The sequence below is a fragment of the Camelus dromedarius genome, chromosome 16 (genome assembly GCF_036321535.1).
Source record: "Camelus dromedarius isolate mCamDro1 chromosome 16, mCamDro1.pat, whole genome shotgun sequence".
Taxonomy (NCBI): domain Eukaryota; kingdom Metazoa; phylum Chordata; class Mammalia; order Artiodactyla; family Camelidae; genus Camelus; species Camelus dromedarius.
The window spans coordinates 16,250,104-16,366,999 of NC_087451.1; the positions used below are offsets into that span (position 1 = coordinate 16,250,104).

At 54.4% G+C, this 116,896-nt stretch overlaps 4 protein-coding genes across 7 annotated transcripts; 2 read left to right on the forward strand and 2 right to left on the reverse strand.

Annotated features, from left to right (window-relative positions):
• The first annotated feature begins 11,162 nt into the window (after positions 1-11,162).
• Positions 11,163-54,506, forward strand: SPNS3 (SPNS lysolipid transporter 3, sphingosine-1-phosphate (putative)). Of its 2 annotated transcripts, XM_031469502.2 has the most exons (12): positions 11,163-11,630; positions 14,795-14,860; positions 19,616-19,752; positions 20,225-20,376; positions 21,095-21,161; positions 21,912-22,060; positions 22,872-23,024; positions 27,594-27,783; positions 46,556-46,621; positions 52,358-52,456; positions 52,588-52,759; positions 53,709-54,506. In XM_031469502.2, exons 1-12 carry the CDS (start codon positions 11,441-11,443, stop codon positions 53,795-53,797), a joined length of 1,530 nt encoding a protein of 509 aa, XP_031325362.2. In that variant the 5' UTR covers positions 11,163-11,440; the 3' UTR covers positions 53,798-54,506. The 2 variants fall into 2 exon arrangements, with proteins under 2 accessions (XP_031325362.2, XP_031325363.2); XM_031469503.2 differs by lacking the exon at positions 46,556-46,621.
• Positions 54,507-62,404: 7,898 nt separating this feature from the next.
• SPNS2 (SPNS lysolipid transporter 2, sphingosine-1-phosphate) lies at positions 62,405-97,031 on the forward strand. 3 transcript variants are annotated; one of them, XM_064495052.1, is made up of 14 exons: positions 62,453-62,925; positions 75,483-75,548; positions 76,381-76,491; positions 84,828-84,964; positions 89,060-89,211; positions 89,414-89,480; positions 90,752-90,894; positions 91,239-91,391; positions 91,515-91,704; positions 92,046-92,111; positions 94,015-94,113; positions 94,195-94,358; positions 94,804-94,850; positions 95,421-97,031. In XM_064495052.1, the coding sequence occupies exons 1-13, from the start codon at positions 62,556-62,558 to the stop codon at positions 94,844-94,846; spliced, it is 1,761 nt and encodes a 586-aa protein (XP_064351122.1). In that variant the 5' UTR covers positions 62,453-62,555; the 3' UTR covers positions 94,847-94,850; positions 95,421-97,031. The 3 variants fall into 3 exon arrangements, with proteins under 3 accessions (XP_010986221.3, XP_064351122.1, XP_064351123.1); XM_010987919.3 differs by lacking the exon at positions 76,381-76,491 and having other exon boundaries at positions 62,405-62,925; XM_064495053.1 differs by lacking the exons at positions 76,381-76,491; positions 94,804-94,850; positions 95,421-97,031 and adding an exon at positions 94,690-94,797.
• MYBBP1A (MYB binding protein 1a) lies at positions 96,898-111,015 on the reverse strand. The gene is made up of 26 exons (XM_010987918.3): positions 110,778-111,015; positions 110,499-110,597; positions 109,795-109,878; positions 109,632-109,706; positions 109,422-109,529; positions 108,306-108,481; positions 108,014-108,181; positions 107,785-107,902; positions 106,422-106,717; positions 106,038-106,148; positions 105,506-105,631; positions 105,145-105,312; positions 104,946-105,051; positions 103,344-103,440; positions 103,086-103,237; positions 102,660-102,746; positions 102,419-102,577; positions 102,167-102,340; positions 101,906-102,063; positions 100,490-100,739; positions 100,137-100,262; positions 99,980-100,048; positions 99,313-99,426; positions 99,000-99,101; positions 97,976-98,112; positions 96,898-97,804 (listed from the first exon to the last, which is right to left on the reverse strand). Exons 1-26 carry the CDS (start codon positions 110,982-110,984, stop codon positions 97,219-97,221), a joined length of 4,053 nt encoding a protein of 1,350 aa, XP_010986220.3. The 5' UTR covers positions 110,985-111,015; the 3' UTR covers positions 96,898-97,218.
• A 1,059-nt stretch (positions 111,016-112,074) lies between these two features.
• Positions 112,075-114,793, reverse strand: GGT6 (gamma-glutamyltransferase 6). Its single transcript, XM_010987915.3, has 4 exons — positions 114,637-114,793; positions 113,882-114,084; positions 113,679-113,792; positions 112,075-113,357 (listed from the first exon to the last, which is right to left on the reverse strand). Exons 1-4 carry the CDS (start codon positions 114,768-114,770, stop codon positions 112,342-112,344), a joined length of 1,467 nt encoding a protein of 488 aa, XP_010986217.1. The 5' UTR covers positions 114,771-114,793; the 3' UTR covers positions 112,075-112,341.
• Positions 114,794-116,896: the final 2,103 nt, after the last annotated feature.

Consider the following 116,896-nt stretch of genomic DNA (forward strand, 5'->3'; position numbering starts at 1 on the left):
AGAGGCATAACCCCCCTCGCTTTAACCTTTTTGACCACTTGGATGTGTGTAGGAAAATTCATTCTTCCTGCAGACTTGGGGTCTTAGGAAGAGTCACCCCGAAGCCCCTTGTCTCTGGCTCCGTCTCCCCTTCCTCTCCCAGAGCCCAAACTGATCTTTCTCTGGACTCATGCATAGTTGCGTCTGTTCTCTGTTATGTGTTTTATCTGAAGGAATTGAAGACCTTGCACAAGTCAGTGTGTCTCCCCAAGGCTCTTCTGTTTCAGGGACGCCTGGGACCCCAAATGCTTCATCTTGGGGTTTCGTCTAAAGCAGGGGTCTGCAGACTCTGGTCTGTTAGCGAGTCTGGCTGGTAGCCTGTTTTTGCTGAACCCAGAGCTACTAATGGTTTTAACATTTGTTTGTTTAGAAAACTACATTTTCCCTCCTCCTCCAGGGACACCCCAACTCCCACAAAAGGAATTCTGCGGAGTATGATTACTTCTGCCTCACCACAGGCATTGTGATAATGAAGTCACCCTGTTAGAGGTGGCTTCTCATTGAGTGTGTGGGCACCCGGAGCACACCCAGGGAAAGACATGTCCCTGCCCCAAGGGAAGGGCCCCTGAGAGCAGAAGAGGGAGGGAAAGGGGACCCTCTTCTCCTTTTCCATCCTCCTTCCTCCCACCCTGATTCTGCCACAGAAAAATGGTCTGACCTAGAACCTGGACAATGAGTCTACAGCCAATGGACAGATGGGAAGACTGAGGCCCCAGCCCCAGGAGCTTTGCCTGGCTGGCTGAATCACTGGAGACCCCCACTGCAGGGTTGCCCCTAGTAGACCTGTGCTGACTTCAAGTGTTCTTAGAGACCCTTTTAGTCCACCCATCCCGCCTCTTAGAGAAGAAGCTGTCTTTAGCGACACCTGGTGGTCACTGACCATCATAACTCTGATTTGCCTTAAAGGCTGATCCATCCTCAGAAACAAAGTTTATTCAGTCACATAACTTCATTTCCCAGAGAAAGTTCAAAGAATAGCACTGACCTGCCAGAAAACACACAACAATTCATTCCTTTATTAAAATGTGAATGATCATGGCCTGAGTGCCAGGCACTGGTGATGACAGCAGCTGTTAAAACTGGGGAGAAGGAAAAGAAATAAATCAGGAAATGATCAGATATTAATAGGAAATATGAAGAGCATTAAACTGTGGAGCAAGGACAGAGTGACTGTGTGACTTCTTTAAATTGAGTGGTCATGGAGGGCTTCTTGGAAGAGGTTACATTTAAGCTAATATTTGAATAAGAATAAACTGGTTGTGCAAAGATCTCAAGGAGCAGCATTTCAGGCAGAGGGGATTGTTTAAGTCCCTGAAATGGGGATGAGCTTTTGTATTTGAGGGACAGAAACTGTGACTGTATCAGAGTGAGCAAGGCGGAGGCTGATAAGAAATGTGTGGTCAAGACAACAAGGTCAGATCACTGGGAACTGAATGCAAGAAAAGTGACTTGATTTTACTCCACTTGTGGTAGAAAGCATTTGGGAAGTGTTCCTCCACTCCACTCTGCCCCTGGAGTGTTTTCAGCAGGGGAGTGACTTTACTTGATTTCAATGTTACAAAGATCATTTAGTTGCTATGTAGCTCATGGACTGATGGTGGTGGGAACAGAGGGGACAGTTAACATCCCATTGCAGTGGTCCAGGTGAGGGATGATGGTGGCTTGGATTTGGCCAGAAGTGCTGGAGGTGGGGAGAAAAGAATGGATTCAAAATGTATTTTAAGAGGGGATGGGTACAGCTCAAGTGGTACACACATGCTTAGCATGCAGGAGGTCCTGGGTTTAATCTCCAGTACTTCCTCTAAAAATAAATAAATCAGTAAACCTAATTACCTTCCTCTCCCCCTCAAAAAATGTATTTTAGAGGCAGAGTCAGCAGGATTTGCTGAAGGAAGGAAAAGACTAATTTGGGTTTATTTATTTATTTTAAAGTACGACATTTTGAAATTTGCTATCTGCAAATAACAAAAAAAAAAAAAAAAAAGGAGAAAAAGAGAAGAAAAAGACTGGGAAATACTGTCACAGGTCAAGGAGAAACAAGTGATTAATTGTTGCCTTCAATCAGGTCGCCTGGCAACAGACCCAGATGAAGCTTTGTTATTCAAGATGTTATTATTATTGGCTCTCTGCATTTGTTGAGGGATGAACAGATCAAGGAAACGTGATAGATGTCATTTGTGACCACATGGATGGACTCTGAGGGCATCATGTGAAGTGAAACAAGTCAGACAGAGAAAGACAAATACTGCATGATCTCATGTGGGTGGAATCCAAAGAGAGGTCTAGCCTTTGCCCTTGGCTACTGGGAGGTGGTCTCCTGGCTCTGGAATGTCCTGCCTGATGGGAGTGTCTTTGTTTTCCTGGGAGCATTGACAGCTAGACAGTCTTGCGATGTGATTTATGATGGGGACTTTGGGCTTCATGGTATCATTCTGCCTCTGGAAGGGGCTGGAGACAGCAGGTATCAGCCCAGCCTCCAGGAGGGGCTAGAGACTGAAGGCTGGCCACGAGGGCAGCGCATGGTAACAACAGTGATGCTAAAGGCCCTGGCCAGCTTCCCTGGTTGGCAGTGACGTCACATTGTGACTGGGACACGGATGACCAGACCTAGGCTCTTGTTTGGATGCTCCTGGGCTCTGCCCCAGAGGTCTCTGCCCTTGGCTGATTTTCACCTATTTCTTTTCTCTGCATACCGGGAATCTTCAGCACTTCAACGGTCATGGGTTCCTTTTCTTTTCTGTGCTGAGAACAGCTCCACTCACTCACAGAACTCCACGTCCAGAGGCCACACACTTGGCTCTTCAGACCAGAGCTCCTGGTGCGGGATGTCCGTGCACGCGCACACCTCACCTGGGCCGTGTGCAAAAGCTCATCCAGTTTTTCACTTGAGTGTCTGGGTGGATGATGGTGACTTCGTGGTGTGAAAAGACTGAGGGAGGAGGAATTTGGGAGAAGGAACCAAGAATTCTGTTTTGTGGTGAGTTTGCGATGCTTGTTGGGTGTCCAGGTGCCCCAGGACATCCAGACAGCAGAGGATGGAATTCAGCTACAGAAATAGCAGAGACCCCGAGGCAGGAGGAAAACCAGAAGAGCACGTGGGTCACAGAGGCTGGAAGAAGAAGGTATTTAAAGAGGGTGAGGTCCGCTGGGTCCTCTGCTGCTGAGAAGCCAGGAGCAATAAGATCATTTGGCCTGACTATCAGGAGGCCATGTGGTGACCTCGATCTGCTGAGACCCTGAGCAGTCTTGGCTGAGAGGTGAGGACAAAGCCAAGGACAGAGGAGCAAGAGTACAAGACAAGGAAACGGAGGCCTGAGGACGGACAGTGATTTTGCAGGGCTGAGTCTGACGCTGTGAGCATCACAGGAGCTGGGGTTTTGAAAGACAAGGAAGGAAGATGGTGTGGAAGTGGCGTGTGGAGCAGGAGGGACATCCACCAGGCTCCAAGGTTCTGTGAAATGAGGAGGAGGAGGGGATAAAAGCAAGCACCTTCCTCCTGAGAGTTCGCAGGGAAAGCCATGTCATCAAGTGATGATTATGTTCATTTGGGGCTAAACGGTGTCAAGGGATTGTAAATAGAAGTGAAGAGCGGAGGGGAATTTGGTGCTGGTGGACCACGGGTCTCAGAGGGATGAAAGACAGGAAATTGGATCAAAATAGAGGAGAGAGAGAATAGGAGAAGCGGCTGAAGGGCTCAGGGGGTGATGGTAACTGGTCCGGGATGAGGGGTGTGACGAAGGTGGGGAGGGGCTCAGTGGCCTGCAGAAAAGTGGGAAATTAGTCACAATAGCCAGGCTCCAGGGTGGCCGCCCAGGAGCTGTGCCTCCTCGTATTCATGACTTTGTGGAGTCCCCTCCCCCAGTGAATCGGGGCTGGTCTATGGGACCAGTGGAATATGGTGAAGGTGATGGAGGGTGATTTACAAGGCAAGGTCATAAAAGGCATTGCGGATTTCGTCTTGGTCTCTTGGGTTGCTCATTCTAGGGGGAGCTAGTTGCTATGCCATGAGGACCCTCAATCAGCCCGGTAGAAGGGGCTGCCTGGAGGGGAACTGAGGCCTCCCATCAGACAGCCAGAGCTATCTTGCCAGCTGTGTGAGTGAGACATCTCCAGCCTCAGCCAAACCTTCAGACTCTGAGCCAGAGCTGCTTAGCCAAGCTGCTTCTGAATTCCTGGCTCCTAGAAACCGTGAGATAATAAATTACTAATATTTTAACAACCTTATTGAGATATAATTCATACACCATGCAATTCATCCAATTGAAGCATAAACTGCAAAGTTTTTTTGTTTTTTTAGTCTATTCAGACATGTGCAACCATCACCATAGTCAATTTTATTATTATTATTATTTTAATAGTAATTTCAATTTTGAGGGGAGGGAGGCGATTAAGTTTATTTATGTATGTATTTATTTATTTAAATGGAGGTGCTGGGGATTGAACCCAGGACCTCATGCATGCTAAACATGTGCTCTACCACTGAGCTATACCCTCCCTAACCATAGTCAATTTTAGAACATTTTCATCACCTCAGAAAGAAGCCCTGTGCCCTTTAGCTATACTCCCTATCTCCCCATCCCCCTAACCCCCCACCAGCCCTAAGCAGTCACTAACTTACTTTCTGTCTATAGATTTCTCTATTCTGGACATTTCATCTAAATGGAATCATATGATATTTTGTCTTTCACTGGCTTCTGTCACTTAATAATATTTTCAGGATTCATCCCCATTTGTAGCATGTATCAAGAATTCATTTCTTTTTTATTGCTGAATAATACTCCATGGCATGCATATACCACATTTCATTTATCCATTTGTCTGTCGATGGACATTTGGGTTGTTTCCACCTTTTGGCTATTACAAAAAAACGCTGCTATGAACAATTCACGTACAAGTTTTTGTGTAGATATATGTTTTCAATTTCCTTGGATATCTACCCAGGAGTGAAATTGCTGGGTCTTTTGGTAACTCTGTGTTTAATTGTTCGAGGAACTGCCAGACTGTTTTCTTAAACAGTTGCATCATTTCATATTCCCACCAGTGGTGCCCAAGGGTTCCAGTTCCTCCACATCCTCACCAGTGCCTATTACTATCTACTCCATCTGGGGTATGAAGTGGTATCTCATTGTGGTTTCACTTGGCATTTCCCTGACAAATGATGATGTCATCTCTTCCTGTGTTTATTTGCCATTTGCATATCTTTTCTGAAAAACTGTCTATTCAGATTCTTTGCCCATTTTTAAATTGGATTGTCTTTTTATTATTAAATTGCAAGAGTTTTTTTATAGATTCTAGAGACAAGTCCTTTATCAGATATATGACTTGCACATATTTTCTTTTTTTTTTCCTAATTTTTTTTTGTGTGTGAAGGGAGGTAATTAGGGTTTTATTTATTTATTTATTTTTATGGAAGTTCTGGGGATTGAACCCAGGACCCTGTGCATGCATGCTAAGTGCACACTCTACCACTGAGCTGTACCCTCCCCTCATATAATTCTTATAATGAAAAATATTATTATTGTTTTAAGCCATTAAATTTAGGGGCAATTTGCTAAGCAGCAATAGCCAATTAGTTCAGGCTGCCTGGTATGGGGCCATGGGCTCCTCTTTGCCACTTTAACTCCTAGGAGACAGTGGCCAAGAGTAGGGCAGTTACCGTCTCCAGTGTCTGCTCTCTTGGAGAGCTGTGAGGACCTCTTCTCTCCAGTGGCTTGGTGGTGGGATGATCTCACAGGAGCCAGGAGCTGGAAACTCCCTCTTCTTACAGCTGACATGAGTCACCTGGACACAGAGCTGGAACTGGAACCTGAGCCCCAAGTCCTGGGGTCTCCAAATTCTTTCACTGGGAGTGATGACTCAGGTTGAGTTTCAACTATGTCCTCCTGAAGCTTTCAGTGTTTCCCGTGTACATGAGGAAGACAGGTGTTGTCTATTTGCATGAGGGTCTAGGTTGTCCCCTGGAAAACAGTTCACCCTACATACGTAACGAGAGAGTCGGGGTTCTGCTTGGTGGGAGCAGACCTCCAGTGCTGGAGGGCAGAGTGATGCTGTGAACAGCTCCAGCCCACCACTTAGGCTGTGCCTGGCTCCTCAGACCCCAGGCCATACCAAAGAGGGTGGGACCTGTAAACACCACTACAGGAGTGGCTCCCCTAGGTCCCTGAGAAGCCCATTTCATTCATCCATTCAGAACACCCTTTCTGTCTACCTGCTCTGGTCAAGGCCTGAGCCAGACTCTGCAGGAGGCAGAAAGGGTGCCTTTCCTTTTAGGGGCTCGCTGACCCATGGGGAAGACAGAAAATCCCAATAAAGAAGATAAGCACTCAGTCAAGCCTGCTGACTTCCCAGAGGAGGTGACTTCTGAGTAGGGGTTTGGAAACACCAGTAGGAGAAGGCATCATGAAGCCAATGAATGGATATCAAAACCTCAGGGAACAGTGAGAGCAAGGGAAGGGAGGAGTTTAGAAAATTCTCTTCCTCATTTTCATCAGACTCTGCCCACTTCCTCTTTCCCTCTTTCTTCCTTTCCTTCTCTTTTCCCGTCTTCCCTTTTTTATTTTATTTTTTATTGAAGTATAGTTGATTTACAATGTTATGTTAGTTTCTGGTGTACAGCAAAGTGATTCAGTTATACATATATATATTCTTTTTCATATTATTTTCCATTATGGTTTATTCTAGGATATTGAATATAGTTCCCTGTGCTATACGCTAGGTCCTTGTTGTTTATCTACTTTACATATGGTAGCATATATCTGCTAATCCCAAACTCCTAATTTATCCCTCCCCCACTCCATTCCCCTTTGGTGACTATAAGTTTGTTTTCTATGTCTGTGAGTCTGTTCTGATTCATTAATACGTTCATTTGTGTCATATTTTAGATTTCACATATAAGTGATATCATATAGTATTTGTCTTTCCCTGTCTGATTTACTTCACATAGTATGATAATCTCTAGGTCCATCCACGTTGCTGTAAATGGCATTATTTCATTCTTTTTTATAGCTTAATAGTATTCTATTTTATGTATATATACCACATCTTCTTTTCTTCTTTATCCATTCATCTGTCGATGGACATTTAGGTTGCTTCCATGTCTTTGCTATTGTAAATAGTACTGCTATGAACATTGGGCACATGTTTCTTTTCAAAGAGAGTTTTCTCTGGATACATGCCCAGGAGTGGGATTGCTGGACATATGGTAACTCTATTTTTAGTTTTTTAGGAACCTCCATACTGTTTTCCATAATGGCTGCACCAATTTACATTCCCACCATCAGTACAGGAGGATTCCCTTTTCTCCACACCCTTTCCAGCATTTGTTACTTGTAGACTTTTTAATGATAGCCATTCTGACCTGTGTGAGTTGGTGCCTCATTGCAGTTTTGATTTGCATTTCTCTAATAATTAGCAACACTGAGCATCTTTTCATGATGCACATGTCTTATTAGCAAGAAATCCAGGATCTTGAGACCACTCTGAATTATCTGTGAACTTCGGGAACTTAATTTAACACTGTGCCTGGAATAGTTCATGGCTGCTGTTGCTCCTTATGGCCACATGGTGCCGCTATTGGAGCCTGGTCCCAACCTATCTGCAGGACTTGGTGAATGATGCTGGTGCGTCTCTGAGAATGTGGGCTAAAGTCAGCTGGAGGCTCCCAGGCTTGAGATTCCAAGCTTGTGGCTCTCAATTTCATGAGCTCTCTTTCCTGTATACTTCCCACCGGCTAGGGTGACTGCTAGTTTCAGGAGCCCTGGGTTTGGACAGTTTTTGGCATCTGCTGCTGTCTAGATCCAGAATTTGTTTTCCTTTTCTCCTTGGGAACACACACCAAGGACTTGTTTAAACTCTCCAAACATAAGGGGTCACATGACACCCCTTTTCCTGGGAGTGCGGTTGCTCCCTTCCTCTTGTGCGGCAGGCGACCCTCTCAGGCACCGAGGTGGTTAGCTATCTGTGAAAGGCTTTATTTGCTCACCCAACGGCTACTTTCCTTCCTCTTCTTCACTGACAGAGGCAGCCTCCCATGGTGACCTCCTCCCCAGCTTCTTTTGCACCGGGGGCATGGACATGTGGCTGAAACCTGGTTGGAGGGTCCTGAAGGAATGCCAGCTGGGGGATTTCTGGGAAAGGTTTTCCTCCCAGATAAATATACATGAACATATTTCAGGAGAAATCTCCTTCCTTCTTTTTTTTTAAATTGAAGTGTAGTTGGTTTGCTTGTTGTGTTAGTTTCAGGTGTATAGCAAAATGCTTCAGTTATATATGTGTATATGTGTGTGTGTGTGTGTATATAAAATAAAAGAATATATATCTATTTTTTCAGATTCTTTTCTATTATAGGTTATTACAAGATGTTGAATATAGTTCCCTGGGCTATACAGTAGGACTTTGTTGTTTATTTTATATATAGTAATGTGTATCTGCTAATCCCAAACTCCTAATTTATCCCTCCCTCCCCTTTGGTAACTATGTTTGTTTTCTGTGTGACTCTACTTCTGTTTTGTAAATAAGTTCATTTCTGTCATTTTTAAGATTCCACATATAAGTGATGTCATATGAGATTTATCTGTGTCTGACTTACTTCACTTGGAAAGATGATCTCTAGGTCCATCCATGTTGCTGCACATTCTTTCCTTCTTGTATGTGAGATGACAAGTGGGTGAAGGCTGTGGTCGCAAGCCTCCAAGAGGCTCTCCAGTGAGCTGTGCCTCCTGGTGTTCATGCCTTCGTGTGGTCCTCTCCCACAGTGAATCAGGGCTGGCCTGTGTGACCGACTAGAACACAGCAGAATACAGACCTAGAAGTCTAGGTTGTGAAAGGTATTGGCGTCTCTGCCTTGGCCCCTATTGGATTGCTCCGTCTGGCGGACCCAGCCACCACACTGTAAGGACACTCAAGGACACCTGCCCTATGGTGAGGACACTCAGGCAGTCCTGTGGCGAGGACCAAACAGCCAGCACCAGTGTGCCAGCCACGTGGGTGAGCCACCTAGGAAAGGGGCCCTCCAGCCCCAGTCAAGCCTTCGGATGAGTGTTGTCTCGGACATCTCGCTGCACCCACCTGAGGGACCGAGCCAGAATGGCCAATAGGCTGCTTCCAAATTGCTGACCCACCGGAGCCATGAGGGATAATAAAAAACTCTTGTTGCTTAAAGCCATATGTTTTGGGGGGAGTTTGTTATGCAGCAATGGATATGTACTCAAAGGTGAACTCTATAAAGATTTCAGGGAGGAAAAATGGAAAACACTGGTATCTTTTTTTTTTTTTTTTTTTGAGGAGGAAGGTAGTTAGGTTTATTCATTTATTTATTTTTAGAGGAGGTACTGGACCTTGTGCATGCTGAGCATGCGCTCTGCCACTTGGGCTATACCTTCCCCTCGAACACTGATGTCTTTGATGACATCATGGTGCTACTGAGTTAACCAAGCCTGAAACCTTCTACTTCCTGACCCTTCAAGTGAGAGACATACACACCAACTGTGAAGCTGAGGGCCATCCAGTCCCTCTGCCACCATGACCACCAACGACCAAATAGGGAAGCTGAGACTAAGCATGGGAAGGCATCCTGTTTGCGCCTCGTGGTGTGGGAACCCAGGATTCTTTCTTGGTCATCTAGGACACTGTGTTGCCTCCCGCTGGCCTCCTGCTCCTGGGACATGATGTTCTTCCAATTTGTTCCTAAAATGCCTCTGGGACAAAGTCTCTTCTTCCAGAACCCTTTTGGGGGTCAAATCCTGGGTCCCTGGAGGGATCCCAACTTTGGAAGCCCAGGAGTCCAGGGCAGTTGATCGTATTCCGATGCTGTGCTCCTGGCCGACACCCAGCCTCCTGGATTTGACTAATGCTGGGGATTCTGACTCCTTCAGCTGCTCCTTTGCTCTGAAAGCCAAGACAGGGTGGCCTTCTGGGCTGGCACAGTGAGGGCTGGACTCTAGACAGGGATGACTGTGACCAGCCTTGCCTGGGGCAGTAGCGTCCAGATGGTGGCAGGTCTGTCCTGGTGTTGACTAGTTGCAATGCACCCTCTTGTGTGGTTTGCATGAGTGTGTGTGTGTGTGTGCGTGCGCACGCACGCAGGTGCCCACTTGTGTGCTTGGGTTCTCACTCATACTTGAGGACATAGCTCTGCTCGTCACTCCTCAGCCCTGAGGGCAGGGCTGAGACCAAAGCCTCATCTACGTGTGCCGGGGAAAACCCTATTTTATTTAACAAACAGTGACATAGCGCTTCTTCCTTACCAGCTGAAGGTCTAGGTACTTCTTTTCAAACTCATTTAAACCACAGCAATGCTGTGAGTTACGTACTATTATCACCCCCATTTTATAGATGAGGAAATGGAGGCACAGAGAGGTTGATTTGCCTAAGATCAGAGGGTCAGTGAGTGGTGAGTCCAGCTCTGGGGTAGGGTCTTGGCCGTGATGCCAGACTGTGAGGACACTCAGGCGGTCCTGCGGAGAGGACCCAAAGCCAGCACCGGCGTGCCAGCCATGTGCTCGTGCTGGAGGCCCTGATTTTGAACTTCCCTGGGTTTCCCCAAGACCATCCATGCAGTTAGTGAGCCTGTGGATGTGCGCAGTGGCCGTTTCAGGAATGGACAAATACATGGCCGTGACGGTGAACCAGAGGAGAATTCTCGAACCACATCGAGACGGAGTTACCAAGCCAAACACTTCCTTCCCCAACCCTTAAAGATCTGGTAATGCTATTTTAGTCCTTCCCTCAAAATGTTGCCTGATTCATCTCCTGCATTGTTACCCTCCTCCCACCTGCTACTAAGAAACAATCCATAAGGAGACACTTGAAGACCATGCCAATATCATGCCCCTCATCAAAAATCTCCCTCCAGATTTTGCATCCATGAATGAGTTTTGCCCACAGGCTGCCTTCCCATTCGGCAGCCACTCGCCGTCTTTGTTTCTCTAGGTGGGATGTTAGGAGCAGGTGTTGGCCTCCTCTGACGGTCCAGCTCAGTGCACTCTCCTGGCCCACACCCAGCCTTCCTGATATGACCCGGCTTCGAGTCCCTCCTTCACAGACCCTCTCACAGTGCACAGGACTCTGGGAGACTCATCTCACTTCCTGTCCTGCAAAGCTTCTCTTCCTCACTGCGGCCATGGCAGCTGCAGCCTAGGTCAAAAGGGCCATCTACTCTGGGTGGCGGGGCCAGGAGCTCTCCTCCCCCCAGCAGGCCTCAGAGGCTGGAGATGGTGAAATCTCACCGGCGAGGCTGCAGTGGGCTCAACAGGGACCTGCGATAAGATACTCAGTGGTTAGGGAAGCTGCTTTGAGGTTGGGAGGCTGGGAGCCCACAGGAAGTGACTCGGTGCAGAGCTGATGTGTCTTTGCCTCGGCACCGATCCTGGGTGGGGAGCTGCAGGCTGGGGAGGCTGGGGGCATGTCCATGAAGTGCGGGGAGCCTGGGCTGGAGGGACCTCAGGGCCAGTCCCCAGAGCTGGGCTCAGGTCAGTGTCCCTCTCCGACCACTCTCGCCCCCTGGAGCCTGTCCCGCTGGAGAGCTTACCTGGCTGCCGCGGTGCTCTGCTACATCAACCTCCTGAACTACATGAACTGGTTCATCATCGCAGGTGAGGAAGGGGACGGGCATCCTGGGTGGTACCTGCCCATCTACCTGCTGGCTGTCCTGTATCCACAGTGGCCTTCTGTCCAACAAACTTTCTTCTTGGGGAGCACATCCATGCTGTTCTCACCCCAAGGGGTGGTTTAAGCTCTGCCTGAATGGGGGGAGGGCCAACTGAGTTCCCAATCCAGCCCCAAATTAAGAGCATGCACACAGGCATGGTTGCATGACAGAGGATGGGTGCGTGAGGACAGAAGGGAGGACTGGGCCTCGGGCAAAGTTCTGGTGGTTCTGGGTGCAACATCGGGGTGAGCTCATGGTGGACAGGGGAGCCTGACCCTACTACCAAGCAAGAACTAGGTGGCTGGGTGTTCCTGGGGCAGCAGGTTGCGTGCAAACCTTATACACTCCGCCTTCCTTTAGGCCCCAGGGCTCAGCTTGCACTGTCTTCATGTCACTCACTGATTGACTGACTCATTCACTCATTCATTCATTCATTCAAGATTCAACCTCTTCTCTCTTGATCACGGATTCACTCAAGATGGACTGAGCACTGTGGGAGGGACCCTCTGGTAGGCCTTGGGGATCCAGGGGAGGGTAAGTCAGCCTTGTAGCTCCTGAACTCAGGAATGACCATCTCAAGGGGCAGAGGGAGGAACGCGTTAACAAGACTCCCATAAGGCAGAGAGATGCGGGATGATGGAAGCACAGACCTGCCGTGGAGCTCAGAGGGGGCTCCTGCGGCAGCTGGGCATCCCTGAGGCCAGAATATTGATTCATCAGTTAGCAGCTCACAGATATGGATTGACTGGGACTCAGGGGTTGCAGACAGACAGCACCAGACCCGGTGGGTGTCTGTCTTGGACGAGCTCAGGGCAACACAGAACGCATGCATGAGTAACTCTAATCCAGGACAGCCGGGAGGGCATCAGCTGGGCAGCCCCAGGATGAAAAACTGAGGCTTCCGGCAGAATTCACAGAGGAGGGGCATATGGTTTGGGTCTTGAAGGCTGAGAAAACCAGTAAGGCAGGGAAGGAATGGGGTGAGGCCAGGGCATTCAGAGAGAGGGGTCAGCCTGAGCCAAGGCACATGGGGCGAAAGTGCACCTCTGATCTGGGCTGGAGGGAGGGGGAGAAAGCAGGAAATTATTCTAAAAGGGGTTTTGGGGCCTGATCATAGTCTTCTTGGGTGCCAGGCTGGGAGCTTGCTGTTTCTCCTGAGGAAATGGGGAGCCGTGGAACATTTTTCAAGTGGGGAGATTGGAGGCTAAAGGAGACAGGGAGGTGTTTCAGAGGCTACTGCGGTGGATCAGGCTGAAGCTGAGGGTCCTGGACTCGGGGGAGGCAGGGGTTGTGAAGAGAAGGGGAGAGGGCAGGAGTGGGGCAACCAGGGGTGTGGTGCTCTCACAGCTGCGCAGGCTGGGGGCCCTGCTCTTGCTGTCACTCGCCTTGAGAGGCCCTGGCTGGACTCGCGGCCCCTGAGTCCTGCCAGCCTGAGGCCCTTCCTCTGGCTGTGTGAGAAGCGGCCCAGGTTATTGGGTTGAGGGAGGCCCTGGGAAATGACACCCCGCCCAGTGCCTGGGGACTGCTGGGGGCAGGTGATTCTCATGCAAGGAGAATTCTCTTGTGGGAAGCAGGTCTTTGGGAGGCCAGACCCACACTTGGCCCCAGGCTGCCCACAGAGCAGCACCGGGCTGGGAGGAGCCAAAATGAGGGGCAGAGTCCCGTTCCCCAATGTGAGTGCAATTAGAGAGCATTTTTACTTAGCCACTTAACTTGCTTATCTGTGTTTCTGTTTCTTTCCAATGACTATGTCTCATTTGTGTAATGAAAAATACTGAAAGGGAAGACGTACAAGTGGGTATTTGGGTGCTGTGGCAATTGGGTCCAAAGTGAATGTCAGAACAAAAATCTTTTACTTTGATTCGCTGATTCTTTGGTTTTTCTTCACTGACTGGCAGGTCTCTGGGGTGTGGATTGTAGGCCTTTATTCCTGCTGTGGGGTGTTTCTGCAGGGCCCCACTTGTGACGCTGGGTGGAGGGCGGGCTACCTCTGCCTAGGATGCTAGTCCTGGCTCCCCCAGTTCCAGCTGCACCACCGTGGGTGGCCAGACCTTTGTTTCTTCATCTGTATAATGGGGACAGTGATAGTTTCGTCTTAGGGAAACAACTCTGTGTCCAGCTCAGGACCTGGCCCTCAGCCATCCTATAACTCAATCAGAGTAATGACAGGGACAGAGCCTCACAGCTCAGAGAAGCAGGTGCCTCGCACCCTGACTAACTTTGAAATACCACCAAGGGGCTGAGGGGATTTCAGGCAATAGAGCCTGGTGCCCAGTGGCCCGCTTCCTCTCTCTGCATTAGGCTGAGCGCCCCCCACTGCAGCACCCCATGGCCTAGCTTCAGAGACTCCTAGCGCAGAGCCAGAGCCTGCCACCCTCAGGGAGATGGGGCTAAGATGGGACCTAAGTGGGACCTGTCTCTGAGGCATTCATGGGCACTCTCATGTCTGGGTGCTCATGCCTCTGGAAAAGCATGCTTGTGTGTGTACACATGCAGGCCAGAGCACGTATGACTATGTGTACACGCTCATGTGTGTATACGTATGTCTGTGGATGTCTGGAGTTTGGACACCAGCAGGGCCGCTGTGTTGCACGATCCCAGGGACTTCTGTTTACCGTGTAATCTAAGTGAATGGTTGCCAGTCGCTCTGATGTGGGGCGTCTTTATGTGTACGTCTAGCTGTATGTGTGTCTGGGTGTCTGGGTGTCCGAGACTGGGCTTATATGTCGGTGCGTGCAGGCTCCCGTGTGTATATCTGTATCTCTGCCTCTGTGAGTGTATGGTTCTGGGCATGCCTGTTTGTATGTACCTATGTGGATCCGCATGACTGTGTGTCTGTGTCTGGGCATGCATGCTTGTGCATGGATGTGTGTTTCCAGGGATGTTTGATGTCCGCACGTCTCTGCGTGCCGGCTCCTGAAGCTGTGTCTGCGCATGTGTGGTTGTGCGCATGCGCGTGGGGGGCGGGGATGGGGAGAACGGGTGGGCCCAGGGGTCACACCTGTGCTGTGCTGGTCAGCTGTGGGCCTGTTCCAAACGCGGGGGCAGCTGCTGTTAGAGGCCTGGCAGGCTATTCCCACTTCCCGAGCACTGTCTATCTGTCCACAGGAGTGCTGCTGGACGTACAGAAGTTTTTCCGGATCAGTGACAGCAATGCTGGTTTGCTTCAGACGGGTAAGGAGGGAGGCCCCTGCCCTGGAGCTGGGGCCCTGGGCTTGGGCTGGATGGGGTTTTTCTGCAGTGTCTAGCTCCAGCTGCTGGAAACGGGGGCCAGGCTGAGCCTCACTGAGTCCCCCAGCACAGAGGAGGGGGCACTGAGGATGCATGGTGTCTGGGTGGGAGGGACAGTCTGGGTCGGAGAAGGAGGTAGTACACATTGAGATCTGGTGCCTGAACAGCCTCTCAGTGTTTGAGGGTAGGTGCTGCGGCAAGGGGAGACGCAGAGAGGCCGGAGAAGTCTCTGGAGCTTCAGATCCTGACTGTGGACTTGTCACTCATTCTTCATGTTTGTTTGGGCTTTGTCCCGGAGACTAGCTGGGGGTTGACAAATCCTCATGTGTGCTTTCTTCTCACGGACCTGAAAAACCTGATGACCAGGAGACGGACAGAGACACGTGCATTCTGCACGGGCTCAGATGAGGTCTGGGCCCACTGGGGCCTACTGTCCAGCAGTGGGGAGCGGCCACACCTCCCCCTTCAGGGTGGGTGGTGGTTGGGGCATGAGGCACTAACCTTTCCCCTGTGGGTGTCTGGATGGGGACACACACACACACATGCATGTGCCCACATGTGTGCACGCACTGTCACAACACAGGATACACGTATGCTCGCTCCAGTTTTGAGAGAATCCGTGTCTAGATCTTCTATTTTCCTAAAATAGATCTGCCAGAGAACAAGCCTCTGGTTCCTCTTTCCTACCTCCCCTTTAATAATCACCTGCCTACTCGGGGAAGGTACAGCTCAAATGGTAGAGAGCATGCTTAGCATGCATGAGGTCCTGGGTTCAATCCCCAGTACCTCCTCTAAAAATAAAGAAATATACCTAATTACCTTCCCCTACCAAAAACAACAACAACAACAAAAAAAACCCAGACAGAAAAATAATAATCCCCTGCCCACCACTTTTGGCAGGAAAAAGTGCCAAACATCTCTCCCCTTTTCTGAGTTTTGTTTGTTTGTTTGGGTGGGGGGGAGGTAACTAGGTTTATTTATTTACTTATTTATTATAGTGGAGGTACTGGAGATTGAACCCAGAACCTCGTGCTTGCTGAGCACGCACTCTGCCACTGAGCTGTACCCTCCCTCCTTTCTGAGTTTTAATATGGTACACTGCCCTGGGATGTAAAAATCTTCCGGGTGCCGGACAGAGGGGCCCGTCGTGGTGGCTAGGCCTCTGCTGACAAGGCCCCAGGAGCAGGACAGAGAGAGCATCGGTAGACACTGACTGGAGATGTTTCCTCCAGGCCACAAACCCAGGATGGCAAGGCGCCAAGCCTTATCTAGCTGTCCCGCTGGCGTGTGACAGTCTACTATTTATCTATGACTGAGAACTCATAAATGAGATGGTTGTCTCAGGGATGGGTGTCAACACATTTATTTCAATAAAAAAAAAAATGGAGCCAACAGTTTAATATCTCTCTTACAGACAACCAGTCTGATTTGTTTGATTGATTTGGCAAATGAGGACTGGCTTTGCCCCTTAGCCTCTAGCATGGACATTTCCCATAAACTGAATGAACTCAATCTGCAGCCCTAAGGATTTGGATGACAATATAGTTAAAAAAAAATACAAGAATGCTAGAAATCACATCCTTTGCCTCTATTTAAACTGACGATAAAAACATTTTAGATGTCAGCCAAAAATGTGTGAAGGGGTACACAGTTCTACAAACTTCTTTAATAGGCACCGAGCAAAAGAGTTAGTAGATCATGATAGATCATGGTTTTTTTCCAATTACTCCTGTCTCCGAGCTGAGGCCGGCAGCTGGTGCTGCTCTCCCAGTCATATTTGTAGCCAAAGAGAGTCTCTCGACTCAATACCCACAACCTTCTAGACTGAACAGATAATGGTAGCTGAGTCAACATTTCCATGCCCTGCTTCTTACCGTGGTGAGCAGGATTACTACTACAAGGCCCCTGATAAGTGAGCTGCAGGGAGGGAGAAGTTTGTGTGTATGAGAGCGAGCGAGCATGTGAATGCAAGGATGTGCTTATGAGTGTGTGGTGGGGAGGTGTGTGTGTGAGTGTGTGTATTTGAGACCGGATGAAGGGAAGGGTCTTCTCCGCAGAGGCAGCCCAAAAAGGCGTTTGGAAAGGGCAGTGGGCTTGGAGGCTGGATGACCAGGCTTGTCCCGGGTGACCTCAGGTCAGTCTTTTCACCTTTCTGGGTCACTGTGCAAAGGCCCTGAGACCCACTCTGCTGTCTGTCCGCAGGGCTGCTGAATGGAGGAAACTGATGACTCAGAGGGCTCATCAAGCTATAAGAGTGGGGTGGAAGGTGGGTGGAAGCAGTGGTCAGACAACCCTCCCCCACCACCACCACGGGACCGATAAGCTACTAGACTCTGTTAATTGATTTACAATATTTAACGAACACTGATGTGACCCTGACCATGTGCCACTATTCTAAGTGCTTTGTAACATTAACTCATTTAATCTTCACAACAAGCCCTCGAGCCAGGGATTATTATTATGCCCATTTTACAGATGATGAACCTGAGGCACAGAGAGGTTGTGGGGCTTGCTGAAGGTCATACAGCTAGTAAGTCGCAGAGTTGGGATTCAAATCCAGGTAGCTGCCTGTAGAGTCCTTCCCTTAGCCCTGTGCTCCTTAATTACTCCCACCTTGTGACAGAAATGATGTGAATCTGGAGATGCTGGGAGTGAAGGGGTGCCTGCCTTCCCCCTGGGTGTAGGCTTCTCCACCCCAGGAGATCTGCAGGTTTAAGGTGTTTACAACCTATAAAGGTTTCTTGCCCCACATCTCATGAAAGCATTAGAAGATTTGGGGAAATACTTTATAATCTTTAGGTAAAGTAGATATGCATTAACAAGACACGAAATAACCCCCCCTGAGGAAGAGTGATAAATTTGACTACCTCAAAGCTAAATTTTTCTGTATGATGGTGATTGAAATTATAAATGCAATTAGCAATAGTAATAGGTAACTTTGTTGAGTATTCACATAAAGCGTATCACTGCCTTTTAGATGCTTCATTTTAGGACTATTAATATCTTATTGTGCAGTTGATTAAAGGGGAACAGGAGAGTTAAGGAATTTGCCCAAGGTCACACAGCTAGGAAGTGGTGGGGTCAGGATGTGAGCCTAAGTATTTAGTCGCAGAATTTGCATTTTATTTTATTTTAAAACTTTTTTTTTGGGGGGGGGAATTAATTTAGTTTATTTATAACATTTTAAAAAAGGAGGTACTGGGGATTGAACCTAGGGTCTTGTGCATGCTAAGCATGCGCTCTACCACTGAGCTATATACCCTCCCACCTCCGAATTTGCATTTTAAATCCTTAAAACAAATATAAAGGACTGGGAGAAATTATTAACAAACAGCCCAATAGAAAACTGGGCAGATGTGAACCCAGGAACTGCAGCTCAGCCTTACTGTGAATACGGACAATGCAGATCAAAACGTCAGCGAGACGCTATTTGTTATTCAACCATTAAATGAACACAAATCGATTGATCCTATCAAATTTCAGCAAGGGTGCTGGCATATATGTACACACTTCTACGCAAGTGTAAATTGATACAGCCTTTTTGGAGGCCTGTTTTGGCAGTAGCTATTAAATTTTTAAATGCCGTTGACACCAAAGACCATTCTCTGTAGAGTATTAGGCCAAGCCATATTAAGTTGTCGTTTTTGTAGGTCAAAACTGGCCTAATTTCCGCAATTGCGCGGGGCTCAACCCAATAACGGAGCGGGTCAGGGCGGAGTGGGATGAGCTGGGACGAGTCTGAACACTCATTGGGCTCAGGAAGTGTCAATCATCAGTGTTCAATGAATGGAGACCCTGGAGCTGGGCGGGGCCTCCACAGCCTGAGGGCCTCGGTTGGTGCGACCGGGTGGAGGAGGGTCAGACTGCCCTCGCCACCTGCCGGCTCTCGGAGGCCAAGGACACACCGAGAAGGGTGGAGGCATTTTTTATTTGAACAGAAGCAGTGAGGGTAACTATCCACGTGGTATAGTCAAGAAAAAACGTGGCAGTTTCTTTGTCTTCGCAGAATAGCAAACGCATTCATTAGTCCGGAGGCCAATTCGTAAGCGTTTACTTAAAAAAAAAAAAAGGTATAAATACAACAGCAGCGTCAGGGGAATATTTTACCAGCTTTAGGAAAACCAACTCTTTTCCAGCCTCCAGGGACCACTGGTTTATAACCACTGCGCTCATTCTAAACTGTACTCGTCTGCTCAAAGGAGGCACCTGCAGCCTCCCCCTCCCTTTGCCTTCCACCCCCCCACCTCCAGCAGAGGCTTGAGAGCAAAATCAGACTAGTCCCAACATCCGGCTCACAGGGGGCTGAAGTTCTCCTAAAGACCCCGCACTAGCAGCTCCATGCCTTGGGGGATGATGTTTAGTGTCACTGTAGTCTCACCTTTGCAGAGCCTCGTAGGGGGATGTTGACTTCTCCAGTGTTGGGCTGATGCTCAGAGAGGTGGAATTAGTAACTCAAGGTTTCACAGTGAGCGAGCAGCCTGGGTTTTGAGCCTGGGCCCAGCCCCTACACTTCCCTCCCAGTCCTCCTGACTGGGCAATGATGGAGATTGGGGATTCACCTTATTTTTCTTCCTTCTGGCCTCCACCCACTGCCAAGCTTAAGTATCTGAGTCAGTTCCCTTCTCTGAGCCTGCTGGGCCCATCTGCTCCCCACCTTTATTGGGGGGCTGCAGGCTGTCCCTTGTATGTCTCCTCCAGTCTTCATCAGCTGCCTGCTGCTGTCTGCACCCGTGTTTGGCTACCTGGGCGACCGGCACAGCCGCAAGGCCACGCTGAGCTTCGGTATTCTGCTCTGGTCAGGAGCAGGCCTCTCCAGTTCCTTCATCTCCCCCCGGGTAGGTGCTCTCACCCCTGCCCAGGCCCCTGGGGGACCCTCCCCAAACTGCTTCCTCCCTGATCCAGCCCCTGCTGAGCCAGGCGGGGCATTCCAGGGCTGAGAGAAGCCCGTTGGACTTTCTTAACAGAGGCCTTCCTCTCTGGCACCGTGGCTTTATTTCCGCCTGGCTGTGCTGGGGCTAGAGGTGAGGGTAATCGCTCCCGTCTGCGGGAAGTGGCCTGGTTAGCAAAGACGTTGCCCAGGAAGAGAGCTCCTTTGGGTGGTGGGGGGCAGGTAGCAGCTGTGGGCACCAGCAGGGGGCACCCGTGTGATTTGGGGAACCTGGACTGGGAGGATGGTGAAGTGTCTGGAGCCCTGGTCCCCTCCTCCTCTCCTGGGGCACGTGCTACCAGATGCCCTCGGTCCCTCTGATAACAATCCTCCTGATGTGATTTCTGGAACTCACTGCGGTCTTGTCCCCATCTGCCCAGTACTCCTGGCTCTTCTTCCTGTCCCGGGGATTGGTGGGCACCGGCACGGCCAGCTACTCCACCATTGCGCCCACCGTCCTGGGTGACCTCTTCGTGAGGGACCAGCGGACCCGAGTGCTGGCCATCTTCTACATCTTTATTCCTGTTGGAAGGTTGGTGTTACTCTGGATACACTTCCCTGGGTGGTACACTGAGGCCCAGAGGAGTCAGAACAGGGGCTGGGCTGGGTGGAGGAGACGTCAGAGCAGGAGGGCTGGGTTTGGAATCTCAACTCTACCCCTTCCTCCCTGTGTCCCTTTAGCTCTCTGAGCCTCAGTTTCCTCATCTGTAAAAATGGTGCCAATAACATCGACCGATGGGCTATGGTGGGAGTTAGAGATACGTAATGAGGATGCTCCCTACCTGCTAGTCCACCTCAGGAAGGGGTGAGATAGTGCAGCCTGGCCGTACGGCCTGCTCAGGGAGGGGCCGGCTCTGGGAGGGGAGACAGGGAAGTGTGTTGGGGTTGGGCCGTGTACCCCACAGTGGGGTGGGGCAGAATGGGATTTGCAGTCAGGACCCTGAGCTCTGACTCAGGTTTCCTGAAATTGCCTCACTGGGGCAGGGCTGAGCCTTGGGGAGGTGCATGGTCCTCATATTGGGAGACAGTGGACAGTGGTGCTGGGGCTGGGCCTGGAGCCAGAGGTCACCAGTGACTTGACCAAGGGCAGTGGCCATCTGGGTCTCACGTGGCTCACTCTTCCCAGTGAAATGGCCATGAGCTGCGGAGAGCTGGCTCCCTAGGGTGGGCGCACCCTCGCTTAGGTTGGTCTTGGGGCCCCGGGCCTGCCTCCTTCCCCTCACTGCTGTTTCCCCGCCCCTCTGCCGCAGTGGTCTGGGTTATGTGCTGGGGTCGGCTGTGACGGAGCTGACCGGGAACTGGCGTTGGGCCCTCCGAGTGAGTCCAGCTTCCTTTTCTTCCCTCTGTTTTCCCACTGGGCCAGCAGGGACTTTCCAGCCTCTAGTGGCCTTAGCCCCTTGGCACAGTACCTGGCGCCGTGGGGGGTGCTCAGATGTCAGCAGCTTCAGACATTGGGGGCCTCGTATGGAACGTGGCCTCTGAAAGTCGTGCCCCTGGGATCAAATCCCAGCTGCTCAGTTGGCTAGCTCTGTGACCTCAGGCTAGTCCCCTCCCTCTTCGGGGCCTCACTTTGCCTATCTGTAGAGTTGGGGGGGAGTAAAGGCTGCCTTATGGAATCTTGAGGATTAGTGAGACAGGGATGGAAGGACACTAGGGCAGGGCTGGCCTGGCAGGTGGAGGCGTGGACTGGGAAAAGGGACAGTTATTGGAGCAGCAAGTCCTCAGCAGTCAGGGCCAGGGTAGTCAGGCCTCTAGCTCTCCACCATGTCAGGCTCACTGCTCCCAATAGTAGTGTCTGTACAGGACAAACGGGTATTAAGTCAAATACCAAGGGCACCCCACTCCCCAGAGAGGCTGTACTCAGAGTGGGGGGTTGGGAGCAGTGGTATGTTAAGCTCTGTGCATAACCAACTCTGGGGAAATGAGTCCCTCTCCCCCCTTGCCCACCCCCCGCCTCCAGGGCACAGAGCATCCCAAGAGCCTGGACCACAGAGTTCAGCCACCCACAGGATCTCCTGGGTTGCAGGAGTGTGTGACCCTGAGCTTCCTGGACCTTCCTATCCCCAGGTCATGCCTTGCCTGGAAGCTGTGGCCTTGATCCTGCTTATCCTGCTGGTTCCAGACCCACCCCGGGGAGCTGCTGAGAAGCAGGGGGTAGTGGCCGTGGGGGGCCCAAAGAGCACCTGGTATGAAGACGTCAGATACCTGGGGAGAAAGTGAGTGTCCCTCTTCTCCCTCATGTCACTGAAAACCCCTATGTCTGCCCTAGCATCACTGACCTCCCTCTGCCTCCAGGGAGCCCTCCCTGACTGTCCCAACATTCACAACCTTCTTCCTCCTCTGAGCTCCCATTCACCAACTGAGATGTCCCTCCCCGACTTGGAGGCCCCCTTCACCTCGCCATGTGACAGAATGCGGGCTGGGAGGAAGGGAGGGAGGAAGGCGGCGTGAGCTCCAGCCTTGGCTCTGCCTCTGCCTTATCCCTGAGTGACCTGAAACTTGGAACCTCACTCCCCTCATTGATTCAATGGACATAATTCTCTAGCCTTGCCAGCTTCTCAGGGTGGCTGGGAAGATGCTGGGGTGAATCACTTACCTCTCCAAGCCTCATGGGAGTGCATCCCTCTCTGTTCTAGGCATGGTTGGGGAGGCAGACAGGAGTCACTGGCATGCCCAGGTCTCATGATTTACCAAAATGTGGGGCATGGAGAGGACCCCCACTCTCTTGGTTACAGAGCCATGAGCCGAGTGGAAGGTACTTAGAGGAAAGTGAGGCAACAGGGACATCTTGCTGGATGGAGAACATGATGTTGGATTTGAGCCTTTCAGGCTGGGGAGAGTTGCTCCTGCAGAGAGGAGGGAGGAAGGCTTCTTAGGGAGTGTCAGGGAGGATGTGGAGCCTGGAGCCACCCGAGTGCCAGGGTGACCAAGTACCCAGGAGAGAGGGGAGAGGAGCGAGCAGAAGCAGACAGGACCCCCCCAGCCCCAGCCCTCTGCCGGCTCCAGCCAGAGCACTTTCTCTTGCAGCTGGAGTTTTGTGTGGTCGACCCTTGGAGTGACAGCCATGGCCTTTGTGACTGGAGCCCTGGGCTTCTGGGCCCCCAAGTTTCTGTTCGAGGCCCGTGTGGTGCACGGGCTGCAGTTTCCCTGCTTTCGGGAGCCGTGCAACAGCCAGGACAGGTGAGGGGCCTCTGGCGCCCAGGCTGGGTGGGGGGCTCTTGGTGGGGAAGTTCTCGGGAGGTTCTGAGCCCCCAGCCTCAGTTTGTGTGGGCTTACAGAGCTCTGTGAAGACACCAGGGCTTGGGGCTCCTCTGGCAGGTGGCTGGCCTGGTTCTAGCTCGGGCTGAGCTGTGCTGCACTGAGTGGCCACAGGCAGCTCCCTTGTCCTCTCTGGGCCCCTGTCCCTGTCTTCCAACTCTTGACCTACTCTGGGGATCCAGAAGGCACTTGGGGTGAGTGAGGCTTCTGTGGGGCTGTGAGAGGTTGGGATTCTTAGGCAACCTTCCTTTGGAGGGACCCGTAGTGTGGGTCATCCCATTTTACAGAGGGCAGACTGAGGCACTGGGATGATTCATCACTTACCTGGTTTAGGGATTTCACACGGGCGTTCGTGTGTTCTCTGCCTCTTTTAAGGCACTGACAGCCCTGGGAAAGCTGCTGGCAGAGTGGGCCAGGGGGAGAGGCAGAAGCCACATGGAGGGCAGGCACTCAGCCCTGGGACTGCCCGCCCGCTCCCCGTCCCCCTCACCCTGCTGTGCTCCTGTTCCACCACCTGACCCCGTTCTCCAGGGCCTCATGACCCCCTGATGGAGAGCGAACATCTCAGTCCTCTTACTTGCTCCCGCCTCCTCTTTAAAGCTCTCTAGCCCAGTTTCCTCCTCCGTCTGATGCGTTTCAGTCTCCTTGCAGACCCCTCCTCCTCCCTGATCCTGCCTCGATGGGCTCCTCCGAGTTCCTCAGCGCTCTGTGTTCTGCCCTGAGGCCTCAGGGACACTACCCCCTCTCCCCAGCCTCTTCTCTTGCCTCTACCTCCCTCTCTAATGCCCAGAGAGAACTTTGCGTAAGTTCCAGAATGTCCTCTGCCCCTTTCCCTTGTCTGCCTTTGCCCAAGCTGGGCCCTCTGCCCATGGCTGCCTTCCCTTTTCTCATTGTTGCTTCTTAAGCTGTAACTTTAGTTTGGTCCCTGAGCTAAGCATCTTACGTGACAAACCGTCTGAGGTTTTATGACAATAAACCCTAGTATTCCTGTCTTTCAAATGAGGAGATGGAAGATCAGAGTGGGTAAATAACTTGTCCAAGGTCACACAGCTAACGAGTAGCAGAGCCAGGATTCAGACTCCAAAGCTGGTGCTCTTCAGCTCTGTTTCCTGTTGCCCCTGGAGACTGCCTGGTACTGTTAATGGACTTGAACATCTCTCCCGCCAGCTGGCACACAGTGGGTGCTCAGGAAGCCTCCAGCGAGTGAATGAATCAATGCATCAAAGGAGACCTATATTTGTCTTGGCTCTACAGTTAGATTCTTATCTCCCTGGAGGCAAAGACTGAGTCCTAGAAGTCCCACAGCAGCTTGAAAAAGTGGAGAAAAAACAGGACTCCATTCCCACTTCAGGCCTTAACTGGCTGTGTGTTCCTGGGCAAGTCACCTCCCCTTTCTCGGCTCACCTTCCTCCTCTAACTCAGCTCCTTCACAGAATCTGGATGAGAAATGGACGTGGCTGTTTGTGTTAGTGTCCTAGGGCTGATGGAACAGATCATACCCTCCCACCACACACACATACACACACACACACTTGGTAGCTTAAAACAGAAATTTTTCTCATAGTTCTGGAGGCCAGAAGTCCAGAATGGTTTTACTGGGCCAAAACCAAGTTCAGCTGCCCACACTCCCTCTGGGGGCTCTCTGGGATTTGCCTCTTCGAGCTTCTGGTGGTGGCTGGCCTTCCTGTGTCACTCCAGGCTCTACATCCGTTGTCACGTTGCCTTCTCCTCTTACGTCTCAAATCTCCCTCCCCTTCCTTCTTATAAGGACACTTGCAAGTGCATTTAGGGTCCACCTAAAAAATGGAGGATAATCTCCCTGTCTCACGATCATTGATGTAATCACGTCTACAAAGTCTATTTTGCCGTACAAGGTACCAGAGATTAGGACATAGATGTCTTGGGGGGGCATTAATCAACCCACTACAGAGTGGTAGGAGGTCCCAGTGCTGGGGTTCTGCACAGACCTCAGCTTTTAATACACTCTCCATGGTTAGGCTAAGCCCCACGGTGAGGGTGGGGCTGGAGCACAAAGCTATAGGACGCAGGATTCTAGCTCTGCCAGAGGGAGAATTTCCAAAACTCGGAGCTGGCCCAGATGGAAGGGGCAGCATGGGGGTAATGAGCTTCCCACCCCTGGGGTCATGTAAGTAGGAGTTGGAGAGCTGCTTGCCAGGGCCATTGTACAGAGGATCAGCATAGAACTTGCAGGCCTTTAAGGACCCTCTTGGCTCTGAGAGTCTGATTCTGGGAAGGCCTTGTCGGAGTCGGGGCACTTCATGGTTAATGTGTCCTCTGGCCACACTTCCTGCTCAGGGGCTGCCCCCACCCCCGCCCCTCCTCGCCTCCTCTACATCGCCTCTCTGAATAATCAATCCTAAGTCTTACAAAGGTCTTAAGAACCTGCCAAGGCCGGCTCACACCAGGACTCAGAGACAGATAGCATTCATCTGGGATTCGGGGTCACTTGACTGGTCTGAGCTGGAGCCTGGTACAGCTTGGAAGGCTGGGAAGGTTTGGTGAGCACCTTTAAGCTGCCTAAGGGCACACATGCTTCATTTGGTAGGCGGAGGGCCAGGAGACCCTGGCGCTGCCAATGAAAGGCTGTGTGATCTCCAGCAGTTTCCTGCCCTCTCTGGGCTTTACATTATCTCCTATAAACCAAGGGGATGGGGCAGGGGAATAAACCCATGAGTCCTCACCTGTGGGATGGACATTTCACAGAAGTTGTTTAGAGGTGAGGTGGATTTTTTGTGACACTCCATTTGTCAGTAACCATAGTCTTGCATCTGTCTGTTCTTACATCTTGGTGGGAGCCATGGAGGTAATAGCAGGCACCTGGCATTTTGGAAATGTTTGGATCAAGGAGGAGATACTGGCCAGGTGGAGAATGATGGTGAGGGTAGCAGTGCTCCAGGCCGAGGGAAGAGTGTGGGCCAAGGCAGGGAAGCTGGAAGGTGTAGGGTAAAGTTTAGAGAATTCCTGGTCATTTGTGCAGAGTGAGGGAGGGAGAAAAGACAGGAGGTTACACAGGTCAGCAGGGGCCAGTCCTGCTGTGCTGGCCGGGAACTTGCCCTGAGGACAACAGGGAGGCTCTGAGGGGCTGGAAAGGTCCTAGTTACATTTGTGTTTTAAAGAGTTCATACTAGTCTCAGCATCCTTTTGAGCTCCTTTAAAAGGAGGCTTCGGAGAGTAGGATGGACCAGGAGGCTGAAGATTTGTGTTGAAATCCTGGCTCTGCAGCTCACTAGCTGGGTAATCTTGGCCTCAACCTTTCTTAGCCTAACCTTCCTCAGCTGTCCACCTGGCAATTCCGGAAAGGATCAGTGAGCTCATTTGCTTAAAAAATATATATGTATCTCTCTTGTGTTCTAGGCGCTATACTCCCAGCCTGAAGTCGAGAAAGTAAACCAAACCTGGTTTCTGTTCTCTAGGAATTCACAGCCTAGTGAATGACCTTGATGATAGAGACACAAAAGGTGCTATGGGAACTGAGAAAAGTGAAGGAATCAACAAAGGGACAGGGGAGGGCATCCCCAAAGAGGGGACATTTGCGATGGGTCTTGAAGAATGAGTAGGAGTTTGGTAGGTGGAAAAATTAGTGAAAGGTGTTTCAGAGGGAGGAATAAAAGTACAAAGTGGGGATAGCAACTAGTCTGGGGGCCAAGGAGGATGGAACTGGGGTTTTGGGTTGAGGCCATACAGGGTCAGATCATGAAGGTCCATGTACACCACAATGAGTTGGAGCCAAATCTGGAAGGTGTTTAAAAGCTGGTGGAGAATTTTAGGCAGGGGCATAGTCAGATCCGTGTTCTAGAAAGCATCCTCTGGGAACCTGTCTGGAGGTTGTCTTGGAGGGGCAGGTGCCCACAGAAGGGAGGTGCAAGAGAGGCCAAGTGGAGTCGAAGTAGGTCCAGGAGTAGGTGGGAAAGTAGGGAAGTTAGGAGGGGGCTACTTGAGAGGTGTTCAAAGATGGAGAGTGGGAGGATGGGCCTCAAGGAGGGAGGGTGTGTACAATGCCCAGATGAGGGCCGGTGCATTACAGGAGCTCAACAAGTAAATGTTCATTTGCTTCCACTCCCATTAGTATTGGAGGCTACAAGGCAAGGAGGTTGGAGCCAGAGTGGGACTGTAGAATTAAGAGTTCTGAGTGGGGCAGTTTCAAGTGGTAGGGCAGTTTCAGGTGGTGAGACAGTGGAGGAGGTCACCGGAGATGAGGCAGGCTGGGAGCTGGGGTACTGGGTGCTGGGAAGATCACCCACGTGGCCAGTGGCATCTGCAGGATGAGGCAGGAAAGGGGATGGGATGAGTAGGGGACTACATGGGTCCCCGAGCCGTGTCCCAAGGAGCCACTAGCATTGCTCAGGAGGGAGGGGAAGGGACCCATAGCCACATCCCTGTGGTACCAGATCATGCACTGGGGGACAGGTGGCTAGACCCCTATCCTAGCCCCACTGGCTGACTAACCCCTCTCTGCTTTTTTTCCATCAGCCTGATTTTTGGGGCACTGACTGTTGTGACTGGCATTATTGGGGTCATCCTGGGAGCAGAGGCTTCAAGGAGATACAAGAAAGTCAACCCGAGGGCTGAGCCCCTCATCTGTGCCTCCAGCTTGCTTGCCGCAGCCCCCTGCCTCTACCTGGCTCTCGTCCTGGCCCCGACCACCCTCCTGGCCTCTTATGTAAGTGAGGGCTCCTTTGGAGGTGGGAGTTGGGTGGGGTGGGTAGGGAAATCGCGTTCCACACAGGCTTATGCTGTGCCGGGTGTTTACATATGTTACGCACATTACAACATTGATCACTCCTTCTGGGTGGAGCTTTGTTATCCCCACTTTACAGATGAGTAAACTGAGGCTTACCTAGAGTTCCACAGTTAGGAAGGCGCAGGACTGGTATTTGAGCCTAAACCTTTCTGACTCTAAAGCGTATCTGAGCTCCTGGTTAATGCTGTGACTAGAGAGAGTACGACCCTTTTATTCCCAGGATGTGAGTCCAAGAAAAACTAGGTTAATTCTCCCCAGGTTACAGATGAGGAAAGTGAGGCCCAGATTGGCCATAGCCAGCCTAGACACTGTTTTAAAGGTGACAATAGTGATGATATCACATCTTCCAGATCCATATCCCATCACATCCCTTCATGCCCCTCACTATCCGGCTGTACTGGTGACAGGTGCTCACACCTCCCTTGCGTGTGTCCATTCCCTCCGCCAGGGGCACCATTCCCCTCTTCTGTGCATCCTGAAATCTTTCTCCTGCTGCAAGATCCAACTCAAAGGCCACCTCCTCCAAAAGCCCTCCGAGACTACTATGCTCACGTCAGAATCTGCTGTTCCCGCTGGGCTCAGTGCATGTTGGTGTCCCATCAGGCACCCTGGTGTATCCAAATGTGTGCAGCAGTGTCCTTGGCTCCCCAAAGCCTTGGTTCTGACTGTCCCACAATGAGAAGGAGTCATTGACTCTGGGAAGCAGGTGCCCACCTAGCCCCAGGCAGACCAGTCAAACTCCCCTCCTTTACCCTCCCACTCCCTGGTCCCAAGGCCCTGGGGACACAGAAGCCTCGGCACATGTGGGCAGGGCTCACTGAGCAGGCTGGACTCTGAGACCAAATCAGTAACAGCTTCATTGTTCTCCTGTCAGTTCGGGTGTGTCTCCTGCCTAGGACCAGACCCCATAGCTTTTCTAGTTACATTCATGAAGTCCCATTTAAATCAAAAGTTTGGTTCTATTTCCAAATAAATATTCTATCCAGGCCCAGAAATTGCACGGGGAAGAGGGAGAGCTCCACTTGATTGGATTCTCTTGTTCCATCTCTGACCCCAGTCGCTGACACCACGCCTCCCCTGAGATCCTGGCCCCTCCAGGGTTGGGCGGGCCAGGAAGGATGACTGGAAACAGGCCACGTGTTATCCGTGTCTGGAGTTGTTTTGCGGCTGATGCCCGGATGCTGGCCGACTTGTCTCTTGGGGGCACTTTTGTGGGTTTTGCGGGTCCCTGGCCTTGATGTAGGTGACATGGTTAACCTGTGTCCTGTCACAGCTTCCCTCTACTCCTCTTTGGGGGTTGCCCTTCCAGCTCTTCCTGCCTGACCCTGTCGCCCCGGGCAGCCACCCTGTGGGGCTCCCCTCTTGTGGCCACCAAGCCTGTCTCCTCTCTGTGGTGCCTGTTTGAACCCCTGGACAAGCTTAGGGTGCAGCAGCCCCCTCCCCGCCCTCATGCACCTTCCTGCTCCCAGGTGACGTGCATTGGGGTGTCCTGAGGATGGACTTTGTGAATGCCCCTCAGGTGGCCCTGGTGCAGGAAGGTTAGCTTTTGTCAGCGTCTGGCCAGGGAGCAAGGCGAGTGTCCTTCCTGATAGGCACTGCCCCTCCATGGGTGGGCCGCCCATAGCCCCTCACTCAGTTTTCTCACTCTTCACATAAGTTCCCCCAGCCTGCGTCTCCAGCCTTCATCTGTACAAGTTGCGGGGCCATATGAGACAGTTCCATTTCTCTCTAGTCCTGAGGGTGTGTCTGACGCCTATTCTAAGGTGTGGGTCCTCAGCCTTGGTTGGGCTTCCGCTGAAATTCCTGGGAAACAGACAAGTCCCCTTAGTGTTCCCTTCCACACGTGCTCTTATTTTATCCTTACGATGCCCTTGTGCCAAAAGGTATTTATCGTTCCCACTCGACAGATAGGAATACTGAGGCCCAGAGACAGCAACATAAAGAGTAGGACAGATGAAACTCAGACTCAGCTCCGCAGACTCCAAAGTCTGTGTCCTTCATGCTGCACTGACCCTTGTCACCCCCGTGGGAGAGAAACAGAGCCTGGCAGACACCAGGCACTAAGTACATGCCTTAGTGCCTAATGGCTGAGGGAGTGTGACTGGGACCATCATCTCCAGCTGGTGGGGGCTGGATGGGCCCAACCTTGCAGGGAGGCTGGGGCCCGGGCAGATGGAGGCCCCATTTAAGGCCTGTCCCCACATTGGCTGGGCCCTCGGACCCCCTGCCAGTTCTGCTTCTGCCACTGTCTTGGTTGGCTCGGGGAAGAGGCTCCTTGGCTGTGTTTCGGGGACACAGCTGTCCCCCGCTCTGCAGCCTGGCGCATCTCCAGAGCTGGATGGCTCATCCAGAAATGACATTGCATCTTGGCTGACAAAGCCAGCTGGAGAATCTCTTCTCCAGGCCTGCCCTGGGCAGTGAGGGGCTGAGGGGCAGGAAGGTGGGCAGGGCCAGGGTGCATCCATCCTCCAGTGCTGGGAGGCTGCCCATCCCTGTGGCTCGAATTTGGGCCTTGCACGATCCCCAGCGGCGCTGAGCCCTGCGGCCAGAACTCCAGCCTTCTAGAAGAGGTGTGATTCCTTCTGAACCCCCTGACCAGATCCCCGCTCCAGCGCTCTGTTGTGCCTCTGAGGTCCTGAGACTCAGGCTTCAGCTCCCCCTGCACTGCCTGACCTTCCCACCCACCCACACCGGTCGTAAAACCCTTTACACCTCCAAAGTACCACTCTTCTGTGGCCCCCTCTGTCCTGTTCTGGCTCACGCCTCGCCGTCTTTCTCCAGGACTGTCCTGGGAGCCACCTTCCGGGTCTCCTTGCCTTCCTGCTCATCCACTACAACCTGTTCTTCCCACACTGCCAGAGTGACACGGCGGAGCTTCCCCATCAAAGGCCTTGGTGCCACTGGAACTAAGCCTGACTCCTCGTCCTGACATTTAAGGCCTCTCATGAACCTCCCTGGCAGCCTTAGTAGCCTCATCCCTCATACAGTACCGCCACGCGGGTCCTGTCCTGATTCCCAGGACATGCCCCATGCTTCCCACATCTGGGCGCTCCCTCTGTTCCCTCTCCTCCCACCCCTTCTCCATATGCTGGGGTCATTCTGTGCCTTCGGGGGCCGGTGAGGGCACCACCTCTCCATGGAGCCTTCCCTGGTTCCCTGATCCTCTCTCCTCATCCTTGCTGCTCCTCAGCACTGTCTTCCTTGGGTCCTGGTTACTTATGTTCTGACCTGTCCCCCAGCTGGACCCAGGTTGGTTCCCATCTTTCTCAGTGCTCCAGCCTGAAGCAGAGTGTCAGGCACTTGGGGTGGGGTAATCACTGCTTGCTGAGTGAGTAGTTAAGTGACCAGCTGTTTTCATTCATTCAACATATATTTATTGAGTAACTGTAAAGCAGCATGCTAGTTTAAATGCTGCAGATTCAGCAATGGGTAAACCAGACTAAGATATCTCTGTCCTTAGAGAGCTTATGTTCTAGTTGAGGGAGACAGACAACAGGCCAAATATATAGGTAAAGTTCACAATATTTCAGATGATAAGAAATGCTTGGGATAAATAGAGTGGGAGGCAGGGAAAGTGTGGGTGTTGGGGGGAGAGGGCTGCAATTTTCCATAATGTGACCAAGGAGGCTCACTGAGAAGATAGTTGTTGAGTAAAGACCTACAGGGGGTGAAGGAGTGAATTCTGTGAATATTTAGGGGAACAGACACTGTAAATGCCCTGAGGTAGGAGTGTATCTGGTGGATTTAGGCAACACCAGGAAGGACACTGTGGTTGGTGTGGAGTGAAGCGAGAAAGGGAGACGAGGACAGAGGTGATGGAGATAAGATTAGGTAGGACCTTGTGGACATTAGATGGAACTGGCTGTTACTAAGAGTGAGACAAGGTTTTGTACTGAGGATTGGGAGATCTGGCTTACGTTTACTGCATCTTTGAGATGATCATGTGGTTTGTCCCTTATTAACATGGTATGTTACATTGATTGATATTTGTATGTTTAACCAACCTTGCATTCCTGGGATAAACCCTCCCTTGGTCACAATGTATAATCTGATTTATGTTTTGCTGAATTCAGCTTGCTAGTGTTTTGTTGAGGATTTTTGCATCTATATTCGTAAGTAATATTGGCCTGTAGTTTTCTTGTGATGTCTTTGGTTTCATAGAGTGAGCTGATAAGTGTTTCTTCCTCTTCTATTTTTTGGAAGAGTTTTTGAAGGATTTGTGTTAATTTGTCTTTAGACATTTGTTGGGATTCATGAGTGAAGCCATCTGGTTCTGGGCTTTTGTTGGTGGGAAGCTTTTTGATTACTGACTCAATATTGTTAATGGTCAACTAAGACTTTTTATTTCTTTTTAAGTCAGTTTCGGTAGTTTGCCTTTTTTAAGGAATTTTATTCATAGTATTCCCTTGTAATCTTTTTAATTTCTGTAAGGTCGGTAGTATTGTTCATTTTTGATTTTAGTAATTTGAGTCTTCTCCCATTTTTCTTGGTCAGCTTAACTAAAGGTTAGTTAATTTGGGTTTTATTGATTTTTCTCTTTTGTTTTCCTATTATCAGCTGATGTTTAATAGAATCACTCTGACTTCTCTGTTGAGAATATTTACTATGAGGGTGGGGAGGGGTGCAAGAGCAGAAGCAATGGAGGTGGTAAGAAGTGGTTGAATTATCGGTGTATTTTGAAGGTAGAGCTATCAGAGTTTCCTGATGGATTCAATGTGGGGTGTGAGAGAAAGTCAAAGGTGAATTCTAGGATATTAGCCTGTGTAGCTGGAAGGAGGGAGAGGCCATTAACTGAGATAGGAAAGTAGACAGGAACAGTGGGATTTGGGGGAAGATGAACACTTGGGTTTGTACATTCTGAGTTTGTGGTGAGAGGCTGACAACCAAGTACAAGTGTTAGTAGAGAGTTAGATACAGGAGTCTGGATTCCATGGGACATGACATCACTCCTAAAACTTCAGTGGGTGGAAACTGGTTGTATTCCACCATGAAGGATAGTCATTAGGTTTGGGGGACCTATGGGGACCAATATCGGAAAGGATGATCAAAGAGGGCTGAGGAATTGGCTTCTGTTCAAAATAGTTTCAAAATAGAGTCATTTGAGTCTCTTCCATCCACCCATCCATTCACCCATCCTTCCTCCATCCATCCACCTATCCATCCATTCATCCATCCATCCATCCATCCACCCATGCACCCATCCACCCATCCTTCCTCTGTCCATCCATCCATCCATCCATCCACCCATCCATCCATCCACCCATCCATCCATCCACCCATGCACCCATCCACCCATCCTTCCTCTGTCCATCCATCTATCCATCCACCCATCCATCCATCCACCCATCTTTCTGTCAGTCCATCCCTCCCTTCACCTTCTCAGATTGCAGGAACCAAAGTTCTTCTCGTACTTTCTCTACAAGTCCTGGGGAGATTGATAGGTTCCAGGGGAAATGTATAGGGCTTCCTGGGAAGGAATGTGTGCTAGTGTGTGCATGTATCTAAGTGTGAGTATATGCAGGCCTGTGAATATGAATGCAGATATGTGTGCTTTTGCATGTATACATCTCTGTACCTGTACAGTCATGCTCTACATATATTGTGTGTACGTTTATATTCATTCTGTATGTGCACATGGCTTATGTGTGCTGTTTTGCATACATGGCTGTGCATGAGTGTGCATATACATGTGTATCAGGGCAAGCAGATTGTGTGGGAAGTGTGTGTACATGTGTGTCTTCAGCTGCATATAGCTTTTCTCCCACTGCTTTTGTGGCTGTCACTGCATTGCATGAGAAGGAAGGGTTTTTGGCAGCATCGTGGGTGTGCCTGTCCCTAAATTTCCTGAAGTGGGGCCAAGTTGTGCTGTATGTTTCATGGCAATGAGGTTTCCTGAGCATATAAAGTCTGATCTGGGGCCTTCCTTCGGGGAGCCTGTGCCCTGGGGCCCACCTGCAGGAGCAGAGGGTTCCGTCTCTTCCCTCCTTCCAGTCCCCTTGGCAGGGGAACTTGACTTCTTGATTGTTAATTGGGATCCAGACACACACAGCAGGTCTTGGCTCATACCCTCTTCCTTGGCCTTTTTCCCAGAGCTGCTGCCCTTCAGAGGAGAAGGGGTTTGTGCTCAGAGGAGGGACTGAGTCCAGGGCAGGCGCTCCATCATTGCTGGCCTGGTAGCTGGAGGATATGGCTGACCATTGGCAGTCCCACCCTGGGTGTGCTTTGGGGTCTGAGGGAGGGGCAGGAGCTGGAAGGGAGGGAGATGGGAGTGAGCATGCATTGAGGTGTCTGAAAGACCTGGACATCATTCCTGTTTCTTCACTTACTAGCTGTGTGAGCTAGGGCAAGGTCTTAATTTTGCTGAGCCTCAGTTTCCTCAGCTATGAAATGGGAGTGCTAGTCCTTTCATCTTGGCTTCATTGAGTTGCTAATTTGGGACCTGTGCTAGTTACTATGGATATGTAATGAAACTTAGTGGTTTAAAACAACAAAAACACATATTTTGCTCAAGAATTTGCAATTTGGGCAAGATTGGAGGGTAGGGATAACGTATCTCTTTTCCATTTAGGGTTAAAGGCAGAATAGGGGTGGGGGTCTGGATCATCAGAGGCTGAGGGCCATCTGATGGTTGATGCTGGCTGTTGGCTGAAACCTTAGCTGGAGCTACTGGCTAGACCAGCTGCGCGTGACTTCCCCATGTGGCCTGGGCTTCCTTACAACGTGGTGGCCAGCTCCCAAGGACTGGAGTCGTGAGAGAGCCAGGTGAAGCTGTGTTGCATTTATGACCTACTTTGAAAGTTACACAGCATCAGTTTCACTGCATCCTGTTCTTGACTTGAGTTACGACTTCTTGCTCAGATCTGAGGGGAGAGAGGATGGATTCAGTCTGTTGGTGGAGACTAGCAGTGATCTGCAAGAGCATGTGGGAATATTGCAGTGGCTGTTTTGGGAAAAGACAGCCTCCGTAGTGCCCTGGGTCCTGCTGATATCCAACATTACAGAGAGGAGTGTCAGGGTAAGCGGCCAGGAAACCCCATCACCACCACCCCGCCCCAACCTGAGGGGTCTCTAATTCCCTGCTGCTCTTTCCGCATTACAGGTGAGAAACCTGAGAGTGGAATCTTCACCCCCAAACCTTGCTTCGCCTCACGGGCTGAGCCGAAGCCCTGGTTAGGTGGCTGTGAGGCGGGTCCCAGCCAGGATGAGCAGAAATGTTTGCTCACTTCTCAAATATTCCCCAGCGCACCTCCGGTGTGCCAGGTGCTGCTCTAGGCTCTGGGGAGGCAGCATTGAACAGAACAGGCAAAATTATATGTGTAATAAAATAAACATCAGATAAATGGTAGGTTAGATGGGGATGAGTTCTGTGGAAAAGAACAGAGCAGGGAAAGTGGACAAGAAGAGGGATTGGGTTGTGCAAGGTGGTCAGGGAGGCCTCACTGAGTCGGTGATCCTTCAGCAGCAACCTGAAGCCAGTGAGAGAAGAAGGCATGTGGGTATGGGGGTGGAGTGGGGGAGAGCCCTCCATGCAGAGGGGATGGCAAGTGCAAAGGCCCTTTTGGGGAAAGCATGGCTGGTGCAGTCAAGGACATGGGTTGGAATGGGGTGAGCCAGGGTTGAGCAGAGTTGATGAGCTCAGACGGAATGGCAGGGTGGTGGGGGCCGTGATGGTGTGGAGCCCTGGACATAGGATGACTTTGGCTTCCAATTTAAGTGAAATGGGAAACCATTAGAGGATTTCTAGCACAGAAGTGAGATGATCTGTGTGAGGCTTTGTATCAGTCATCTTTTGCTGAGTAACAAATCGACTTAAAACTTGGTGCTTAAAACAATGATTTATTATTTCTTTTAATGGAGGTACTGGGGATTGAACCTAGGACCTCACGCGTGCCACGCACATGCCCTACCACTGAGCTATGTACCCCCACCCTATTATTCCTTACGATTCTTTGAGTTGGCTGAATGGCTTCTCAGCTGATTCACCTGTGCTCACTCCTATGGCAGCCTTCCCCTGGAAGACTGGGTGGATTGGAACAGCCAAGCTGGCCTCACTCATGTCTGGCTGTCGGTTCTTCCGTGCTCCTCCATGTGGCTTCTCATCCTCTCCCGGGCTAACCCAGTTACCTATAGGGTGGTCTCAGACCTGCATTCCAAGAAAGCAAAAATGGAAGCTGCCGTGTCTCTTAAGGCGTAGGCCAAGAACAACATAGCGTCACTTCTGCCTTATTTATTGGCTGAAGCCAAGTGCAAAGCCAGCCCAGTCTCACCGGGGAAGGGGACTAGACAAGGGTGTGAATACCAAGAAGCATGATTCCTTGGAGGCTGTTTTGTAACTAACCACCACGTGGTTTACCAAGGTCTCTCCAGCTGCTGTGTTTGTAACAGAGTGAAAAAGGACAAAGACAGAGACAGGGAGGCCCACTAGGAGGTTTTCCAATAATACAGGCAAGAGATGCTTGTGGCTTGACGTGGGCTAGTTCTAGAGGAAGTGTGAAGAAGTGGTCAGATTCGGGGTATGTTTGGAAGTGGCAGCAACAGGATTTCCTGACAGGGTGGGCGTGGAGTGTGAGAGAAAGTGATTCGTCTAGGGTAACTCCAGGGTTTTTGGCCTGAGTGACTAGAAACATGGAGTGGCCATTTACTGAGATGAAGAAGGCTGAGAGGAGTGTGGAGTTGGTTTTTTTTGGAAAGGGTGGGGTTAGAAGTTCAATTTTAGACATGTTAAATTTGAGATGCCTCTGAAGACATTTGACTGCAGATGTTCAGAGGCAGTTGGATATGTATGATTCTGGAGTTTGGGAGAGAGCTCTAGGCTGGTTATTTACAGCCATGAGTCCGAATGAGATCACCGAGGAACTGAGCTTGGATGGAAAAGGGAAAAGGACCAAGGATCATGCTCTGGGGCACTTGACATGTCAGGGATGTGGATGCATCGCGCTACCACTGTGAAAGCAGGCGTTGGGGCCAACGAGTCACTCCACTGCACTCTGTCCAATAACCTTTCTATCTTTATTTGGGGGAAACTGAAAAACAAAAGCAAAACCAGAAAAGCACAAAAGCAAAGACAATAACAATTCCCATTTTTTCCTCCCCCAGAATTAGCTACTCTTAACATCTTGGCCTGTTTACTTCCACTTTTGTTATGGATCATCATTCTGTATGTGTCTTTGTCTTTACACACAGATTTGTGTGTTTTTTTGAAATATTTTTTATTAAGCTGAGGTTCTATGGTAATTTTAAAAACAAATTTATTAAGGTGTAATTCACCCATTTAAAGTGCACAATTTAGTGGGTTTTTAGTATATCCACAGAGTTTTATAATCGTCACCACATCAATTTTAGAACATTTTCATCACCTCAAAAAGAAGCTTCATTTTCATTATCGTCATTCACCATTTTCCCCCAACCTTTCCCTTATCCCAGCTCTAGGTAACTGCTAATCTACTTTCTGTCCTGAACGCTTGCCTAATCTGGATATTTCATATAAATGGACTCATGTAACGTTTAATTCATTTATGTGAATTTACCTGAAGAAATTGAAATGAAATTAGAGGAATTGTTTAACTTGAAATTAATTTTAAAATTTTGGACTTATTGATGAATCCTAACCAGCCTTCTTTTCTTATTTTAAAAAATATATTTAAAAAATTGAAGTATAGTTGATTTATAATGTTGCATTAGTTATTGATGTACAGCAAAGTGATTAGCTAGACATATATATATTCTTTTCCATTATAGTTTATTACAAGATACTGAATATAGTTCCCTATGCTGTACAGTAGGTCCTTGTTGTTTATCTCTTTTATATGTAGTAGTTTGTATCTGCTAATCCCAACTCCTAATTTATCCCTCCCCCTGCTTTCCTATAAAGCATTAGTTTGTTTTCTATGTCTGTGTGTCTGTTTCTGTTTTGTAAATATTTGTATCATTTGTATCATATTTTAGATTCCACATGTAAGTGATATCAATATGATATTTGTCTTTCTCTTTCTGGCTTAACTTCACTTAATATGATAATCTCTAGGTCGATCCATGTTGCTGCAAATGACATTATTTCATTCTTTTTTTATGGCTGAAATATATATATATATATACCACATCTTCTTTATCAATTCATCTGTTGATGGACATTTAGGTTGCTTCCATGTCTTGGCTACTGTAAATAATGCGGCTATGAACACTGAGGTGCGTGTATCTTTTTGAATTAGTTTTTTCTGGATATACGCCCAAGAGTAGGATTGTTAGATCATATGGTAACTCTATTTTTAGTTTTTTAGGGGATCTCTGTACTGTTTTCCATAGTGGCTGCACCAATTTACATTTCCACCCAACAGTGTAGGAAGGTTCCCTTTTCTTCACACCCTCTCCAGCATTTATTATTTGTAGACTTTAATGATGGCCATTCTGACCAGTGTGAGGTGATACTCATTGTAGTTTTGATTTGCATTTCTCTAGTAATTAGCGATGTTGAGCATCTTTTCATGTGCCTATTGGCCATCTGGATGTCTTCTTTGGAGAAATATCTATTTAGGTCTTCTGCCCATTTTTTGATTGGGTTGTTTGGTTTTTTGATATCGAGATATATGAGCTGTTTGCATGTTTTGGAAATTAAGCCCTTGTCTGTCGCAAGGTTTGCAAGTATTTTCTCCAAGTCCCTAGGTTGTCTTTTCATCTTGTTTATAGTTTCCTTTGCTGTCCAAAAGCTTGTAAGTTTGGAGGGGGAGGGTATAGCTCAAGTGGTAGAGTGCATGCTTAGCTTTAGGTCCTGGGTTCAATCCCCAGTACCTCCTCCAAATATAAACATAAATAAACCTAGTTACCTCCCCCTCATGAAACAAAACAAAGGCTTGTAAGTTTGATTAGGTCCCACTTGTTTATTTTTGCTTTAATTTCTTTTGCCATGGGAGACTAATCTAAGAAAACATTGCTATGATTTATGTCAGAGAATGTTTTGCCTATGTTCTCTTCTAGGAATTTTATGGTGTCATGTCTTATATTTAAGTCTTTAAGCCATTTTGAGTTTATTTTTGTGTGTCGTGTGAGCGAGTGTTCTAACTCCATTGATTTACATGCAGCTGTCCAGCTTTCCCAGCCCTACTTGCAGAAAAGACTGTCTTTTCTGCATTGTATATTCTTGCCTCCTTTCTGACCAGCCTTTTTACATCTCCCACCTTCTTCTCTCCCAGTCTCTTGACTTTTGTTAGTTACATTATTTATTTTACTTTTTCTAGATTTATAACATTCACACTCTATTCTGTAAACATTGTCCTAACAGTTGTTTGCTAGTAGTCTCAGATTTAAATAGTTTCAGTACTCATTGTCAGTCTGTTACATAGATTCTCCATTCCTGAGTTCATTAGTATGGTTCAGCTCATAACTGTCTATCCAGTTTTTTGTGGTTAAATAGTTTTTAATCTATTCTGTCCCCATTCTGTGCTCCCTCCTCAAAAAAAAAAAAACCTAGAGAGGTTGTATTCCTTTGATTCATTCATATTTGAGATTGTCTTCTCCTCTTTTCCTCTTTAGCTGAGCAACATCAACTGGGTATGATATTCTTGGCTCCCATTTTCTTTCTCTCATGACTTTGCAGACATTTGTTCCATTGTCTTTTGATATCAAATATTGCCGATAAACTGGGGAATAAAGTTTTAAAAATCTTTCATTTGATTCATTTTTTCCATCTGGATACCTGGAGATTTCATGATTTATTCTTGAAATTCAGTAGCTTAGCTGGTGTATTAGTTATCTCTTGCTGCGTAACAAATCATCCCAAAGTGTAGCTGTTTAAGACAGCACATGTTTATTATCTCCCAGGTATCTGTGGGTCAGGAATCCAGGCATAGTTTCATTAGGTGCTCTGCTTCATGGTCTCTTGCAGGCTGCAGTCAAGGTGTTAGTCCAGGGTCTGTGGTCTCATCTGAATGCTCAACTAGGGAGGGATCCACTGCCAAGCTCACTCAGTGGTTGTTGGCAGCATTTAGACCCTTGTACATTGTTGGATTGGGGGCTCAACTCCTCACTGGCTGTTGGCTGGAGCCTGCCCTCAGTTCCTTTGCTGTGTTGGCCTCTTTCATATGGCAGCTCCCTTCATGAAAGTGTGCAGGCTGAGAAGGCAATAGATGAGTCTATTGAGGGGAGTCACAATCTCTTGTAACCTAATCACAGAAGTGGTATCCCATTACTTTTGCTGTGTTCTGCTCATTAAAAGCACACCCTTAGGTCCAGACCACACAAGGGTGAGAAAAGAAGAGGTGTGGTTTTCTGGAGCCATGTTAGTAGCTGCTCACAACAACTTGGCTATGTTTTGATGCTAACTATTCTACATCACATAAAAATTTCTTCAGAACAGTGTTCTTATCTGCTGAAGCAGTCCTGAGTATCCTCCCTCCCTGTCTCATCTCTTTGAGTATTTCTTCTGTTTGTTTTTGTTGGATGTTTTAGCTGTATTGGATCATTTTCTGGGCTGGGACTAGGATGAGGCCAGCAAGGCATAGAGGTCACACGATTTAAGGAAGCACTCACTCTCAGGGGCTGACTCTGCACTTCCGCAACTCGGAGACTGAGTGCCTCCTTAAGTTTGGTACCTTAGGTGCTTCCCTGCCACACCATAGTCCCAGGCCTGATCCTCTCTGTCTGTCTTCCATATCATTTACTCCTCTCTAAATGTTTTCAAAAATCAATCAGTCTGTGAGATTATCTCAAGTCTTTTCTCTGTATCCATGACTCTACTTCGTTTGATGTCTATTCTGTTTCTAAACATTTTTGTTAGTTCTGTAATAATGTTTGTTCCTCTGTTTATTTCCATAGGCCTGTGATATCTTTTATAGTTCATCCTCTTGGGGGTTCATTTCATCTTTGAGCTCTTTCCTTATTGAATTAATGTTCAATATGGTTTGAAACAATTATAAGGAATTTCTTCCTGTTCCTTCTCTTATTTCTTTTAGGTTGTATTCTTTTTTCTTCCTTCCTTCCTTTCTCTCTTCTTCCTTTTCCACTTTTCCCCCTTTCCTCTTCTCCCATTTCTCTCTCTCTTCCTTCCTTCTTCACTTCCTTTTCCCTCTCACCCTCCCTCCCTCCTTTTCCATCTCTGTCCCTTCCTCTTTCTTTCTTTCTCTTTTCTCTTCTCCTCCAGCCCCATTCCTCCTTCCCTTCCTCTCTCTTTCTTTTCCCTCTTTCTCCTTCCTTCCTTCTTTCTTTTTCCTCCCCCCCCAATCCCTTCCTCCCTCTGTCTTTCTTTTTTCTGTACGTTTGCACAGTTCACATGCTAAGTGCTTTTCCCTTGTCTGGTTTTGGACATCTTTGCTCCGATACCAGATTTGCTTTGATATAGCATGGGGGACTCTTGTTTCTGACTCTCTTCCAGCCTTCTCTGTGACCATTCTCTTCTCCAAAGGGGCTGCAGTTTGAGAGTTGAGTCTTAGGTTTTGTTGCCTGAGGAAATTACAGGGCTCAGGTGAAGCAGGAGGAGCCTTTGTCAGAACACCTGGGCTCTGCTCTCCTTGGATTTAGGTAAATGCTCTACCACAGGGTTCCTTCTACTTAATTACCGGGATTCCCTTCTGAAACGAGGGCCGTTTTCAGGTGGAGTCAGTAACTGGAGTCATTATTCACTTTCTCCAGTTTTACCCATTTCTCCCCAGTAGCTTTTCCCACAGGTTCTTAGTTAAGAGTGGGTATAAAAGACCCCTACTCAGTTTATTTCCCTCCAGATGTGGGGGTTTTGGAGAACAGCTTTGGGGAGTGGGGAGCTGAGAAGGGCTATACTCCAGAATCATATGTTTGTTTGTTTTCTTGGCTGCCAATATTTTATACTTATCTCATTAGGCTTTGTTCTTTTCCTTGGTGAAAAATATTTTCTCCCCTGACTTCCTATTTTTTTTGGGGTGGTGGTGGTAATTATGTTTCTTTGTTTGTTTGTTTTAATGGCGGTACCCGGGCTTGAACGCAGGACCTCATGCGTGCTAAACCCTCCCCCTTGACTTCCTGTTTTTCACTTTGAGGGGGAAGGGAAGTATGCAGTTGCAATTCTCCATCTTTATACAGGAGTTGCCTTACATGATCTTTAAGGCTCCTTCCAGCCCAAGCTAGATCATAACTCTGAGTTCCCTGCTTGCACAAGGAGAGATGTGGCCACCACCACACAGAGCAGAGCCAGCTTGGCTGTCACCAAGGTCTTTACATCTGGGACAGAATGTTACCTTCTTAGCTTGAAGACTCCTGAGCAAGGACCAAAGGTGCAGGCCCTGTGTCTGCCCAGCCTGGTGCCCACAAGGGAGCCTAATGCGGTGGTTGGCGGGGAGCAGCCAGGATGTGTGTCCATCATAGCTGTAGTCAGGGTCAGCTAAGGATTCTAGGGTTGGCTGTAGGATCTGCCCTCACCCCGGGTAGCCCAGACAGCTGGGCTGTGCAGGTGCCCCAGCTCTGGGGATCTCTTCTACCACTTGGCCCTGGGGGGCTTCTTGGATAAGCCCTTTTTCTCTTGCATGTTGGGCTACAGGAAGTGGGCCTTGCCAGGGGCTGCCTCAGCGGGGCTGAGAGAGGCCCCCCTTGTCCTTCCTTGGAGGGCCCCACCTTCCTGCCAGGATCTAACAGGTCTCTTCCTGGATGGGCAGCAGAGCCCTCATGGAGAGCCTGCAGTCTCAACTGAATTCTCCAGGAGGACTGGAGCTCATTCCCCACCCGCCTGCCTACCAGGCTGCTGGGCTGTTGCTGGCCCCCGGGTAGCTGGGCGGTGCCCTTATGCCCTGAAGCCAGGCCTGCAATTACAGGTTGGCAGGCCCAGGGGCAAAGTGTGCCAGCCAGCCCGGCAGCTTGCTGGCAGCCAGTCTGTGCTAGGGGCCTGTGTCCCGTCTGGCTCAAACACACTGAGCGAGGAGGTGACCCGTGCAAGGGGAGGATGGACCTTAGCTGGCCCTTGGGGGATGTTTGCCTTCTCCTTTCCTGGGGGCGCCTAGAATCCATTCTTTGTAGTTCAGAGCTCAGTTACTGCCCAGCTGGAAGACTGAGATGGGCCAAGGTAAAGACATTGTCCTCTCTGCCTGGCAGGGGCTGAGCCTTCTCTGGGGCGGATGCCCCAGCTTCTCTCCTGCTCCTTCCCCATGCCTACCTGTGTGTGCAGGTGTGCATGAGGAGGGGTGTGTGTGTGTGAAGGTATGAGTGTGTTCACATCCGTGTGCATGTACGTGCATGAGTACAAAAGGAGGAGCAAGCTTGTGCACCTGCATACGTGTGTGTGCCCGTGTGACTGTGTGTGGACAACTTGCTGTCCGTGTTATGAGACCACAAGCCTGCAAGCATACACACTAGGCCATTTTCCAGCAAGTTCACCCCAGCAAGCCTGCACCAGTGTTGGCAGCCACCGTCTGGTTGGTTGGTACTCTTGCCACACATGTTTTAATACTTAGAATATCATCCCTTTGCCCTGCATATGCGTGTCCTTGTGGTGCGTGAGTTTTGTGTGTGTCTCCCAGGTTGTGTGTCTAGGTATGAGTGCATGTGTGTTGGAGCTCTTGTGTGTGAGCTTGTGTGTCTATGCACGCTGCTCCGGCCAGGGGTGACTCAGGCCAGAAGTATTCATTGTCGTGGTCCCAGATCGAGGGAAATCCTCTTGAGTCTGAAATGGAAAAGGCCCGGGGCTGAGGGGCTCCACGTTTCTCAGGCTCCAGGCGGCATTCCCAGGCCCTGTCACCCAGGGGGACTGAGCCAGGGTGCAGGGGAGCTTGCACAGGCGCTAAGGGGACAAGGGCAGAGTCAGATTTCCCTTTTGGAAGTCCCCTCCGGGGCTGCTGTCAGGAGCGATGATGGGGCCTGGGAAAGTGGTGGGGAGGAGGGACCCGGGGTGGCCTGGACCAGGCCTCCCACAGTGGATGGGAGGAGGGAGCAGATCTGAGGGACATTCAGGATGCAGAATGGACAGGAATCAGTGACTGGAGGGCAAGCAAGGCATGTGTCCTCCCTCTCTCTGTGTCTGGTCTGAGCGACAGAGGACATCCCTGGGGAAAAGCAATTTGGGCAGCTTGCTGAGGGCCAGTCCATGCCTTGGGCCTGTCTCAGCTGCCTCAACTGCCCTGGGTGAGGACAGTAATGCGGGGTAGGGGGATGGGCGGGGACAGCAGGAGAGAGCTGGTTTGGGGACCTGGACAGTGCAAAGGGCCTGTGGCCATGCAGGAGAGGGTGTCCGGGGTGGGGCTGAGGGGCCTATGCCAGAGGAGCTTTGAACAGCTGGCTTCATTCTTCACCGTGACTTGACCTCAAACCATGGCTCTTCTTGTTTGTTTTGTTTTATGATCACGGAACCCAAGTCTGAAGTGGTCGTGGAAGCCCTCGGACTCTAAGACCCGATTCACACGCAGCCCCGGGGGGAACACAAACTCCCAGCTTTAACAGCGCAGGCAGTTGGCCCTGGAGGCACCTGGTGTGGCATCTGGGCCACCCCATCATTGTAGGGCTGGGGAAACCAAGGCCCAGAGGGGTGGTGACCTCCCAGGGTGGCCCCACGTGGCAGGGTGGGGCCGGGCCGTCCACCCCCAGGAGGGCGCACCTCTCTGATGGAGTGTCCCTCCCTGAGCCCAGGCAGCCGCCTCAAGAGACTCTGTAATTACAGGATTAGGCGGCGGCCTCTCCGCAGCTGGGCCCTTCACCCCTCAAAGCCATCCCGTGGAGACGAGGATTTGGTGGCATGGGGTGGGTTTCCAGGTGTGTCTGAGGAAACCTGGCCTCCTGGGGCGACTTGTTCACCTGAAAGGCCCCATTGTGGCTGCAGCCTCCCTCCTGCTGGCTCTATTTTGGGGTCAGGATCCACCCTACTCCAGCTGGAGGAAGGAAAAGGTGTATTTCAGTATGTCCTGTGGGCATGGGGGAGCGGGGGAGAGATGAGGCGGTGGCCTCAGCTCCAGCAGAGAGCACAGCTTGGAGGGGCTGGTGCCTGGGGCATGGAGGGCGGGATGCCCGCGAGCGGCAGTCGTGAGGAGGGCAGCGGCCTGGCAGCCCCGGTGGAGGTGGGAGTCTGAGGGGAGGATGGGTGTCAGCTGCCAGGGGTTTCATGTGGCTCCAGGAGGCCGGGTTGGCAGACCCTGTCAAGCTGGAATGCGGGTCTGCAGACTGCCTGGGCCCCGCCTAAGACTCGCCCGCCAGCCGCTTCCTGATTCCGACCTCTGTGGGTGCCTGGCCCCGGCCCCAGGCCCAGAGGGAGACCCGCCCTGCCCTCAGGGTTCCCCAGTTTGCGGAGGCCCAAGGGCTGGTGAGACTGGGAGGACACACGGCTACTCCCCCTCCTTGGTGCATCCAGCCCTTTCTCTGCAGCGCTGGGCCACCTTCCTGCCTGCCCAGCCTCCTCACCTCTGCTCATGGGTGTTCTCTGTCTGGCGTGGCTTGGGGGCTCTTCTCAGCCCATCCTGATCCTGCACATCCTTCAGGGCTCTGCTCAGCGCCACCTCCACTGGGAAGCCCTACCCATTCTAGGCTTTCCTCTGACTTCCTTTGTGCCAGCCTTCCCCAGCACTGTGGCTGCTGGGGCCTCTCGGACAGCCTCCTGTCCCCCACCTCGTACAGGGTCAGCCACGGGGGTGAGGGGCTCACCGGAGAGTGGCTTGATGTGTGACCTGGGGCCTGAGTCTTCTCATCTGTGAAATGGGTGCAATGATATGTCTCATGAGGTGGCTGAGCATTAGATGGGTGACAAGGGTGGACGTGCCTGGCAAGTATTCAGTTCCTTTGGTTCCTCTGTCCTGGGTGTTTGCAAGCCTTTGGGTGCTGGAGCCTGGGCTGCCCTGGGCACAGTCCCGTGACTCCAAGAATGACTAATTCCACTCCCGCAATAAGCTCTTAGAAGCTCTGAGAAATGAGCCTTTTTTCCCTCCTTGCTGCTTCATTAAACTCTTCTTGAGTGAGTGGAATGAGGATTGTCCTAATCCTTTGTTAGTAGCTGGGGGGTTCCGGGAGCTGGGAGGGACAGGCCCACAGGGGCCTCCTGTTGCTGGCAGATATCGGGGCAGGGGTCTGGCACACAAGGTTATCCCAGCCCCACCGGTGCACAGGGTGGGGGTGGGTGCTGGATGGGGCCGGAAGCCCCCAGTATTCCAGGCTGGCTTTGCCCTGGGCCAGCTATCGACCTCTGGCAAGCCCCGGCTCTGACCCGGCAGTTTCACTGTGCCAGGCTTGCTTACCTCCCTGCGCCGCTCTAGGGGTCTGGGAGAGGGATGGCCTGGGCGGGGCTGTCGATGGGATGCCTGGGCCAAGTGGTCTGGCTGGCATTCAGTAGGCACCTCCTTGGTGTACACAGGCCTTCAGGGAACAAGGGGAGGGGTGGGCAGCCTGAAGCAGCCCCTGGACCTTTCTCCTCTAAGTCTGTTTCCCCATCTTTAAAAGTGGCCTGGGAGTCCTGGCTGCCTCCTCCTGCAGCCCCTGGGTGACCTCAAGGGCTGGACCCTGGGGGCTATCCATCAGGGGGAGAGCTCGTCCCTGGCACTCCCGTCTGGGTCATGGCTGCCTGTCTGCCCATGAGAATGTCTACCCATCCTGGCGGCTGCTGGAACTGGGAAAATAGTTCCAGACCTCATCCACCCCAGTAAGTCTCAACAGTGCCTTCCTCTGTGCAGCCTGAATCTCCCTTTCCACGGGTAGGAAGAAACAACATGGGGAGGGGTAGGCGCGAGGTCCAGAAAGCCTCACGCTGGCCGCCCTGTGTCCACAGGTGTTCCTGGCCCTTGGGGAGCTGCTTCTATCCTGCAACTGGGCAGTGGTCGCTGACATCCTGCTGGTAGGTGTGGCAGTTGGAGTGGAGGGCTGGTCCTGGGGCCTCTTGAACACTGTGGACTCACCGCTGGACTTCTGCTGTTGAGTGGCCACTGGAGGTTGGGAGAGCTTCAGAGACCATGGGTTAGGGAACCAAGGTCAATGAACAACTGCCTTGGACCAGGGGCCTCCCTGACACTCTCAAACATATATCTCTGACCATCACTTCCATTTTGTAGATGAGCAAATGGAGTCTCAGAGAGGGCAGGTGCCTGGACCAAGCTCACACAGCATGCAAAGGCACTGAGCCAGGACTGGGGCCCAGGCTTTTTGTCTCTAGGGTTCCCTCCCTCCCTCTTTCTTGACCATACTCCTTCTCAGTAAGCAGCCTCCGCTTTCGGTGTGCGGACAGGGATGCCAGACTTCAAGGCCACTGAGCCCAGGTGGGTCCAGGCCACCCCAGCTCCCATATCAGGGGCTGCAAGGCAAGGGGCCGGCTCAGGCTACAGCGAGGCTGGCTGCTGTCCTGATCACACGACTGCTGGGTTCAGAGTCTAGCACCACCCTTCTTGAGCCACATACTCTCTGCCCAGCCTCCCTGCCTCCTTCTAGGAGACATGCAGGGGAAGTTTTTGAACACTGAAGGGCTATGCCCTTGTGGATTACGCAGGGTCCCAGACCGAGGGGGACCCCAAGAGCCCTCCTCCTGCCTCCTGGCAGCCTGGCATGGTCTAATGCTGGGCGTGAGGGAACCAGAGCAGCTTGGCAGTCGGCTGAGAGCTGTCTAGTGAAGGGGCATGAACCTGGATTCAGGAAACAGGCCTGGGTTTCTGCTCTGCTTCTGCCACTTACTGTGTGTGGCCTAGGCGAGTCACTTTGTGTCTCCAAGCCTCAGTTTCTGTGTGTGGAAAATGGAGATGAAAACACCTCATGGATTTTTGTGTGGGTGAAATGAGAAGAACTGTGTGGAGCTTTTGCCTGTTGTCCAGCACCGAGAATGCTGGCTTGGGTTCTGATAGCAGGTCAGAGGTTTCTGCTCTCTCATCGTCCATCTCCCAAAGAAAGCCTGGCATCCTGAAATCTCGGTTTGAAAGGGCTGTGAGGAGGGGTAGTCATTTAACTAGTCAACAAGACCTGCTTGAATACTACTGTGGACCGGAGGCTCACTCTCTGTCTAGATGTTCTTCCCTGTCCCCACGGCCCAGGCTCAGCGAGTGTAGACAGGGCTGCCCTGTCTTTGACTCCTGGATGGGTGTATCAGCTGCAGGGCTGGTGGATCTTCTCTTTTCCTCCCTTCAGATGGGAGACTTGCTGCAGCCCAGACTCAGCCACAGACCTGCTGAATGGCCTTGGGCCTCAGTTTCCTTGCCTATAAAAAGGGGTAATCACAACCGGCCTGGCGGGGTGAGCGAGCTAGCCTGAGGGAAAGCCCTCGGTATATGGGATCGTGCCGGCAGACGTTGTCTTGAGTGGCGTCGCCCACTTGTAGGCACAGGGAGATGAACTACCCCCCCCAGCCTGTGCTCTGAAACCTGCCCCAGCTCCCTCTGCCTGTCCCCCACGCTCCTGCCCCCTGCTCCGCATGACAGCCCCCAGATATGTGAGGACTGCGCCCATGTCCCCCAGTGTCTATGTCTGCAAGAATGATTAACCTGGCAGAGCCAGGCTCTTTGCAGAGCTGTGTCTGGGCTGGGGGCAGGGGTCAGGGGAGAGGAGGGGCTGGGAGCCAGTCAGCCATAGTCTGAACCATCTGATTCTGCTGCGGAGCTGACTGGCGCTGCCCTGGGGGACGGGCTGGACGTGATCCAGCCCACCCGCTGTTCCCCACCCCCCTCCCCAGGCTCAGAGGCCTGCAGCCCCCATAGCTTAGCCAGGACCTGTCATCCCAGGAAAGCTTCTGCTCCCCTTCCCCCACCTGCCCACCTTCCCGAAGGCCCTCAGTGAAGGACGGCCTTGTGACACTTTGGTGGCCAGAGCTGGACCAGTCCCTGCAGTTCCTGGAGCCCAGTCCTCTGGCAGAGAGGGGAAGGCTTGGGGAGGGAGTGGTCTTGGGTCAAATGCTGGTGAGGGGCAGGCTGTGGGGACCCAGGCTGTGCAGTGGAGAGGCAGACAGATGCCAGCTCAGAGCAGGGTGAGGAAAGGTGGGAGGCGAGGAGACCCAGAGTGTAACTCCTGTAAGAAGCTGCACTGAGGAGGATGGCAGCTGGAGCTGGCAGGACATAGGTTCCACATAGGACATAGGTGTTCCTTTTCTAGAGGTGAGGCAGGAGCAGCCTCCAGGGGGCAGGAGGGGAGGTGGGTGGAGAGGGGCCAGCAGGGAGTGGGATGGGGGCTGGGGAGGAAGCAGGCAGGGGCAGGAAGTGTGTAGGGGACACTGGTGTGGCAGGAAGTGCAGGGAGGTCCCATCTGCTCACCTGCCCTTGCTCCTGAGGCACAGAAGGTGAGAGGGCAGCAGAGCCCAAGAACCAGGGTTCTAGAACAGCCCACTTGTTTCCACTCCCAGCTCTGCTGCTCTCTGGGTGGCTAAGTAGCAACCTCTCTGGCCTTGGTTTGCTTACGTGCGCAGTAGGTAGAAAGACAGGACCTACCAGTTACGCCCAGGCTGCCAGGGACCAGTGAGCTAGTGTCTGCGTCACAGGTGTTCCTGAGGGGTCACTGAGGACTCCCCGGGCCCCACGTCAGTCCTGCCTCAAGGACACTCCTCTCATTGCCCCCCTTCTCCACAAGGAGGAGAATCCAGATTCTCTGGGGGATGGGCCTCAGGGGCTCTCTGGTCCAGTGATTCTCAAGCTTCATGGGGCATAAGAACTGGGTTTGGGGGAGCTTGTTACAAGCTCAGCTTCCAGGCCCTCTGTCCTTGGAGTCTAATTCGGTTGGGTCTATGTTGGGTTCCAGGGGTCTGAATTTCTAATGAATGTCCCATGGGATCCTGATGGCGATGTTGCTCAGAAGGCACCTGGAGATCGCTGGTCTAGCATAGCCAGCCGCCCAGCCCGTGAACCCCTTGTAAAATTCTGACTAGCTCAGTCCCTCCCCTTGTTCACACACCCTCCAATGTGGAGCTGACTCCTTGCGCACTGGGAAGACCCTGCCTCCTGTTAGGTCAGTTAATAAAAAGGATCTGGCCCTGTCACAGCCAAGACCCACCTCAGACCACCCCTGGCAACCATCCCCTAGCCCGGGTGGGTGGTCGTCAGTCACTCTCCCGTTCTCTCTCCATCAGTGTCTCCATGCTTTCCCGCACTGCCTCCTGCCCCTAGGTGGCCGTCTGCTCTCTTGTCTGTCTCACCCTCCCAGGGGTGTCTGGGTGTGAGGCTTGAGTCGGGGATGGGAGGCAGGCTGCCAGGGAGTCTGCACCTGGTGGCTGCCACTCAGACTTTGTGCAGACCCTTGATCGGCGCTGGTTATGCCCCAGGCTATAAAGGGAATAGTTCTTCTAAGATGGGTGAGTCAAAAACAGAGGTGTTTTTGTCTCAGAATAGAGTGAGCCTGGCGTTTTGGGAACCCAAAACCTCTGAACTTCTAAAATTACCTGCTGGGCTCTCCAGCTGCTGGTGGGGGGCCCAATTTTGGCCCCTCGGCTGTATGGAGACCTGGGGACCCTGAACTGGCTTGGGGAGACAGGCCTCTCCCACCACCAGCAGCAGGGACTGGTCTGGCTCCAGCAGGTCTGAGTTCCTGGGAAGGGAGGAAGGGATGGCTCTCTGAGGATCCAAGCAGCCCTAGCCCCTGCATGGACTTTTCTGGATGCTTAGGGCCCATCTTCTAGGAGGCCCTGCCCTTCTGCCCAGAACCACCAGTGAGTAATCACATAATTATGGGGTGAGAAGGAAGCACTTGGGGAAGGTGCAAAGCTGTGGTCAGTTCCTTCTCAGGCTTGTTGGCAGGTCCCAGTGATGAGTGGGAGGCCCGGTTTCTCTCATCACCTGGACAGAGTGGCTCAGTGCCAGTGACTCCAGGACCAGCCGGTCACCCTCGGGAGTGCCCTGCCCACCCACAAGGCTCCTCTCTCCAGTCCTGCGGCTCCCAGTCCCTGGGCTCCTGCCTCCACTTTGGCTCACCCTGTCCCCTGCCAGGAGCGCTTTTCCCTCTTCTCGCTACCAATTTCCCACTTGTGAGGCTAGGGGTGAGTTTGTCCTCTTAGTTCCCCTTGCTGTTGTTCAAGCATTCTATAACAAATGCATAAATATTGCTGGAGAGGCTCCTCCTTGCTCCTAATGGCAGAGTAATCAACGGTCAGACCCTGGAGGAGAAGGCCTGGGATCAAATCTCAGCCCTGCTATTTCCTGGCTGGGTGACCCTGGGCCAGTTACTCACCCTTTCTGTGGAGGGTTTCCTTATCTGTAACATGTGGATTGTAATCTTATCTCCCTCATGGGTTGGTTGAGTGGATATAGAAAATATATATAGGAGATATATAAAATGCATACAGGAAGCATTTAATAAATGTCAGTAACTATCATTGTTATTATTCTCTGATGGGCTTGGATTATGGACAGCTAGTCCTTGGGGATAAGACTCTGGGGTGGAAAGCTCCCCTGTGGCTGCCCTTTTGGGACCACATGACCATGTGGCTTCTGCTTGAACCCCTCCTCCCCCCACACCCGTCCCTCGTTGCACCCCTGGGTTCTGGCAGAGTTTCTCCTGGGACCAGTGTCCCAGATGGTTCTACCTGACTTACTTAGTTGGCAGACTCTCAGCGAGTCCCCTCTGTGCCTGGCGCCTTGCTGTACTCCAGGGAGCCTGGGAGAAATTAGACAGGAGCTTTGCTGCCCAGACGCTGTAGGGGTGAGGGGAGGTGGACAAAGATGGAACCCTTCCAGCTGTGTGGAATGTGCATTCAGCTAGGAATGCACACAGGGGCTGTGGGAGCTCAGGGTAGGCACCTGAACTCTGGAAGGCTTCACGGAGGAGGTGAGCCCAAAGTCAGTCCTGAAGGGCAAATAGGGATGCTCCAGCTGGACCAGATAGGGGAAGGCTCGCCAGGCAGAAGGCACAGCATATTCAAATGCCCAGAAGCATTCTGCCTCCTGGACTCATAGGGCATTATTTCTGTCTGATGTCCACCTGAAGCCTCCAGGTACCAGATGGAGAATGATAATAAACAAAATCCTCCATGCAGGTGCTATTAGCCCCGTATGGGGATGAGGAGGCTGAGGCATAGGGAAGTGGAGTGGCTGGCCCAAAGTCACACAGCTAGCGAGTGGGGGACGTGGGATTAGAACCCAGACAACCTGACTCCGGAATTCATATTCTTAACCTTCCACCCCCTACCACGTAGGTCTTTCCAGCAAGGCTGCCTTTAGTCTCTGCCCAGAGGGGCTTGAACTTCCTGAGAGAGAGGCTGAGCCCCCGCACCACCCAACCCAGGTGCCCACACATGCAGACACCTAGCCGTGTACCTGTTTCACCCTACAGCCCACACTACCACCTCCTGGGCCTCTGAGCTGGGACGCCCCAGCCCCATCAGTGTTGTCACAGGCGGGCCTGGTCTCCCTGGTTCCAGGCAAACCCTCAGGAAGGGTGGCCTCCATCAGGGGCCTGGCAGCTCAATCCCAGGAGACTGGGGAACCTTCCTGAACCGAGGAGGGGCCTGATGTCCTGGTGGTGGTGCTTCAGGCATTGAAGTTGCTGACTCCCTTGCCAGCCTGTCATCCTGCCAGGCAGGCCTGTGGCAGGTGGGGAACAGGAGTGGGTGTGAGGGGGCACCTGCTCTCTGCCCTCACTTGCAGAGCTCCCCTGGTTCTCCTGTGTTTTGCAGTCTGTGGTGGTGCCCAGGTGCCGGGGGACAGCAGAGGCGCTTCAGATCACAGTGGGCCACATCCTGGGAGATGCCGGCAGCCCCTACCTCACTGGACTTGTAAGATTGGGTGACTCCAGGCAGGCCTAAATGGGTAGGGAATGGGGAGGGCCTAGAGGAGGAACTGGCCTGGAGGAAGGCCTGGAGGCTGGCCTGGTTGGCCTGGCAGACCCATTTTCTCTTCTCTGCAGATTTCCAGCGCCCTGCGGGCCGGGCGCCCCGATTCCTACCTGCAACGCTTCCTCAGCCTCCAGCAGAGCTTCCTGTGCTGTGCCTTCGTCATCACCCTGGGTGGCGGCTGCTTCCTGCTGACTGCGCTGTACCTGGAGAGAGACCAGGCCCGGGCCCAGCAGCCTGGCCCAGGTACCCCTGCCCCTTGCACCCATACCAGGCTCAGGGCTGACCCCAGAGGAGCAAGGAGCACCAGCCACCCCCTGAGCCCCCGGCGAGTTGATTCATTTGTTCCTTCATTTATTTATTCATTCAAAAATAGTTATCACTCCCCTGCTATGTGCCAGGCAAGGTTGCAGATGCTGGGGAGTGAAGGCCAAGTCTAAGCCCTCATGAAAATGAAATAAACAAGAAACAAACAGAAGAAGCAAAAGATAGAGGATGTTGGAGGTGATATGTGCTATGGAGAGATGTTAAGCAGGAAAGTGGGGAGAGAGGAACAGGTCGGGGCAGGTTTGCAATTTTTGAAAGGGTGGTCAGAGAGGTCCTTGCTGCACAGGTGACCTTAGAGCAAAGATTTGGAGGAGATAAGGGAGTGAGTCATGCAGCTATTTGGGGGCAAGTGCTCCTGGCAGAGGGAACAACCAGTGCAAAGGCCCTGAGGTAGGAATGTACCTGATGTGTTTGAGGGCAAGGAGGCCAGTGTGAATGCAGCAGGAGCAAGGGGCCAGTGGTAACGACGAAGGTGGTAGTAATGGGGCCAGAGCATGGGGAGTTTGGGAGCCTATGTAGGGACTGAGGCCTTACCTCTGAGTGAGATGGGAGCTTCTATGGAGTTTCCAGTGGACAAGCCCCAGGGTGTCTGATTTACATCATAAAAGCACCACTTTGGCTGCTGTGTTGAGAACAGACTGTAGGGGGTCAGGGTTGAAGCAAAGAGGCTATAGGAGGCTGGCAGCCATCAGGGGAGAGCAGCGGGGCTGGGACCATGGTGATGACATTGAAGGCAGAGACAAGGAGTCAGATCTGGAATTTATTTTGAAAATGGAAGCTAGGGTATTTCGTGAAAGTCTGTGCCCAGGCCTGGTCCCAAAACACCTTCTGCCTCCTTTGGGGCTGGCTGAGCTCCTTCCTCCCACAGGGACCCCGGACAATAAGGACATGGATGGCAAGGCCGCGGAGAGCCAACGCCTACTTCCTGGCACGAGTGCCTCCACAAAGGACCACTGAGGCCCCTGCCCTGCAGTGAGGAGGCCCCACCCACCTGGCCTGGATCCCTCCGGGTGGCCTCCACTGCCTCAGTGCCTCTGCCCACCTTTGGCTGTGGTTCTGGGACTCTGGCCGAGCTGCACCTGCCACTTCTTTGCTCCCGGCTAGATAGCTGGCAGCGCCTGCGGCTGGGCTGGGAATTGAGCTGTCACCACCCTCCGTGGGAGGCCCAAGCCTGTGCCTACACCCAGCACGAGGCCGCTCCAGCCTGGGGTCCTCAGCCTGGCTGCCTGTGGGCCCCGATTAAAGTATGGCCAATACAAAGCCCATGGATATAGGCCTGTAGACAGTCCTGTTATTTATAGCCTCAAGGTGCCTCTGCTGGGATTGGAAGCAAGAGAGGCGGAGGTGGGCAGTCTGGGCCAAGGATGCAGGGCTGCTGCTCTGGAAACCAAGGGGGCTCCTCAGCGTGAGTGTCTAGGTGTCCTCACCCTGGACCGCCTGCTCTGACCCAGCTTCCCCACTCTGAGGGGTCAGGAGGGCACAGGACACCGCTCTGTGTGAGTTCACCCTCTGAGCAAAAGATGGGGCTGAATCAGCAGTCTTGAGGGTGGGTTTCTCCTCCGGCTGGTGTGGGGGTGTGGCTGCAAGATGTAGGGAACCGCTCTGAGAAGTGCCCAAGCCTGCACAGACCCCGCTGCCCCAGAGCCACACCAAGGGACTCGCATGGCCGTGTACCTGTGTGCTCTGCACCCTGGCCCCCACCCCAACCCCATGCTCTGATCCCAACCCAGCCCATGGGGAAAGCTGGCTCTGTGGAACTCACATTTGGCCACTGGGTTCAGAGCAGCTGCACACAGTGGACCCTGCAGGAAACCAACAGCTTCCAGGCGGGCAGCAGTGGGGAGGCATGTTCTTTCTGCCATGAGCATGAGTGCCTCTCCCCCTCCCCCGGTGCCCTGCAGGGCAATCACTGCTCGCTCGCTGATCGCCACCTTTGCTGTGCCAGGCTGGGCTTGCCTCCCAGCAGCTGTGGGCAGAGCAGTGATTTAGACTCACGCTCACCTCCTGACCCTTGCTTGCTCCATCCCTGCCCCTTATCATTGGATGGGACAAGCTCCAGGAGCTGGACTCTTGAGCTCAGCCCACACCTCCCCCACAACCCAAGTCTCAGCCCTCCCTCAGGAGCAGCCATCACCGGTCTGACCAGCCCCTCAACCCACGATCTGACACTTGGAGCTCATGAAACAGACTGCCTCTGAAGTTACAAGAAAAAGGATTCCTGGGGGTATTTGGTAAGGGTTCTATAGCCAATTATAATGTGGGCACGGGGTGAGAGGGGGGCGTTCCCTCACCACCAAGCAGTTCTCTGACACCATCTGGGTGTCCTACAGTTCAACTCAATTCTGACACTGTCTACCCAGAGAGAGCATCAGATTCCTCGGGTTAAGGGTTCAGTCCTACAAGACTGCCCCTGCCACCCCCGCCCTATGCTTCAGATGCCAATCACAAGTCCAGGTTGTAACCTCAGAGGTTCCCACGCCCCACTCCTTGGGTTCCATTAATTTGCAAGAGCGGTTCACAGAATTCAGGAAACCCATTTACTCACTAGATGACCGGTTTATTATAAAGGCTGTAACTCAGGAACAGCCAGATGGAAGAGATGCATGGGACAGGGTCTAGGGAAAGGGCGTGGAGCCTTCATGCCCTCTCTGCATGCACCACTCTCCCCAGATGTTCATGTGTTCACCAACCCGGAAGCTCTCCCAACCCAGTCCTTCTGGATTTTATGGAGGCTTCATTACTTAGGCATGGTTGATTAAACCATGGGCCACTGGCGACTGATCTCAACTTCCAGCCCCTCTCCCCTCCCCTAGGTGGTTGGTGGGGGTTTAGTACTGAAAGTTCCAACCCTCTCATCACGTGGCTGGCTCTCTGGCAACCAGCCCCGTCCTTAGGTGAATTCCAAAAGTCACCTCATTAACAAACAAAAGGCACTGTGCAGGCCTCATCACCTAGGAAATTCCAAGGATTTTAGGAGCTCTGTGTCAGAAACAGGACAAAGACCAAATATATATTTCTTATTATAAATCATGGTATTACACTTGGTTTCTCCTAAGAAGGAGGCAGCCAGTCTGTGCAGGAGCCAGGATGTCATGGTCCCCCATGGCATTCACTGGCTGTGTACCTGGGCCACTTCCTGTCCGCTCCTAGCTGTGGACGCCCCAGTTATATTTTTAAGAGGTGTGTTGAATGTGGGTTTTTGAACCTACGCCTCATGTGATTTCTCACAGGCTGGGTCTAGTTCCACAGAAGCTCAGCAATAAGGTCTGAATCTTCCTCCGTACAGTCCTGGGGAGGACCTCTGTGAAGCTTACCCCCCAGGAAATAGGCAAGGGCTTCTCAACACCAGCCACCCTGCCTCCTCCATCCTGGAGTCCAGTGGCTGGGGAGAAAGATCAGAAACCTCACTGATGCCAGTTCTAGAAACATATATTGGTATCAGTGGGTTCCTGTTTTGGTGCTGGGCAGTAAATCTGACTCCAACCCTGTCCTGGACCTCACAGCCCCAGAAAAAATAGGGAGACACTCTGCAAGGCCAAGGGAGGCACATCTGTGGGCAGAAGGGGGGCCTACATCCCTCAGAAGCTTTGAGGAGGTGGCCTAAGAGCTGGTAAATAGCCAGAGAAGGTGTGGGGAAGGGAATTCCTGGTGGAGGGATCGGTCAAAGGTGCAGGGGGCTGAGACAGAAGATACTGGTGATGAATCATGGAGGGGTGTGGTTGGTCGCAGAGGAAGGGGTTATGTGTTTCGGGGGAGGGAGAGGAGGCAGGAGAGACTGCCTGGGACTGGAGGGCTTCAGATGGGGCCGAATCCTGTAATCAGGGTAGTTCCATCTGACTCAAGCGCACTCTGAGGTTTGGGTTGCCAGGCAGGGCAGGGTGGTGCTTTCTGAGACTGAGCTAGACAGAAAGCCCTGCCGGGAGTTTATAGGAGGTTTGGAGGCAGGGCGGGAGCTCTGAGACTGGTGGACTCTGGGAGGGAGAGCCCAGTATCTATTCTGCAACCAACCCAAGCCCCAGCTATACTCAGCTCCCCACCCTCTTCCTGTCTGGGGCTGGTCCCTCAGACCTCACCAGGCTGAGGCCACAGGTGTAGGTCTATGAGAGCCTGGCCATTCAGGCTAGGCAGGAGGAGTGGTCAGTAGAACACAAACTTTTCTGGCCAAAAGGTCACTTGCTGAGTGGTCCCAGTCCCTGGTACGCTAGACTCACTTGTTGGGAATGTTGATAGGGGAACATGCTGTTGAGCAGGACGAGGCCCTCAAACCTGACCTGCTCACTTCCTGTGTTAATTGCTCTTCCTGGACACATGCTGCATTCCAGCTCCCAGGTGTCATCCCAGTATGCAGGTGTGCCTGTCAGTGTGTGTGTGCCTGGGCATCTCATTTGAGGATGTGTTTCTAGGGTACTGGTGATAACACTCTTCTTCCACCCTAACCTCAGGCTTGGAGGGTTGAACACATGCATCAGGGGGATCACCCCCCAATCCTGGCTTGTCCCCCTGCAACACCAGACATCAGTCTGTCTGTTTCCTTCCCTTAAGTGCCTTCTTTCCTCCATGCCTGGGTGGGCCTGTGAGCTTGTTTGGTTCAAGGCAGCTGCAGGAGGCACCAGAGGTTTTTGGAGCCAAGCTTTATCCAACACAGGGAGGTGAATGACTCCATGTGCTCCTTCTGTGAGACCACATTGGTTAAGGTTGTAGGGTTGTGTGCAGTGGGAGCTGACTGATGTCTTAAGAAAGAGATTTGTTGAAGCAAACCAGGAACTCACAAAATCTATGGGAAGATGGGAGATTCGGGAGCCAGGGCTCCTGGGTCATCTTACTGGGGGGCCCTCGCCAGAGCTCCAGACAATTTTTCCCTAACCTTTTCCCACTCTACTCAAGATTTAAAGCCCTGGATGAGAGAGCCCAGTTGGATCCTATGCCCATGCCTTGATTTATAGCTCCATTAAGACCAGGAAACTAGGGTGCAATTATGAAGGGGAATGGACACTGAGCATCAAAATAAAACAGCAATGAAAGAAAAAAAAGACCAAGAAACACACAAAACCAAAGACAGTGTCCATTACAATGATATTGGGCAGGCCACTCAGATGCAGCCTCTCCATGGGACAGGGAAGAGGCCAGACTCAATGTCCTTTAAGGGAGTCTTCATTTCTGATAGTCTGAGTCCAGGTTCTATAATTCAGAAAGCATTAAAAATGTTCAAATGACAGAACAGGAACTTCTGTATTTGTGGGGACTCAGAGCCATCTGTTCAGAGCTGGAGAGGGAGGCAGAGACAAAGCGTTCTGAGCAGAGCTTATGAGGCAGGCCCAGGCTGGGGAATGGAGGGGCTCCGACAAGTCCCTGGCTTGGCAACAGCAGGAGCAGAACGAAGATGCTCTCTCCCACCTGTGGGTGGTGACCTGTGGAGAAGGTACTCAAATGGCACAGGGAAGCTAGTAGAGGGTGGAGCCAATCAGGGAGAGGATGCCTTTTCCAGAGAGGCTAGGAGAGGAATTTGGCTGGCTTCTGAGTCATGCAGAGCAGCAGATACATGATGCAAATCAGCACATATTTCCTGAGCACCTGCTAAGTGTCATTTACTCATTCAATCAACAAACATTCTCTGAGCACCTCCTCTGTCCTGGACTTGGGGATGAATCAGACAGGGTATAGGCCCTCCAGGCTCAGGGTCTGTTGTGGGGCTGGTGGCGGGGAGGGGAGTGGTGGGCTTATGTACAAGTGTAATTAGCACAGTGAGTTTGGTGTGATGGAGGGATACCCAGGTTAGTTAAGGAGCCCAGAGGAGGAAATGGCAGTTGTTCAGGTGGGTCAGGGAGGGCTTCCTGAAGGAAGTCATGTCTGTGCTGGGTCTCTGAAGGATAAGTGGGAGGAGTGCGCTAAGTAGACAGCATAGACAGTGCAGGACTGAAAAGCCAGGGGAGGGGGATGCCCAGGTGACGCTCTCCGTGGTCCTGAATCATCATTGTGTTAATAGGACAAGGGCTTTTGTGTCAAGGGGAGAGGGGGGACTATAGATAAACACCCCCAATTCCAGCCACTCCTCTAGGCTCCAGGAAGTATAGTAACTGTGAGTGAGTTCAGGAAGCTTCATTTTCAGTGTGGTAGAGTGTAATTTTGAGAGACAGGCAGTGGGATCTGAGGCTGGAGATTGGCATGGGTCATGAAGGGTTATAAAGGGTCATGGAGATCATGTTAAGCAATTTAGATATTTTTAATCCTATAGGCAGTGGGGAGCCATGGAAAGGTTGTGTGCAAGGTGGTGATGGGGTCACATGTGTGACTTAGAAAAATTACTGGCAAGTAATATGGAGAAAAAACCAGAGGGGTATGTTGGGGTAGGTGGTGTTGAGTTTTAAAAGGGTTGAAGTGAGACATGGAGAAATTTGAGCTAAGTCTGTGAGCAATGGGGAGATATTAAAGAGAAAAAATGGACAGGCCATAGAAGTAGGGAAGGAATCCCAAATGGCTCCCAGGTTTCCATTTGGGGACAATGTGGATGCTGCTGCTATTTGTCAAGAGGTAATGGATACCGGGTGGGAGCAGGTTGAGGGGAAAGAGGATGAGTTCAGTCTTGGGTGTGCTGAGTTTAAGTGCTGGGGGATATCCAGGGGGAGTGTGTAGGAGACTGCATATGGACCCTTGAGATGAGGCAATATCTAGAGATGAAGGCTGGGTATCCTGGGCATGTGGATGATTGCTGAAAGCCCAAGCATGGGTGAGAGGCTGCCAAGAGAGTGTGCCATGTGAGAAGAGGGGAGACTGAGGCTGCGCCCTGGAGATGCTCCTGTGGTGGGGGGATGGGCAGAGGGGAGGTGGACTGAGCTCCCAGTTAGCAGCCATGGAGGAGCCAGTGTTTCCCAGAGTGTGTTCTGCAAAGCTGTAGTCCCCTTACAAGATGTTCAGTGGTCAAGTACACATGGGGAGACGGCAGCCTATACCTCTCTGTGGGAGATTCCCAATGTACAGTCTCAGGTTAAAGGCCTGGAAACGTTCCTCAGTAAGGAAACCTATTTATTTATGTTTATCCCACCATTTCCCGAGTATACTTGCCCTTGGAACACTGGCCACTAATGTCCTGTGCCCCACTGGTTTTGAAATTATGGTCTGGTCTTAATGAGTGAATATCAGGAGGCTCTTTAGCATTGTTGAGATCAGCCTCCATTCTGTTGGTGAGGAAGCTCTGGCCTGGAGAAGCAGCGTTGTGGAGCAGTAGGGGAGACACTGGATTAGGGGGCAGACATACCTGGGTTTAGTGCAAGCCCTGGCATTTACTAGGTATGTGACCTTAGGCAGATTACTTCTCTTCCCTGGGTCTCAGTTTCTTTATTGGTGAGATGGACATAAGAACCTACAAGTTCTATAGCTGATGGTCCCATGATGCTAGCTGAGGCTCTCAGGAGGCCACGGTGACTTGCCCAGGGCCACACAACTCAAAGGGGCTTATTGTCCTCCCTACCACTCTGCCCTTGGTGGCCCCTTATCCCACTCAAGGACCCACTCTAGAGAGTGCCTTTGAACTAAAATCCCAGAAAAACCCACAGAGTGGGAATGACTGACTTGTTTGGTGGCAGCTCAGAGGTCCCCCAAATTTAAAAGGCTCAAAACTCTGTCATCTTCCCCTGTTTTGGAGCCTAGCCAGTGGTGGAAAGGCAGTGCTGTGAAAAGGGAGTGTTTCCCTTTCTGGTCTAGGGCTAAAACTGCCTCCCTGGGCAGGGCTGTGGCTGAAAGGATGAGGAATTTGGGGAGTGGGAAGGGGACAGTTCCTTAGACTGTCTTGGGCTTAGTGCCATGGTTGTGCCTCCTTCACAGCTGGCTGCATCCCACAGCTGGGCCCTGTCCTCTAGCTGGCACCATCACACAGTTATGAAGGTCATCGCCAGAGCTCAGTCCCATCCCTATGGAGCTCCTAGGTCTGTTCTTGCCTGTTAATCACCTGTCATCCTGGGCCACCCAATGGAACTTCCCCCATCTAGCTTTTCAGGCCTGCACCCAGCAAGCTGCAAAGAGGCAGCAAGGCAACTTTCAGAATGAAATCTGTTTTCCTAACCCTCCCGTCACAGTCATTCATACCCAACACGACGAAGCATATTTTTAGTCACTTCACAGAATTTAAAATACACCTCGAAGGCGCCAAGAAACACCAGCTTGGGGATTAACTGTGCTCACAAGAGACAGTGGGGCGGGAGTGGGAGGGGAGTGCCTTGTGCTGCGTCACCCTTTGGCTATGCCGTGACTCACTGTGGCCGACACCTTCTCGAGATACACCTGCCGATGGACGTGGGATCTGGAGCAGCCTGAAGTGGGAACTGAGCTCCTAGCCCAGGCCAGTGTTATCACACCAACCTGGGTCAGGGCCAACCCTGACAGCAGCTAGCTGGGCCCTGGGACGTGTGTGAAACACGGAATAATTCTGGTTTCCTGGTGTCTAGTTCTAACATTCTGTCCTCAGCACTTTGTACGGTATCTTCATTTCAATCAAAGGCTCAAACAAATTAATTGGTGGTGGTGGGGTGGGGTTTCCTAGAACCACAGCATCTTTGAGATGGGTGAGAGTGGAGACTGAGTCCCTGAATACAGAAGCTACACAGCCACTCTCCTCAGGACACAGGGCTTCCCTCTTCCCCAACAGGGAGTGAGCATGCATTGACTTTTGGATCATCTGAATCGTATTCTCCTTGGTTCCCACACAGAGAGAAACTGAGACCCAGAGAGTGTTAGGGATCTTGTCCATGGTCATGCCACTGCACTATGACCCAACCTCCTATCTCCTGTTCAGGGCTATTGTCCCTTCCCCAGTGCACAGCTGGAAGTCTGATGCTTACAGTTGGTGTGCCCTCAGGAGAGAAGGCCCCTTTTTAATGCCCTGTTTCGGGTGGGTCCCAGTTGCAGCCCTGGCTCTCCCTGCCAGAGGGTGCCTCTCTGTGAGGCAGGGGTAGGTCCTTGGTGCGCACACAGGAATAGGCCCAGGGGAAGATTGGGGGCTGGATCTGTGTTTCCCTGGGGAGGTGGGCGACATAGCCTTCTGTGCCTGGTGGAGGCCTGAGTCCTGGACCAAGCCCCCACAGTCAAGCTACTTGATTCTTATGCAGCCCTCCCTGAACTAAATCATGGCGGATGAGTAGCTGCTGGAGCGGCCACGGGCTCTCCTACCGGCGCCCCTGACTTAACTGAGACCCTCTCTCCAGGATGTCCACATGCCCTGAGCTCGAGCCTTCAGCTTTCTCCCAGAGTCTCCGCCACGGTAGGGAATGGGGAGGGAGGGCACTGAGAGGGTGCTGGGGAGTCCGGCTCCCCGCATGCTACTCCCAGCTCCGTAGCTCCCCCAAACCCGTCCGGGCCCTTGCCACCCTCCGCGGCCACTCGGCTCCGGAGTGACTGCGCCCCCGTCGGGCGGGAGGGGCTCTGCGGCCTGGCTCCCCCCTGCCCCCCGGGGCAGCACGTGCGGGGCGGGGCTCTGGCCCGAGCCCGGGGCTGATTGGGCGCTACCTTGGTGGGCGGGGCCGGGCCGCAGCTGTCAGTGTCTCAGCGGCGACAGCGGCTTGTCTCGTTGAAACCGTGGCAGAGCCGCAGCCGGGCCGGAGCGCAGGAGCCGACGGGGCCCGGCCGGGATGGTGCAGCGGCGGCTCCGGGGCGCACGCACGCACTGAGTGGGCCCAAGCTGGGCTCCGCGTCCCCCGCGCCCCCCGCCGCCCCGATCCCGGCCGGCATGATGTGCCTGGAATGCGCCTCGGCGGCGGCGGGCGGCGCGGAGGAGGAGGAGGCGGACGCGGAGCGGCGGCGCCGGCGCCGGGGGGCGCAGCGAGGGGCTGGCGGTGGCGGTTGCTGTGGGGCGCGGGCAGCGAGCGCCGCTGGAGTCGCGGCTGCAGACGATGAAGTGCAAACGCTGTCGGGCAGCGTGAGGCGGGCCCCGTCCGGACCCCCCAGCACCCCCAGCACCCCAAGCAGTGCAGCCGCTGGCAAGGGCCCCGGCGCTCAGCAGCCCAAACCAGCCAGCTTGGGCCGCGGACGGGGAGCAGCCGCCGCCATCCTCAGCTTGGGCAACGTGCTCAACTACCTGGATAGGTACACCGTAGCAGGTGAGCGAGTGCCCCACCCAGCCCGAGAACCAGGACCCTCTACCTTGAGGTAGCCCGGGGAGCCTTTGGTCCGAGGCCCCCTATATCCAAGCCTTTCATGGGGCCCCTAAGGGTCCTCCGCTTGGGCACAACTGGGCAAGTGATGCCCCATGTTCCATGGGTTCAATTTAAGGACTGCCCCCTGCACCCCCAGACTAGGGGTTGGGAGAGTCCCCACCTCTGGAGTAGCCGGCGCATCCTCGCCAGCCCTTGACATCTCATCCGTTGTCCTCTTTTCCGAGTCTCCTTTGCGCCTTTCTGCGTTCTGGCCTCCGCGCCCTCTCCCGCCCAGCCTCAGGTTCCCGGGCCTCTCCTCCCCTTCCCCCAGCCTAGGCGGTCTGTCTGTCAGTAGCCGTCAGTTCCTTCCTTCCTCCGCCACCTCCACTCCCCTGCGTGCGTGCGGCGAGTGCGCGCGCCCCTTGCGGGTGTGCTCCCGGGGAGACCAAGTGTGTGCGCGCGGGCGGCGGTGATATGTGTGTGTGAGCGCATGGCTGACAAAGGCTTGGGGCTGCGGGGAGCCGAGCGAAGCGGAGGGAGGGGCGGGGCGGGTCCGCGGCGCCTGGGGACCCAGGATGCGGTTTGCAGCTGGCCCCTGCTAGAGGCCTGAAGACGCCTCTTCCTGCTCTATGTCGCTTGGGGCCTGGGGTAGGGCGCAGGCCACTAGAGATAGAGAGGGGCTGCCTCATCCTCTGTGAGCATCTCCTGGAACCAGCCTTGGGGAGGGGTTGGGGGTCGATAGAACAACTGAGTTCACTTCTCGTCCCACATTTTCTCCTCCTGTGCTTGGTGTGTGACCTTGGGCGGGTCTTAGCTTGTGTTTAGGTCTGTTTCCCCCCTCGTGAGGTGGTTGATCCCTGGTCCCTTTGGCGATGGAAGGGTGTTCTGGGATTCCAGTCTGCTAGCTCCCCTCCCCCAGTTCTCAGGGGTCTGTGAGTACAGAACTTTCCCTAAATTGAGCTGCCCCTCAGTGGGAATGGTGAAGCCTGGAGAGAAAAGGACTTTGGCCAAGCTAGCCCGTGGAGGCTCTCTGCCACAGGAGAGCAGTGATTGTATACCTGGCATGCTGGCCAGAACCTGCCTAACCACAGCTTAGTAAAATCTGAAACTGCAAGGAGGAAAAAAAAAAAAAGATAGCGGGTGGAATTTGGGACTGACTCTAAAGAAAACTTTGTGCTTATGGAGGGAGGAGATCCCTGGCATAAACCATACGCCACCTGGGTCCCCTTACCCAGGACTCAATCTCCCCCAAACCATACGCCACCTGGGTCCCCTTACCCAGGACTCAATCTCCCCCTCTGTTGAATGGGGTTTTGTGTCAAGTGGAAGGGAGAATTCTGATGCAAGAGTAGAGGCTTCCCCCTCCCCCAACTCCCACTTTCAAGACCCCTTTTCTCTCTATCTCTTCCTGTGGGGAGTTGGAAATGGGTACCAGTGGCACCAGTTTCTGGGTTGGGCTGTCCCCAAAGGGCTCTTGGGTCTGGTGAACAGGAATACCCAGCATCACCCAAGTGCACCAGGCTCTGTCATGCTTGGGCCATGCTGCCTGGGACCTGGGAGCTTAGGTGTCACCACATAGTGGAGAGAAGTCAGAGAACATCGGGGGCCTGTAGTTAGTTCAATATGGACTTCTGTACACAGGCTGGGGAACCAAGGCAACTGGCGACCCTTGTGCAAGGTAGTCCGGAGAGTGCACTGCAAAGTGGCGTGAGATCTCCGTGTTTTCCACCCTCTCAGCTGGGCAATGAATGGTCTGCTTCTGTAACAACTTGAAACATTTTTTTCAGCCTCCTGACCCTCCCCTCACCTTATTCTTAGGGAAACTGCTAGGGGCTGAGGTGGGAGGGTGGGATCAGGGAGGCCTAGTGCTTTTCTGCCTCCACCCCCACTTGGGTCCAAGAGTCAGAATGGGAGAACAACATAGCAAATTTTTGGTGAATTGGTAAGGGGGGTGGGGCAGTAGAGAGGAAGGCCCGGAAAGTTCTGTGCAAACACCATGCATCCTTCCCATTCCTGCTAGGGTGGGAGCTCGTGCACCACCCCGCCCCCAACTCACAGCATCACAGATTTCCTCTCCGGATAAGCCTGGCTCCCTCCCTCTCTCTTTATGGTAGACTCTCCTACCACCACCCCCTTGCTGCCAAGCTGTTTTCAGGAAGATTTACTATCTCTATGGCAACTACTATGGCTTGATGTGTCTTAGGGGTTTGGGGGACACAGCAGGGGAGTGGTCATCCCACCTGTTGCTGGCTGGCCAGCTGGGGCAGAGGAGGGCATGCAGACACTCCACTGCTCAGTCACCTTTGATATTTGCACCCCCCTGATCCCTGAGAACCTCACCATCTGGTCCTGGCACCCCATCAAAAAATGGGGTAAGTTCCTACTCTCTTCCTTTAAGCCTGTGCATTTCTGTCTTCGTGGTATAGACCAGCTCTGTCCAAAAGGAATATAATGCAAGCTATGGATGTAACTTAAAATTTTCTAGTAACCACGTTAAAAAAGTAAAAAGAAATAGGAGATATGAATGAATAATGTATCTTATTGCACTCAATATATCTAACATATTTCAACATATCATCAGTAGAAAAGCTATCAATGGGATATTTTGCCCACTTTTCTTACTGAGTTTTGAAACCCAGTTTGTGTTTTACATTTACAGCACATGTCAGTTTGCACTGGCTGCATTTCGGGTGCCCAACGGCCACAGTGGCTAGGGGACACCATGGTGGACGGTGAAGGTCTAGAGTCTTTGATGCCAGCGTTCAAGTCCAGGCTCTTGAGAGTGACCTTGGGGATGTTGCTTGAGCTTTCTGAGTGATCATTTCATCCCTCCACCTCCCGGGATGTGTGGCATAACTGAGACTGTCTCTTAAGCGTGGGGGAAAAGGCCAGACTCCTAGGAGAGCTTCACAAATGTCAGCAGACTGCTCTTCCATCCCTCTGCCCAAGCTGTGCCCTAGCCATGGTGTCCTCCTGTTTCTCAGTTTCTGACAGTCCCCTTTGGGATGCTTTGGCGAACCCCTCCCTTCTTCACCAGCGCTGGTCTTCATCCTGGGAACTCCAGTAGGTTCTGCCTTTGCTCTAGCATTCCCAGCGCCACCCCGCCACCCCGTGATCTGGCTAATTATGGCCTCTCCTCCTCCCCATGAGAACCCCCTGAGGGCAGCAGGTCTGAAAAGCAGGTGAGAAGGGCCAGGCTTTGACTCTTGCTTTTCTTACTGAGCATTGCTTCAGTTGGATGAAACTGAAGTAGCCCAGAAATCACCTCTCAGCCCTTCCCTCCACCTCTTTGGGTGGATGGGGACACTGATGCCAGGAGAACGCTGGCACTCATACAAGGTCACACAGCAGCAGTGCAGGACCAGAACCCCCAGTGCTGTCTTCTCTTGGTCAAGGTGAAAGCAGGCGCCCTGCTTCTGGCCTGGAAACTCAGAGATTCTGCTGGCCATGGGCAAAAGCCCTCTGGGCAGATGAATTTCAGCTCAGTTAAACAGGGCAGTTTGATCTCCCCTAGGGCACGTGGCTCCTGCTCCCATGGCCCCTTCCAGCCTGGCAGCCACCTACTTTTCATTCTGAGCCCACTCATGGCTGCCAGGTCAGGGGAAGGAGGGAGCCCCTCAGGCAAGGGTCCTGGGTCTCTGCTTCCCAGCCCTGCGTCCTGGTGCCAGGGCTGCCTGTGCCCCTGGGCTCCCATTCTTCCATCTGTGAAATGGAAATTGAGCTGAGGGTATAGGTGGCAGCATTCTGCTCTGGAACCAGGCCCAGCCAGAGAGAGCTGGCGCAGGCCCTGTTCATGGTTGGTGAATGGCTATTTGAGAGCAGAGATCCTCCCTCAATTTCTCTGGGACACCTGTTGCCTTCCTGAGACCTATTGCCTTTTCCTTTGATCCAGCCCCTTGGCCAGCCAGGCACTTGAAATTGGGCGGAGCAGGGGGCTGGTGAGGACAGGCAGAGCCCTACCCTAGGGGAGTCCTTTTCTGCCAAAGAAGCTGAGACTGGTATCCATGGCAACCACTCACTAACAAACCCAGAAGGAGAGAGGAGTATGGGGATCCAGCCCGGAACAGAGGCCTGGCAGGAATGGGGCCTTCCCCAAACACCTGAGCTGGGGGCAGGAGGGGCTGCAGGCACGGGCCCTTGGCTCTTTTTTTATCTGCTTGGTTGAGTCTATCTAGAGCTAACAGCTGGGGAAACGGAGGCCCAGGGCCTTTTACAATGTCACCGGGTGTGTAGAAGCCAAGTCAAGCCCCAAACTCCGTGGCTATCTTTGTGGATAAGGATATCAACACTGCACCCACCCCGCCCCCTCAGGTGGCTTTGTCCCCTGGAGTGGCCCTGCCCTGGCCACTGCCAGGTCAGCACCACGTAAGGACTGCGGGGCGGGGTGTCCCAAGGCCACATTCCAGAATGCCTGTCTGGTAGGTCAGTGCCCAGGTGCACCGCGGGCCGGCCTGGAATGCCAGCACCCCAGTGACTAACCACCAGCTGCCCATTTCCTTGCTTTCCTGCTCCTCAGGCATCTTTCAGCTGGTTCTGCCAGCACCTCGGCAGTGCCGCTGACCTGTCAGAGAAGCGCCTTGAAACTCACTACCTTAGTCTGGAACTTAGGACCGGTGACCGGCCCAGCCTGTGCCTTAGTTTCCCACTTTGTGAATGGGGCAGGAGGGCCACAGCCTGCTGGGTGCAGGCTGGTCTGAGAGCGAGGCCTCCTGCATCAGAGCTGCTCAGAGAGGAGGAGTTCCGCGTCCCTTCCCCAGACAGGAAATTGCTTTTGTTTCTGCCCTTGTGTAGGGGCCTGAAATCCTGAGGGTAGAAGAGGGGAAAGAGGACACTGTTTTGATCCCCAGGCTCCTGGAGCTGGGTTCCCTTTTGGGCCCTGAATGTCTCCTGAGCTGAGCTTCCTGCTCCTGGCTTTGTCAGAATGGCTGTGTGACCTGAGGCAGATCCTGACCCTCTCTGAGCCCTGAATCCAAGATTGATGATTCTGTTCCTCTCTTTCTGTGGTCAGAGACTTGCTCCCAAGGGTTGTATGGGGCACAGGACTTGGTCTCAGGAACTCTTGTCTGCTGGCCCCCAGCTCTGCCTGCACGTGCCTTTCCCGGGATAACCAGGTCTGTTCCCAGCTGCTATAGCAGCCAACCTTCGTATCTCCTGGTTGGTCTCAGTGGTGCCTCTGCCCTCTTTCCAGGCAGTTTTCCCCAACTCTCTGGGCTGAGCTGGGCACCTAACTCCTGGTTTTCAACAGCTCCCTGTCCCACCATCACCGCATCTACTCCCAGGTAGGGTGGCTTCTCCCTGCAGCCTCAAGGGGCTGAGCCTGGTCATCTCTGTGGCCCCAATATGTGTGGGGAGCCGGCACAAGCCTGGCCCTCGTTGGCCAACTGAGTAGCAGAATTGTGTTGACTCAGCCTTGCCTGACCCAAAGCCCATTCTTCTGGGCTGAAGGTGTGTTGGTAGGTTTGGACAACCCTGGACAAGACCAGGCGCCCGTAGCCGAGGCTGGGGCTTCTTTCGTGGTGCTGCCCTTTGGTCCTGACTGGGGCACACAACAAGCTGCAGGCCTCGCGTCTCCGGGAAGGAAGTAGCGGCAGTGGTCCGTGTGGTCCCTGTCTGTCCAGCCGGGAGCCTTGACCGTGGGGCCTCCTTTCCCCACACTGGGCAGAATGGCTCCTGTACATGCAGGAGGGCACTGTGGTGGCTTTGCCTGGTCTCTTCTGCAGACAGGGCACTGGAGGCGAAGGGCTGGCCTCAGGTTACTCTGTGAGGAGATGTGAAGCAGGATGCTGGTCCACTCCGGGCCTGGGCCTCTCCTGGTGTTGGGGGATTGGTGAGAGGAGTCCCAGGTAAGATACATCACAGCAAGAAGTAAGTGAGAAGGATGCAGTAGCCAGAGCTTGGAGGCTAGAGGTGGGGTTTTGGCCTCCTGCTTATCCTCTGTTCTTTGCCTCCATGGAGACCTTGCTGGGGTCTCCCCTTCCCACCCACAACCTGGTAGCCCCATGGGGTCTTCATGGTCCCTTTACTGCCCAGCATGGACTTGCCAGATGGAGTCCCACGTGGCAAGGAGCATGATTAAGCTTTGTAAACTGTAAAGGACGGTGCCTGGGGAGGGAGGGGGTTACTCAGTCACAGTGTTTCCAACACCCATGTGAGGGCAGTTGGTGTGCATGTTGAGAACTGCCTCTTTTCTGGCCCTTTTTTGGGATAAGATGGGGAGCACAGGCCAGGTCTGGGAGCTTGGAGGTCAGCTCAGCCTAGCTCCTGCCTGGTTCTGTCTGTGGCCTTTGTTTCTTTCACCTTTTGAATCTCAATTTTCCATCTGAGAAGTGGGAGCAGGTCGCCTCAGCCCTGAAGCAGCACACGAGGGAAGGCTGAGGGTTCATGGGCTTGAGCTACGCTGATCTGAGGTCTCTTATCTCTCTCCACCCCCTTTCTCCCCACACCCCCCACCTTATCTTAGGTCTGTGTCCACATAGGCCACGCCCTCCATGGGTCCAGATAAGGGTGTGGTCACCTTGTCTCCGGCCCCTGGTGGTCTTGGGAGTCCCTGAGCCAGGATAGGGCTGGGGAGGCTGAGATGGGAAAGGAGTGGCGGTGTAAAGCCCCCAAATTGCTAAGGCCAAGTCTGGTTCCAGGAAAGCTGGCCCCAAATGATAGACTAGAACCACAGGCCAGAGGCCCGGCTGCCTGTTGCCGCCCACTCCGGGCAGAGAGGCTTGGTGGGGAGCGGGGGCAGGGCTCTCTGAGCTCTGGGGTGGTTCTACTCTTGGACTGATGGGGTCTGAGGGCAGGGCTCTTGGGTAGGGAGAGGTGCTATGGGGTCCTCTTTATGGGGACAAGTTTGGAATCTAGGTTCTCTAGGGTCAGGGTGGGGCCTCTCTGAGGGTTGAGGCTATGGGGCTGGGGGTCCCATCCTCATGGTCCCTGCAGAGATGACCACTGAGTTGTCCTGCCATTGATGACCCAGATTTGTACGCTGACATGGGGGTAGGAGGGTTGGCATATGTAGAACAAATGTGATGAAGATTTAGGATGGACCCAGCAGGGATATCACACTCAAATGGGCAACCTGGGGCTCAGAGTAGGGGCCGGATGGTCCTGGAGGTCACTCAGCTTGTCCCTGGGGGCCAGGGGCAGGATCTTGCCCTGTGGAAGCTCTGAGGCAGGTAGAAGTGCGTGTGCTTGACAGCCCTGCCTTGGCTGATCCCCTTAGGCTTGGGGGGGTGGGGGGAGGTGCTGGCGGGGCCAGGCTGCGGTTTCCCAGCCTTAGCCATCCAGAGCCAGGTCAGCAGAGCCAGGCCCTCAGGCCCCTATAATTACTGGGGCGGGAGCTGTAGCCCAGCATTGGAGCAGGAGTGAGACTTCCAGAGTGAGCCAGCTCTGAGGCCTCCACAGGGGGACCAGGGTCCCTCCGAGAGGGACTAGCCAATGGTAGGCATCACCCATCCTTTCAGATCCCTAGGCCCTGTCTTTCTAGCCATCTGCCCCCATTTTGGAGAAAAGAACAGACGTGGGAGTTCCCATAATCTATGTTACAGAGGAGGAAAGTGGCACAGAGAGGTTAAGTAACTTGCCTAAGGTCACACAGCAGGGAAGGTGGCAAAGCCCGGATTTGAACCCAGATATTCTGGCTCTGGAGCCCATGCTCTTGGGAATTCAGCTATGCTGCCTGCTGCTCTGAGAGAGGCAGGGTGAACATGGGGTGATGATGACTGTGCTTGGGGGAGTGAGCTTGGGAACCAGGTGGCCTACCCTGGATGAGATGGATCTCAGCAGGGGGAGATGAACAGCCCAGGAAGAGGATACAGGTGTAGTCAAGGCTTGGAGACCTGCGGACTGTAATGCACAAGTCACGGGGGCCTCAGACCATCCAGACCAGTGGTTTCCAACTACCTGGGCAGTGTGTAAATAGATTCCTGGCTCCTGCCTCTGGACAGGGTGATTGTGCAGATCTGGAGGCCACAAATGCTAGAAGTCTGGGCTTAATTTGTGTGGCAGTGGGGAGCCACACTCGGTGAACTGACACAGGTGACACTTTCAGAACAGTGTCTGGCGTGTAGTAAGCACTCAGTATTTGTTAATACCCATATGATTGTTGTTGTTGGTAGCAGTAGTACTGACCCAGGGGCCTGGGCCAGTGCATTCTGAAGAACTCCTGGGCGCCTCTGAGCCCGAGCAGAGTTGAGCAACCACTGGGTCGTGGCCTTAGCTTCTTGAGTCCAGAAACTATCTTGTGGCCTCTGAAGCCCCAGCCCAGGACTTAGTAGGTAGCTGACAAGTGTGTGTGAGACCAGGCTGCAGGAAGGATGCTGGATGGGCCGGGAGAGGCTGGAGGCAGGGAGCCCAGATAGGAGGACAGGTGGTGGAGAGAGAATTGCTGGGGCCCATTCATGGGAGGCGAGGAGGGTGTCACGGCCTAGTAGTGGACCAGGGAGTGGAGACGTGGAATCAGAGTACAGGTGGCTGGGACACTGAGGGATGAGAGAGCCTATGGGGTTGGGCCACCAGGAGTTGATTGGTTTCAGAGGGTGATGGAGGTGAGGACATGGAGTAGGGGAGGGGCGAGAACTCTTTTAAGACTTCAGCTGTGAAGTAGGGGGAGTGAGAAAGAGCCGCTGGCAGTGAGGACAAAGAAGGATTGCTTTCACCACCAGGATGAGAGAGAGGTGAGCATGTCTGTGGGCTGGCGTATAGGGGACAAAGGTGACGGAAATGCTGACAGTACAGCTCAAGCCAGCGGCTGACCCAGGCCAAGAGCCCCGAGAGGCAGGAGGGCCAGTTGGTCTGGGACAAGTGGCAAGCCCCGTGGAGGCTTGACAGGGGTGTAATTAGGGTCAATGGGTAAGAAAATTCAGGTGCTCTTGCTTTTCCAGAATGTTTTCTTGGCCCAGGGAGGAGGCCCCTGTGGGCAGAGGACGATTCTGGCTGTGGATTTGGGGTGACTGCCTGGAGAGGCCTGGACTGGGATCTGTGGCCATGGGATGCGGGGGGCTGCGTGTGGGGTGGGAGCCCCACCTTGCCTGCCCCGGGCTGGTGGGGCTGGTGGAGTAGGCTTGGTCTGAACTATAGGAGGCTGCTCCTGGGCGTGAGGCCCATCCTGTGACCCACTAAACCTCAGCCTCCAGGAAAGAGGCTAAAAATAAGGCTGTGGTGAAGAAGGGAGGGGGTGTGTGGGTCTAAGCCGGCCAGGAGCCCAGAGGAAAATCTGAGACGCCCGGCTGAGCTGCTATGACACACGCTCCCCGTGCCAGCGGCCAGTGGGGTCTCACTCGCCTGCGGCTGTGGCCTTTACCAGGCCTCGGAGAGGAAAAACAACCCAGAAAGGCTCAGGCAGGGCCTGACCTAGGATCTTAAGGCCTGTATGAGCCCCTGCTCCCTGGAAGTGTTTCCCTGACCTTCTGCTGGGAACTCAGGCCTCGGACCCAAGTCTGAGGTTCTGAGGTGCTGAGGTGGGGGCATCCAAAGCTTCCTGGGATCTAGACTGTTCAGGAGTTCCTGGGGATCCTGGATGCCCATCTGGATATGCCCATTCCTCCCCCTTACCAGGAACTCTGTGTAGTAGAGGAAGTCAAGGGAGGCTTCCTGGAGGCAGAGGCAAATGCTGGACCTCGGAGTATGGTGGGGGGAGTACTTTTAGTCATATGGCTAGGATGTGCCTCAGGGAGGAAGAAAGAGTGTTTCGATTTGCTGTGGACACTTGCCACCTTCATGATGCCCATTTTGATATGGCCTCCCTCCCAGAGAGTGACCCTGTGGTTACCACAGATCCATGCCCTCCTCTGGGCTGTAGGTGGGGACCCGCAGTGCAGGGCCCAGGCGGAGTTTTACCCTCCTACCATCTCCTGACTCTGCTCATCCTTCTGTCTACCCAATGCCTAAATTGTGACAGTCCCTGTCCTGGGTTCTGGAGATGACTGGCCATGGTCCCAGCTCTCAAGGGGTTCATGGTCTAGTAGGGGATGAGGCAAGCCTCTCCCATCTTTGCTTATATATCCACTCCACAAAGTCACTGTGGGCTAGTTGTGTGCCAGACCCCAGGCCGAGGGTCTAGAGTGGACCATGCAGAGGCGCTGCGGTAGAAGAACAGCTTGGTTTTTGGCAATAGACCTGATTTCAAATCTCACCTCTGACATCTTATGTGCTGCAAGAACAGTTATTTTATTTCTCGGAACCTGGGTCTCCTCACATGTAAGATGGGATGATAGTCATAGATCAGCATGGATAGCAGGGATAGAAGTACCATCTGTAGAGCCTCACATGGTAGCTGGAACTTAGCAGGAACCAGCAACTAGCAGCTCTTAGCTCCCAGCCACAGTGGGTCCAAGGAGCTTATATCCACATCCTTCTGTGTCTTTTCTGTAGAACTAACTAATCCTAGTGTGACAAGTGCTAAAAGAAGGATGGACAGAGGGGAGTGGGGGCAACTAACTTATTGAGGGTAGTGGGATGGAGAGAGATCAGGGAAGACTTCCCGGAAAAGGAGGCATCTAAACTAGTCTTAGAGAAATGGCAGGAATTAGTTCAGCCAACAAAACTGTGCCAAAGTCAGAAGAGGGAGGGTATGTAGTTGGGGGGCCATGAGTAGTTTAGGGTGGCTGGAGAATGGGGTGGAGGGGTGATTCCTGAGAAGTGAGGCTGGGGGCGGGGTTGGCGGGGCTGAACCTCATGGCCTGGTGAAGGGCCTGGCTCCTCCCCTGAGCATGGGAAGTCACAGGTGATAGCGATTATACGAGAGGGATGTGGTCAGATCAGGAGGCTACAGAGCCCTGGCCCAGGACCGGGGATGGGCTGTGGGGCTGGGAGGTGAGTGTGGGTGGCTCCCCAAGGTCAGGTCCAGCCATGCCACCCACAGGCCCTGATGGGACTCGGGGCCTCTGAGGCCGGGTCAGGGCACCTCGGAGGCCCCACTTGGTGGCCCTGCCATCCACAGGGCCAGGACTGGCCCCTGGCTTCTGCCTTCAAGGCAAGGTCACAGACCGCGCTAGTTACTAAGTCATTAACTGGGTCTTGCACAGTCTCTTCATTATGGGTAATTAAGGTGAATCCACTCTGGGTATTAACAAGGAGGAGACCAGCTTCTCTGGGCTGTCAGGCTGCTAGAAGACCAGCCGGGCTGACCCTGCAGCCCAGGAAATCCCTCAGCATCCCAGCCCTGGGTCTCGAGTAGGGGCACAGGGGTACTCCACTCCCCCCAGCCCCCATTCCCCCAGCCCCAGCCAGCAGATGGGACCCTTGTACTGTCTGGAGATTCCAATTTCACCCATTTCCCTGTCGTGTGACTCTGAACATGTGGCTTAACCTTCTGTGCCTCAGTTTCCTCACCTATCCTGTGGGACGGTGCTACCAGCCTCATAGGGTTGTGTGAGGGGTAAACTAGTAAAGTGCTTAATTCTCAATAATGCAGACCATCGACATTTTAAAGGCTGACATCATCCTCATCACGCTGAATAGTTCTGGGAGTCCCCTAAAGGCAGGAGCCCAGTCCTTCCTCTGACCCCTGCGTGGGGAGCTCCTGGGGCAGCCCCTGTCTCTTTTCTCCCCAGCCCTTCTCAGTGCAGATGTGCAGTGGTCAGGGGGGCTCTGGCCTGTGGCCTGGCCTCCTGCTGTTCTCAGAGATAAGCGGAGGCGGGGGCCCTGGGCCTGCGGGGCTGGGGGTTGTGCTTACTCAACCAGGAGCCCTGGTTGCTGGCCTCCATACAGCCATGGCTCGGTCTGTCCACAGCTGCCCATAGTTTCTAGTTGTTCTGGCTGCTGCCCCCTTTTGGTATATAAAGCCCTAATGAGATAGCAGAGGTGGCTGGAAGCTGGGAGAAGGGCAGACATGGCCTCAAGGGCTCCCCTTCCCCCAAGAAGGCAGGCCTGGAGCCCCCCTGCCTCCCTCTGCCTCTCAGCTCCTGCATCGGAAAATTGGGGGTCCTGGTTATACTCCTGAGGACAGCTGGGGGAGCGTGGGTCTGTGCACACGTGCGTGTGAGCAGGTATGAGCGTTGCCTGTGGGTCCTCCCCGCCCCTCCTCGGCCAGAGGGCTTCCCTGCAGCTTTCAGTGGCTGCCCACGCACTCTCTGGGCTGTGGGCTGTGTGGTCTCCCCTGAGGGCAGGGTCCATGTCTGGGGTCCCAGCTCCTAGTCTGGAGCTAGGCCCCAGGTGGGCAAGAGGCCCAGGCTGGCAGTAGGAGGCTTGGCTGTGCCACCTGGCTGAGTGACCTGGGAGGAACCTTGCCTTTCTGTGCCTTGGACACCCCCAACCCTGAACTGGCTGGGTGAGGGGGGTGGGGTCCTATTCCCGGGGTGAGAACGGGAGGCCCGGTGGGGGCGGGGTGGAAGCTTGGCCTCCAGGGTCCCCAGTGGCCTGGCTAAACTGGGCAGGGTGGAGTTCTCAAGATGGGGCCAGGCTGGGCCCTACAAGGTGAAAAGAGAGCTGGTCTAGGGCTGGGACTGGGGGTCACGTAGGTGGGGTCAGGGGGATGGTGGCACCCAGGCGTCAGACAGCGCCAGTGAGCACCCTCTGCCTTCTCCTCCCAGGCGTCCTTCTGGACATCCAGCAGCACTTTGGGGTCAAGGACCGCGGCGCCGGCTTGCTGCAGTCAGGTGAGGCCCCCCTCCCGCCCTGGCCCCCATCTGGTCTCCACCTGCTGGTGTGGGGGGTTCCCTGCTCGCCTTCTCTCAGGTCCTGACTCGCTGGAAAGAGCATGGGCCTTGCTTGTGTCCAAATCCCGCTGTTGCCGCTCACAGAAGGCACCACTTCTTGAGCCTGTGCTTCTATTCTTGTAAAACAAAACAAACAACACCTGCCCTGAGGGGCCGTGGGTGATACGCAAGAATGGGAATCACCTTGTAGATGCCAAAGCCGGAAACGCCACCTGGTCCGCAAACTCAGGGCAGGAGCCTGAGGACCTGCGTCCCAGACAAGACCTGGATCTGAGGGCCTCGGCCCCTGTCCCCTGGGGCCCTCAGCCTTGCGACTGGTGGGGAGGCAGGGCCCAAGCCCCACCTGGGCCAGGGCAGCTGGCAGGTGATTATGCAGTTATCTGCCCCTCCCTCCAGGGTCCACGTCAGCCTTGTCCCTGCCCTGCCTGCTACATGGCCCTGGGACCTGAGCTCCTGGCTCCCTGATTTTCCCACTGGCTGAGGCCGTGCTGGCCGTGCTGGCCGTGCCCTCAGCAGGACCTCAGGCCTGGGCAGAGACTCAGAGCCAGACAGGGCTGGTCCTGCCTCCTGCCTGACCTTGCCGTGTGGCTAGTTCCCTTGGCCCCGATTCCCCTTTGTCCTGGCGTCCATCTGGCTGTGAAGCCCGGTTAGATGTAGGGGAGAAGGTCCACGGGTCTGCATTCCAGTCTGAACCCCTTCCCCTCCCGGTCTCTCTGGGGAGGGAGGGGTGGAGTGAGCTGGCTCTGTCTAGGAACCTGCCTGACCTGTCTAGGTGGCATTCCAGAATGCACAGTGCCAGCCCTCCACGGCCGGTGGCCACAGCCACTCAGCCAGACTCAGCACCGTCCTCATTTCCCAGAAGGGGTCTTCAGGACTCACAGAGGTGAGATGATAGCTCCAGGGTTCGGTCCTAATATGTGAGAACTACCGAGGTAAGACTGGGGCAAGGCTGTGGGGTCCAGCGCCTCCTAAGTGTGGCCAGGTCCCTGCCCCTGCAGACGTCACCTCAAGCCCAAGCCCCTCCACCGGCTCCTCCACCCTTGCTTGGCCTCCCCGGTGTGGGTCAGACCAAGTCATCCTGCCCTGGGGCCTGGAACAGATTTCTCCATCCGCCTGGGCTCTACGCAATATAGCGACCAGCTCTTAAAGTGGGGAGACAGAGTTCAAGCCCAGAGGGCACGTGGGAAGGAGCAGGCTGCTGAGCGAACTGGTGAGGGAAAGGCAGGAGGGAGAGTGGCTGTCAAGCCCCCTCCCTCCGTGGCCCCTGAGTCACTGGTGACCCAGCCCAAGCCTCATCCCCCTCCTGGTCTTAGTGTTATTGACTGGTCTGCCCCAGCCACCTCCATTCAGCCCCCACCGACTGAGGTCAGGGCCAGTGCAGCCGCCCAGGGAGACAGTGAGAGGGCCGTGAGGGTCATAGCACCGCCACAGTTTTGTCCTTCTTGGCTAAGAGAGAAGTCCCAGAAGTCCCTACTTCTCCCTGGCGACCTGGCCTGAGGTGGACAAATCACCACAGCATCATCTTGTTTGATTCTTCCTCCTACAAGCTCCCTCTGATCAGCTTCCCTTTCCAGGTGGGTCATGAGAGGGGAAATGACTTGCTTAAGGTCTCTTGGTGAGAGCAGCAGGCCTGATGTTGGGATTTCTGCATATGTGGTTCTCTTGGCCTGGAATTGGGCACCGATGGTCACTGGATTGGGGAGGCTCATCCCAGGCACCTAAGTGTCCGTTGTCTCAGTGTTTTCAGGGTGGGTGCCTCTGAGCCATGGTGAGTCTCCGAGACCCTCTAGTCATGACTCGATGGCCCTCACCCTACTGCCTACCCCGGGCACAGCTGGGATGGCTCCCTGGAGTGTCCTTGTCCCTTTGGCCAAATGAGCCAAGAAACCAGGCGAGCTTGACCAGGATGTGACTCAGTGGGCTACCAAGTAAATCACATAATTGGCCCAGGCCCCAGGCACCTGTCTCTTCCCCAAGCCCTGATAAGGTCGGAGCCAGGGGGAGGGCGCCAGCCAAGTGTTGCTGCTTGCCCAGATCAAAGGGCCAGGGCTGAGAGCTGTGTTGCCTGCCTGCTTATTTGTGGGCACCAGGGGCTGCTGGGCCCGGAGGCAGGGTTGGGGGCGGTTGAGGGTTCGGCCTGGGCCTGCCCCTGCTTGGGACCAGAGCCTGAAAGCTGGCTTGGGAAGAGCCTGATTTCGGCAGCCCCCCCGCAGGTGGCTGCCAGTTCTGGGTTGGCCCCTGAGGTCCCTGCAGCGGCCGTAGCTTGGCCTCTGTGAGAGCCCAGGGCAGAATTACAGCTCTTGGGTGTTGCTGCCAAACCCACTACTTGGCAGACTCTGTGCTGGGCTCTGCCATGGACTCTGTCCCTGTGCTCAGGTGGACTCCTTTTGTTTGGTTTTTTTTTTGGGGGGGGGAGAGGGGGCAGAGGGAGGGTAATTAGGTTTATTTACCCTTGGAGGAGGTTCATGGGGGATTGAACCCTGGACCTTGTGCATACTAAGCATGTGCTCTACCACCTGAGCTATACCCTCCCCCTGGACATCCTTTACTATAGGAGCAGATGTATCCAGTCCCCACCCTGGGGGACTATGGGAACGCAGGGCAGGGTGGTGGCGGTGGTAGTAGTGAATGTGGACCTAGCTGTGCCTGGTAGCAGGTGAAGAAGACATCCCTGAGGAGGGGACATTTAAGTGGGGCTTTGAAGGATGAGTTGGAGTTTGTTCAGGAAAAAGGAGTTCCAGTCAGCTTGTTAGTTTGTCAGATTTTTTTTACCCCCTCCAAGCTGGATAAAATATGCCAAGAAAACATAATTAAATGACAGAGTTGAGTTTGAAAGCTAAAGCTAGCAGGGAAATTTCCTGGTGCCAGAAGGAAAGAGTTGAACTCAAACACAGGGGTGGGAGCTGATACTGAAGGCAGGCGGGGCCCAGTGTGTGTCTTAGAAGCTTGTTACAGTATTCTTAATGTAAACGCTTTTAATCCTGAAAAAATGTAAATACATGTAAAACATAAACTATATAACATATTTCCGTATAGCCATCACCCACGTTCATCAAAGTATGACAAGTCTGGCCTAGTTTCAAGGCTTGGAGATTTCTTTGCTCTGTATTGCAGGGGTGATTCAGTTTCCACCCAGAGCCCAGGGTAAGTTTCCTGATTTCAAGCTGTGTCCCCAGGCCAGTGGGAAGTTTTCCCACCCGTGAAAGGACATCTCCTTCCTGGCTCTGATTTTGTGCAGGGAGCCTAGTCCAGCCCCTGCTGTGTACAGGCCTGGGAATTCCACCACTTCTGCAGGGAGGGACCCCAGTGGAGGCAAATCCCAAACTGCTCTTTAGGGAAGCCTTCATGACCCAGGGCTGGCACGGGACACAGATGACAAGTCCCACTGAAGACAAACCCAAGTTCAAAATGAAATAGCCCACTTTTGCTCCTACTTTTGTGAGAAACAGTCCACCAGCCCAGGAAATGGAGAAACCAACTCCTGAAGAATTGCAGAGAATAGACTCGTTTGAAGGGACTTTATGCTTAACGTTCAAAACTCTAAAGAGAGAGTAGAGTTTATAAGACAGAAATAGCACATTATTAAAAAAAAAAGGACAGGGAGATGTTTAAAAGATTGAGATTCCAGAAGTGAAAAATATAGTGTTAAAGTAAAAAAATGTGATAATTAGCCAAGTTAACAAGTAGATTAGACCCAGTTAAAGAGAAAATAAGCAAATTAGAAGCTGGATCTGAGGAAATCAGCATAAATGCAACTCTGGGGAAGGGGGCAGTGAGAGTGGAGGTTGTGGCATTGCTGGCTCTGATATGTGTTTTGTCAGTTGTGGGCAGGACTGTGGGGAGAGTGGAAGGGGAGGAGGCTGGACAGCAGAGTTTGATGGTGAAAGGCATCTGGATTTTGTCTTGAGGAAGTGGGGAGCCAGAGAAGTTTTTGGAGCAGGGCAGGTCCTTGTAAGATGTGTGCAGCAGGAGGTTCACTCTGGGGCCAAGTGTGGGAATGGATGGCAGAGGAAGTTGGAAGGCCACTCAGGGCTGGGGTTGGTGGCATCTCGAGGAAGTGCCAGGATGGGGGGCGGGGAGAGGGGACAGAGGAAGAGCCAGCTCAGACTGAAACCAGACGATGCCTTTGCTCTGGGACTGAGTCTCCTTCTGGCCTTGCTCCCTCATCCTTCCGCTTTGGCAAAGACCCGAGTTCTGAAGGCAAAGCTGGGCAGCCCCCGTGGCTCTCCCCCCAGGGCCCTCCTGTCAGGAAGGAGGCCCAAGAACCTCCCTCCCTGAAGCCTGAGTGGCCAACGTAGGGTTTGTATCCTGAGTGGAGTGTGAAGGAGGAATGTTTGCCACTCTTCCTGCAGGAAGTCTGAGCGTGGTGGGCTTCCAGGCACTGATGGGGCCAGGAATTCCTGGGTCTTTCCTCTCATCTTGGCTGGCCTGGGCTGCTCTCCTCCACATCCTCTGGGCAGACAGTGTACTCAGGCAGAGCCGGACCCCTGCCCACCCCCTGCCTGCCTGAGTACCCTCCCTGCCCACAGGATGTGGCGGATGGCGAGTCGTCTCCAAATAATAGATCGGCCGGATCTAGACTTTGTAAAAATAGCCCTGGTTCAGCCCAGGCCGAGGTGGGGCTGGACGTGTGCTCCAAGGCCACAGTGTGGGAGCGGGCTCCCCCCAGCACAGATCTCACCCGCTCCTGCGTTGGGACCACCCTTTCTGCAGCCCTGGGGGGCTGGGGGTGGGTGGCTGGGTCCTGGGGCTGCCTGCCAGGGTACAGAACTCTCAGTGGGGGGTTGTTCGGAGCTTTGGGCTCTGGCCTCCTCAGCGGGCCCACAGGGAGAAGGCCTTCAGCCGGCCTGCTGAGCCCTGGGATCACCACGAGAGGTGGACTGCGCCTTAGGGATGCTGTCCACGCCCTCTCTCCGTGACGACCTCCTGCTGGCCCTATGGGGAGGGGACATCGCCAATCTTACAGAGGAGGCTCAGACCCAGCTTCTCCTGGTTGAGCCAGGGGCTCTGACTCCTCCCATACTGTCCTCTGCGGCCCTGCCCCCCTGCCCTGGCTCCCTGCCTGCTGCTCCATTGTCCCAGACCTGTGGGCTCAGCACCCGTGAGCTGATCGAGGGCCTCCCCACACCCCAACCACAGGATGTCCTCGTGTTGGGAAAGCCGCCCCTACTGAGACCAGGGGAGGGGCAGCCAGTCTGCCCAGAAAGCTCTCCTCAAATAAACAAAGACTAGGGGCTGGGGCTGGTGGGCCCGGGAAGCTTCCAGCCCCAGCTGGTCTTTATTTTCAGCAGAGCTGCTTGCTGGCTAGAGAAGCCTCTGTGCCCCAACCTGGGACAAGGTTCACATGTCCAGGCCTTTGTCTGTGTGGAACCTTCTGCCAGAACGTTTTTCCTCCAGTCCCTACCTGGTTGTGTTCAGGCCTCTCTGCTGGCCTGTGACATCCCTGAGGCCCGGGAGAGGTCCCTTCTCTTGTCTCCCCTGAGCAGAGGGCAGGGCTGTAAAGATGGATTGTGTCTCCCTCCTGACTTTGGACTCCTTTGTCCCCAAGGGGCAGGCACTTAGGGACAAGGGAGTCCAGGGTTAGGAGGGTTGCTATGTCATCTTTGGCAAGTTTCTCCACCTGTCAGTGGCCCCAGCTGTAAAATGGGACCGACAGGAAAGCTCAGGCTAGGATTTGGTGACCTTTGGCAGGCTGGGGGTGGGGACAGGGTGTGGCCACTCCAACAGGAGTACATCCATAGTCCTGGATGCCTCTGCCCACGAAAACGAGCCGGCAGAAAGCCAGGGGGGAAGTGTGGGGGAGGGGAGCTGCCTTCCTGTTCCGCTGCAGACAGGAGGGTAGGGATGGACCAAGATGGCCGAGGTCTGGCCAAGGCCTGGCTCAACTCCTTCAGCCCCTGTCCACCCACCCAGTGGCGGCTTGTCCAGTGCTCCCCCTTGAAGGGGAGAAGAGCATGCTGTGTGTGTATCTCCACAGCCCTCCAATTAACCACCAAACCTGGTCCTAGGGCTTAGGGTCTCCCCCATCCTCCTCCCACGGCCCCTCCATCCCCATCCCATCCTGCAGCCTGACGGCTTTCTCACTGTCCCCAGCACACCCTGAACTGTCTCTGACCTTTGGAACATCAGCTGGGATCGTCCTCTGTTCTAGCCTGGCAGTCTGAAGTGTGATTTAGAGCTGGGACTCTGGAGTCAGATGCATCGGGGTTTAAAGTCTGGCTCAGCCACACACTAGCTGCGTGATGTCACTCCTGTTCGCCTCTACCGTGTCCTCTGTGAGATGAAGATAATGTGAGAATCAAATGAGATAATCTGTGCTTGTGTCCAGGGCACATCCCTGGGCCTTGCCTGTAATAAATTCTCCATAAGTGGGTAACTGCAGTTATTATTAACAATAAGCATCATGCTTCATTCATCATTTTACAGTCTTAAAAGATTTATAATTTGTATTTTAGCATCCTTGATTTTAAGTATTATCACGGTAAACTCCTATGCATCCTTTAGTGCCCAGCTCTGTCATCACTGCCTCCATGAAGCCTCCCTTCACTGTCCTGGTAGGATTTGGCCCTCTTTGCTGTTTCCCTGGCATTTTAACTTTTTAAGCTGGGCAACCCACAGGCAGGATCTGCTCCCTGGCCAGACAAGGGGCAACTCCTGCTCTGATTCTTTCTGCGCACTCCCCACCTAACACAGACAGGCATAGATGGAACAATTCTTCCTCCTGCCCTGAACACGTGTGAGTCCTGATGAGACTGAAATCTCTTTCCTGCCTGTATCTTGATCTGATCTCAGGCAGGTCCTGGGAGACAGAACCAGCAGGAAAAATTCTTTTTCGAGATATGAGGAAATAATTTCCACCTTGACTAATCTAAACAAGGGCCCAGTGTTGACCAAGGCTGACCCAGTCCGGGCAGGGCGTGGCATGAAACACCTTGTAAGCATTATCTCATCCAGTGTTCAGAGCAAGCAGGGAGCTGCTATTTTTATCTTCACTTTACAGATGAGGAAGTTGGCGCACGGGAGCTGGCTTAGACAGGCTCATGAGAACTGATTGTTAAATTTTCAGGAATTGTGTGAGCTGGTTGTTAAATACAACCATTATTAAAAACTAAATTATGTAAACTTACAATTAAACTACATATTAAAAACAAAGGTAACAAATACTCAAAATTCACCCCTCCCTAATGATTTTACTACGTTTTGCTATTATCTAGGGTTATTTATTTTCTCAAGGTTATTTATGCCCATTGTACCTGGATGGTAGAACTACATGTGCAGCGCTGTGTGACTGCATGTCTCTTCCCAACCCTGATTAGTGACATCATATTGGTAGCTTGAAATCAGGCCATCGTGGGAATGTTTGCACCATGAAAACGGGCGAACACTGCACATCAGGGCTCCTCCCTTTTTGGAAGACCAGTCGTTAAATGTTTATCAGCACAGCACTGAAATGAGGAACAGAGAGGTTTGTGGTCTGCCTCAACAGAAAGGAGGCAGACCTGAAGGAAGGGAAGGAACAGAGCTGAATTCAAGCCCAGGCAGTATGTCTCTGGTGCCCAGATTCGGGCATCACTCGCTGATTCTGCCCGAGGCTCCGATCACACAGTTGGGATTAAAAGGTTCCCCCCACACTCATACACCCACTGTCCTGTTCATTTAGGTAAGAGACAGTCAGATTGTTCCAGCCCAGCCCATTCTCCTCTTGTCCACTTCCTCCTCTCCTTCCTCCCCACCCTCGGTCTCTTCTAGTCCAGCCTGCCTCCTAGGGACTCAGGTCTGTGAGGGAGCAGCCAGCTTGGTGGTCAGAGGCCGGCCAACTGGCCGCCTTGTCTGCCCACCGGGCCTTTGTCTGGCCATCTGCCCATCAGCTGTGGGACTGCCTTCTGGGAGGGGGAATCTGGGGCTGCCTCATGACATGACCTAGTGCCTGCCCTGCCTTGCTGGCCTCTTCATCCCCCACCTGGGACCTCCAAGGCCCCTCCCATCACTGGTAGCGCTGTCCCCACAGGGTCCTCTAAGACTGCTGCTCTCTTGTTCTGGAAGAACAAAACCAGGTCACAGCTCTCCTCTGTCAGCATCCTCTGGTGTTTTCCTTTCTCACCCATGGAAGCCACAGTCACCACAGTTGGCCACAAGGCCCTATCCTATCTGGCCTTTCCCCTGGGTCCCTCTGCTCCAGCCACTCTGGCCTCTTTGTTGTTCCTGAAATATGCTAAGCGCACTCCTGCTCCAGGGCGTTTGCACTTGCTATTCTCTACCCAATATTTGCAAGATTCGTCTCCTCCTGGTCTTTGCTGAAATGTCACCTTCTCAGCCCTTTCTATTTAAAACTGTAACATCTGTTGTCTTTCTCTCATGTGCACACATTTCCTATATCCTGTTTCTGTCCTTTTCCCCTCCTCAGCACTAGTCACCCCCTGATGTACCACCTTTTTTATTTTATGGTCTGTTTCTCACTAGAATGGAATTTTTGTCTTTATTGAATGGATGAAAGGATGAATGAATAAATGAGTGAATGGGTGAATGAACAAATGAATGACAATGTTTCAAAATGTCAGGGAAGCCTCTGCAGTCGGCTGGGAGTGAGGGTGGCTGTATTACCTGGCAGGTAGGAGACCTGGGGTTTCAGGTCCAGTTCTGCTTCAGTCTGCGGTATGACCTTGGGTAGGCCCCTTTCCCTCTCTGAACCTCTTCTTCAAGTATAATGAGGAAAGCAGTGTGGCAAAGTATAAGGAGCACTGGCTCTGGAGTCAGACAGACAGAGTGTCCAATCCCCACTGGGGCATTTACCACCTGTGGGGCCTTGGGCAAGTCATTCTCTTCTCTTAGTGTCTCCCCATCTGTGAGGTGGGACAGGGGTCAGAAGGATACACAAAATGCTGTGTGTTGAGCCCCTGGCAAAGCTCCTGACACCTAAAAAGTGTTCAATAAACAAATATTTACTCTTTTAAAAAGTTCCCAAAGGGCTCACCTGCAGCTGGACACCAAAGATGATGGAGGCGTGGTGTCACCCTAATCCAGAGGGCCTGTTCCGCCTCCCTTGGGCCCAGGCCCGGCCAAGGTTGCCCCTCTTGGCGGGATTGAGGGCTGCTTCCTGAGCCCCTGGCCCAGGCCCAGCCTCGTCTCACGGGCCCTTGGCCTCAAGCTGGGGCGATCCGGGCTGGTGGGCTCAGCCGTGGGCCCCTGCCCCACCCCTGCAGCTCTCCTCTCCCTGCGCAGTGTTCATCTGCAGCTTCATGGTGGCTGCCCCCATCTTTGGCTACCTGGGCGACCGCTTCAACAGGAAGGTCATCCTCAGCTGCGGGATTTTCTTCTGGTCGGCGGTCACGTTCTCCAGCTCCTTCATCCCTCAGCAGGTGAGGCCTGCCCGGGCTTCCCACCCGGCACCACTGCGTGTCCCGTCCGTGTGTCCTGGTTCCTCCAGCGGGTGGCTAGTCTGATTGACTTGTCCTAGTCTAGACTGGGGTTCCAGACCCTTTGCTCAAACCCCACACAGTGTCTTCCAAGTGCAGTGGGATGAGGGGGTCTTCGGGTACCTCTATACACTGGTCCTGCATGTGGGGCCTTTCTTGTGCTGGCCTTGAACTGAGGGACTCGCAGCCCCGTGTGGCATCCTGACTCTCTCTGAGCTGCCTCTGATTTGGGAAGATGCAACGAACAGGGCGAGCAAGGCTGGCCAAGGAGTCAGGACCCTTGGTTCTAGACCTGGCTGTGCCATCATCTTGCTGTGTGACCCTAGGTAAGTCACTACCCTTCTCTGGGCCTTTGCTGTTTGTCCGAAGACCAGCCAACTCCCTGGGTCAAAGTCGTAAGGAGATAAAGGTCAGTTCAACATAAGGAAGATGTTTCTTGCTTGGCTCCCACAGTTCTGGGTTTGAATGTCCCAGTTCTGTTGCCCACTCAGCTTTGTGATCTGGAGAGACTTCCTTAACTTTTCTGAGTCTCAGTTTCCTCATCTTGAATATGGGGATAATACATCTCAGCTTGAAGGTTTGTTTTGAGAAATAACTGAACTAATGAATGTTCAGACCCTGACACATGGCAGGTATTCAACAAATTGTTATTTCTGCTCTTTCTTCCAAAGAGGAGGTATGTTGCTTTGAGAGGTAGTGAGTGTCCCATCAGTAGGGATGTTCAAACAGAGCAAGGACAATCACATGATGGCTACTGTAGAGGGACATAGAGGAAGAAGGGGAGGAGACCAGGATCTATCCTCAGGGAGCTTTCAGCCTAGTGGACAGAGGAGGAGACCCTGGCCCCATCCTTGGGAGCACCCAGGCTGGGGGTGGGAAGATGTGACAGAAGCTGCCATGCTCAGAGCCTTCAAGATGTGTGAAGTGCTGAAAGTCGTCACTGAAGAGAGAGCAGGCTCTTGACATCCATGTGGTCAGGGAAGACTTCCTGGAGGAGGTGGCATTTGAGCTGGCAGGCAAGTCAGGGAGATTAGGCCTTTTGGTGAAGATAGCACAGGCAGAGGGAGCCATCCTAGGGATGAAGAAATGATGGAGTGTGTTGATAGTTGGAGGAGGAGAGGGCTTTGGTTGGAAAGGAAGGCAGGACCAGGTCAGGAGGAACCTCGAAGGCTGGGTTGGAAGGCCTGAGCTTCCTCCTGAGGGAAGAGATGGACCCTGGAAGAGTCTGAAGTAGGGCAGTGGTGAGTCAGATTTACACTGAATCCAGTGGAGGCTGGAGGTGAGGACAGAGAGAATTGGTAGGTTTAGGGGATGCTTCACAGGGCAGCTTCACAGAGGAGGGTCAGGCCTGGTTAGCTCCAGGCCTGGAGTGTCAGGTAGAGCCTGACGGCCAGTCAAAAATGGGGACGGGACCAGAAGAAGCTTCTAGGACCCCTCAGGGCCTTGTCCTTCCTGGGCCAGGCCCCTGATCATCTGGCCTCCAGGGTTGTTTCTGGGCTTGACCCCAGGACCACGATGTCAAGGCTGGGCCCTGCTCTGGGTGTGTGGAAGGGAGGGGGAGCTGGGGAGAGATGAGCAGAGGCAGAGAGAGGAATAGACAGCTCACCCCCAATTAATCTAGAAATTCATTGCAATCATGATCCAAGTCCCACGGGGGTTTTTGGTGGACATTGGCAATGTGATTCTGAAGTTAATTTGGCAGAGAAAGTGCCCAGGAATAGCCAAGAACATTGTGAAAAATAACAATGAAAGGGCCTGGCCTTATCAGTTATCACAATACAGCTATTCTAACTAAAACAGCAGAAGGATAAACTCAGAGATCAAGGCAACAGTGTCCTCCTCTCTCTGGGAAGTGAGTGGGATGAAAGTTGCATCTCAAATAAATGGTTTTGGGAGAATGGATACATCTGGATGGGTGATAAAGTCTGGGCTGTATTTCAAACCATACTTCAAAATCAGTCCCAGACAGGTGAGAGTAAAGTGAAAAAAAAAAAAAAAAGCAAACTATAAAAATCTTGAACGATAAATCAGCAAGAAAAAGACAAATAAGCCAGTAGAAAGACAGGCAAAGGGTAGTGACGGGCAATCCCAGGGGAAGATTCCCAAATGGGCAGTAGATGTAGAAAGAGATGGTTCCTGGTTTCTCAAATAATCAGGGCACTGCAAATTAAAACCACAATGAGGTACCATTTCACACCCATCAGATTGGCAGCAATTAAAAAGGCTGACAATACCAAGTGTTATTAAAGCTGCTGGTGGGAGTGTAAATTGGGAGAGCCTCTTTGAAGAGTAAAATGGCAGGATTTTGTAAAATTCTGTGTGCATCCCACAGCCCAGTCTTCTACTTCGAGGTGTATGCCCAGTGAAGAAACTCCCAACTCGTGGACCCGAAGTGACAGGTGCATCTTAAGGATGCTTGTTGAAGTTTTGTAATAGGAAAAAAAAAAAAAAAAAAAGAGAGAGAGAAAGAGAGAGAATCTAAATGACCATGACTAGGGGATGCCCAGATAGAATGGAGTGTATTCATACTGTGAGATTCTTGGCAAAAAATGAATGAACTAGATCTAGAATTAACCAACACAAATGGCTTTCCAGAGGCTGAGGGGAAAAAAAAGCAAGTTGTGGGACAAGATGTGTGCATGGTCTTTTGATGTTTACTTTTTAAAAGCACGCAGGGGACCCTAAATGTTGCTCCTTGGTATGTGTATGTGCAAGCAAAAGTAGAGAGAATCAAAAACCACCGCACAGTATAGCTGGTTCCTGGGGGAAGGGGCGGGGAATCAATGAGATCTCTTGTCCAAGAGGTCTTATCCACCTGCCCTTATACTGAGGCGAATGAGGAAGTTGCCCTCATTCTCTTTCTCAAATATAACAAGTATAAAAGATAAGAGAATATTTTTTTTATTATTCTGGTATGGGCTAGCCCTTCCTGAGCAAGACATGAAATCCTTTAAGGGAAGCCATTAAGGGAAAAATCAACAGATTGGACAGCATCAAATCAAACAACACAAAATAAAGCTTCTGTATGGTGAAACCTCCTGTAAACAAAGTGGAAAAGAAAGATAACCTAAAATATTTATAACCTATCTATTAAAGGTTAATACCCATGATCTATAAAATAGTATATAGTAGAAACAGATACAAGAAAGATAACCCAACAGAAAAATAGGCAAAGGCTGTGGGCAGATGATTCTCAGGGAGAGAAGCAGAGGCAAGGAGCCAGGGGAAAGCTCAGAGATGGAGAGTGAGAGTGAATGAACTATGGAAATGAGAGGCTCACAGATGGTTGGGCAGGACCAGTGACGCAGAGAGAGGACCAGGAAAGATATGGGCAGATGGAGAGAGGGCAGCAGGGAGACCCGGAGGATGGCTGGACGTGGGTGATGCTGGCCGGATGGGTGGTCCGGGTGGGGCTGGGGAAAGATGACCCGTGTTGGTTCTCAGGCCCTGGGCAGCTGTGGGGATGGAGGGGCCGGGTCTACATCAAAGGGCTAGTACCACTGGCAGCTGGCATGGCCCCACCCTTCCCAGCTCAGCTGGGCTTTGCTCTTTGATGTGTGTAAGGGGGAGGGGCACTGAGCCCACTGGGCTGCCCTGCCCACTCCCTATTTACACTGGGTTTTCAGTGCTGCCAGGGTCAGCCCAGCTGCTCTGCCAGGCGGTGGGACACAGAGTGGGGGTGGCTTGAGGCTCCCAAGGTGGGGTCAGAACCCAGAGAGGACGTCTCTCAGTTGGTGGGGGTGGCAGTGGAGATGCAGGCTTAGGTCCCCTGTGCTTGTGGGGACAGAGGGGTCCTGTCTAGGCCATGCCTACAACTCTCCACTTGAGAAAGTCCAGCTTCATCCCAGCAGCCAGCCAGCAGGCCCACTACACAGAGTGGGAAACCAGGCTTGGAGTGGCCTGAGGGTGTAGGGGTTGGACTCCATCCTCTCTCCTGGCTCCTAGACCCTGCAGGGGATGGGAAGCAAAACGGGGACCAAAGATGAGCAGGCAGAGGAGCAGGACAGTCCTCCAACATTCTCCGCCCCTCCCCTACAGCACTTCTGGCTGCTGGTCCTGTCTCGCGGGCTGGTGGGCATCGGTGAGGCCAGCTACTCCACCATCGCACCCACCATCATCGGCGACCTCTTCACCAAGAACACCCGCACGCTAATGCTGTCTGTCTTCTACTTCGCCATCCCACTGGGCAGGTGAGGATCTGGGCAATGTCCCCTTGGATTTCTGACCACTCCCTCTCCCTGAGGTTTGGCCCCCTGTGACTTGAGAAACGCCTGGACCAGTTCCCTAGCTGGCGGGGTGGCAGGGGCGGGCAGCCTTGTAGACCAGAGAGCATCCTCCATGCCACCCCACACTCTGCCCATCCCTGCCTGACTGAGCCCATCTTCTCTGCAGCGGCCTGGGCTACATCACCGGCTCCAGTGTGAAGCAGGCGGCTGGAGACTGGCACTGGGCCTTGCGGGTAAGGACAGTCCTGGACTAGCTCTTGCCTAGGGTCACCCTGAGACTCAGGGACGGAGCCCAGTCTGGGATGCAGGCCTTGGTCTCCAGGCTTCATACCTGGGTCTTCTAGATTTGTCCACATTGAGGTGTCAGGGAGCCAGACTCAGCCCTGCCACCCTCAGGGGCCCCCAGTCTGAGAGGACGAAGGACTCTCCCACCATGTCAGGAAATTCCAGGTCCACGATGGCGCTTCCTGCTTTGAGCCCCGGCACCGCGCTAGGGTGGGGCTGAGACAAGGCTTCTGTGTGGGAGCCCCCGGGGTCTGGAGCCACTTCCTGTCCTGCAGGAGGATTCGACACAAGTCAGCCAAGGCCCCAGGACAGGGCAATCAGAGGAAACAGAGATCCCCAGTCTCGCAAAGGAGAGGAAGCTTGAGACAAAGTGTTTTTTCCTCAAAAGCAGGAAGGAAGCAGCCTCCGTGGAATTTCTTGATTGAGGGTGGGAGGGGGCAAAAGAAGAGGAACTCCCCAGCCCATGGGCTTCAGGCCTGGTGGGGCTGGGGACTGATTTCCCTGTTCTCATGAGCTGGTGGAGGAGCTGGTATATTGGAATCCAGGCTGTCAAGATGAGCCCCTTCCATTTGGAAGGAGGCCTGGGGCCTGGGAGATTCTGTTCTTGGGCTGGATGCAAGGAAGACCCAAAGGGGCCCCTGAGCCTCTGGTCTCCTGGGGCTCACATGGGCCCCTTGCAAATGATAACCTACCTGATATATGAGCTGGGAGCTTCATGCCCAGCCAGTCCCTTCCCAGCACCCCCCAGTACAAGGAGCTGGCCTGGGAAACTTTCCTAGACCCAAAGAGGTGGGCAGGAGATGGTATCTGGTTCCTTGCCCCCAGAAACTCTCCTCTCCCAGTTATCATTCTATATGTCTGCCTATATACCTTCCTTCCTTTTGTTCCATCCATTATCTATCCATCCATTTCTCTGTCCATCTATCCAGCCATCTGTCCTCCCTCCTCTATCCATCTGACCATCCCTCCCTCCCTTCTACTTTCAGTACCCCCTCCCATCTGCCCCTGGTCTGGAGAACCCATTTGGAGCCCCCAAGCCCTTTGTGCTGACCTCACCCTCAGTGGCTCTGCCCAGTCAGGAAGGCTGGTGGGATTCTAGCCCAGAGGAGAAACCCGGGGTCCAGAGAAGGTGCGGCTGGCCTGCACTGCGCCATCCTGGTGCAGCAGAAACAGACGCCTGGGCCCTGGTGTTCTAACCTGGTGCCCCCTGCCCTGCCAGGTGTCCCCCATCCTGGGCATGATCACAGGAACACTCATCCTCTTCCTGGTCCCGGCCACTAAGAGAGGCCATGCCGACCAGCTCGGCGGGCAGCTCAAGGCACGGACATCGTGGCTCCGAGACATGAAGGCTCTGATCCGAAAGTGAGTGGTGCTTGGAGGGGTCTGGTGGGAGGAGGGAGGGGTGCCGAGATGAGGACCCCTGCCCGCAGGGCAGCCCACCCAGAGCTCTTGGCCAGACTTCCTCCTCTCTGTCTCCACTGCCCACAGGGCTGAGAGTGACATTTTGGTTACTAGTGTTTATTATTCCTGAAGCCGGAGTCCTCACTACTGGGGCTCATAGGAAAGGCATTTGAGGCCTTCTGTTCTTTATGGGGAAGGTGTGAGGGAGAAAAGCCTGCCTCCTGGGCCCCAACGCCTGGGCCCGAGTCTGCCAGCTGCAGGGGTGCTGGTACCCGCTCAGTGTCGCTGCCCCGGCCTCTCCCCAGCCGCAGCTACGTCTTCTCCTCCCTGGCCACGTCGGCTGTGTCCTTCGCCACAGGGGCCCTGGGCATGTGGATCCCGCTCTACCTGCACCGCGCCCAAGTCGTGCAGAAGACGGCAGAGACGTGCAGCAACCCACCCTGCGGGGCCAAGGACAGGTAGGGCCGGGCCTGGGGGCCGGCGGAGGGGGCAGGGATGGCGAGGTGGTGAGGGATGCTGCCAGCCCCTCTGCCCCAGCCCTGCCCCTCTCACCCCTGCCCCACTGCCCTCTGTCCACACAGCCTCATCTTTGGCGCCATCACCTGCTTTACGGGTTTTCTCGGTGTGGTCACCGGGGCAGGAGCCACGCGCTGGTGCCGCCTGAGGACCCAGCGGGCCGACCCACTGGTGTGTGCGGTGGGCATGCTGGGCTCTGCCATCTTTATCTGCCTCATCTTTGTGGCTGCCAAGAGCAGCATCGTGGGGGCCTATGTGAGTGCAGTAGGGGTGCCAGGGTGTTGGGGGGAGCTGGGCCCTGGGAAAGGAAATGCAGTCCGACTCATAGGGGCCCTTCCTCCCTGCCCACGGGGAGGCTCCAGCCCTCTGCCTGCCCCTGCTCTGTCCAGGGCCTTCCCAGAGCTCTGGGTGTCCTTCAGAGCTGTGGGCCTGACCTGAAGCCTGTAGATAATCCACAAATTCCTTGTCAGCCTGACTGCCAGGAGGAGTGGGAGGTTTTGGGGGGCTCCCTGCCAGCAGCTGGGGTGCAGGGGGCAGTCTGGGGTCGATGGTGGGTGGAGCGCCCCCTGATGGTCGCTCTGCTCTCTCCTGGGCAGATCTGCATCTTTGTTGGGGAGACGCTGCTGTTTTCTAACTGGGCCATCACTGCGGAAATCCTCATGGTGAGGCAGGCCAAGGTTGCCTCATGCTGACGGGGCCAGGGTGGGTGAAGAGGGGGCAGAGCTGGCAGGGCTTGTCAGGGGTGCGTGGGAACGAAGGCATACTGGGAAGGTGAGTGTGGAGGCGGAGGAGGGGATCAGAGATTTGGGGTCTGCATCGGGGCAGGGCCTGGCATCAGAGGGTTGAGCAGGCAGAAGGGAAGGACATGGGGATTGTGGGTGGGGAGGGGGATGTCTGGAGGCTCAGGTTTGTGGCTGGGAGGCTGGCAGTGCCAGGCTGGCACCGAGGTGGTGCTGCCTGCCAGTGCTCCTCCCCCAGGGCCTTAGCTTCCATGGACTCTGCCCTCCCAGCTCAGCCTGGGTCCCAGGCACGCCTGCCGGAGTGCCTGCGGCTGGGCCGGGCAGACAGAGGCCGTCTTCACAGGGCCAACAATGGGCTCCAGACCAGCCGGCCGGGGACAAAGGGCCATCTGAGTGGTGGCAGGGGCTTGGGTCTTTGGGCAGGGACGGGTGCAGCCCAGGAGGAACCAGGAGGGGGTTGTGGCCCTGCTAACTGGCAGGAGTCTTGGGGGGGTGGTGGCAATCAGGGGTGACATCTGGTCCTGTCCTCAGGGATCCTCCAAGTCAAGGCCAGGAGAGGACTAGGAGAAGGGGAGTGCAGGGGACCAGCAGTGGGGAGGGTATCTTGGAGGTGCCAGGGTGGGCCCTGGGGGCAGGGGGAGGAAGTACTCACGGGTCGACCTTCAGGGTGCTTGGGGTTTGGTGCCACAATGTGGGTCAGCCTGCAGATCAGAGTCTGCTTGGGCATCTGCCTGGGCATCGGGTCTCTGCTAGCTCCCCTCCTCCAGGAAGCCTGCCTTGCCCCACCCCAGCTCCCCTGCGTATCTGCTTTATCTGGAGGTGTTCCTCTCTCCCCACTAGTCCAAGGCTGGGAGGTGGTGGTGGGGGAGGTCTGACTCAACTCTGTGCCCCAGCATGGAGCCAGACGGGGTGGCAGGGGTGGGGCGGGGGTCCCTGCACACGCTGGATGAAGGGAGTGTGTCTGAATCAAGTGTCCTTGGCAGCGGGCAGGACCTCCTCTTCTGTCTCCACCCCTAGGGGCAGCCCCAGCTGCTGACAGGGTTTGGGTCCCAGGGAAATTGTGTCCCATTTTATTATTAAGTGTCACAGCCAAGTGACTAATTATTCCTGGAAATGGGGCCATGCAATCCAGGTCTCCCCTCCCCCATAGTAGTGGGGTGCTGGGTGGGCACTGGCTGCTCGCAGACTGTCCACAGAGGCCGGGGCTGACTAGACAAGGCAGCTGGAGCTGGGGGCAGGGGGCTGCCCAGGGCACCCACTGAGGTGGCTCCTCTGCCACCAATGCCTCTCGTGTGACCTTGGCCTGCCCAGCTTTGGAGCTACAGACCCTGTGGGTCAGGGCCTGCTTGGTCTGGTGGGGTTTTGGGGGCCCAGCAGCTCTGGCAGTCGGTGCTCGGGGTAAAAGTGGAGGCTCTCCCAGGCAGGGTCCTGCTTGACCACTGTCGCCCACCCCAGTCAGCCTAGGCTTTAGCAGGTCCTCATGGAGGGGGAACCAAGGTGGGTCTTCAGTGTGTGGGGAGGCGAGGGCAGGACTGAGGCCAGGGTTCTGGTCCCAGGGCTGCCTGGCCCCACGTGTGAGCTCTGGGCCTCCACGTGTGATCTGTGTGCCTCCGGGCCTTGGTTTCTCTGTGACCTCTGCACTTGGCTCTCTGTCAAGGGCAGCCTGGTCTCAGGAGCTGGAGGAGGGGAGGGCCCAGGAGAGCGGGGTCAAGGCACCAGGCAGAGTGAGTTGAGGCTGTGGGAGGTTCTGAAGTGTGACCTCTGGGCTGGGGCGAGGTGGGTGCACCTGGCTCTCCTGGCCTCTGACCTGCCGCTTCCTGCACAGTGTGTGGTCATCCCCACAAGACGGGCCACTGCTGTGGCCCTGCAGAGCTTCACCTCCCACCTGCTGGGGGACGCCGGAAGCCCCTACCTCATCGGCTTTGTGAGTAGTGGGGGCGGGAGGGACCAGGCTGGGTGCCGGGCTTGGGGAGGTGGCCCTGCCCTGACGCCCAGCATCCCACAGATCTCCGACCTGATCCGCCAGAGCACCAAGGACTCCCCACTCTGGGAGTTCCTGAGCCTGGGCTACGCCCTCATGCTCTGCCCCTTCGTCGTGGTCCTGGGTGGCATGTTCTTCCTCGCCACCGCACTCTTCTTCCTCAGCGACCGTGCCCAGGCTGAGCAGCAGTGAGTGGGGCTGGGGGTGGGCCTGCTGCCTCGGCTGTGACAGCCCCCACGCGGGTGAGGCGGGTGGGTCACCTGGCTGATGGGGTCCCCAGCCCCCGAGCCTTCCAGCCTTGTGATGCTGCCTCCGGCTACAGGCGGGGAGCCCGTGATGACCTGGGGTTCTCCTGGTGGTTCTATACTTGAGTTTTTCTCTGGAATTAAGAGTTTTCAGAGCTGGGACCCCACCTTTTCTTTTTCCTCTTGTTTTCTGACTTCTTTCTCCTCTCCTCTTTACTCCTCTCTCTCCTCTCCCCACCCCTGGGCTCTCCCACCTCCCTCTGGGGCTGACGAGGTCCCTGCCCAGCACGTCCGGTCCACCGGCCCCCGTGATGCGATGTGCCAGAGCAGTGCCCGGGCCCAGCCCCCGCTGATCCGCCACCTTGACCCCCGCCCGTCTCTCCCCCAGGGTGAACCAGCTGGTGATGCCGCCGGCATCTGTGAAAGTCTGAGGCGGTGAGTGCAGGCCAGGGGAGCTGAGGGTGGGACTCCTTGGGGGAGGGAAGGGGCAGGGTTAGCAGAGTGGGAGCATTCGGCTCATGATGGGGGAGATTCTGGAAGCAGGGGCAGTTCCTCATGAGTCACCTGCCCAAGCACATCCCAACCCTGGGTTTGGTCCTTTTCCTCCCGAAATGTTGCCTGAATGGACTGGTGGATCCAGGGGAAGGGAGGCAGGCTCCCTCTTCCAGTAAATTGGCTCCCCCTTCTTTCCTCAGAAGGGCTGGGGGCATAGGTCAGGGATGGATGGGCCAGGAACTCCCTGCTCTGTTCCGGATTCTGTCCTCCGGAATCCTCCTCCAAGTGCCAGGGCCCGACTACTACTTGGACCGTTCTCTGGGCCTGGCCTCTGGGGGCTGCAGCTTCCCAGCAGTGCAAGATCTAAGGTCACTGCCCCCGCGCCTTGGCTCCAGTAGACCCTTCCTGCCACCAAAGCGGAGAAAGGCCGGTTTCTCCAAACAGCGAGGAATGTGTAGGAGGGAAACTCGAACTGGCCCCTACCTCTGACCTCTGACCCCCTCCCTCCAGGTGCCGCTGGGACCATGAAGAACCCTTGCTCCTACCTAGTCTGGGAGGTGTCCCACGGCATCCCGGCCCTGCTGGGCTGTCCCGAAGCTTTCCGTGTGACCCACAGCTGGGCACCCACCAGCTCTGGTCTGGGACTGCTGAGTGGCCGTGGCTCACAGAGGCCGTGTCCTCGACTGATCTGGAAGGCTATGTCTGTTGGAGCCACGCTGTCAGACAGACTCCCAGGCCTGGGTCTGGGCTGCAGGAGTCCTGGGGCCCAGGAAGAAGACAGACCCCGGTGGGTGCGTGGGGAGAGGCTGGCCTGTCCTCGGCCTATGTGATCCTGGGGAAGTCTCTGCCCTTGCCAGACCGTGGGGCCAGGGGGCTGGATTCTCCTACCCAGCTTGCTGGGCAAGGCACTATCTGCAGCTTGGAAGATCCAACAGCCCATGGACTGCACAGAGAAAGGGTGGCCCAGGCCGCAGGGCGGTGCTTCAGGCTCTGAGGCGCCCTTAAGGGCCTGGCCCGTGAGGACTACAGCTTTTCAGCTAAGCCTCTGACCTCGGGGATGTTGGACTGGGCACTTCCAGCCAGGCTGGTCACTCTGGAGGACAGCTGTCTTCCCTACCTTGAGCTGGCTGTCAGCTCAGCCTGGAGGTCTCCCAGGTGGGGACCATCCCCAGACTTGCAGTGGGCATCACCAGGGGTGAAGGCCCTGGTGACAAAGACAGACCACCTGTGCCCCAGGCTTGAGACCTTTGGGGGTTCCTCACCCCTAACAGGGCTCCTTGGATCCACTGTAGCACCCCATTGTCCATCTCCTCCATGACCCCCCCCCCCCCCACCACAGAAGCCAGGAACTGACTCCTGCCCCCAGGCTGGGCCCCTTTCCAGGGGCAGGGCACAGGGGACTGTTCCCAGAATCCATGGGGCAGCAGCCAGGGCTCTGGCTGCCAGAGGAAGCAGCCATCCACTAAGTTTCCTGTCCCAGGGATTAGCCTGGTAGAGGTTGAGGCCCATGGGGAGAGGCCAACGCCCTGAGCCACCTCCATGCAAACACCGGCTGCTGCTTCCCCCACAGCCCAGGACTCACCCAGCCTCTGACCATGCCTCCCTCGTCGCCACACACCAGGGTGCAGCTGCCAACTTCACACCAGGCTGCCGGCCCCTGGGGTGGAACTTACCATCCTCTCTGCTCCACACACTCCCTCCCTGTACCTTCGCTGGACTCAAGGTGGTTCTGGTCTGGGGACGCCCCTGTGGCCAGCAGGAGCCCCTCAGAGCCAGCTTCAAGCTCTCTGCCTGTAGTTGTTGGCATGGCTTCAGTGGTGGGTAAACTGGTGGAATACCCACTCCCCACCAAGCTCTGGGGCACCCTGGGGGGCCTGACTAGGGAGGGGTGGGATCCCCCAAAGACCAGCCTGGCCTCCACTCCCACCCCGGCCTCAACTGGGGCCCCAGCAATGTTTTCTTGTTGTACAAGAACCAGGTCCGTGTGTTGCTTCCTCTTCCTTCCGGAAGCCAAACTGCTCCTTTATTTTTTAGAGCTGCTGATTGTGAATCTCAGAGTCTTAAGAGAGAAGCCAAATATATTCCTCTTGTAAATGAAGAAATAAAGCTATTTAAATCATGCCCTGGTGGCTCCTGCAGCAAAGCAGCCTAAGGGTGGGGTGGGGGCACAAGGCGGGGTCCTCCTAACCCACCCAAACACCAGTGCATCGGGACCTCCCGGGGGGCTGGCGGCAGGCCCTCTCCCCACAGCGCTGTAAGTAGTACCTCAGACTGGTTTATCAAAATTGCGATGAAAAAATCGGAGTCTCTAGGGTGAGTGGGGCAGGGCTGGTGTTGAGAGCTTCCTCACCTTTCTCAGCTGGGCCTTCCTCTTGGCCCCGCTCTGGAGGAGGCTGGGGCTCCTGCTGGCCAGAGACAGCCTGGCCTTCTTCCGTGGCAGCGCGGACTGTGGTGACTTGCCTGAGACCCCCTTTTTGGGCAGATTCTTCTGATGCTTTTTGCCAGCCGGCTCCATGGGGGACACAGGGGTGGCTCCATTTACCTGGGACGACTTCCGATTTTTCTTCTGTGGTTTTGGGGTCTTGGCAGGGATGTCGGGGCTCGTGGCAGGAGGGTCAGGGGCTGGACTCTTGGTAGGTGGTGTCCCATTCACCTGGGACTGGGCTGGGACCTTGGACTTCATCTTGTTTCTCTTCTTCTTGCCAGTGCTGGGGGGCTGAGTCCCATCAGTGGCTGCGGGCTTGGCACCCTCCTCCTGTGTGGCACCCTCAGACTTGCGTTTCTTGCGCTTCTTGGTCTCTGGCAAGAACCCCTTTTTCTTGCGCTTCAGGCTAACGGGGCTCTGCATGTCCTTAGGGACTTCCTTGGCATCCTTCTTCTCTGACTTGGGGCGCCTAGGAGGAAGTGAGCAAAGTAAGGAAGCGTGCGGAGAGGGCAAAATGACTTCAGCCTCTGTGGTCCCCAGGCTGCCCAAAGCTCTCATGGTGGGGCATGCACATCAGAACACGGGCGGCACGAGGACCTCCCAGCCCCTCCCAAGGTGGGAGCCCCCATCCCTAACGTACTGGACTCCGAGGACCTTCATGGCCTGCCAGTACAGGTCGTGGAGGCGGCTGGACCCGGTCGGGTGCTCCCCCTGCTGCAGCCTCTGCTGCTGGCTCTGCAGCACGCCCAGGGTGGCGGTCAGGTCCACGGTCAGCTTCTGCAGAGGGGCAGGAAGGCTGTGGCTGTAGCGGTGACCAGAGTCATGGCCTCTCCCTGGCTCCCGGTCCCTATCCTCCCACCCTTGCCCAGTTCACGCCTTCTGGGAGCCCACACCCCCCTTGTGGCCCCTCAGCCACTCCTTCTGCCGTAAATCACTAGTCTCTTACCCCAGGAGGGACAAAGAGCCCAGGTGCCAGGTTCTGTTCTCTTCTCCCACAGCCAGGAGGCCCTCCCACCCTGAAGGGCACCATGTAGTGACATCAGGGTCACCAAAGCCCTGCTTCCCATCTCCCCATCCCTGTCATGGACTGAGTGGGTTATTTTTGAAATCCATAGGCTTCCAGAACACACCTCTCTGCTGGTTTTTTCTACCACTCTGAGCACAGCTTCTCAAGCCCACTGTCGTTCTCAGCCCTGGCCCCGTCTCCCCGCTGCAGCGCCCTCTTGGCGAGCTAACCCCACACCTGGGCTTTGACCAGTGTCTACACTAAGAACCCCCAAACCTCTCCCTCTGGGCCAGACCTGGGGGGAACTACTCACCCACAGCTGCCTCTGGGCCCCCACCCTGACGGCCCACCAGCACCCTCCACTCCGCAGCCCTGGACACCTGGGCTTCCTCCTAACAGCTGCCCACCAGGCATCTCCATCGCCGCCTCTCACAGTGGCCAGCGCTCCCGCCCCTTCTCAGCTTTCTTACTGGAGCTCAGTAGTAGCAACTGGCCAGGTATGGGTGTGACACTCTCCTCTCCCAGATTAAAAAAAAAAAGCCAAGATTCCTCACCTCGCCATCCAGAACCTTCCTCACGTGGCTCCCCACCTGCCCCCAAATCTTTGCTCAGGCTGCTTGCTCTGCCTGGTGACCTCCCTCCTGAGCCCAAAGCTCACCTCATGATGAATGTTCTTGAGGAGAGTGTTGAGCAGCTCCAAGGAGGACAGCTCCTTCTGCTGCTCCGACTTGGTCTCAGCCTCACCCAGTGTCCGCAGATTCTAGGGAGAAGGCGGTCAGGCTGAGCCACTCCGGAGAGCTGCCCGAGGCCTTCCTGTCTCCCACGTCAGAGACGAAGGCCCCGAGGGAAGAAACATTTCCCGGGGCAACCCAAACCCACCCGAGGTGCAAAGTACCAGCAATTCTCAGCTCTCGGGTCCCAGAGAACTACTGCAGGTGGGGGTGTGCGTGCGGGTCCCCCGTGGCTGTTACCTCAGTGACCTTTGCCAGGATCTGACCCATCAGCTGCTCCCACTCCGGGTTCTTGAAGCACAGTCTCAGCTCCCGTGTGGGCAGGGTCTTCTGGAGCAGCAGGCAGGCCTGGGCCTGGGGTGGGGGGCAGTGTGGTCACCAGCAGCCCTGGCATGTGGGGCCAAGGATTAGGGAACTACAGGGGGACCCCATGAGCTCTGGGAGCCTGCTGGGCACCCAAGCAGGCTGAGAAAACTCTAGGCTATGTGGGGGGGAGCTGCCTGCTTGCTGCTCTGGGTCCAACCTCCCTGGGTTGTCACCACAGAAGCTCTGGGCTCAGCAACCAACTGCTCCTGACCGGTTCCTCTGGCAGGTGGGAGACCTGGCCCTCTACTACTCGGTGCAGCTTCCTCCAACTTCTCCAGCCCCCAGGCTTCCCCCGTGCAGGCCAGAGCATGAGCTCTGAGGAGCCAGAGGGCCCGGGTCACGTGGGAAGTGTCCCCCACCCTCAGCTACTCTGGGCCTATAGTCGGGGGTGGGGGGAGGGTGGCACTGGCCAGGGCAGAGGGGCAGGGCCCACCCTCCGCCCCCCAGGGCAGCATTCCTGGGCCTCGCGAACAGCCAGCCAGAGACAAGTCAAGCGGGTAACTCAAACAGGCCCTGGACTGGGATATGGGCAGCCCCTTACCTGATGACGGGACCGTGTGGGGCTTGCCACATGCTCGACCACGATGGGGAGCAGGCTCTTACAGAGCATCTGGGGAGAGAAAGACAGGGCTGTGAGGCGGCTGTGAGGGCTGGGCCCAAGCAGGGGCCCCACAGGGGTGGCCTGGCCCGACACTCACCGGGTGCCGGGTGAAGAGGCTGAGGAACATGGGGACGGTGAGTGGGCTGTTGCGCTTGGTCAGGAAGGAGCTCAGTGCAGATGAATAGACCGGGGTCACGAGGCTCAAATCCAAGCAGCTGGCAGCCTGGGCCAGGTGAGAGAGAGCTGCTATTATGCCAAGGATAGGGGCCCCTGACATGGGGGCAGAGCCTGGCTGCCTTCAGAAGGCTGGAAGCTGGGTCCCAAGGAAGGCTCGGCCTCAACTCCCCATCTGTGAAGCGAGGGGATGGTCCCACCGCCGCCTGGGACACGCTCCCATCTGTGGACACTGGACTTTCCAGGTCAAGTCTTCCCGGGCCAGGGCCTGCTCACCTCTGTGCCCTGGGGCTGGGTGCTGGTGTCAGCGTTGGCTTTCTCCTTCTGGGCCTTGCGGGTGGACTTGTCCACAGTGTTGCCCTTCAGGACCCGGAGCAGGTAGAGGGCGGCGTTGAAGTAGTAGAGGGAGATGGAGGAGTCAGCCTGGTGGCCGGCCTGCTGCACCAGCTGCTCCAGCTGCGTATACAGAGTCTCCACGCGGTCGCCCAGGTCGCGGCAGTAATGCCGGGAGCGACACAGGTGGTGCCTGTGGAGGGGAAGCGGGCAGAGCTACCTACAACGTCCTCTCCCTGCCCTGCTCCCTGCCAAGCAGAGCCAAGCCCCAGAGTTGGGGCCCCGGGTCCCATTTCACAGGCAGGAAACACACATAAAGAAAGGAGTCTGATTAAAGCTGCTGGGGGAGGCCCAGGGCCACATGTGGATCTGCCTTGAGGAAAAGCCAGAGGAGAACAGGCCTCCCTGGGTGAGGCTCCACCATGGACCAACACCCCCCCTTGCTTCACATCTCCCCCCTGCACCTGTCTCTCGGGGGACAGTGACTCCCAGGCCCTTTGTAAAGCAAAACCAGGGTCTGTGTGCCCAGCACCCTGGGTGGCTGGGCAGAGCTGAGGTGAGAAGCAGGATACTCAACAAACTCAACATCGCCCAAGCAGGTGGCGGAGAGAACTAGTGAAGAAGTGACCTGGGGCCAGCAGGGGAGGGGGGCATCAGGCCCTCCTCACCCACCCTGTGCTGTACAGTTGGCCTCTCAACTCCTGAGCCTTTGTCTCCACCACCCTCTCTGCTCTCTGGAAGGCAGGGCTCAATTTGCCACCTGCTTCGTCTCTCGTTATGTGCTCGAGCACAGCCCACCCTGCTACACCTTTCCTAAAAGACAAACCAGCCCCGCACCCTGCCCACGTCTTGGTGTGAATACCTTTGAGGGCCCCGATCCTGCCAGGGCTGGGCCACAAGGCCTCTTCTGTTCCTGTTGCATTTGACTAGCTTCCTTCTGGACATGCCTTCCTCCCCTGCCTGTGGCCTCTGGGCCTGACCAGCTCTACAGCTCCCCATATTGCTGACACCTCTCCCAGGGGGCCTTCTCTGGCACCTCAAGACTGAGTTAGGTGTCCCCACTGTTTCCTATCCACTCCCTACTACAGCCCCAGGACGTCATTGCTGGCGACCAGTCTGGTTTCCCAACTGCAGTGACCATGAAAGCAGGGCTGGGAATAGGGGGCCCCGAGGGCTGTGGGTCTTACACAGACCCTGTGCTGATTGTCGCAGGATAGATGGATGAACGAGGGCTGCGTGACAACTAGTGAAGTGTGCCCCCCAGGGCAGCCAAGCAGGCCCACTCAGGGATCTTGGCTCCCACCCTTTCCATCTGGGAAGCCCCGGAGGCTCGGCTTCCCCGGTGCCCATGGCACTCACGTGAAGATGCGGGCCGTCTTGTGCAGGAGGTCCTGCTCCTGCTTGGTGCTGCTGGTGCGCATGCTCCGCCGGATGATGAGCAGCAGCGGCTCGAGCAGGTCCAGGACCAGGGGGTTCTCGGGCTGCTTCGTCACCAGCACTTCAATCAGGTCCAGGACCTGCGGCCGGGACGGGTGGGCTCAGCCAGGTGGGGGATGGGAGCAAAGGTGGGGCGACTAGACCCGAGGACCGCGGTGGTCCGGCGGGCAGCTGCAGGCTCACCCGGATCTGGAAGTCCCGCCGGAGCACCTTCTCCTTCTGCAGCTTGTTCTTCTCGTCCCTCCGGGCCTGGATGCGCAGCTTCTGCTCGGCAAAGAGGCTGGCCAGGTTCTCGTCCAGGGCCATCATGGCCTCATCCCCCAGCTCCTCCTCATCATCCTCGCCGTCCGCTCCACCCTGAGGGACAGATGCTGTGAGCAGCCTGGCCGCGTATGGGCAGATGGACCCGGGAGACCTGGCCGGGCGCCTGCTCACCAACGCCTTCCCTGCCTGCAGCACCGCCATCAGCTGCTCCCGGAAGCCCTGGTCCACGTCCCCATCCAGGTCCTCCTCGTCGCTCTCCTCCTCGTCGCTTTCCTCCTCACTCTCCGAGTTCTTGCTGCCCTTGTTGTCCTCGCCATCTGAGCTCTTGTCCTGTGGGTGGGCCGGCCGTGTGTCACGTCTCCCCATTGCCCACCGCATCTGCCCAGCTGCCCTGCCCCTTGCCGGCAAGTACCTCCTCATCCTCCAGTGGCTTCTGCTCGGAGTCATCCATGACCACCACGTTGTCGTCCTCGTCCTGGCTCCCCTCGGGTTTGAGCACCTACAAAGATTCCCAGACTCATCTACCCATCCTGCCCCTTCACCCGCTCTGTGACATCTGGGCCCTGCTGACTGCCTTTGCTGACCACGCCATCTAGTCCTGGCCAAAAGGCCTCCGTTTCGGGGAGGAAAGCAGAGCCCAGGAGAGAAGGCCACTCCCTCCAGCACCTCCTTTAGACCTGACAACCCCTTGGCACACACTGTATCAGGCAGAGTCTGATAGAAGCCCTCACCACCCTGCAGGTTATGTGAGGACCAGGGGCGATGGGGCAGCCCTGGTGCAGTCTGGTGCCTGGAGAGCCCCATCCTGGGACCCACTTCCCCAAAGGCCTTGACTTACATCAAGGATGAGCTGCAGGGCATGTGGAGTCAGGTGGGAGCAGACATGGCCAAACACGTTCCGGGCCACCTGGCGCATCAGGTGACTGGGCTGGGCCAGGAGGGCCAGCAGGATTTCCACCAGCACCTCCACCCACGGCGGCTCCTGGAGGCCTGCAAGTGGAGAGGGCTGAGTCTGGGCAGGGCACCACCACCCCATGCTGGGTCCCAACTGTGCCCAGAACCTGCCCCTGCCCCTCTCCCCGGAGCAATGACCCACTGGTGGCCTTGGAGCGGGTCCGGCGAGGCTTCTCCCCCAAGCTCTTCTTGATGCAGGTCTGGATGTCACCCAGCAGGTCACAGCTCTCTGCAGGGGACTGTATAGGGTAGGATTAAAATCAGGAGCCAGGCTCTGTTCCCAGCCCTTGCTGAGCCAGGGGAGGGGTAGCCAAGTGGGAGGAGCTGGCATCTGAGGTCTTAGAAGATTCCCCACTGCCTTGGCCGGTCACCCTTACCATCCAGAACAGAGGAGCCCAGCCAGACCCCAGGAGTCCAAGAGCTGATGACCTCTTACACTGAACTTCAGTCATGGCCTGAGAGCCCTCAGGGAACATGGCGCCCAACTTCCCCATCGGTGCCCAGCCTCCTAGTTCGCAATTCTAGATTTTCCCTCCCACACCTGCCTTGATGTTGTTACAGAAAAAGAACTGAAAACTATTAATTTTAACAAATTTAAATTTAAACCAATTTAAGCCCATCTTGCCAGGGGATAAACCCAGAATCCAGTTACCAACCAGTGAGTTGAAATTAACGTGTGCGATCAATGGTACCGAAAAGGCAGACTTCTTCCCTATAACGTGGTGGGTGGCTTCAATGTTTGGGACAGGAGTGGCAGAATGAAGGCCAGAACAGGGGCCCAAAGCCCTGGCCATCTATGTCTCCAGCTCCCCTGCTGTGGCTGGGCACCTCTGACCCAAGCCAAGCTCCAGAAGCCCAGCGCCAAGGATTGGAAGGGGCGGTGTGGCCAATCCATTACCCACACAGCTTGTCTACGAGTGGGGCTTGGAGTGACGGGGGCCTAAAAGCAGAAACCACAGCCATGAGGCCAGAAGGAGCAACTGAGAGTGCTGTCTAATCAGGCTCCTTAAGAGTTCGAGGGCCTCACACAACTCGCAAGGAAAACTTCTAGAGAGACCAGGGTTCGTAGTCAGGAGGAAACCACAAGGGTCAAAAGAGTTGCTGCCGTGAGCTCCAAATGTGGTCAAGGCTTCTTGGTGGAGAGAATAGAGACAGAGCTGGTTCCAGAGGACCCGTTATTAGAAGGAGCGTGAGTGACAACACGAGGAACACTGTGACAGGAGCAGAACCCCACGTTGGGAGCACCAGACAGAAACACGCTAACCCCAACCCACTACCATGGATTCCGGGTGGGTGAGAGTTAAACAGAAAAATCAGGACCCCACTTCTAACTGACCGTGACAGACAGAAGGAAGCAGCGCCCCCCTCTCTCTTTACATTCATCACCTCTGGTCAGTAAGGCAGTTTGGGGAGGCCCTGTGAGATAGTGGAGTCAGACCCCTATGCTTGAATCCCAGCCAACAGCTGTGTGGCCTGGGGTAAGTTACTTTGCCTCTCTGAGTCTCAGTTACCCTACCTGTCAAACAGAAGCACCTGCCTCATAAGTGTGGGGATTACAAATAAGTGATGCTGCAGGGAAAACTCCGGATGTAGCTGGTGCCCACTAAGCAGGTGGAGTGATTGTTCGAGCTGGAACTCCAGCCAGGAGCAGGTGGCCTAGGAAACCTCCCAATTTCAACTCCCCAGAGCCTCTCCTGACCACCACTGACCCCAGGTCCCTGACCTCCCTTCCAGGCTGCTGTACCTTGAAGAGGTGGATGCCCACCAGTAGCAGCAGGTGCTGGAAGGCAGCAGCCTTGGCCTTGGCCTCTGAGGACCGTGCGTCCACTTCCTTCAGAGTCTTTAGCATCCTAGGTGAGACAGGTACACTCTTAAGCCCCTGAAGGCAGTGTCAGACCCCAGAGCGCCCTGCACACGCCCTGGAAACCCCAACACCCTCTCACCGGTCCCAGGCCTGGCGCTGCTGAGTGGTGAAGGGCGTCAGGGGAGCCACGTTGCGGCCATGGCTCAAAAGCATGTCTGCAAACTGCACCAGGCGATGGGTCCAGAGCCTCCTGTCCTGGGTCTGCTCCGGCGCCTGCCTAAACTGTGTGCTGAGGGTCTGCAGCAGGCTGGTGGTGGTTGGAGGGAGAAGAGTCAGTGTCATGGGCTGGTGAGCACGGCCACCTCTCTCCACCCCCATGCCCTGACTCACCCCAACTCTCTGGGCCTCCGCTTACAACTGGAGGGGGCAGTGTTCCCAAGGCCCCCTTCCTGCCTGCTCGCCCACCCTCAGACCTCTCCTCCAAGCTGCCCAGTGCCCACCTGAAGAAGGCATTGCCCACCACCTCCCGGGTCCGGCTCTCCAGAGGAGGGGAGAAGGACTGCTCAGTTTCCGGGATCTGGGACGTGGGCTTCTTTGTCTCAAAGAATGAGTGGAAAAAACAGAACCTGGGGAGGGCAGAATAACCTGTGTTATCTTGGCGGCCAGGCCACCACTGCTTCTGCCAGCACGGCTGCCCCTCTCAGGGCTGTGGCGAGGGTGAAGGAGCTTCCGGCACAGAGGCGCCCCCAACACTGTCGATGCACAAAGGCGTCCGGGGAGCGCAGAGCCAGCCGGGGGCCTTTGCTGCCCCCGCAGCCCCACACTCCTTGGGTCCCTTCCTTCCGTGAGCTCCCAAAATGCTTTTCCCTAAATCTCTTTCTGCCCCAAGAGGCGAGGATGGCCTGCTTCCCGTGACGACTTGATCCCCTCTGGCTTCTGGCTCCAGGGGGACCTAAACCAGGATTAGGCAAGAGGCCCAATTCTTCGGCTGCCACACCCATGGGGAGCTGGGGTTCAAGCATGTCTCAGTACCTGGCCACCTCCTCAGTCAAGGCCTCCTCCTTCTCCACGTGCAAGTTGTCCACGACGCTGACCAGGCGAAGGATGATCCACTTCCGTAGCCGGAACACAGCTCGCTCAGGCCTGCGGGTAGGAGGCAGGTCACAGAGGCCATTTAGAGATGGCAAAAACCATTCTCCTTGGTTGCATCTTGGAGACAGAAAACCAACAAAGACCTCCCCAATGCCCTTATCACCAGCATGGGAACATGCCCGAGAAGGTCTTCTTTAAGAGTGAAGGCTCAGCTTGGCTCCTCTCCTTCCCTCCCCTTCCCTCCCGTGGAACCTGGCATGACAGGAGGGAGGGTGGATCCAGGTCTATGGGCCCAAGAGGCCCCTTCCTGCCCGGCCCCCTCACCCGTGGAACGAAGCATCCTGGGCTTTTTTCTGGTTGTTGGTGCTGAAGTCCACCAAGGAGTCCAGGTCGGGCTGGAGAAACATGTCCCGCAGCCAGGCCACGTAGCCTTTGAGAGCCGGGGGACTCAGGAACCGCACGACCCGCCAGTAGGTAGGCGTGATAGGGAGGCCCTGGTTGGTGACGGACGTGAAGGCCACCACCATGTCCAACTGCCGCTCAGGGTCATCCTGGCAGCCTTTGAGGAAGGCCTCCACGTACTCGTTCATCTCTGGAGCAAACTTGAACTGGTTTGGGAGCTGCAGAGAGTTGGGTACAGGATTGGGGGTCACTGGCCAGGAGGGGTCGAACAGGCCCCGCCGCCAGCTTCTTCTACATTGGGTCACATCAGGGCCCGGGAAGACTCCTCCCTGGTGCCCTGCCAGGATGGGCTGCCCTGTTGCCCCAGTGCTTAATCTTTGTAAAGACCCTTCGCACAAAGGGTTTAATTATTTTGCAGATGAAAAAAATGAGGCACGAAAAAGCTTAGACGTAATTCCTGAGGGTCACAGGGCTCCAACGGTGCAGCTGGGGTCTGACCCCAGTCAGTCGGGCCCCCTAGTCTGCACTCTCAATCACCGCTCCGTACTTTCTGCGCCTGTCCCTCGCCCCGAGGACCGGAATGGCAGCTCTCCAAAGCCAGCTGTAGGGATGAAGTGAGGAGCACACCCAGCAAGCCCAGCTGCACTTCTGTGCAAGGAGCACTGCTTTAAGCGCCCATGGATGTTAGCCCGGCTATCCTCCTAACTCGGAGGAAGGAACTGCTCCTCTTGTCTCCGGGACAAGCAGAGGCAGGCAAGGGAAGGGAGGCCACCTGTGCACAGTACATAGCTAACTGCTATGGTGTCAGGGCTGGAGTCCGGCTGTCTGGTCCCCGATTCCACGCTCTTAACTACTACTTGATTCTCCTGTCGAGCACTTTGGGGTGTGGGGTGCGTGGACGGTGCTGAAAACAGCATCAGTGATGACTGTTCTTAGTGTGACAGCTGGGGATGGAGGGGGGTCTGGACAGACCGCTGGCTGTCCGTGCCTGGGCTGAGGGGCATGAAGGCAGAAGGGCCGGCCCCGCCACACTCTGCTCAGAGGGGAAGATGGAAAGGGGGGCTCAGGTAGCTCACTTTACCCAGAGGAAAAAAGACACCCACATCCCAAGTCCCTTCCAACAGCAGCTGTGCCTGCCCGTCCCAGGCAGGACCACTGACACCAAGAGCAATCCTCTCTTCTGGCAGCGGGCTGACACCCGAGGCCCACCGCCCACAACTGTGCAGGAAGCAGCCCCGTCGCCTGGCCCTTTCTGTCAGTATGGGCCACAGGAGGTGGCACCCACCTTAGCAGTGACCACGTGCTCCCCATAATGTCGGATCAGGTCCCCCTGCATCACCAGCTGCAGCTGCTCCTTGGACAGCAGGGGCAGGGCCGTGCCCAGCAGGCGGAAACACAGGTAGCTAAGGGGGTGCACGACAGAGCCTGGTCAGAGCCCTCGGTCCCCAGGGACCACTGGCCCATCCCCGCTTAACAGGGGAGAGAGGATGGAGAGAGGCCACGCGTCCACGCACCTGACCGGCCAGAACTGCTTCTTCAGGAGCCCTTGCTCCACAACCTCCTTCCAGAACCGTGAGAACACGTCCTCCTGGAGCGCCAGGCGGAGCAGCTCCAGGGCCATGGCGGGCAGCTTGCGTTCCTTTTTCATAGAGGAGGCCGCCATCTTTAGCACTGTCACCAGCCTGTGGAGGAGGGCAGAGGGGACTCAGAGGGCACCCTCAGAACAGATAAAGGGCCAGGCACGTGGGACTGAAGGGATGCCCACCCCCATGGACCAGAGAGCCCAGCCGCCCACCTCCCTCACACCTGGGGATGTTCTCATCTGAGAACAGGTTGACTGGTCCCAGTAGCTTCTCCAGCTTCTCGGGCACCTTCTGCTGGGCCAAGAGGAAGAGCTCCAGGTGCTCGGGTGAGCCAAGTACTGAACTCAAGTCAGCCTTGAGGACCTTCGGCAGGACCTCCTGCAACACGGCCTCTGGGACCTGGCGTGGGGAGACAGGATGAGGAGGGGAACTCCTTCACAGCATCCTGTCTCCCTGCCATGGGGGTGAACGCTTTGGGCCTTATTCCACTTGCCAGGCTCCCACGAGGATTCTGGCACAGTGCCAGCCTGAGAAGGGTCAGCCACAATCCACCTTGCTAGGCATCAGAACCATCAAAGGGTAACTGTTAAAATGCTCAAATTCCCAAGTCCCAGGAAGCTGGGTCTTTAACAAGCATCCCACTGATGTTAATTTGCCTGGGGCCACTCCTTTAATTATTCCTCCTTCAGGTTTTTCAGGACTAGCCCATTTCTTATACAAGGAACCCCAAGTGGAGAGCTAGGATTCAAGTTCAGGTGCAGAAAGGCCCAGCCTGGGACATGCCAGCCAATCCCTACCTTTTCCCCAGTAACAAAGGATTCTAGGTATTGGCCCATCTCCGTTTCCCAAGTTGGGCATGGAGGGTCTCTGAAGGGCCAATTCTGCCCAAAACAACAATGGCAAATGTGTTTAACCCCCTTGTCACATGCCAGGTGCTGTTCTAGAGCTGCACTGTCCAATACGGAGCCACTGGCCACACAGGGACACTGAGCACTTAGAATGCGCTAATCTGAATGGAGATACGCTGTGAGTTTAAAACACACGCTGGACTTGAGACTTAATATGCACCCCTCCTCCCTCAAAAAACCTCTACAGTTCTTTTTATACTGTTTACACATTAAAGTAACACTTCAAGTATGTTAAATCAAGTAAAACATTTTACTAAGTTATACTTATCTTTAAGTTTTTATAAACATAGTTACTATGAAATGTCAAGCTACACGCTTTTATTTCCACCAGATGGTGCTACATTTCCATGCATCAACTCGCATCCTCTCCCTGTTCTGTAACAGGTGGTGCTACCCAAGGCCCCACTGCCCCACAGCTGCGAAGCCTGTACCTCAGAGAGGATGTCCACCAGGGCCTTCTGGGGCTGCTCCTGCAAGTGGTTGTAGTGCTGGCCCAGGACTTGCAGCAGCTTGACCGACTTCATCAGTACCTCGGAGTCCTGGTACCCCCAGAGGGGGAGAGGGGATGAGCAGGGCGTGCCACCCTTCCCCATCACTCCCAAGCCAGCCCACATCCCTCCTTATATCCCCAAAGCTCTTACCTTCACCAGCCTGCCTGACTGAAAGAGGGCTAGCACCCCAAACAGGTTTGCAAAGAGAGCTGGTCTCACCATCCCCTAGGAAAAAGATTCCAGGCCCTGATGAGAAGGGCCCAAGTGTTCCCCACCCTGGGCTCCTGACCTCCCTGGGGCCACTAACTCTCACCTTCTTCACCTTCTGCAGGTCATACTTCTCTTGTATCTGCTGCAGGATGCTGCACAAGGGGATGTCTTCGAAAGACTGTAACAGCTGCCAGGACGAAGAGAGGGCTGCAGGGGAGTGGTCCAGCCACATTCCTCAGACCTCAACCTCCTCCCACTTCTCCCTTCAACTCTGCCCAGAGGCCTTGGCAGAGGCCAAGGATGTCTCTGATGGAACACTGCTGTGAATGGAGTTGAATCTTGTCTCCCTGCCTCATGTCCACCTGGGGTTCAGAAAGTAACTTTTGCCCCTAGATCCTAAAGGGCTTGGGTCTCTACTGCCCTTTCATCACTCCACACTCCTTACAGGTGGCCTAAAATTAGCTAAGTGCCTGTTGAGGGGAAAGGGCCTTGAACCCTGCAGAGATAAGGGAACCCACCCCAAAGCTTATTGCCTTCAATCAATGTACCTTGTGGCTGGTCAATCCATGTACCCAAAAGCAAACTTGCTCAGCCTCCTACCCTACCTGCCTGGGCTTTTCTGCAGACAGGACTTGCTCCCGCACTTTCTTTACATCCACGTGGGGACACCTCCCTTCTGCTCAGATGCCACCTCCCCCCCCCCCAACTTCTCAGCTGCCACTTCCCCTGCAGCTGAGGCATCTGCCCTCCTCACTCCCTAGCGTTTTGACCAGCACGGCTGGTCCCCTTCCAGGACCTACCACTCACCTGTGCCAGGGCCAAACTGTAGCAGGGCCGGGCGGTTTCCCGTCCGCCGCCGAGCCCAGTGATTAGGCGCTTCAGGGCGTACTTCATCTCGGATGACCCCTGCAAAATCAAGCACAACCTCAGGTGGGCCAGTGAGAAGAATCATCTGGCACCCGCCCACGTCGCCCCTCAGCGCGCTCTCACCCGGGCATCCAGGTTCGCGACCCCGTGCCCCACGTCCCACCGCCACATCTTTGCCGGAATCTACGCAACCTCCTGCCCCAGGCCCCGCCACCATACCCTTGGCCTTGTGCGCAGATACTCCAGCAGCTTCTCTGTGGCCTCAAGCCGCGCCTCTTGCTGCGGCTTCGCAATGTCCCAGAAGAAGTCCAAGAACTCGCGGCTGTGCTTCAGCAGGCCATGACGGTCGGCAGGCCGGGCGCCGCTCTTCGGGGCCTCTCCAGTAGACACAGCCTCAGCGACTTCCATACTCTCCATCTCCGCCATGCTGGCCGAACACGTGGGCTCCAAAGACTGCCTCTTCCAGGTCAGGTCCCGGCGCATGCGCACTGGGTTGGGTCGCCTGGGGGCGGGGCTAGACGGGAGCGGAGCCGGCTGGAGGCGGAGCCGGGTGTGGCTGCCAGGCCCTTCTGCTCTCAATCAAGCAGACCAAGAGTTTGGATTTCATTCTGAGTGTGATGGGAGGTCACTGAAGGATTTTATGCAGGGACGAGCCCTGATCCTATTTACGTTTTTAACAGATTATTCTGCTGCTGTGTGGGGGATGGATTGTAGGAGAGCCGGGGTAAAAGCAGGAAGACCAGCTGGAGACAATGGTGGATTGGACCAAGGTAACATGAGAAAGTTCCAGCTGATCTGGAGCTGGTAGTAGGTTATGGAATGCTAGGTTTGGGGGTTAAAATAACTGGGTAGATTGTGTACCATTTACTGAGCTGAGAGAAGAATTGTTTTTGTTGGAGGAAGGGGGAGGCAGAGGCGATGGGACCAAGATTTTTGTTACATCAGAGATACCTTTTACAGTGTGGGGGAGGAGTGCTACTGGCCACCCCTGTTTCTTGGCCTGAGAAGCTGTCTTTGGGTTATTGTAGTTCAGAGAGACCCCAGCCCTTGGGGAGGTGGGGAGGCGAGGGCCAACCCCACCAGCCTTGAAATTCCACACACCCAGCTCCAGCCCCTGCCCCTGTCACTTCCTACTCACCCTCTCAACCCCTTCCTTGCTCTACTGTGTTTCAGAAAGTGAGAATAAACCATTTACTATGTACATTTGGTACTTGGTGCCCCAGGAGGAAGAGGTGAGCAGAGCAAGGGAAAGCTGAAAGACATGAGCCTGGCTCTGCATCCCTGGTTGTGAGTCTCCTGCGCTGCCCACGGAGAAGCCCAGACACCAGCTGCCTCAAACGCTGATGTGAAATTAACCAAGAAGCTGGAACGGCACATGGTGTCCGGGAGACTTGCTCTTTATTTTGTTTCCAGCCCAGTTGAGGGCGATCAGCAGAGTGTGGCCTGAAGGGGAAGACGGAGATGCCAGATGCATGCTCTGCCCATGATCCCAGAGCCTAGGCAGGGGTGTGGCATTCTGCCACCTGTCCTTCCCAGAGCTGGATCTGAACTCAGGGCTGTCCCCAGGCCCTGGTGTTCTTTCCTCATTATCCTCAGGTTCCTTAGCTGAAAAAAGACCTGGAACTCAATTCCAGGCAACTGACCAGGCTGGAAGTTGAGGGCCCGAGCCAGCAGTGAGCACATAACCGATGCACATTCTTTATGCACTCCATTGCCCTGCCCCTGTCTCCAGGCTTGAGACCTCTACTCCCACCGCCCTCCCTGCCAGACACTTCCCCCCGCCTTAAAACCCCTGGGAGGGGCAGCAGCCACTGGGGACACTGGAGACATGGGCATGCTCTGCATGGGCTGCCACCTGGAGCAGGGTCCCTTGGATACAAGGTCTGGGGCTCTTGGTGGGTCCTTGCTGAGCATGGGTTTGGGGCCTGACCAGGTGGCTGAGCAAGGTATGAGTCATGACTCTGGCCACTGCGGGTGTCCCTGAAGCAACCAGCCCCAAAACGTCAGCCTCATTGTCATCCAGCCTGCCATGGAGGATGAGAGGACAGGCCCAGGCAGCAGACTTGGCTACCAGGTTGCTAAGTAGAACCCCAGTGCTTGGGGACAGGTGTCCAGAGCCGAAGGAGCTGTTGAGCGAGGAGGTGAGAAGCAGCACAGAGCCGCCGCTGTCCACAGTGGCCAGGACACTGCTCCCTGTGGTCCCAACAGCTAGGAGGCGTGGTGGGCAGGGGTCAGGGCTGGGCCCTCCAGACTGCTGAGCTGCCTCTAGCAGCTCTAGGAGTTCTGGGCCAGCTGAGGGGCTAGGGGTGGTGAACAGGATGCCCTGGGGCACAGGCAGTCGCAGTGCTGGCTCCAAGGTGGGCCTGGGCCCAGCTGAGGGGCCCTCCAGCCCCAGATCTCGGGCCAGAAGGCTCAGTAGGGCATCCCCAGTGAGGTCTGGGGTGGGGGCAAGTGCAGCCCTGTGTAGCACAGCTGCCAGTTTGGGGTTGATGGCTCGGGCCCCAGGTCCCAGGGGGGTCCCATCAGTACGGCAAAGGAGTGGACAGATGCCCTTTGTGCCCTGGGCTGCCAGAGCCCTGGCCAGGGATGTGTCCACCAGGAAGCCCTCTTGAGCCAGCGTGGTGGGGCCCACCAGCAGGCGTGGCCAGGGCAGGCGGCCGAAGTGGGTGTGTAGCAGGCGCAGGGCAGGTAGAGCCAAGGGCAGCCCCAGGCCGGGGGCCAGGGTCTGGGCTGGGCCTGATGTCAGGGCAGTTGAGTTGCCTGAGGAGCTATTGTAGAAGAGGCCCCAGAACATGGCACCTGGGAGGAGACAAAGGGGTCACACAGGGGTCAGCGGCACAGACTGGGGTCAAGGGCACTCAGTAGTCCCAGGTGAAGGGTCAGTGACTTAGCCTGGGGTCAGGGGTTACTGACTAGGTCTGGAGACAGGGGTCAATAACCAGGCCCGGGGTCAAGATCGCACTGATCTGGAATCAAGGGTCACAGCCTAAGGTGGGGGCTACTGCCCAAGTCCTGGCTCCTACCCACTAGCCAGCCTTGAGGTCAAGGCCACTGACTGCCTGAGTTCCAGGTTACTGATCAGACCCAGGGTTGGGCTCACCATCTGGGGTTGTCACTGACCTAGCCCTGTGGTGTGTGGATGCACCACTGCCAGACACAAAGCCGCTCCAATGCCAGCATCCACGACATTGCCCCCAGCAACAAGCAACTCCTGGCCCAGGTGGGAGCACGTGGCTGCAGCAAGAAAGGGACTGTCGTGGAGAGGCGGGCTGGGACCAGTGACCCCAGCCTCTTCCCTCCCCTGAGCCGCTCCTGGCACTGACCTGCGGGGCTGATGATGGCACCATGGGGGTACACGCCAGGGCCGTGGGAATGCCTGCTGGGTGGAGGGGCCCCAGAGCCCAACGTTCCTGGAGAGCCACTGATGCTGTGGAGTTGCCTCACGGCCAGGGAGAAACCAATGGCCAGCAGCAGCAGGGCAGCTACCAGTCGGGCCCAGGCCCCGGGCAGACCCCCAGCCTTGTTCCTGCAGAGAGGGATGTCCTGAGCCAGGGCCAGGCGGGGGGACCCCCAAGAACCCCATGAGAACCCAGGGAATAATTCCCAAAAGGTTTGGTCTTGCTTGTGAGAGTGTAAGTTTGCAAGAGAAAGGGCCTCCTGGCAGAAGACGGAGGTGGTAGCGAGCTGGGGGAAACTGAGTCTCTGGAGAGGGGGCTGGAGAGGTAGGGTCTGGCCAGTCTGGAGGGATGCCTGACGGGGCCTTGGCAGGCTGGAGGAGCAGGGGCCGGCCAGGTGTAGCCAGGCCCAACCTGCCCAGCAAGTGTCTCCTGCTGGGGGTGGGGGCTGGGAGCCTTTGGCGGGGCTGGCTTGGTACAGATGTCCCTTCAGATGCACAGGCCTTGGATTGACTGGCACAGGCCAGGCCTGGAGCTGTAGCCCAGGCTCCCCTCTTTCAGCCAGAAAGTTTCCTGAGCTGGCCAAGCACAGGGTTGTCTGGCCCTCCTTAGGGGCCCCAGAGGGAGGGACTTGCCAGCCTCAGGTCTGAGTTGCTGGGTGCCCAGGCCGCCCCCTGACTCACCCAGAGGAGTCCTGGGGCCCCCAGGGATCCGGAATGAGCTGCTCTGATATCTCCTCTTCTTCCTCCTCGGACTCTAAGCTTGGCTCCCAGACCAGCAGCTTCTGGTAGAGTACAGGCCCTGCTTCGGGTTCCATGGCCCCACGGCACCTGCCCCAGCCTCCTTCCTGCCAGCCTTCCCAGCTGAGTCTCGGCAGGCCCTGCCTGAGCCGGTGGGTGGGAGGTGGAGGCAGCCTTGGGGAAGGGTGGTGTGGAATCTAGAACAGGTCTGGGCAGGGCATGGGGCCAGGGAGGCAGTGCGTGAGCCTGCCACACTGGGGCACAGGGCCTGAGGGTCTCTCATGGCAGGGACCCCATCAGGGAACACAGCTCAGCCAGGAAGGAGGAGCCCAGCCCTAGGGCCACAGCCACAGGCCCTGGGACCCAAAGCACCTGCTGGCCCTTCGCTTTAGAGGGTGCTGTCCTTGGATCCCCTGGCCTGTTCTGGCTCTAATCTAGGGCCAGGGGAGCTTGAATGAGAATTGGAGTTACACTGGCCTGGACAGGGCTCAACATGTGACTAGGTTCCGGTGTGGAGGTGTCTCGTCTCCAGCTGGGGTCAAGGCTCAGCCAGAGGCCACTCCAGGTCTGGGTTTCTCTATCTGGGGAGCAACTTGGGTGGTGAAGTCAACACGTCATGTGGCTCTTGTCCAGCAGGTGGCACCATAGACCACCTGGGGAGCCGCAGCCTGGAAACTAGGCATTTCCAAGTTCCTTCACTCTGGGGTTCACATCAAGGAGCTGTTCTGTGGCAAAATCGTATAGCGTCAAAGAGTGCCGCAGTCTCATTTGTTCTTTAGTCATCTCTCTGCTGAGCACGCTCTACCATGACCACTTCAAACCTCCATCTCCCCTGCCTCAAACCCTGAACTCTCCACCATGCACTCTTGGCACACCATCTGTCCTACTTAAATGTAGGAAAGGCAGACACAAGGAGCCCCCGTGCACACCCCCAGCTACAAACCCGCCTTCCACACCGCTCCACCTGTTGCAATGGAAAAACCATTCCCTGCCTCTGGTTCTGGCCCCCACCCCTCCCATCTCTTGCTTCCCGCCTCCCCAGGGACCTCTTTCTCTCACTGACCCCTTCTCTCCTGTTAGCTTCATGTCTTTTCTGCTGATTCTTTCTTAACAGCATTTAAACAGGATCGAGTCTTCAGAAATTCCTCTCCTAGGTTCTAGGTATGTTCACAACAGGCATGGACTTGAATGTTCATAGCTGCACTGATTGCAACAGTCCCGTATTGGGAAGCCCACACTCAGTAGTAAGTGGTGTCGTCACACGGTGGACTGCTTCGCCGCGGTGAGAACAAGGGATCTACGGGCAGATGCAACAATGTAGGTGGATCTTGCAAATGCACAGGGAGTGAAAGAAGCCAGGCAGGAAAGACCACATCCTATTTGCTTCCATTTATATCAAGTCCAAGAGCAGGTGAAACTCGTCTCTGTCGTTGTAAGTCAGATAGGTGGAGGCATGAGAGGGCTACTGGTGTTCTGTTTCTCAGTCTGAGGTTAGTTACGTGGGTTCCTCAACAGGGAAGTGCACCCAACTGTTGTACATTTGTGACACGTGTGTTTTTCTGGAGGTATGTTGCATTTCAATAAAAAGTTTTTAGAAAAAAGCTCAAGGGTTTTCTACATTACAACAACGACCACAGAAACCATCCTTTAATCCCATTTATCTCTCCAACCACTTTCCTTTCCTCGAGATTCTGACTTTGTAGGTCTGGGGTAGGGACCAGGAGTTTGCTTTCCTGACTCCCAGGTGATGCTGCTGCCACCAATCTTAGAACAAGCACTGATCTACAAAAGATGTACACCTGCTGTCTCCTCTGCCTTGCCTCTTATTTTTCCCCCTCAGCCCACTACAAGCTGGCTTCCACCCCCAACCCCCCAGAGAAAACTTCAGTTTCTAGGTTTTCTAATTTCTTAACTCAATAACCAACTAACCAAACAACAAACTGGATATATTAGTATAGAGTGGTCAATTTTTTATTTTGCCAAGGGTTGGGACAAATCACAATTACCATCTACTCCCATTTCATAATATAATTTGATTTCACTTTCTGTGAACACGATTGTGGGAAGGTTGTAACGTCAGAATAAAGGTCAGTACTTCCTTCCTAAGAAAAGGCAATTGGGAACCTTGTGTGTCTATACTGGCCCCATCCTCAGCCTGGCCTCTGGGCTCTCTTGGTCCAGCAGACATTCTTTAGTGTCTGTC

What these genes read in the sequence shown, in the direction of transcription:
- MYBBP1A (XM_010987918.3), bottom strand. Translation starts at nt 110,984, where the DNA reads ATGGCGGAGATGGAGAGTATGGAAGTCGCTGAGGCTGTGTCTACTGGA. An exon ending in GACCCGCTCCAAGGCCACCA is followed by an intron (nt 103,238 to 103,343) that starts GTGGGTCATTGC and finishes CTCCACTTGCAG; the next exon opens with GCCTCCAGGAGCCGCCGTGG. An exon ending in GCCTCTTCACCCGGCACCCG is followed by an intron (nt 100,049 to 100,136) that starts GTGAGTGTCGGG and finishes TTCTCTCCCCAG; the next exon opens with ATGCTCTGTAAGAGCCTGCT.
- SPNS3 (XM_031469502.2), top strand. Translation starts at nt 11,441, where the DNA reads ATGTCCATGAAGTGCGGGGAGCCTGGGCTGGAGGGACCTCAGGGCCAG. An exon ending in ACTGGCGTTGGGCCCTCCGA is followed by an intron (nt 21,162 to 21,911) that starts GTGAGTCCAGCT and finishes TCCTATCCCCAG; the next exon opens with GTCATGCCTTGCCTGGAAGC. An exon ending in GTCAGATACCTGGGGAGAAA is followed by an intron (nt 22,061 to 22,871) that starts GTGAGTGTCCCT and finishes TTTCTCTTGCAG; the next exon opens with CTGGAGTTTTGTGTGGTCGA.
- SPNS2 (XM_064495052.1), top strand. Translation starts at nt 62,556, where the DNA reads ATGATGTGCCTGGAATGCGCCTCGGCGGCGGCGGGCGGCGCGGAGGAG. An exon ending in ACTGGCACTGGGCCTTGCGG is followed by an intron (nt 89,481 to 90,751) that starts GTAAGGACAGTC and finishes CTGCCCTGCCAG; the next exon opens with GTGTCCCCCATCCTGGGCAT. An exon ending in ATGAAGGCTCTGATCCGAAA is followed by an intron (nt 90,895 to 91,238) that starts GTGAGTGGTGCT and finishes GCCTCTCCCCAG; the next exon opens with CCGCAGCTACGTCTTCTCCT.
- GGT6 (XM_010987915.3), bottom strand. Translation starts at nt 114,770, where the DNA reads ATGGAACCCGAAGCAGGGCCTGTACTCTACCAGAAGCTGCTGGTCTGG. An exon ending in TGCCATCATCAGCCCCGCAG is followed by an intron (nt 113,793 to 113,881) that starts GTCAGTGCCAGG and finishes TTCTTGCTGCAG; the next exon opens with CCACGTGCTCCCACCTGGGC. An exon ending in TCCACACACCACAGGGCTAG is followed by an intron (nt 113,358 to 113,678) that starts GTCAGTGACAAC and finishes GTCTCCTCCCAG; the next exon opens with GTGCCATGTTCTGGGGCCTC.